The sequence below is a fragment of the Lepeophtheirus salmonis genome, chromosome 2 (genome assembly GCF_016086655.4).
Source record: "Lepeophtheirus salmonis chromosome 2, UVic_Lsal_1.4, whole genome shotgun sequence".
NCBI classification, from domain to species: Eukaryota; Metazoa; Arthropoda; class Copepoda; order Siphonostomatoida; family Caligidae; genus Lepeophtheirus; species Lepeophtheirus salmonis.
The window spans coordinates 28371240-28494833 of NC_052132.2; the positions used below are offsets into that span (position 1 = coordinate 28371240).

Sequence of the window (123594 nt, forward strand, 5' to 3'; positions counted from 1 at the left end):
ATAAAAATATTATTTTTGTTCAAATAATTATTAAACATATTTTATTGTTTACAAAAATGGTTTAATCTGAAGTATATGGACCGTATTTAAGAAGATACTCCCTTTTTTCTTTAAAAATCTCAATTTTGAAAACTTTAAGGCCATTGAGCAGCTACTTCTAGATATTTTTCAAAACTGTTCAAACTTTTCTTCATTTATTTTTTTTGTACCATTGGATGTATTTATTATTTTTTAAACTAAGCTATTTACTTTTCCAAAAAAGGGGATTTTATTGTCACTCTAATGTACATAGTTTGTGTCATTTATCAACTAAAGTTACGGATCATATTTCAAGAAAAAAAAGAAAAGAGTTTATCCTTGTGAAAGACCTGAAATCGATTTTGGAAGAAGGTTGAAATATTTTATATCCCGCCGGAAATGTTTTAAGAGGATCGCAAGTGTCAGAAATGATGAGATTGTCGATCCGCTTTTCCAAACATGCGAAGTCTTCCTAGGCAACGATATTCTAAAGGCTAACCCATTGGTGCTAGAGGAAAATGAAGAGTTTACGCTCTCTGCCATTGAGTTGCTGTTGTTGCCGAAATACAATGTGTAAAGCAGACTGACATATTTGCCATGAAACAGTCTCATGGTGAGTCAATAAAAGCATTTGCAACTAAAGTGCATTGTAGAGCAATCACTTGTGATTTCCTGATGAAATGTAAATGTGAAAGAGAAAACGACTTTAAAGATGAAATATTGAGGATCGTACTGTATCGGTTGTTTTATCCAGTTTCAAGAAACAAAAGTCGTATCAAAGTCAGGGACAAGTTTTACATTTAGAAAAATGTCCAAAGTTTGGGAATATTTCATTTCAAATAATTAACTGAGGGTTTCAAGGGATTTAATAAGAAAACTATTAGGAATTAATAAACTGTTGGAGAAAATCAAGGAATCAATCCAAATAAGAGATATTTGGAAAATCCCAGGATCAAAGAAAAAAATTCAGAAGCCCCAGCGTTCTTTATTTTTGCTTCTAGTCTGTCAAAACCCCATTTAGTATTTTAAACAATAATTCATAGAAGAAAACTACACCTGAAGAGCAGCCTAAAGGGAATGTAAAGCTACTTACTAATAAGTTAGGTTACCAGTCAATTGGGTACAAATACCCACAGATGCGTCCTATGATTGTTCAATTATGTCTTTGTGATCCTAGTGAGTTTTCAAAGAGCTTAGTTTTATATCAATTATTTTTGTACAAGATGAATAATGTCCAATACCTTAGTACTCCCAGAATCTCGATACATATATAAATAGTTATTTGAGATGTTTACGGTTATATGAGATGTTATAGGACAGTTTTTATTTGACAAGATTTCTACAGAATAGATGAACCGAATTTTTGATCAATCCCCAGTCCTTTCAGGGGTGTTTACCCATCCAAGAGACTGAAATATCCTGTGTATATTTTAAGTTTTACTCCACTTTCTATGTGAAAAATATTATATTATATGTATTTTTTTTAGTTATATCTTTTTAGTTTTATACTTATAAACAAATTTTGAGGTTAATTAACGAGGTTTAAATAATGTTTTTAGTACGTTCTTATAATATATATATAAATATATATACCAGAACGATTAATAAAAAAAATAAACCGGAAGGGAATGTAAAATGTGTTATATTGTAAAAAAACTTTTCTTGTTTGCTAAAAAATTTATTAATTTATGAATAGTCGATTATCTACAGTCTACAAAAAGTAATATTCCTCACAGAAAATACTATTAATATTTTTTTTTTTACTAAGATATTTAATTTACATAATGAAATCTAATTTAAGTAAAATATTCTGTAAAGCATTAAAATTAATACTAACTATGGTCACTTATTTTTTTCCAACTCCACTTAAAACTACCATACTCCTCGAAAGAAAACTACTAAGGACTTTGATTAAATCAGTATTATATACGTCTTTGCTAGTCTAATTTATCATCAACTTGCGTTTCATTTAATACATGTTGTCTTCTGCAACGAGTAGTTTTGCTCTGATTAAAGTAGATAAGAAAAAATATATTTCGCAATTGTGTCTACTTGTATCACTCTTGATGTACTGAACACGAACCATTCCTCTTAATAGTCGATTTGACCAAAACCAGTGGTATTCCACTAGTTTTCTTCCTACTAACGATTTTCCATATCTGTAAAAATATAAAGACGTTGATCAATTTATCTGCATCCTAAAGTACATGGTTTCTTCATGTGTCTTTATATACATATATTTAACCAGTATCTCATTCTCATCAAAACTGTCCATGATTGATTGATATTGAACTTTCAATCGAATTCTCCATCCCTTGAATTATTGTCTTTTTATTGGTCCTTACTATGTATGTAACGGACTGTATTTTTGATCAACCCTTCGTTTACGAATTTCTCAGGGTGACTTGAAACCAACAACTACTATTTTTGGTTATTGTATCATATGAAACATCTAAACGTTTTTATTATTAAAATATCCATTTAAATTTTATGGTGAACCAATTAAAGCACATCCTTTAGGTCTTGAAAGGAAGTGACGAAGGAATAAACTAATAATGGCCTACCAATCCTAACCAATTACGTTTAAAATTTTCCTACACCCTACACCAATATAAATAGTGATTAGTGATTAATTAAATGATCTTATTTAATAAATTGAATGTCGAATGTGTATATTGGAGTGTCTCTTTTTCAGGGATTTTTTTTTTACTACTATCATTTCTTCAAATTGTTTATATTAAAGACTGTAATTAAGTTTACATTGCTAATAAAAAATATTAAAATGTAAGGTCTATGTGATAGGCAAAGCAGAGGGAAATAAAGACAAGTCCTATTCCGTATCAAGAAAGGATATATATGTACATAAGAATTACTCCATATTATATCCTTAATTCTACTAATAGATTATCAGTCTGTCATTCTGTCATACATAATCTCACACGTTTGGATACAATTTAAAGCTAGATGTTCTCTCCTTGAGAAGGAATAAGGAAAGCTTTAGAAAGTAAAAAACAGAGTTTACTTTGCCAACATCAATGAAAAAAAAAATCTTACAAGTTGAAAAAGTTCGGATTTGAAAACCTGGTTATTTCAAAATAATAATATTTAAATTTCATTTTTTTTATCTAACCTAAGAAATTAATTAATTATTTATCCTCATATTGAGACAAAAATGAACGTAACTTCCTTTATAACAGAAAGAATTTACTTGAATGTTGATACACTTCTTTATAAAAATATTTTTTAGGTCACAATAAAAAGAGTACATATGTTATTGAGTAAAAATTCATAACATAAGGGCTTTTCCAATGATACATTTTTGAGAGAAAAACACGCTTTCGTATATGCTGAAAAAATTTATAATATACGTGCAGCTTATTAAGGGAGAGTATACATATTATATCAGTAATAAAAAATAATTTCTCTCTCTTCAAACTGTCGTCCTTTGATAAAAAGTGTGTTCAAATCTCTTTTTACCATATTTAGTTCTACTTTTTTGCAAACAATTTATAAAACGGATGATCAGAAGTTTATCAACTCGCAACGGTTAACATCTCAAAACTTTAATTCCTGATTTCTTGCAACTTAATTTGAAATAACATAAGAATAAGATACTCTCTCTCGAAGGCACTTCATTTGTATTACCAACGTAAGTTATTAAAAATATTTAACTCCAATTTTCTATAGTAATTGTTTGATTTAGTACCAGGAATCAATTATTTGAAAAGTTGTCAAACCAAAGAAAAATATTTTATTTAAAAAAAATTTAAACGTTATTTTAACCAACGTAAATATTAGGGTTAAGTTTAGATAATAAAATTCATTATTAAAATACTAAACTATTTTGGTCTTTGATACATCCCACAAATAAAATTGTTGTTTAAAAGTAGAAATGGTATAAAATTAAGATTTAAATTTATGTCGACGGTTTGAGAACTTTGAAAAACTCTTTGTGATTAAACCGGGTAAAAAATTGTTCTCGGACCAAATTTGTGGCTCAACACTAGTAAATGAGTATATATGATCCTTAATTACTAGGCAGAATCTAAGCAATAAACATACAGATATAAAATATATTGATGCCAACAAATATAAGTGTATTATTGTATTATTTATATTTTTAAATCAAATTTATGTACAAGTGAAATTATATATATTATATTATGTCATTCAGAGACGGATTTAATTTACAAAAAAATATATAGTGAAGAGAAGGGCTATAGAAAAGATTGTATTAAAAATTAATACTTTAAACAATCAAAGTGTCCGAAAATATATTATTTAACATAAAATCAATTATAAGTCATGAATAGAAGATATTAGTCTATCATTTTTTTTTTATTTTTTTTTCTGATATGTGTTTCTAAGTTTTTTTAAGAATATTTCTCATCATTTTATTTTGTTATTGGACAATAACATACACTAAACTATATATTGCTTATATAATTATATATTAATCATTCATTACAGTTTTAAAAAGTCATTAAGTAAAAATGTTTTTACTTTGATACATGTGATTAAAATTTGACAGCTCTTTCATATATATATATATTTCATTATAAATAGTAAAGATACTTGCACTGTTTTGGAAATTTTTTTTAGGAAATGTATGATATTGACAGCTAACACCAACAATCGTAAAAATTACATTATTATGTATTCTTATTGAACGACTTAGCTTAGTGTAAAACGTGCAGGGTAATAAAATTATGTTGAACTCAAAGCGCGTGGGTTGGATTCACGGTTTCTCCTAGAAAAGGACACATACATTTTCTATTTGGACTTCAAATACAATTTCTCGATTAGATGAAGTAATTGTAATGATGTAATGTTTACTTTTACTTAGTCGTTGCAACTAGATCTGACCACTTTTAGGATCATTTAAAATAAAAATAATTGTCTTTGACTTATTTTACTAAGTTAATATCTATCCTTAAATGATTTCTACTTAACATTTAGTTTCATGAATAAGATTTTCGTAATATTTGCGCTGTTTTCTTGACTAGATTTTATCTTTTACAAATGTGATGATTTATTTTTCAATAATAAATGAAACGAAATATACCTCAACTTCCTATTATATCTTCTATAAGCATAGGTTTTTGTATTAAATTTGATTTTCCTTGATTTTGAGGGTGGCTGTGTTGTTCGTTGTATATGCTCCATGGGTGTGAATAGAAAACAAGAAAAACTTTTTTATCACTATATTCAATAATAACACTGTCCAACAAAATCACACTTTTTTTAAAGCCCTAGAACAGCATATGCTCAACTTAGTAGAGTTGGATCCCCTTATTCCAAATATGGCATAACTTTTTCCTTACTTGCCTCATTACTTTCACAAGCAGGTTATACATTTTTTTCTATTTTAGGGTCGTAGCTTCTGTAAGCGCTTGATGTTGAAGATAAAGATAAATTATGTGAATATATTTTAAGCCTAATGTTAAAAAATTATTAAATTATTATTTTCAAAATCTCATTATCTTGCTTACAACTCAAGTTATGATTGTTTAAAGTTGAAAATAGGTGTTTTTCATTGAGAAGCTCATAGCTTCAAGAAGAATATATTCAAAAAGTATAAAAGTATTGCATTTGATAGCTGAAAGTATGAACTTTAATTCAAAAAAGAGATTCCCCAAAAACGCTCTATATTATTGCCAATTTGAGATAAGGCCAAATTCATTTTTGAATTGATGTCATAAGAAAAGTCCATAAATTTAGACTGCCCTAAGAGAAAAAAGGAAAGAGAGGGAGAGAAACTAAGCGTTAAAACTTTGAAATGAAACTTCTCTTGGCTCTCCAGATTAGAATCCTAAATTCTGGATTGGTGTTCACCAATGAAGAAGCCTGTATGTGCAGCATGGAACTCCTTGCAAATTGTCCCTGGGTACTAGGATTTTATTTGTGAGGGTCTGCTCTAGACTCCATTGAAAGTACGTCTCTTGAAATCCCTCACTCACTACGGGTATTTTGTCTATGGAGCTTAAAATAAGGATACATGAACAGTGGAAATCAAACTAGTGAATTTTAGAATCAATCTTAATTACAAATCTGTTTTCTATGTTTAATCTTAGATCTTTGTTAATAGTTGGAGGTGTACTGCGGAAATTATAATCAAATGACAATAAAAATAAAAAGACTTAACATCTGCATAGAATACTACTTTATGGAAATGATAAAGAGTTAAGTTTGAATTTATTATTAGAACTATAAAACTTGGTTATTTAAGCCCCCTAAATGGCTGAGGTTAGCATGACGCTGACGTCACGTGAAAACACTCGATTCATTTACTGCGTATAAGTTTTATAGTGAAATTTGTTTAAGTCTGAAGAAATTCAATTAAATGAATATAAATATTTGTATAATATAATTTAGATGACTAGGATTTTCATCTGTATTTTTGACTGAGAATATTTAGCCCCCAATAATAATCCACCAAAATTGTGTTTTAGCACTTTCTTGATATTTTTCCCCAAATAATGAATATCTTGGTGAAACCTCTCGCTTTGCTCATCTCTAATTTCTCCAAAATATTCCGGTAAGAAATTTAAGTGAGAATCTAGGAAAGTTATTCTTAGACTCAAGTTTCAAACCCAAAGCCTTGTAAGATGCTATAAGATCTTTAACAAGTTCTTTGTAATTGTGGGCCTTTTCATTTCCTAAGAACTGCTGACATACTTTCGTTAATGAGAGCCATGATCCACACTCTCAGATTGAGAGTTCTTTGTTTTTGTTTTTTTAAATTCACTACTCGACGTTAGTTTTTTTATCTGAGGTCCAACAAAAATTCCTTCTTTTATTTTTGCATTGCTAATTTTAGGAAACTTTTCTTTCAGATATGAAAATCCTTTTCCATTCTTGTTTAAAACTTATACAAAAAAAATCATTAAACCCAATTTAATATGAATTGGAGGAAGAAATTTCTTTTTTGGATCAACGAGAGAACTTTTATTAAATTTTTCTTCCCTGGAGTAAAAACTCTTTTATACCACTTTTTATTACTTTAAAGGTTGTTTTATCCTAGTTATCCCATTCACACACATAAAAAAACAGCAACATTTATTATAGTCGAATGCATACCAAACAAAAGTGCCATAACTTTTACATCTCCAAAGATTGACGATTTATTTTCAATGTAGTGTTTTTAACTTTGACTCATACTTTCATGGGTTTCTTTCATACCCACTGCATAATTTTATAATCAAGGCGAATTTCCTTCATTACGGAATTACAATAAACAATTCCCTCTTCTGGCGAGATTTGTAAGTCCGAATCTCGTTTCCTTTAAAACCTTATTTTAGTCTCTTTTTGCAGAAGGTTCCGTCCCTTTAATATTGAAGCTAAAATTTTTGAAGACAGTTTTGTCAGATGTAAATCTCGAACGAGATCATTTAACTCTTCCTGGCCCAATAAATGAGGTTTACTTGAACAGTTTGATGGGACTTCCGTATATTCATCTTCTATGTCCTCTCTCGGATTGTCAATTATTTCAATTTGATTCGGAGAAACAGGTATTAGATATCTTTCATTGTGAGGAAGTGGTCTAAATTCCAATTTCATATTTAGATATCTTAGAGTGTGTTTTGTATGTTTTTTAAACCTGCTACTTTTGTCTTTCCAAAATAACAGTCCGTGCTTTGGTTTACTGGCTCTCTTCATGCAATATGTAAGGCAAAATACAGATGACAAGAACCATTATTCATCCACATAGTGAGATTTTTGACTCAGGATATACAACATACATGAGGAGCCCAGCTTTTATTCTGATGCCCAACTTTAAAACCAAATTAATATTCGTAACATGTTTTGATTAATGATGTGAAACGTTGTTTCTTGACATGGACCGTCAATTCACCACAAATAAAAACAAAAATTGTCCGGATTGTTTAAGCAGTTTCATTGCATGTTGAGTGTGTACTTTACAGAAATTATATCAACTTCTTTTTTACCGGCAAATAAGCCAAGTGTCATTTTTGAAATTTTGTATTTATTACAATTTAAAAATGGCAGCATTTAGTTTTAGGCTTATACATAAAGCGAATATTTAATATATATTTTGACCATAATATAAGGTGTTTTGGTATTTTTCTCAGCAAGCTATAATATTATAAGGATAAAAGTTTCTAAAAATAGAAGTAAATTTGTGTACAAATGTTGATATGACATGTTCCTCCATTACAAGGTTCATATCATAATCTTATGATTATATAAATGTATCGCTCAGTACAAATTTAAGTGGATGTCAAAGTTACTTATCAATTTATAATTCATTAACATTGGTAATCTGAAAGGATCTAGGGATCGTATTTGATATTTTTTAAACTCTTGTGTATTCGAATATTTATTTATAAGTACTTTTTCTAAGACAAACATAATATCTTATTCTATAAACCACTTCAGAATTAAGGAATATAAAGTTAAATAATTTAGATCATAGCAACTTTCACTAATACCTGGACCTAGATGCTAACTAGGATATATATTTAGAACAATTGAATTCACACCTTCTGAATAAAGAAGCAATGAAAATTATTGCCAAGAAATTCAGAATAGCAAAATATTGACAGGATAAACTCTCAAGGAAAGGCGATTGACACAATTTCATATATTAAGTATAACAATCACAATGTTGATGAAATTGATAAAAAATATCAAATTAATCTATATTCGAAAGCTATATTAAATAAATATACTATAAAAACAAAAATATATTGACTTATTACATTATGCTGATTTATGAAAAATAAGATTTTCTAGGCACTTTGGAAAAGACACTCAAATCTAGATTGATTTATTCAGTTTGATAAATGAAGCATATATTAATTGCAAATTATATAAAATATCTTTATTTTCGTTTAAAAGGCTTCATACTAATTACAATTTATAGAAATATACACATTAGGGTATACTAAGCATATTTCAAATTCAATGGCTTGAACTTACACCATTATCAAATTTGTCATAGGTAAACATATGTTCATCAAGATTTAAAACTATGATAAGTGATATTGCATCCCGATAATCAAAGTCATTTAAGCAAATCATAGAATGAAAATTCAATACAAAATTAACTTTTCTTCAGGAATAACATCATCTAGACATTTAGTATGTCTGGATTTCATAGAACATATACAAAACACAATTCTAATTCAGTGGCATGAAACATTCCACCGTTACCATTTTCATTGAGTAAAAATATAGTATTTGATTCATCAATATCTGAGACTCGGGTGATGCATCAAGATATATAAAGTCTATTAAGGAAATCATAGAATTAATATTCTAATGAATAATTAACTTTTTATTCTGTACTATGATCATTCCTCATCTATACATCCATATATTATGACTTGATTACATGCATACTTATTTTAAGCTCCATTGAAAACCTGATGACTCATTGCAGACCCGTAGTAAGTAAGGAATTCCAAAAAATCAGACATTAAAGGGAGTCCTTGGAGCAAATCCTCACAAAAAAAAAATCCCTTCCTAGTAGTTAATGGCAATTCAGCGGGGATTTTTTTCTTCTTTTGCACAGGATTCCTCATCACATATACACTCTTCTCTATTGATGAAACCCCAACCAGAATTCAGGATCCTAATCTCAAGAGCTAAGAGAGATTTCATTTCAAAGCTTTAGCGCTTTTTTTTTTTTTTTTTTTTCTCTCTCTCTTCCAACTAGGGCAGTCTAAAGTTAAGGACTTTGCTTATGAGATCAATTCAAAAATGAGTTTTGTCCTTAAAATATTCTCGTAGCCTTATCTCAAATCGGCAACTCTATATAGCGTTTTTGAGTCAATTTAAATTAAAGTTCAGACTTCCAGCTATCAAATGAGATACTTTTAAAAATTTTGAATACATTTGTCTTGAAACTATGAGCCTTTAAAAAAAACATCTATTTTCAACAGTAAGCAATCATAGCTCGAGTTATAAGTATGATACAGACATTTTAAAAATAGAATTTAAGAATTTTTCAACATTGGGCTTTAAAATATATTCATATAATTTATATTTATCTTTGACACCAAGCACTTACAAAAGCTTTGAACCTTCAAAATAGAAAAAAATATATGACTTTTTTGTGAAGGCCATGAAAAGCCATAAGCAGAGGAAAAAATAAGGCCATATTTGGAATTAGGGGATCAAACTCAATTAAACTGAGCATATACTGTTCTTGTACCATTTTTGCTGTTGGACAATGTATTCAAAAAATTTATGTTATATATTATTGCTTGTAGGTAATTCTTTGAAAAATAAGAATTAAATTAATTGAACGTTTAAGATTAGGTGATAAAATAAAATTTGAAGTAAAGACATATTTAACAAGAGAAAATGTTATGCAAGTTCCAGTAATTATCAGATAAATGCACAATTTAGTAAATTAAAGTTTTGTCGAGTTCGAGTAATGTTCTATTATTAAGCTACTATATACTGTAGTGCTTTTTATTTAAAAATACGTTCAAATTTTAGTGTTGTAACATACAGATATTTTTTAAATGGTCGCTAAATCGGATTTTGACCCTTTACATATTTACGACTATGTGTCAAAACACTGGAATTGAAGAATAAAATGTATACAAAATGAATATGTTACAGTATATAGTTGTAAAAATATGACCTTATACTAGTGCGGAACTTTTTTTAGTTGTAGACTCGAACAGTGTTTTTTTTTATTATCCAAAGATACAATTATTATAAATTGAATTTTCGAAGAGGGAACATCTTTGAATAAAGTAGATGAGGGTATTTCCAATATATTTCAAAAAACGAAATATATTTATTGTTGAGAGATATTTAAAAATTACATGCAGACCTTCAACTACAAAAAATAATTCTAAAATCGGCCAACTGGTTAGCGAGATATGGCCACTTTTGAAATCTCAACCACTGAGTGGCGCTTACAAATTGAAAAATATTAATCACTGATTTTAGAGGTCATATTTATGATTGAAGTTGGTTTTTGGTGTCAAATTATATATTTTTGGGGGTGAAAAGTTTGAATTTGAGGGTATAATCATTGTTAAACTATGGAAAGCAAGGTTTTTCAATGTGTTAATGTTAAATTAACATTAAATTTGCATGATTGAATTAAATTTGAAGTGAATGGAATTACCCTTGAACCACTTCATAACGGAGAAGAACATGGGATACTGGTTAGGGGGTTATATTATAAGTCCTTGTTGGACGTGTACTAGACATAAATGACTATAATGTCGATCCCTAATTCTATATCTTTGCTTAATACAGAGTAGAATTGTGCATGACAAATAAACGGCTATATACCAAAACATTTTTCAAGTTGTCAGGGTGAGTTGTTATGGGTTTCCTATTTTAATAGACAGTTGTGTTATATTTTTTTAAAGTATAGAAATAAAGCCAAATAATTGTTTTGCTGATATTTTGCTCCCAAAATTTTTAAGGTAGATAGTGATTATGTCGAAAATTACCCAGTACTCTCCTAAATATTATTAAAATGTATTTACGGGGAAATAAAGAGTTGCTCTAATTCGGATTTTATTTTATTTAGCACATCTAAAGAATTTCAAAAATAATACTATCATTCTTTTTTTTAATAAATAGTTTAAAAGTATAAGTTGACAAATATGAAACTACATTTTTCTTCAAATTTAATTATCGAGATAAACATTAAAGTTGATAATTTAAAAAATTAAATAAATACAGAAAGTCCCTGCAAAATGCACTTTAAAACCCCGCAAATTTCACATAACGCAGTTTTTAAAATTATTCTGACTCCCCGTACAGTGCTGTATATTCGCCTCATTTTGGAAGTTTTTTGTATGAAAATAAACTATTAAAAACTACTTCATATGGAGGTAAACAATAATTTTTGTATTCGTTATCCTTATTTATTCATAAAACATTATTTTATGATTTTTTTATAGGGGAGAGTTTCCCATAAATATTTGATTTGATACCTAGAACTTTGGTTAACTTATTATACAAACAAAAAAGCTTGCTGAATAAACATAGGTTATTTTTGAAATGATTGGATTAAAAATCAAGTAAATATTAAAGGTGTACAGGTATATCAGAGTCTGCCTTTTGTGAAGTTTCATTGGTTTTTTTTTTTTTTCTTAAATATTATTTATTCTCAACCAAAAAAGGAGAGCATAATTATTATCAATAAATAAGGAAATAAGTTCATATAAATATTTTACAAATTCCTTCATATTTTCAGTAGGAGGAATTTCTAGACGTGTATACAAATTAAGGAAATTTAAGTTATTAAAATGGTAGTTTCATTCTTCTTTTTTTTTCTCCTTGTTTCCCCTTTCCTTTTTTCCACTATAAAAGTATTTACTACCAATTATAATCACTATTATGATTTATATATTTATGTATTCTCTTGACCTTAAAAAATCAAATATGTGCATTTTCAATCTTAATCAAATCTTTAATTTGTTAAATCATTATATATTATAAAGATATAGAATAAGTTTTTATAGATGCATGCAATTCCACTTAAATGCTACTGATGAAAATGAGTGCACAGGTAAAGCAAATTCCTGAATATATATATATACTAAATATTATACTCGAGTTTTTGCAATATACAAGTATTTGTTTGGTTTATAGGATGTACTAATTAAGTGGAATCTAATGTATCTCTATAAACTTATTGTATATGCTTATGATAAATTAAAAATTAACATATAAAATTTGAGTGTAATAAAAAATGAACATGTTGGATTTTTGTAGTTAAAAATATTGCCCTCGTGACCTTATAGGTAAAAACTCATTTTCTTGGCTTATAAAATAAAATAAAACAAAATTATTATTTAAAAAAACATTTTAAACCCTAGTCTATTAATGTTCAAAACAGCAAAAGTTTAATAAATGTTAAAATGCACAGTGCTTTTACAAGTAATTTTATAAGTCAAGTACATCGCGTTTCGTATCAATATGTGACAAATTTAGTATCATTATATATAATGAGAAATTTCTTTTAATATAAGAGTTTTTTTATTCATGTAGAGCATGCAACAACATCGGGACACACGTGTCACAAGCTATTTTCTTTCTTTTAGCTTTTTAATTCATGTATTAATATAAAGATATTTTGAACATAAAATAAGGAGAATATCAAAATTTAAATGTTAATTCTTATACATTTTGCATCAGCAAGTCGTTTCATTTTTGATATAAATCGACTATATAAAGAAAAACATTTGAATGTTTCATATTTTATGTTACTATAGTAATAACAAGAAGAAATACAGCTATTCATTTAGAAAAAATAAATCTTTTTTTGGGAAATATACTTTTCAAAAAAGAAAAAAAAAGATTAGATGTTATGTTTCACATATGTATAAGACAAAAAGTTATAACTATACGTAGTATTTTTAGGGGGGTATATAGTCCAAAATGTTTATTTTTGTAAAAAATGAATAACTTTGAAGAATGAGTCATATTGATCATTGTTATAAAAATGTTTACAGCTTTTGTGTCAGGAGTATTTTTCTTATATAATTATACCTTCCAAAATATAAACAATTATTGCAGTGGGCGACTCTAAATGTCTACTCTCCATGAACCCCCATATTCCATAGTCCAGTAGCGAACAATCTGGCGATAAGGGGGGTCGCAAGTTTTGAGACCAGAAATGGGGGAGGTTTTCCTTTCATAAAGCTTGAGTTTTTGAAAGCTAAAAAGGATCGCGCCGCTGTTATTAAGCCTCCTGAAGTTAAGGACAAGCTTAAAAGAGCAATTCACAATGTCTGCAACCTCCTTTACTAAGTTTTGGGTGCGGAAAAGCTTTGCAATCTGTAGGCTTTTTTAACTACATTTTCGTTATTTATTGACGTATTGGAACGAATAATATAGCGTATGAAAGCTGACAAATATTAACTCAATTTATTTTTATAAACCAACATAAATTTCAAATAATACCGACTCTTTGAAGCTCAATTGGCAATGTACGATTTACTTACATAAACTGTACACATACTGCACAATATTTCATCGACATATTGGAGTTCATTCTAGACTTTGTATTATAATGTGTGGGATAAAATAACTAGACTGAGAGTTTTATATATTTTTTAAAACCTCTTTTTGATTTAAGTAACTTTTTTTGGATCCCATATGTCCACTTGCATATACAAAGTTATCATTGTTTTATTGTGATGATCAATTTTGGGTACTTTAAGTGCAAAATAGACCATTTTCCAATTCCTAGTTATTCAGATAGCCAACATAAATTTGAATTTTTATTTTAATTGCAGTACTATCATATATATTTATTTATGCTCTACATATTACCTATGTCAATCCAGCAAATGAATATTTTGATATCATTGAATATAAATGTTATCTTGATGATAATTTATTTTCCAAAGAGGAGAGTTAAACTTTGAAGAATACTAGATTGTGAGTAAGTGAATAAATAAACATAACCTAGTACTAAAGAAATATTTTTTAATTATAGTATGAATGAGCAACAGTCGTTTGAATATACCCAAATATTTATAGACTTGTATAAATATTTCTATATATATATCTGCTAATATAATCTAAAAAAGAAAATAATTATGTGTCTTAAGGAGATAAAAAAACCTCCTTCATAAATCTTCATGGCCTCGTTATAAAAAGGCATTTCTTCCCGTCTTACCTTTATGACATTATTATTAGTTAATGCAGCTGTGGCCGTGGAAGGTATGTAAAATAAACAAAATACCGATCCGTAGTACGTTTAGCCGAACACATGCTGCAAGTAAATGTATGTAAATCCGCAATCTATCATATGTAGTTAATAATCCCTCTATATTTTAAGAAGAAGAAAAGGTTCAAGTTTTATGTTATTTACATTATACATGCTTGCTTTCTATAAAACGAATGAGTGGGTGTAGTCTAAACATGTTCCTTTTAGTAGAGATTGAAGAAATTTAAAGGTTGAACCATGTTGATTAAAGCTTAAAGATTGTGCACAGTTTTTGAAGTTTCAGAATTTCAAATTTGTAGAAAAAAAATTGTATTTAAAAAAAAAATCAATATTAGTCAAATTATAGCAATTTATTTTGAATGATTATTGATTTCAATTAAAGTTATTGAAGTTTTCAGTGGTAAACTGTTAACTAAGGCAACTAAAACATATCGTAAATTATCCCGTAGCCTGGAAGTTGGAAGTAACTTATGTATCTAAAGAAAAACGTGAAAAATGTTATTTTTGCTGTATGATGAAAACTACTGGGAATGTCCTCTTAAATATGATATAAAGGGACTGTCTTTCGGTTTTGACAACCCTTTTAGGTACAAGCTCCCAAGAAATAACCTGTTTCAACTTTTTTAGTGCATCAGACAGTCAAAAGGTTAATGTTGTTGTTATAAAAATACTCTATATTTTGTATGCCCTATGGTCAAGCAAGGAGAAATGATATTGAGTAGTTTCAAACTTTATAAAAATCTATATGTGAGTGTTTTAAAATATTTTTATAGTACTTTTTTATTTGACCTTAATTATGACATAGAGATGACGTGTTGTATATTACTTGTTTCTGTCTTTATCTTATTCGTAAAAATTACTAAACATATGAATACGATATTTAGGTCAAAAATAATATATTAATTTGTAGAAGAAAAAACCCGTAAAAAAACTCTAGATATATATAATAAATCATTAATTTTAATGAATAAGCAATGTTTCAAAGGTTTCCATTTGTTTTATAAACTGATTTTTTATTGTAAAAAAGAGGACAAATAAAATATCGCTGTACCGCGTATAGCAATCAGTTTTTGTCTTATACATATGTGAAATTAATGTCTCAAAGGATATAATGAATACAAATATGGACTTTTCAATAGTATAAACACTTTTTAAAAACAGATTAGATCTTATATTATACATAAAAGACAAATGCTTAAAAACTATTGAAATATTGTCGGAGTGAAAGATTATTTGCTCATCAAGGCTTTTAAAAATAAGTTTTATAATTTCAAATGTAGCCAGGATTACTAACCCGGAGGAAGTATTGTTTTTGAGTGAAGCCATTGAGGCATACTACCAAACACCAAGATCGGAAGATTATCAAGGGAATTCGCAAAAAGTATATTAAAAAAGTAATTAAGTCAATTAATATTGGTGTAACAGTAAATAACTGCTGATCGGACAAAAAATCACAAATGTTCAAACTCCCACCTATTCGTAAAAAAAGGAGATTAATTCTTCCAAAAAAGGTTTTTTGTTAAAATCATAAATAAAAACTTGAAATTGAATAAAACTATTGAAAAATAATCCAAACAACGTAAAAAAAGGTATCAAAACTTTGATTAATGGAATTAAAATAATTTCAATCAAATAAAATTATTTTAAGACAACAAAAAAGAAGGCAAGATTAGAAAATTAGAAATTCACCTTCAACTTGCAACAAATTAAGCTGATACAAAATATTGTGTCTGAATATGGAATCTCTATTTTAAAGAATATATACATTGCCTTGTACAAATGAGTAAATTTTCACAGCAAATAGAAAAGCCAGTATCAGTTTATGAAAAAAATAGTTGTTTTTTCTTTTACATTCTGACAAGTCATATTTTATTCGACTTTAGTTATTAATAATCAACATGACGTATAATTGTTTAAAATTGTAAGTCTTTACTAGGAAAGGAAAAAGACGCACTCAGGATATATGTATTTTACAACAAACAATTATTGATGAGCGTAAACACTACCATTAAGAGGATAATTTTAAAATCTAACAAGAAATAAAGCAGGATGAGTTGACTATCCCTAAAAAAGCGACATCACTATATTTTTCATTTATTTTTGCTAATCTTGTTTTTTTCTTCAACTGTATACATAAATAGTTTATAAACAGTTTTATATTAAATAAACAAATATGTATTGTTTATGAGACATTAATGAGCCTTTTAGTTTAAAGTTTTTTCCCAAATATATACTTGAAAGACCATATTGACATCTAGAAACTTATAAAATAAAATAAAAGGTTTCAAACAACAAAATAACTTAATCGAAAAAAAAAACAATAAATAAAAATACATTCATAAATACATCTTCGACACTTTTTTAACAGTCAGCTATGAATTTGAAATGACTTAAGGCATTAGAAACAGGTATCTAAGAACATTACACAAAACTCTCTCCTCCGATACATTTTTAAAGACAATGCACCGTACCTTGTGGCAGCGTATATATATATTTTTTGTAAAACTTCATAGGAGAAAATAAAATAGATACGACATTGATGTGTATCAAACTTGTCCTAGAAACGGGTAGCGGGTTTTTATGGTAATTTGAAGAGGACTTTTTATTTTCAATGCTGTTGTCATTATTGTTTAATTTTTGAAGAGAGATCATCTAAGTATAAAGTAATAACTATTACGTGTGTTCATGCAAAACGGAGATAAAAATGAGGATTTGCTCCAGAGTTATATGTAAGTATAAGTCTTTGTAGAACTCCAAGATGAAGAATTGAAGATTAACATCGAAGTAACTCCAGCCTATATGTCTTTGTTATATACAGAATGGAATTAATGAATATTTCCGTCCTCTCACGGCTGCTTGCAGCTCATCTAATATAACGAAATGAAAGCTAAGCTACTCTCCTCTCATACATGATTCAAATTGTCATGGTGAATACGTTAATATTCTGTTTCTTTTATTTTTACATACCAGCGGGACAATAATTTCGCATCCCTACCAATACAGCACATTCAGTGACAAATTGACAGTATTGCCTTAAACGAGATGTATTATTATTTATGACTCAGCAGAAAAAAACACTTTTTGCAGGTAATAAAAGAATTTGGCAGCCTAAAGCAGATATCACGGTGAGATAAATAAATGATTGTTACATCTAACTTTCATCAAATTTGGAGCAAAGTAGATCAGTAGACAACAGACTCCGGAAAAATTATTATTTTGAGCTCAATGTGCATAGCTTTGATTCACATTCACTCCTAAAGAAGTAAACCATATATCAAATATATGCACATCAAAGACTGTTCTTAGTTTAGATGAAGTAATTATAATACTATAATATTTGCTTATACTTAATTGCTGCAACTCAATCTCACCAATGATAGGATCATTTTAAATTCAAAATATTCCATTCAATTTGTTCAAGTGGAAAATATAACTTTTAAATCAAGTTTGAGGTGGTTCTTTCTTTTATGGTTTTGGCTTTTTTTATAAAAAAATCCTTTTGATAAAGAAAAAGTATATTAGTCAATAAAAAACATAAAGATTGTCACCTAACAGTTATGACGACAACCATAACAAAGAAGCACTTAATATGTTTTCTCTCTATAAAAAAACTCACCACGATTTAAAATCTATAAATATTTCTATAAAGACGACTTATGAAAATATCATAGCATTATATAAAAATCTTTTTTTTTTTTTTCAATATCTATAAAAGCACTCATAAATATTTCTATTCTAAGTCAATGTTCCTTCTCTTGATGAATTATTATTTTTAAATATTATTTAAATTGACTTTTCGGATAGAATACACATTTTGAAATATATTTGTTTCTTTAAAGTTTAATGAAAAAGAATATCTAGTATAGATGGTAGAAAGTCCATATCTTGCAACTTTATACAGTTACAGTTATATACTCTTTGAAACTCGAGAACGTAATCAAAAAAATTACATGGAGTAATGGCAAGAAAAAGATAATACATCCAGGATTTGTGAAGGTGGAGATAGGAGAGCTCTAATAGAAAGCCTCCGATGACTGAATCTTGACTTGAAAAAAACAAATATACGACCGAAGATTAAAATTTCCACACTTTCTATTACATTTCTATTTACATGAAAAACACGTTAATTTATTTTCTATATAATATTCTTGTTATACAACGATATTAATTTTTATGAAACCTATTTCAAAAATACTAAGAAGAAAAGCTTATAACCAGTGGAAAAATTTAATGATGGAAGAAAATATGATAGAGAATAGAATCAATTTTATTCAAGCCTGGTACCTTATGTATGGAGTCCAAGTAAAGTTTGGAGACATTAACTTTGACCTCAAATCAAGTCTTCAAAATACAGACACAAGTCTAACCACCCAGCTCTGGTGGTTTCTAGAAAACTTTAATTTAAATAAATTAAATTCCGTATTATTTAAAGATGTGGCTGAAGAATTCAAATAAATGTGGGGCCTAAAAATGATTAGTTAAATAGAAGATGATGAATACTAATTGAGATTTTTCTTTTAAGTATAAATATTTGATATTTTTTTGATTTTCATATTTCAAAATAAAATAAAATATATTAGCTAATATTATTGATTAACACGACGAATCTTTTTTAAATATTATTTCAAAACTAATAACATGGTATAATTCTAAATAAACAATGAAAAAATACATTTTACATATCTTGGTAACTTAATATAATAATAATGTGGGGGCTAGCACGAAAAGTTATTTTCAATTTTGGGATAGGTGACCACAACAATAAATAGTGCAAAAAATTTAAATCAAAGTTTCAGTGAGAAAGTATATAAAGTTCATTTTTGATTATTATTTTTTTCCTTTCATAAGATTTTTCCATAAAGAAAATAGCAAAATATATTTTTTTTTTGTCACAATGTCCCTGAACTCTACCACTAATAAAAAAATGCACAAAATGAATAAGCTATTCTAAAATTGCATAAATATTAACAATGTGTAGAAAAAAGCTCATAATAAAGTACTTTTTACAATTTGTAATAACCAATACCTGGACTTCGTTTCTCGCTTTTTACTTTGTATAAATAGGTTTTTCTAATACAATATCTATGCATTGCACATAAAAAGTATTTTCCTTCTAGAAAAACTACGTATGTTCAACATAATTGCAAAAATGTATTGTCAATAAACATAAATTTGGAAAGGTTATAACTTTATTTTGATAAATACATATTTTTTAGAAACAAAATTTACTCTACTGAGTAACTCCGTTTGAGTGTGATCGTGTGAGGTATAAAGTTCTATTCTTTATTATTAGAGCGGAGTTTGTCTGTTTGGCAACCCCTAATAACTCCAAAAATAAGGTAATTTAATAACTAACATAGACTGTCAAGGAAAAATTTGTTACACAAGATATTATAAAGATATTTCCATCTATGGAGTATATAAACGATTTAAGGAAAGTAACAGAGAGTTTATAAATGATTAGGGTATTATCTACATCAACAACCAATACTGATTGTTATGGAATATACACGATTTAAAATGAAATGATGATGTATGGACAGACCACGACATAAGTATGACTTCAAAATAGCAATGGATATGAAACATTGAAGTATGATGCTTCGATATATTTATAAAGCTTTCCAATTTATTCATTTATTATATAAAAATAACTTTTTATTTTCCTATAGAATCGTAATTAAGTTACTGTGTAATCGATCTTTTTTTTTTTATTCAATAATATTGTTTTATCCTGAGATACAAGTTGAAAAAAATAACACTATTCACAAAATCTTCATATCTTTGTCTTTCGATTGAGATAGTGTGTTTCTAATTGCCTTTTTTTCCCCAAAACATAAAATGACCTAAGTAAGGGAATTTTTTTGCTTTAGTAGTCTACTAAGTATATATATTTAGAAATTACATTTTTTTTTAACATCTACATACTTTAGTGTTATTGTTTGCCTTGAAATATATATAAGAAAGGTAAAAAGTAAAGTTGATAGTAAAGTTAAAAAATATTTTAATTTTTTTTTTTAATCGGAGAAAAAGTTTTGTAAGTACAAAAAAAAAAAAAAAAAAAAAATATGAATCCCTTTTTTGAAAGTCTAATGAACGTAATAAAAATCATAGTTTGTTGTAAAGTTCATTAATACAATTATGTAAAATAAAAGAAGATCCTAAAAAACTATAATAAGCGTTAGTTGATACTTGTTGTTTAAATAATAATTATGTACATTTATTTATTAAGCTATACTACTTGAAATGCTGCTCTCTGAATGTCATAAAAGCATAAATGTTGGCTTATAATAGTGTGTTTATTTTTGTTTTTAAGGAACACACCAATTCAATCTTATTTGTTGACTAGTGGAATCTTCATGTATTTTAAATTAATCCCTTTTACGCTCATATTGAATATATAACATAACAGTTTAAATACAGAAAATTTCCCGAGAGCAATTTCCCAGAAGAAATCATTTTTGTTGAAAAACTCTACGCAATACTAACACAAAATATACAGGTATTATATTTATATATACAACTCCAATTTGTACATCACACTTTATTCTTATGCCACATCTCAAAGACATGAAAATATACCCTTTTCTGTTTTTCTAGACTCTTTATGTAAATTAATTAGATTACTCCCTTGTAATTCAATGAAATTTAAGACGTCGTTTGTTTTAATAATCAAACTTGTAGATAGAATCATTTGACATTATACTATTAAAAATTTCCATAAATTTAGTGCACTGTGGAATGAAAAATTAAACAATAACTAACTTGAAATATAAGAAAATATTGAAATCAAGGATGAAACTACTACTTTTTTGTTTGTTACAATATGGGGAAAAGCCCCTTTATAAAATAAAAATATATAAAGGTAACAAAATTTTAAAATCCTTTTAGTTAGTGTATCTTGCGACTGTTTTGTTCTGACCTACAGGAAAAGTAGTCCTTTTTTTTTATTCTGCAGCCATAAATGATAGCAAAAGTCGTTGATAAATTATTGCCTCTACTACATTGAAGTCATTTTCTCCTAAAATTGTAATAAAAAATTCACCAATCCAACGCTTGGAGACTTAAATCGAATATCAGCTATGATACTCTCCGTCTTGGATATTAGAGGTCTCACTCGACTATAATAATATTATAAATGGAATTAAGATTATACAGCATTAAGTCTATAAAAAACAGTTTGTTAATTTCTACTTGTTGGTGGACATTGAGGATGTCACAAAAATTTATCAAAAGCACTTTTGTTCCCTAAAATTTTTAATTATTACCTCATCTGTATTTAATAGATGAAGTAAATATACTTTTATTCCTTCTCTTCCTTTTAATATTATTTCGCAAAATAATTGATTTGTGTAGTATTTGTAATTGTGTAGTTCATTTACATTTCATCATTAACAGTAATAAATATTATACTATTTTTCACAATAGTTTATTATTTCTTTTATGGTGTATATATATATATGAAAAATGCGAAACCATTTGACGGAAGAAAGTCTTTATTCATACAAATACATGTTTGAAGAACGATTCCTGAATAAATTAAGAAATGTGTGTTGAATTTAACGATATGCATTGTACATATGAAGATAACTATACCTGTCAGATGGGTTGAGGAATGGCATTCATGGTAAATATATGTTAATTCAAGTAATGGTGTTGATTGTCATAGAACTACTCTCGTGTTACCGGGATATGAATACATTTTGGAACTATATTATGCTAAACTAATATTAAAATTGAACTTGCAGCATCAATAAAGATAACAATATTAAGCTGCGAATGGCATATTTCCAAATTTCATTTATAGACTCTCCTCCATAGAAACACAAAAGTTATTTAAAAAAAAATAATAATAATATATTTTTGTAACGTTCCTTTAATTAGTCAAATGGAGTTGCAATGATTACGTATAAGCTCACATGATTTTTTTTACAATTATAACTATATCTAACCTAGAAATTGACTTTGAAGTCCATATACATACATGATGTATATTTCAATAGTATATTTTATAACAAAATTTTCAAACTTTTGAACTCAGGGGTAGCAAAAAAAAAGTTGATTTTTTAATTTTTCCCACTTTCAAAAAGTCTACACGGAGCCCATCGAAAAATAAAAGAAAAGAGTTTTTACATGGTGGCTTGTCTTAGTTAGGCAGACAGAGAATCAATATTTTCATCTTGACAGCTGTTTAATATAGCTTTTATATTTTGTCAACTTCTATGAGAGTTGTACAAAACATGACATAGAAGGCGTGCGAAACTTTTTGTAGTTAGAAACTGAAAAGGATTTTTTATTTTCTAAGGATGTTAACATTATAATTTCATTACTGAGAAAGGAAGATCTACGTTTAAAGTAAAACTGGTGAGTGTCCTGGTATGTAACTACTTTTTTGACTTAAGCAGAATAGAGGATTTACTTGAAAGTAATTCCTTCTTATGTACTGAGTAGGATTTGTGTATACATATGTTCTGCATCTCGGGGCAGCTTGCAGCTGATCTAATGAACCTTTTGATAAATCGGCAACTCTCCTCCAAAATATTCTTCAAACTATTAGAGTTAACACATTATATTTCAAAGTTTTGTTGTATATAGCAGCAGGTCCTAATTTATTAACTTCTAACTATTAGAAATTTTGTTAAAACCGGGATGGAAAAAATCAGCCTATTAAATTTATGGCTATTTTGGCAAATACTATTTCTAAAATGTATCGAAAGTTAAAAGCTAAAGGCAATACTTTCGCCCAGAACTAGAAATTCCCTCCCCCTTTTACAAATAAAAAAAAATCTAGGGGAGATCACTTCGAGTGTTTTTGAATTACTTTATTTGTCTTGTATTTTTACTAATAAAAAAAATATTGTAATGTATCAAATAACAAACACGCATTTTGTTATTGGAACTTGTACCAAAATATTATTATCTCTGTAACACTATAACTTAAAAATGTGAAATGGTTTTCAAGGAGAAGTAACGAATTAAATTAAATGAAATAGACAGTATTTTTGTAGTACAATTAATGTCACATCTATAGAAATGAAGGTAATTGTTTGTGACCTAATTTGTGTAAGTGTTTAACATTTCTAACTCTATATACCTAAAGATGTCATCAAATTTATTTATTTATAGATAATTATCATATGTGGTACGTCAACATCATAATAATCTTGAACAACCATAAAAAAAATAGACATTTCTAATTTTTTTTACTTCAAATATACTCGTACATACAGGACAATATTTCATAGACATATTGGAGTCAAGTATAGGCTTTGTATTCAAATTTATAGGATGAGTTAAGATGCCCAATAACTTTTGCTATAGTTTAGAATCTTTATTTGTTATTATAAACTAATATTTGGACCGATGTGGTTTCAATTTGTTCATTTTTCAATCTTTTTTGTGACGATTAATTTTGGTTACTTTAAGTACCGTTTGGGGCGACTCCAAATGGTTATGAAATGTAAATTGAAGATAGTGTGTCAAAAAATACAAAAAAAAAATTGCTTGTTTTTGTGATGATGAGCCTCATATATCTTTTAGATAATTTTGAAGAACACTCTTCTTAACTTGGTTTTGAATAGACTCGTGTCTATAAATAAAAAAATCTTGTGCAGATATTAATTTGTATTAAAAGAATTGTTTTGAAACAAAAAGGGTATGTTTACTTGGTTTTATACTTACTAAACTCATTATCGTTGTACCATCTTACGACTTTGATGTATTGTTTATTTTGTCGTATGTAAAAAAAAAAACCTCGTATTTTTAATGCGTGCGAGGACAACTCAAAAACATGCTAGTGGAGACTTTACATAATTAATACAAAATATCCCTTGATGAAGCTGTTGCTCATTTTTTTCTGTGCTCAAGAGTATGAAAAAAAAACCTTGATATTCATAGCAATTTTTTGACAGCAAATACAGTTAACTTTAACAATGTGCTCATTTTCCCATCTCTATAAGTCAGATTAATAAATATCCCCTTAATAAGCGGTTAAACAAAAGTTTTGTATTCCTAGCAGGACGGGTTTGACCCGTTTATGTATGACTAGGGATGTGAAAAGTGTCATATCTCTACAAGCCTAAAAATGTCTGAGATAATGCCATAAGAATATGAAAACATTAAGAAATGACATATCAGCTGACATAGATAACTATAAGCTATGGTAGCGCATTTTTCTGACTACATTTTTAGAATAGAGTAGAATAATTATTTCCTGTTTTGAAGACTTGGTATAGCTCGTTTTCGCCACTTCTCAGTAAAGAGAAAATAAGAATTTGGACTTTTTAATTTACTTATAAATTTTAAACTAAATTCCCTATAATAACCAATTTTGGAACACTTATGTGAAACATCAATTTGCTACTATTTCTGTTTAATAAATATTTAATAATTTTATATCAATTTAATTTTGGTAGAATAAAAATATTAAACATACTACGATACATGACGTTTATAATTTAATTATTTATGAATTCGTTTAGTTATTATTCAATGCATTCAATTATCCTGTTTTATATGTAAGTTTTTACATAGATGTACAAAATACATAATAAAGTAAAATAATGCTACGTACATTTAGTAGTAATAGTAAAAATTAGTACATTCTCATATAAAAAAACTAAGATATTAGGAAAAACTATCTGCTAAATATTAAATTACAAAATTTCTTGCTGTAAGTGAGACTGAAGATAATTTAAAATATTATTATTATTAATAGTTTTATTTAAATAAAATTGAAATGACTTACTTCTTAACCAAGCTGAGCATTAAGCTACCTCTTCTCAACGACTTGATTAGAAGATTTATCCTCATTGCATGTATTTAAAGTAATTTATAAGTTTCTTAACTCCTGTGTACTAAATATATTCCAGGTGAAAGTAGTTCTTTCATTAAGAATTGATCTTAAATAAATACGTACCGCTAAATCGTATGGCGCCGTCTTCATAAGTTGAGTCGGTCTGAATTTATCCCCATCTAACTATTAATACAATGTGCCAATTAAAAGCGGTCCATTAATGTAATAATTTATTTAAATATACAGTTATAATCAAGCATATTTCACTGATGGATTTCTTTATCAATACTTGTATTTTTTAAATTGTATTCCAATACTTCACATAAAAACATTTTAAAAGAAATATTTTTTTTAAATTATTAAAAATTCTTAATTGATTGAATACAGTGTGTACTACATAAAAAATCTTTAAATATAACCATTATTACAAAAAAAAAAAAAAATGAAACGTACCACATTTTGAGAACCATTGATATAGAGTAAAACTGTTTTAAAATGTTGCGTAAAAAAGTTTTTTAATTATACACCCATTCATATTTTTTATACATATGTAATCATTAAATATTCATTAAAAGTGAATTTTAATACTAAATATGGATTTGATAGAATTTTTTCATAGTTTCATACACAAATAATTTAATTATTTATAAAATAAACTCGAATAATTAGCAAGGCAATATATTAAAAACATTTTTTTTTTCTCGATAAGACCTCTTATATATGTATATTTACAAAAAAAAAAAATGAATATGCAGCAAACATTTGCTTAAACACCAAATTAAAATAATTTTAAACTTCATAAATTCATAAAATTTACTCTATACGAAAGTTCAAATGATTGGTAACCTAATACATGGATCTCAAAAATCTGGAATAAAAATGGCGTTTTTTCTTGTAAAATATAAGTGAATTGTTCTTTTATGTGAAAAATCATAAATTAGAGTAATAATAGTGCTAAATATTTTAAATTATCAATATAAAAATTTCAGCAAAGATTAGTCGTCCTCACATTTTTACTATTAACTTTAATCGATACAATTATTTTAAATTTTAAATAAAACTCATTACTTACAACGAGTATCATTTAATATGTTCATTTCCAAAGAGTTTCCAAAAAAAAAGTATTTATATAAAAGTTATATAAGTGTATAAGGCTTAGAAAAGAAAAAGGGTCTACCGGGTGTAGAAAAAGTAATGAAACCGTCTTAAAATGCAGTTTTGAATAGATATTGTTGATTGAATTTTATAAGTTCCGCTTATTTTTGAATCAACCTTTGATTGATGTACATGTTTTAAACAAAAATTACGTATATGTCGCGATGGAGGACAGAAGAGCCAACATAGAAATTTAATCAGTGCCGAGAGGACAACCATGAACATCATGAAGGTCTTAAATGTCAGCAAGGCAACAGTCTGTTGTGACATCATGGAGGCCTCTAAGGTGAACGGCATCTGTGATGATGTTGGGGGCTCTGGCATCAACTAGCTATAAGATGCTTCTAATTTGGTTTCCTTTTGGATAACAGTTACGCGTGGCCGGCTACTTGATAGTGTTGAAGGAAAATGTGGTCCCATAGACCACCAAGACCTTAAAGAAGGGAACAAGGCCACTTATGTTTTTCAGTAGGACGGGGCTCCAGCCCATTATGCTAATATTGTAAATGAGGGGTTGGGTTGCAACATTAACTTCTGGTCCAAGAGCCTTTGGCCTCCTCAGAGCTCATATCTAAATCCACTGGATTACGCCACTTGTAGCAAATTTAGAAAAATGCCTGCAAAGTCTGCAACACGAAAATTGATGCCCTGACGACCTCTATTAGCCAGCAGTGGAGAATCATGAAAATGGACTAAATTGCCAATGTGTGCAAGGGGCTCCAGATGCGGTTGGAGGCTGTCATTGAGACTGATGGTGGCCAGATTCATGATTAACTAGTATTGTAAAAAGTATTATAACATAAAATTTTCTATGTACAACATCATCCGGATAAACTATTAGTATTTTAATGACTACTTAGAGGCAGGTCTCAGTACTTTTTCTACATCCGGTGTGTATGACTCAAGTGGGAAAAAAAGAATAAAGTAATGACGTCGATAGACATCCATCTATTTATAACTCCAGTTGTCTGATTACTTGATGCATTAATAAGAAATTCGTATTGAAATTGTTGATACTGTTTGAGATTCTTCATAATTTAACTTTTCATATCATTTTTGTTCCAATACTTAAACATTTATGTTTTAATGGTCTAGAGATTGGTTTTTAAAGTATATTAAGATTTGAGATAATTTTTCTAATTAAAATAAAGAAGTAAACACAAAAGGGTACACTACAGGCTATAAGATAAAAGTTCTTAGTCTTGAAAAACGGTTTTTACTATTGCTGTATCTAACTTGAGAAATTTGCGTACAGGAAATCATAATTATACAAAATAATGACGTTTTTCTATTGGGCTTATATTTTCGTAATATTTGGGCGTAAATGATTAAAACTTGCTTTTGAATAAAACCCAAATATACGCCTTTACTTTTGAGACTAGAAGACCTGCCAGTACGTTTTATTTTTTATTGTAATTAATCTTAAATTTCATGAAACTATGACAGTTATATAACATTATGAGATGCTCAAACAATGGATGGAATATCAAAAATTTACAAATACATTTATTGTTATAGCAAGCATAGTTACGCATACTTAGTAAATAATATAAATATTTTTAAAATTGGGATTTTAAGAAATTTTTTCGAGAATTGAGATCAATAATAAGGTCGATAATGATTTGTAAAAAAAAAACTGGGGAAACAACATTAATAGAAAATACGTTTTCAAAGCTATACCTGGGTTATTGTTATTATTTACTCATCACTATAATGCAAATTTTGAGAGGTTAAGAGTCATTTTTTTTAAATTTTCCGAATAACATGGCATTGTTATTCGGAAAACATTGTTCTAGTCGCCACCATGTACGAATACGAGTACAGAGTACGAGAAGGGGATTAAGATTGCAGAGATCCTACGCCGGGATAATCCCAGTAGGCCATCTAGGAACAGACTGGGGCCTCAAAGAACCCGATTTATAATGTATCTATGCGGTTGAAAGTCGATAGGACCTCAGACACTCTCCAGGGGATTCATGTGTACTCCGCAGCGAATAACCTTGAGGATTTGTTGCGGTGTTATAATTGTAAGTACTTCTTGGACTCAGAGTAGAATTGAGGATCAATAAAGGAGTCTTTCTAGCCAATGTACTTCTTTATTTCCTTCTCCAACTGTTCCTTTCTCACAGCTGCTTGTATTTGATCCAATGAAATATCATGACAGCTAAGCTGCTCTCTCCCAAAAAAAAATATCCAATTATCAGGGTTACGATATTGTTACAAATGATGTATTCAAAAATATCAACTTCACAACTCATTTAATTTAATATAATCATTTACGATGAAAATGAAATAATTACTTAGTTTCTTAAATCTAGTCCGAAATCAAATTTATAAATCCCTTTATTCATTCTTAAAATAGAAAATAATCATCTAATTGAATTTTGCCTTAATGGTTTTATATAACCATTTTGATTTAATTTTTACTATTTTTATCATATGCCAATATGTGGTATACCCTTCAGAAAATAATGAATGGTAATAGTATCATTAATTTCAAATTACTTTGTATATCAAAAGATTTAAACAAGTTCATTAATTTCATAAAGTAAAATATAGAAGTGAGAGACTTTTGATGTGTTTTCTACCGTAACATACTTATATTACAACAAATAAATGATTTATAATTGTATTTTTTTTTACTTTATCAATTTGTCAATTTATCACATTGGGAATAAGAGTAGAGTGTCAAATAAAAACAATTAGGAACATTTTTATAATATTTATAGTTGAAATATCGTCAATCACATCTTTAGATCAATTTATATGTAATTTAAAACAAAAATCTCCAAGATTGAGAGCTATGTTCTTCTTTTTATAAAAAAAAACCATTACTAAATGTATATTTAGTGTTAAAATATAAGATACAGATGTTACTAAAGAGGAAATTGGAAGAAAAAAGTTTAACCCTGAAGACCATCATTTATAAATTACAGAATATGGTGGGCATTCAATAAAAAATTTACACTGAATCTTTTTTAAACCAGTTTGAATAAACTGGTTTATCAAAGTTTATTTATTTTTTGGGAAACTTTATTATAAAGTTTGAGATTTTACCTACGAGTTCGATCCAAAATTTGTCTAGAAGACCATTACATTTTTTATTGTAGTTCATAAACCACATACCAGATATTTTTAGATAGTACATCCTTTGATAGCTATTGAGATATGGAACTAAATTATTTTTACTTACGTTGTACAAAAATTTGGTTGATGTTCACCATATTTTTTATCAGAAAAATTGGAAACATCGTATCCTAAAAAACTTTATCAGAACAATAAACACAAATATCTCACTATAGAAAAAAAAGATTAAAGTGAAAAGTAAATGTGCTAACTTTCCATGTCGATCAATAGTTATGAAGATTAAAATACCAAAAAAGATAATTTATTCATACCATTCCTTTATCGTATGTGTGTATAAATAATTTTGAACTGTGTTAGATTTACCATATCTGGGCTAAGATCATTTTCGTATTTAAAAAGCTTAAATATATATGGATCCTATTTTTACGTCGTAGTGCTTTGTTTCTTGTTACTTTCGATTAAAGAAAGAAACATACGTGCTCAGAAAACTATGGGTTATTACAAATTTACTACTTAAAAATGAATGGAATTAATATTTTCAAACAGAGTGAGGAGCAAAAAAAAGACGATATACATTAAAATACAGATATTTAAAACTAAATAAGTGTTAAAATGCCAAAAATATAAATATTTACACATACTAAACTTCTTTTTAATTTAAAACCATACATTAATAGTCCATAAGACTTCCATTCAGCGCTTCTAGTTTGTTTTTTTATCGATCAGATTCTATAAATTGTAAAAAAATATTCATTTTATCCAATATTAAATCCCAAGACCAGTAAAAATCCCCTTTATCAACGATGTCCTATAATTAATACTTGGATATCGTTGATGAAGGGGATTTTAAATTATAAACACATTCATGATAGGTAAATATTTATATTCTGACATTTCATATCTTATGTGGTTTTAAATATCTATATTTTAATTGTTTTTAAAGGTTTAGTCGTTCTTTTAACAAATGATCCTGTTGTCTTTCATTTTAAATGTTTAACTCGTCTACAATACAAAATTTAACTCGCAGATTTAGAGCTAATAAAAAAAAAGATTAATAACTCAAGCCAATTTTACTTTTTTTTATATCTTTAAGTTACATATATATTGCTTATAATACATAGTTGACATGTTGGTAACAAATAATCTTTGTGTAGTTTTTTTAATATCAAATTTGGTTTTAAGGAATTTTATTTGTGTTTTATATTTCATGTTGGATTATTTATTCCTGAGAAAATCCTTTTTTTGTTTCAAATGTTTGACCTGCAATTAATTTATTGTCATGTTCATTGCTAACTCGCCTTGATCCTTCTTCAAGAATAATGACAATTGAAGATACTTTCAAAGATTAACCCGCTCATTTTTTTCCTAATTCCATTTTTTAATTCGTATTTAATATACGTTCTCCCTTTTCCTGTTAATACAATAATTCTTTTTTTTATGTTTTATATGAAGTTTCGAATTTACAACTTATACCTTAAAAAAACTTTGAAACATCGGGAATCGATCTTTTTTTTATGAAAAAAAGTCAATTTTCTAGCAAAAAAACAGACTTGCTCTCTAAAGCCCCGGAATATTGTCTGATCATAATAAATCCTAGCCTTACGTATGTAACTCAAAATTACAAACAACTTCTATGTCTTAAGTCTGTATCTGTCTCCGTCTAGGAGATATATGCCTTTTTATCATTGTTTTTCTAAGCGGGGTGTACATCACACACACACAAACACAAATAAACTATTTTAATTATGTAAGATAAGTGCTAAATATAAGTCGACAGTTAAAAGCTTTGACTATTGCTGCCAGTGGAAATATAAAAAAATTTAAAATTTAAAAATAATTAAGATTTTGAATGATATCATTTTCAGGAAAACAATGAAAACTGACTCAATTATTACAAAAATAATACTACTCATTTTTTTTTTTATACCTCTTTAAATCTGTTTTTCCCCAATATTTGAACGGAAAAAAGACAAAAACAATGATAATTTTTCAATCTACTTATACGATCCAAATAGTAGGAGCATCTGGTATTACTAAGAATATTAGTAATACATTATAGCATTATATTTTGAGTTGATTTGTTAGAGCACATTCATCGTATAATGATTATAAAAAAATTTCTCTTTATTTTTGTTAATCTATGAATAGTTCGTACGCGAAAACTGCCCTGGAGAAAACTACCATTGAAGAAAATTGCCCTTATTTTTTTTCAAATTTCATGATGAATAATAACACATTATAAATTCACTTAAATATTATTTAGGACAAAACATCTTTGTTGTTTTTTTTTCCTCCAAGAAAGTACTTTCAAGTGTGAGTAATATTTTTGCAATACAATTTCCTTTCAAATTTTTAAATTAATTCCAATTTTCTAAGAAATTGATCGAGAGGAAGGGTAAAGAGGGGGGATATATAAATAGCTTAGGGCCTCTTAAAATATTGTTGAATACCTTTTGTGGTTGAATATAAATGTTTAGATTTTTATCATAAATAATATTAAACGAATTTATAATGTGTTTATGTTTCTTGAAGTTTGAACAAAATACGGACAATTTTCCTCCATGGCAGTTTTCCTCGTACCGAATAGTTTAGTCCACGTTGAAATTTAAGCATTTATTATTCTAAATTTGCAGGCACGTATGCTTATATTTTTAAATAATATTTTTATCACTTCTGCACTACCAACAACTCTGGAGTATCTAAGGTATACCTGACTGTGATTTTTAAAAACATTATACACAATGCTTAAGCAACACACGTTTGTTGCAATATTGTTATTTATTTGATCAAGTAGTCAGCAGTTCTGGTATACCTATTAAGTGTACCTAAAAATGAGGCGTTCACAAACATAATGATAAACATTATCGTTAAAATATAGAAGATTGTGATGTAAATGTTATAACAGTCATTTTCTTTATGTTCGGTAAAAAGGGATTGTTGCAACTGTTTTCGCTTTCTTATATTTAAAAAATATTTTTTTTTTCATACGTATACTAATATATTTTCTTTGCAAATATAGGTTCCCAATTAAGGATTATAATATCAAAAATGGATAATTCACATGTCCTAACCAAAATGAATCAAACTATGACGCTTACAAGTGCGTTTGAAAACATTTCTGAATTTGATATCTTAGAAAAACTCGTTAAATCTATGATTGAATCATGGCGTTATCAAGCTCGTGTGGGAGACATTGCCTATGGTCTTTTGGTGGCTCTCTATGCATCTTTAATTATCTTTGGTTCATTGGGAAATTTGCTTGTTATTATGGTAGTCATTCGAAACTCAGCAATGAGAACAGCACGAAATGTCTTCATAGTCAACCTTGCCATCTCTGACCTCATGCTTTGTCTTATAACTATGCCACTCACCCTTGTGGAAATTCTTTATCAGACTTGGCAGGTAAGGAAATGCAAAATGATAAATAGTAGCAAATTAATTGAATGGGGCTGAGGATAAAGTTATGAATTATAAATCAAACTTAAAAAAGAATAGAATAAACTCTGATACTTTAGAAATCTAGTTTATAATTATATATAAAGTGACGTACATAATGGGCGTCTGCAGGGGTTGTATACCCCTCCCCCCCCTAAAAAAAAAAACCCCGGAATATTAGCTTTTTACAAGATTTTTTTAACAAAAAATTGCATTTTTTCTGCCGTGGATTTTAAATTTTTTTGTTTTTGTTTAATAGTTATGGATTTTTTTATTTCATGTAAATAGTTATAGATTTTTGATTTTGAAAAACCAAGCCCCACTCCCAACCCCAAAATATAATTCTGTAGACGCCACTGTAGCTAAAAAACAACGCAATCACGAAGACTTTTATTTTGAACTCGATTTGAGTAGGTTTGATTCGCAGTAAAGAATGAAATGTCACTTATGTATACGGAGGTGAATATTGTCCAATTGTGTTAAGTGTAATTTTTTTTTAAATATACGTTGGTATTAACCCCGGTACTGAACTGGCATTTTCTGTACCCTAAATTATATGAAATTGATTATTTCTAAATACATAATTTTAAATCAAGGTTTGATGAGTTTTATTAATTTGTTCGCTCTAAGGTGTTTTTTTTTTTTTTTTAATATAAGTTATGCGCATTCTTATTAAACTGCTATTCTTTATATCACAGTCAATCTCTTTAAAATATATACGTACATTTTGGTTCCATAAAGTTCTTTAAAATAAATAAGTTTTTTATCGATTTTTAACGTTTCAACTATTATAGTAACAAATGCCATCTTATTTATACCCCAAAGTTATGTTATTAATGATTTTTTTTTTAAATGATTTATTCCCCTTTTTTTGAGCTCAATCAAGTATTTTTAGAATTTGAATTGATACTTTCTACTTCAAAATTGATGAAATAGTTAAAAAAATATGAAACTTTAATAAAACGTAATTTAGAGTCAATGTCGATTGTGTGTCATGTAATAAAATTAGTTACAAATCCCAAACTACTTAATAAAGGATGTTTATTAACGGAGAGTTAACAAAATATGAATGTTCTTGATAATGATTCCTCCCTATTTTGAAAAGTCTCCGATCAAAGAGCACTATGATCAATAATGATCTCCGTTTCCAGATATGTTATATAAATCAAAGTGAACAAACATATTTTTCAGGACATTCGCTCCGGCATTGTTTTTATACTCATGGCTCTTTATCCAATATTCAAATCTCTATAAATTGTAGACAAATGAGCAAAAAAGCTGTGATGTCAGAGGAGAAGACTGTGACACAAGAAGAAATGTCAATATTTAGGCAATATTCACATCCCTTATTATGAATAAAGATTTTAAAGACAATTCTTAGGTAATATGAAGTAATAGTAATACTATGATGTTTTTATGATCTTCATGAGCAACAACATGCAACTCCATTTGACTAATAAAGGAAACAATTAAAGAATAATCTGCAAAACTATTATTATAGTTGATAATTTGTAGCTCATTCATTTTTAGTTAAAGTGAAAGCGATTGTATGTACTTGATCCAAGTATAATTACTACTTAATTTATTGGACTTATGCTATTAATAAATTAATTACAATTATTTTCCGCTTTTGAACTGATATTAAGTAGTCATAAGCTTAAATTATATTATTTACTTAAAACATAAGTTAGAATGAATGTATAGTTTTTTATTTCATTCATAAGATGAGTTAACAGAAATTACTAACATTTAATATGATTTTTTACAAATGTTTAATATCGTTTTACTTTAAACATATGTTGCATTGAATTATCAATTTCAAAGAATATTGTTTTTCAAGATACGACTTGACTTTATTAAAATTTTGGTTGTAAAGATTATATTTTAAATACAAGCTTATTTTTTCTCGGTGTCTTACATTCATAAAAATTTTTTTAGTATTTTAATTCATTTTAATATGCAAAATAGATTTTTTTAATTTAAAAAAAAATGATATAAAATTCAAATGACGAAATAATTATAATCGTTAACCTATTTCTCATTGTTTTTTTACCCAGTTCACTACCTGCGTTATAAAAAGAATTTTGACGAATGGAAGTTACAGTTTATACATGTTAATAATTATGATTTACTTTTTAAATGATATCAAACAAAATATTAAAGTTTATTATTTACTTATAGCGTAAATGAAATTATGCATCTGATTAGTTTACACGACTAAGATGGAATTTGTTACATTTATGTATTTCAATGCTAAACACTAGCATATATCTAGTTTAAACAATAAACCACGATATGAAAAGTATCAAATCTTTTTAATTATACATATTTTAACTATAATTAATACTGCAATTTTCTCGTAAATTATGAGCACTCATTGAATTGTTCGCATCCAGGATAATGGTGGGAATCCTCATTATCTTATTTAAGTTCTCAGGAGTAATTTTTCACCAGATTCATGCCAGAGAAAACAGATTAACACAACAACGTATATCCTCACATACTGCAACCCTAAAAACCAAATTGTTTTAAAATAATCTAATCTAGAATTTTTGCGTTATTGAATATGACTTGGACACATTCATCAATTATTTATTTGATTGCAGGTAAATTAACTTGAGTTGCAGCCAAGCAATATTTGTATATTTTTTTTTCAAATAATTAACATGCTTATTCCACATATACATGAGTAGGGATTAAAAATTGTCATTTAATCATTTGAAATACACCATCTCAATTTTCAAATTTTTGAAATCTTTGATGAAATTATCTCATCAAGCTTTTGAGAAAACCAAATCAGTCATCAAAAGTACCTGCTTCATGGTGTTTATAACTTTGATATTTACTTAAAGTAGGAAATTAAAAGAGAGTATGTCAAAAAACGTCAATGGTCGTGTTTGTTGATCTGTTATTTTTTGTTGGTACTAATTTATTAATTAGCTACTCTTCATCAATCAACCTTAGAGATATTTTTAACTTCTCCAATGGAGGATTCCCCTCCAGATTGGAACCTTTTACCCCAACTCCGAGTGAATAATCTGAACTGCAGTGCACGGAGAATGAGGATGAACCCTTGAGTGAACCCCAAGGTAATTGGTCCTTTATTCGACTAAAAATAAGAAAATTTGACGGGTCCTTCACGGACTCCAATAATATTCTCGGTTATGATGTGTCAGAAGTTGCCATAAATCCATATGTTCATATTGTAGCTCCTATTGATCTCATTTCGAAATTCAAAAACATCAAGCTGCCTTTCACATTCCTACAAACTTCAACCAAGGAATAGTTTTCTCTAGACATACTGAGAATGAAAAGTATTTTAGAAAGAAATCAAATCTTTTTTAATCTTAGCCCTAAGATGCTTTGGAAAAGCCTCCTCTCAGGAAATATGCAAGTCGCTTGAGGTCGTGCCCACAAGGTCAAAAATCTGGGCTCAATTTGCTTTAAAATCACTGAAAAAGTCTCCAAGAGCATCTAGCTTTCAAGAATAAAAAAATAAGAGCCAATAATCTCCTCTTTGTGGCCTATTGGGATTAAAAAAATCTACATACCTGCCTCATTTTCAGGAATTTAATTATTAAATTAGAATTCCAAAGAGCAAGGAAACAATGTTCCAAATATTTTAAATTAGGTCACACCCTCTCCAAGTGGGGCAATGAAAGAACATCTATAACCATATGCACCCAATTTATATGCAACGTTAAACTCATGAAAGCTCTCCCAACATAAAAGAAAACAAAGAGGTGAAATATAAAGAAATTCATCCCCTGAGACCTGAAGCATTCGCTTTATCTGATTATAATCAAGAGAAACGTCAAACCTAGACTACGGAATCTGCATGTCCAAACTTAAGTAAGAGAAACTATCTCAAATGTATCTAAGCAAATAAATTTACCTGTAAAGAGTACTGAATTTAAAAAAAAGGTGAGCATCGACAGCAAAAATGATAACCTATTGTGGACTCAAAAAATAGGATTGAATGGCCTCCAATCAGTTCGACTTGGAAGACCCTAATTACACTTCAATGGACGCAACTTTGCTATATAAGAAAAATATGTGTAACATTCCAAAATAATTTCCCTCCTCACCAAACAAAGTTCAGAGGGTGCATCGAAATTACTCAGCTGAAACTGGAAGCGATAGGACTGGGATTTCTCTCCCAAAGGAGATGAAATCAAATAAGAAGGCTGAGCCCCTAAATTATAATATAAGGATACATAGTAATGGAGAACTTTACATATCAGATCAACTCATCTCATTCGAACAACTAAAGGGACGGAATCCCTCCTTGACTTCCCACAACATATTTGTGAGAGATCCTGCGATGAAGCAACCACGTGACACACATCGGGACTACCTGCAATCGGGAACCTACATGAGGGGAGTTTATTGTTCTGTCGACATTGAGCATCTGTCAGGAAAGTCTTCTCTGGAAGAGTTCTGCAGTATAATCCGATATATGTAACAAAAAGACGTCTGGAGAAGTTAGGTATCCCTCCCGTCCACCCTATTCTAAATACTGCGGGATATATTTTTCAAAATCCCTTCACAAACTTTAAACAAAAGTGGTTTCGCCATAAATTAGCTACAGGGGCATTATTTATTAATAATAAGATCTCACACCTACTGGAAAAGTATTGCACATTTTGTAAAATCGAAGTCAAGTCCTCTCGCCATCTATTGGGTGGTTTCCTTCCGTCAGGCAGCAGCAGGTTTAGTGTTCAGCCCGTTTAGAGTGATAATTTTGAAGAGCGACTGGCTCATAATGATGAACCCGGCATTGGATGAAAAAATTATGTTAGAGTACATCATAACAGACTTCCTAGTATTAATTTATGAACATAAACAGGGAAGTAAATGTCCCACGCCACTCTTTGTAAACACATTAGAAAATAATATTAATATGATGATCCTTCTTTGATGTACATTGCCTCTTATATCATCTGATTAATTTTATAATATTTATTTTAGACACACGCGCTAGCTTTGTTGTTCCTTTCCTGTTGTTTCTTTCTCGTTTATTTTTTATTATTATCTCACATAGGAGTCTTTGAAGTTTTTAAGGTTGTCACATTTAATTTAATTAGAATTCTTCTATTCTTACTTTGTAATTGTTAATTTATTATAATTGTTACACGTTAAAGATGTACCCAAATAAATGGTAGTTTTATAATTTTTTTTAAAAAAGAGTACGTTTTACAAGATAAATTTTGAAAAGAGTTAACTTTACAATAAAAACTTAACCTAGTCAGCTACTTCATTGCTTTTATCTTGCAATTTCTTAATACAATGGCCAAAAATATCAATCCAAAATCCCATGACTTCCATTTTTGTTTATTCACTTGCGGGGTTTGGTCTGTCGTTACCAGTAAAGCAAACATACTCTCCATTACATACCATATGACTGTTTTTCCATTATTTAACCATCTAACGGCATTGTGGAATGAAACATTGATATATTTGGCCTCATTTTCTATAAACCAAGTTTTAAATTCGTGATGGCGAAGAACAGTATGAATATTAGAAAAAATTAATCGTAGTTTTAAAATAATTTGACAGCATGAGTTTGGAGTTTAAAAGATAGAATTAAATATTCTTATAGTAAAAAAAGTAAGTTTTTATTTTTGATAAGCATTGATATGACATGTGCATTACTTTATGCGAATTTTGATAATAGTTTTCACCTTCAAAACAGAAAAAATCAAGAAATCAAAAGAAAATCAAACTTTTCAAACAAACAAATAATTAAATGCACTAAAGATTGATTAATATACAAATTAATCCTTAAAACATACAATTTGAAGATACATTAAAAATTGCATATATTATGAATCAATATTTCAGGAGTACAAAGTATTAGCAATAAATTGCAGAAATAATAGAGTTTGGTATAAATATTAGAGTGCATAATATCCCTGTTCACCAACTGAGAGTTTAATATTTGAATGAACATTCAAAAAAGATTTGAATATATATTTTCTTTGAAAAGAAGTGTTTTTTCCATTATAATCTTATTTATTCAATATATAGGTATATACAGTAAAGATACATTGTAAATACCAAATATAAATCTTACACGAACATGGATTTGTGCTAATATAAATAATAAATGGGAAATCAATCATTATACCAAAAGCAAATGCTTAATTTTAGAATTCTTATTATATCTTATAATCTGATTCATAAATATTTACCACAATTTATACATTTTTGTAAGTATTAAATTTTTCTATCGCCATTCATGGGGTTTTATGCCAAACTGATATTCCCGGAAAAGTATTTTCTTCCTCTGGATATTCTACTTATAATTATTATTTAAGCTCATAGGTATAAATGATATATGAAATTAAACATTGAACATATATTTCATGAAGTCTAACTCAGTTTTAAGTTTTTATGATCTATGCTTTCCAAATGATGTAGTACATTCATGAAAAATAAAAAAATGCCCAGTAAAGTAAGAACATTTTATATACCAACAAGGAATTACAGTACCTAGTTTTAATTGCAACATAGTATTCGGTCCGGAACGGGATTTCACTGACTGTTTTGTAGCTCAATCTCACATGTCTATATGCTGGAAATTGGTATTCCAGCATTCTATAATTATTTTCAGTACACTACTCCAATTAGGCGTCAGTTGTATGCATCATAACGAACTATTTTTTTAATTCTTGTAAACATAAAAAAAAAAAAAGGGTAAGTTAAAAAATAGGAAAAATGTACCAAAATTAGAGGCAAATTTTAATTAATTACTCAAAATTATCGCAATCATCCCTATACTGAAATCACCATCAAGGAAGTGAAAACAAAGGCTTTATTTTTGAATGGGACTTCCAAAAACCACTTTATTTCAATGGTTTCTACTTAAATATTACGAAAAAGGGGTCTGGTAGACCCTCCAATCATGTTTAATAAGCGTGCATCCTTGGACTGAGTGTAATTATCTGCCTCTCTCTCATCCCTTCTTCGTTTTCTGTTCTTTTTTTTCTTCTTCTTAGAGTCCTGATCAAGGCAGCATAGAGTAGTGTGCTAGGACCACGCCACGGAACAGCCTGGTATTGGAAGACCTTGGTTTCTAATAGAGCACTATTAGTAATAATGATAAAATAGATCGGTAAAATAAAAATTTAAACCAAAGTGATGAAAAACACCTGTTAGCTTGAGGAGATACATGGTCGTCCTAATATTTTTTTTCGTACGCAAAATGTCAATTTTTATGCTACCATAGATCACGTCACTGTATCATTTTTTTTTCTTTTTTCATTTTTCAGAATGTCGAATACAACTTTCCTTTTTAGTATTTTCCAAAAAATTACATTGTTAATCTGTATATATATAATAGAATTATGTGGCTTTTATGGGTGTCCACACAGTTGGTACTAAGAGGCTGAAACTTTGAACTTGGTGAGGGTAAGGCAAGGGTATCTATTTTAGAGATGTGTTTATAAGGAGGGTATATTATATACCTAAAACACCAAAATTGTTTTTCGGAGCTCAAGGGGACTAGATAGGGGGATGAATTATAAATCAAATAGTGACTAAAAAAAACTTTACAAATAAAGACGTTTCCTAAATTTATTCCAAGTCAAAAAAGTTAGGGGGAAAATAAGAAATCGGTAAAAATTGCAGTTTCGGGATTTTTTTTTTTTTTTAAATACAAAAAAATATATTTTCAATGGTATATTGTATTTGTAGATTAAATTAAGCTGTTAAAAAATCGTTTCCAAAAAGATTAAACCACATAAAAATTGATGTAAACTAAAACATCTGTAATTTTCTGAATATTTTTTTCTCTTACATTAATCAAACTTAATTTCAATTTTTATGAAGAAACGCTGAAACGATGCATTTCGGATTTTTATATTATATATTTCGACCTCAGACAATAGTAGTATAAATTTTTGGGAACATTTTCAACATAGTTTTTGTAATATTTACAAAAAAAAAGTGTTATTTGTTTACAAAAATTTTATCCATAACTTTTTTGGCTTTACAGGGACAATTTTTTTTTATTTTTTTTTTATTTTTGTTTTACTCTTTACAATGCCAATAAAAGATATTCACTAATTTTCTTGCAAAATTAGTAAAAATAGTTTTATTGCGATTTTCTGGAGAAATTTTATTAATTTTATTTTGTGTACTAACGTGTTTTATTTTTTGTGTGACTTTGAATTCAATCTTCTATTTCATTTGATTGAATAATTAAGTTTTGTAAAGTCTTAGTATTCAAAAAGTGTTTTTTTTTACCTTTATAGACATTTAAAAGTTACTTTTTTTAACAATATTCTCTATTTGAAAGGAATTACGAAGTTTCAATTTCAAAGTTATAATGCTGAAATTCATAATTTTCATTAATTTCCTTTTTCAAGTGATACATAAAAATAAATCAATAATTTTCTTTTTGAAGAAAAACAAACTGTCACCCAAGGAACTCTTTCGGATACTCAAATGATCTGAAACACTGTATTGACCTCTAAAATGAATCAAATAAGTATTAGTTCTAAATGTTATTGTAAGCAATTAAAAAAAGAAAAAAAATTACTGTTATGTGAAGTGTCACAATCAATTGAATAGATAATTGAATAAGAGATAATAATGAAAATTGGTTATGAAGTAAGGGAAGAAAGAACAAATAAATTTCGTTGAATAATAATTAAATATTACTGAATGGTTGGGTATCAAACTTCCATACAAATACAAAAAAGTGTATTTTTAATATTCGTGATGTATATTTTGGTATATTTTTGTATTGATGGAGCAATATATAAATTCATTTACCGTACGGCATCCAAATTAAATAGTATTTAATATAGCAAAAGGTTATTAAACTTCCATCCAAAAACAGTAACGAGTATAACTAATATTTATATTTTAGGATTGATGTAAATATTTTTAAATTTATTTCCTAGGTAGGAACCAAATTAATTATGAGTGAAGGTGTACCCTGTACAATATTCATAGATTTGTGGTGAGAAACCAATTCCATATTATAACACAATGAATTCTGAGTTTTTTAGCCTATACTTTTCTTTTAAAAGAAGCCATATATATAATTACATGTAAATTTCTCAGTATTAAGAATTTCATAAAATTTAAAACTATGGGCATAATTTATTGGTTCCAGTTAATTTATATTCAACTTTCAAAAGAAAGATAACACTATAAAAAGATATTTCAATTTCATTATTTTTTCAACCCTGAAAACTAAAATTCAATTTCGTTTTATTTTTTTTTATAATTTTGGAGTACAAAAACTCTATTTTAAAGTATTAAAACTACGACATCTTATTGATCCTACTTTTATTTGTAAGGCTTATATTTTGAACATGACATAAATTTTTATTTTATAGTATTTCAAAAAATAGGTATTTATGATTTTTTTATTTATATGGTATTTAGAAAAGTATCTGTTTTTGATCAATCCATTTTGCTCCAGTTCAATATTAGAATGGGCTTTATTATTTGCTTTGCAATTACAACTGCTAATATTCTAGAAGGATAATATAAAATCATATTGTCTTGGTTCAAAAACTTTTTATAGGTATACAAGCATTCCTTCTACATTGAAGATTTGACATTTTTATTGAGATGTACAAGTTATCCGTAACAATGATTAAAAAAACTGACGTCAATGATAAATATATTGTAAAACGTAGTTTTTTTAAGATTTTAAAAGACAGCTTTTGCAATCCAAAGTGATAAATAGGTTAAGTAGTTTATTTCAACATACATATTTGCTGGTAAAATAAGTTACCTTGAGTGATTGAGGCATTAATTGGTTCAAATCTTCAAATGAGAAAGGCAATGGGGGAAGATCTCCACTTATTTGCCTTCTCCTTTGAATCACTCTTCTGATGCTGCCTTCACTGGATGTCAGGTTGCAGTGAATGTTATGTAACTTATTTGAAATGTCAAGCATTACTCGTCTTGGAGGGACCGTTGGGTTTTTCGAATCATTCTGCAATTGTTCTTCGACCACCTCCATTGCTATTACCTCTCTTATCCCATCAAGATGATTATGGGAAGACTTGATAATAATCCTAGATATTTTGTCATTCCCTTCCTTTCTGTACTTCTGAGACCTCCACCTTATCATCCCACTCTTTGTGACCATTTTGAAGTATAAATAGTTTTCATCATCACGTCGATATGATACATTTCCCTTTTTCAAATATCTAGCAACGACGTCCATGTTTTATTATAAAAAAATGCAGTTTGACAAAATATCAAAAAAAATATGGATACAAAAGTTGTACTTATTTACTGTTTGGTACAAATGTAATGGATAGAAATGTCTCACTTATTTAATGTGGATTAAAAATGTCGTGGGTACAAATATCCGGATACATATGTATGGATACAAATGTGGCAGAATCATAATTTCTGCTTTTTTTATTCTCTCTGCCATTAATCAAGCCAACTGTGCGGTTCCATGACAAAACAGGTTAAAAAAAGTAGCAGTAATTCTAGTAAGATCCAGTGACTTATTTTCTTGTAGATGTCTTTTGATATATGAAATTTAACAACCTAAAAAAACACCATTCTGTTCTCCGAGTATAGGTTTTTATTTTGTATAGAAGAATAAAATACGAATTAAAAATATCGTGCCTTAAAAAATTTCAAATTAATTCCGAATTCTAATATACTTAAAGTACCCATAAATTTTAAAAAATTAAGAAAAATAAAGAATGCAAAATAGAAAATTTATGGGGTTCCAGAGCATTTGGTTTTTGTTTGATTTTTAAACATTATTAATTACTTAAGATGATACATATTTTTGTATTGCCCTAATCAAAAATAAGTAACTGTTATTACCTTAAAAATTCAGAGCATCCTTCTCAAATTCAGATCCATTAGAATGCCATTGCCTGATAATTATGTATAAAATATTAAGAGCTGCATAAAAATACTTTGATATAAATGTAATTTCCTTGTTTTGTTATGTTTTAGGTATGCGTTTACTTCCTCATTGTATTTTTATGTGGTTCATTATAAATGAATAAGTTAATGTATAGTTATACTTCGTTATAACTAAAAAAAGGTATGCATAAATCAGATGCAGTTTAAGACAGTCGTTAAGGAGGTATATAAATCATACAACACCTAAATTTATAATATGTTAGCCTTTGAATGCATGACAATTTGTTACCATTCCGTATCCTTAACGACATTACACATACATAACTATTGTTATTTCTTATCTTAAACTTCATCTTCAGAATTACACTTCTACGAGGGAAATATTTGGTGTTTGACATATTTCCTGATGTTATTTGTGTTATAGAAAAAAAAATATTTTCTTCTAATTAAAATTATCAATAACGACATTGAGTCTCAACGTCATCTCGTTACAAATAAATATTTTAATAAATCAGAAATTATCATTCATCTTCAAACTTGTCCCCATAGCCATAAGGGTGGTTTTGTTGTTGTTGTTTTTTTGTTTTTCTTATCTACGAGTGCCGGGTCAAACTCTGTTCTTTTGTACAAAAAAATACAATTGACAAAGTTAGATTAAATTTGAACAAATAATTAGAGGCAGCTCAATGGCCTCAAAGCTTTGAAAATTACCAATTTTTCAAAAAGAAGGATTTATTTCTTGATTATCGTGAAAACAATTCACAATACAGCTTTTTATGTTTTCTAATTTTTTCAAGTGATGTAATTGGCTCTAAAAAATTTAATTTGTTTTGGCAAAAATATATATATAAGATAAATTAAAATGCAAAATAGTTAAAGAGAAAACTAATACCACATTTATAACGTGTTGCTCGCAATATTCCCATATTTCCCTTTTTTTCAATAAAACATAAAGATTTTTTAATTAATATTTTCATTTTGTTGAATATTTAAATACTTAGAGTGGGAATTAGTTATTTTTGATTAAAAAAAAATACAATGGGTAGATTGTATTTATTTCAACTGCTTTAAAAATGTATTATTTAAAAAAAAAGGATTTATACATAATTATAAAAATATTTTTTTTTTGTTTTGTCCAATAAATATTTTATGAGTTAATAACTTTTTTAACACAATAAAAATCTACTCTATGAAGCGTGATTATATAATATACGTACATATTAATAAATGTTTATCTTTTTTTTCTGAATTATATGTCTGAAATACTGGTAGACTAGATACATATTTTTTATTTTAGTCTGTGTAAATGAATTGATGTTCTTCACCAATTTGTAATAAGAATTGAAGCTACAACTCGTTAGTTGTTAAAGATCCATTTAATTATTTAATGAGTTTCATTCATCTTTTTGCTTGATCACTGATTACTTTAAGAGCATCAATCATTTCAAATAATTTCATATAATCATAGTTACTTGGCCATAATTTTGGAGTGACATTTAAAAACTCATCTGGGAGTTTTATTATCTGAATCATATTGTTTGTTTTCTTTGTAGCAAAGTCTCCTAATTTTTATGGATAAATTTTTCCTATTAATTTTTGTCTTGTTTTTCCATATTGTCCATTTCAAAGAATATTTTCTTTTTGGATATTAAAATGAATCGACTATCAAATATAGTAAAACCAACCAGCTCTTCTGATAAATACCATAAATGCTTAGAAAGTTATTAATATTAGACTATTGATTTTGGAATAATTATGTAGTGATTTCATAAAATCATAAAAATAAAAATTTCATAAAATTCAAACAATTAAATGGATGATTAAATTAATTAATAAGATAGCTGTAGAGGCAGATATCCTTGCTCGTAAGTATATTTACACTATAAAGATACAAATATCCCCCCCCCCTTTTATCTCATTTTTAGAAGTGTATCTAAACTGCTACTAAAATAAATAAATTTTGAGGCCATACAACACTTTGAACAATCTAAGGGCGTGGTGTATTAGACCAGTGACTTACATTTTATTCCACGTTTTGGAGGACCACGAAGAATTATTATTGCGAGCTCCAAAAATTCTTTATTATCATCTCTTGGAAAAATCTGCTGAATCTGTTGGTTGGCAAAATTGATTATTTCATGTCGTTTATATACAGTATGACATACAATTCCAAGATAATAGTACTCGTCAGTTGTCAATCTTTTGGAATCTTTTAAGGAGTAGAACCTTGGGAGAAAAACACTGTTTTTTACCCAAAAACTTAATATTTGATGATCCTGAATAAACTTATGAAAACTAGGAAAAATTACTAAGCCATTCGTGATAAAAGTAATTTATTTCCATTCAATTTGTTAACAAATACGTTAAGTTAAATATAACTTACTCTAAGATCGGGTTGGTGTTTCCCTAGTGTATGTCTTTGTACTTAGATATTTATACTGCTTTTGTTGAATAAACTAATCCTACTTACTTTTTCCTTTATTAAATTATTCCAGTAATATATCTCATTTCTATCTTTGTTCAAATCAGAATCAATGATAATTAACTTTTAAGGAAACTACAAAGTATAGCTCCATAAAGAATGATCTTAAATTGTAAACAAAAGTACTCGAGATGTGAATATGAGGAATGATGCTTCATAGTGGGGAATTTTGAATTTGGGACACCCTTGAAAGACCAACAAATGGAACTGATTTTACAGACCAAATTAATACCCGACACAACCAAAACAAGAAGTCTTGTTTTGCAGGAGGAAAATGGGCAAAATGCAAAAAAATTACGCCAAATACGTTTTTAATATATTAATCCTGTAGAATTATTTTGTATTGTAATTCACATTTTTTTTTATTACAACAACATTACTTTTTCTAGTAAATTAAGTAATCTTGAAAAAATTATAAAACATAAAAAACTATATTGTGAATCTTTTCACAATAGTTGAGAAAAAAGTCGTTTTTTTTTTAAACTGGCACTTTTAAAAATTTTGAAGCCGTTGAGCTACCTCTAAACATTGTTCAATTTTGCTAAAACTTTCCCAATTGTATCTTTTTATCAAAAGCAAGGGATTATAAATCGGCAACCCGAAGAGTCCAAAAAAATAAGTAAACATTCTAATGGCATTATCTAAGGAGCTCGGGTAAGCTACAGTGAGAAATGTTGTCAGAACAAAAAATCCAGCCTGAACCATAGTTTTTTGCATTGTGGCCATTTTAGGCACTTAAATGTCCTTCATTTTTTCTGGAGAGACAGGAGCGGCTCAATGCAGATGTCCACATCGAACTTATGAATAAATAAAAATTTCCCTTTATGTAGAAAAAAGTTTTGAAACAACTTAGTCTTTTCTTAAGACGGAGCTCCGTGTCATTGCACCGCTAAGACCAAAGTCATCCTGAGATACAACTTTCCTTACTTTTGGGATATCAACATGTGACCTCCCTCCTCTCCAGATGCAAGCCCCTTGGACTACTCTAACTGGGCGCCACTGTAGGAGAGGGCGTACCAAAGCTCGAGTCCGGCTAGATAGTCCAGGCATGCAGGGTATTTATCGCTTGTATTGAGGCAGTTATTAGTGCTGAGGGCTCACATATTAAATAAAAGTAGTGTCCAACACTATTTTCATATAATGATGTAAAATAAATGTTCTCTTCTTAGGTGTTTTTAAGTCTAATACAAAAAATTTATCGACTTTTATGTCTCGAATATTATGTTTAGAAGAATATTTGGCTACATATTCAAAAAAATAGTTATATTACTTATAAACAAGACATGTCCTTTACAAAAAAGGATTTATTTTACTCCCAATCCCTCCCCTTTTTTCTAATTGATTGGTGGGTCAGTTAAACATATTTTAGGAACACAAACAAACATTTTTTTAAACCTCAATAATTAATCCTAATTACAAGTTTTTATTGAAAAAAAAATGAGATTTCTTCAATGAGAAATAAATTTGAACTTGTTTTTGTAATAAAATTTTACTAATTCAAAAAAAAAAATTTTGGAATGACCTTTTTTTTAACGTCAATCACTTTTTATAAAAATATATCCAGAAGAGGGTTTGGGAAACATGCACCTACTAGTTATTTCTAAAGTCACAAAGGAGCTTGAATATGTTTTTGATAAAAAAACTTTCACTAATATACGTAAAATGTTTTTGATTATTTGGCAAATATGTATATTTATGTATACATGAATGAAATTAGTGAATAAGTTTATTTGAGCATGAATATGCTTCAACCTTTTTTGAATAAAAGATATTTAATATAGTGTGACATCAACTATATTGAAAGCAAAATTTGACTGCGAGATTTAATACACCATTTTGTTTTTACGCCATACAATTATTGTACCTAACATTTTAATATAAATGATTAGTTATAGTTCAATTATTAAATTCTTGGATATAAATATTTAACTACATTGAAAATAAGTTTCGAAAATCATTCAACCTCTCATTTAAAAAAAATATTACATATGTCCATTAATTTTTGTCAAAACAAAAGCAAGATTTGAAGATTTATCTCAAAATTAAGTGTGAACTAAATTTGTATGCTCAATGAACTATCTAAAATCAAGTAAAGGTTCTAAATTATAGGCATTATTTTTTTATACCTTAAATTATCTCACAAATTTGGATAAAAAACCAAACATTTCTATAAAATATTCGAAGTAAAATAATAAATTGAAACTCACTTATTTTTTGATGTTTGTTGACGCAGCACAGATACCAATATCCCCTTTTCTGCTTAAAAGTATACCAAAAAGATTTAAAACAAAGTTGAACTTTTTACGAAAATATAGGTGTTTGACAGTTATAAAAACAGCAATTAATTATGCAAAAATTAGAAAATCACTTAAGGGATGATGTAAATGAATTTGTGGTCTTCCTCTTTGAATATATATATATATATATATATATCTTTTTGCAGTGAAACATACAAGTATTATTATTATGATTTTTAAAACATTCATTGCTACACTTCATATAAAACATACAATCAGTACGGGCACATGAAAGAATAACTTCAATTTGTGGGCCCTTGCATTAGTTTACCAGATAAGGTCCCCTACTGCATTCCATCCCAAACGTGTTCTAGGGATGGTGGATTGTCAGCCAGTGCTCGACATCAGAATTCATTAAGGAACTGGAGGGTCTAAAGACGGAATATCCTTGAAAAGGCCGAAAATAATACTCAAGTTGTCTGCTCAATTATAAATTTAGAACATTCTTAAACTAGATGAAGTGGTTCTTCATCTCTTAAACCACACCCACAACATAGTGGGCTAACTTCATGGTGCATAAGGGGATATTGTTGGCGTAGGAGACAATTTGTAGTGTTAAACTAATCCAAGGAGCTCAGTTTTTCTTTCAAAAAATCAATGAGATCCTTCCACCTCCCAGGTCTAACTCTTGAAAGCATCGCTTCTCTTTGACAGTAATAGTCAAGGTTTGAACAAAGTGTCTGCCATTTGTATATATAATGGGCAGAGAACGTCCACAAAGAAATGACCGAGGGAAACAAATAATTTGGATAGTAGGTTGATCCAGAGATTCAGCTCTGGCTAGCATATCAGGGACCTCATTTCCAGTAACTGTGACCTCTTATCCAGCAGAGGCAGAGAAGGAACTCACTAGCTAACAGCCTCAAAAGATTTTTCGTAACTTAGACAAGGGAACTCTTTGTCTGTATCAATCGCAAAGATTGAAATATGCATATTATAATAAATTATTCATGTATTTCTCGTACGATTTACATCCAATAAAAAGTAGGGAGAGGGTTTTAACCGTAAATGCTTTTTGTTTAACATATGGAACATATCAAAAAACAGAAGGATATTTATAATTAAATAAGGTGTGTCAGATTGCAACTGTTTTTACATATGAAACAACCGTGTTAGTAAGTGTGAGTAGGTTGTAGTATAATTTTGCATAATAAAATACGCTAAGTAGGTATATTGTCCTTAAAAATAAAGGATTTACTTTGAATTGTCTCACCTTCCATTTTATTCCCTCCATATTAAAACTTGGCTATGCAAAATAATTTTAAATCTAGGGAATATTTCATAATGGCCCTCGCTTCTAAATGTAATTTAAAGTTTTCGTAGTTTTGTATAATTAATACTTTTTAATATCACTAATAGTATTTCAAATTTATTATATTAGAAAGTGCATTACCTACAAAATGCACTCTTCTCAGTAGGGGTAAAATTTTAATTTACTTTTCGTTTCATTTGAGTTCTAAATTAAACCTTCAACGAATGTAAGAGATTAATTTTTTTTACTTGTTAAAAGTTTAGAAACACATCAAGTCTCTAAAAGGGGTCTTAAATTTAGTAAGTCAAAAACAAAAGGAATGGTATGCACCCAAGCCCGCAAAGTGATATACCCAAACATTAAAAGCAAAGAGAGAACAATAAAATGGGTAAAGCAATAAAAATATCTTGGAATTAATATAAGCTTCAGACTTAGATGTGCGGCCCATTTTGAAATTATTATACAAAAAGCAAAAAAAAAAGTTATTTGCCGTCAGGAATTTGATTGGACCAAATTGGGCTTACTATATTCAATAGATTTTGAATGCCTTCCTGGAGCCTATTATTTGTTATGGAGCAAGGATATGGTAACATCAAGTGATTGAGGTAGACCTTTTTATCCAATGGTCTTGCATGTAATTTGATGTGTCGAGCAATGAGGTTTACTGCTACAAAAGCCATGGAAGTTATGTTCGAAATGAACCACTCCATTTAAGCATAAAAAAGAATGCATTTAGGCAAGGCTAAGAACTATGGATGATTTTCCAATATCGTGAATGGCCCACTCCAGATCTAAAGGAGTGGCATAAATACTTCAAAAAGAATTAAAAGCATGCCTCAGCAAATTTAGTGTCCCCATAGAAAAGACATTTCATAAACCTTATTCTCTTACCCTCGCTTGTATTGATAAAAAATTAGACACTCTTCCCTGAATGTTTTCGCAGATGGATCGAAGATATCAGACAAAATTGGAATTGGACATTTGCATAGGAAACGAATGTTTATTCGACAGATAAGAAAATCTGAGCTGGTTTATACTGTTTTTCAGGCTGAGTGGGAAGGTATTACGGAGAGTAACGGTGAGGATTTGCTATGTAGATATAAGTGTTAGTCTTTAATGGATTCAAAGCTGCTTTGAAGATCAAAAACTGTGTAACTGCTGCATATTGTTTAGTATAGACTAGGACTTGTGTTTATTTGTTTCGTCTTACAGCTGCTCTCAGATAGTTTCTTGAAACGTCAAGTTAAACTAAGTTCCTCTCTAACATTTTCCAATTGTCACAGTACCTATATTATTGTTTGTTTGGTTTTTGTTTCCTTTTTCATACCAAAAATGCTCAGAATTTACAGCCTTACACATAAGTACATAGATAAATCATAAACATCATTTTAGCAGCTGTTTAAAAGCAATATATATGCATATATGATTGAAATTTTAAGACATTATGTTGATATAACTTTTTTGCGGATAATATATTTTTTAAGAAAAATATACTCAAATTTGATATGAATAACGTGACTCTCATTGAGTTAAAATAGTTTTTCATGCACAAAATATCCTTCTCATTCATGAATAACATATGGATGAAATATGCATATGAGAGATACATAAATATGTTTATTTTAAATAAACACGATTTTTTATAATTTATTCATTGAGCTTTAGTATAACATTTTTATAAAATTGAAAAAAATCCTTAATGTTTCATCATATTAACAAGTTCTTATTTATTTATAACTTGGTAGTGTTATAAAATCATTGAACTACTATTAAGCCGTTCACACGGATAAATAATTTTTAAAGGTTTTACTAGAAACTTTATCCAAAATGAACAAAAATGAAAGAATTTGTCTTAATATTTATGTATGTTTAAAAATGAGTCGGTTAAAGAAAATTAATTTAAACTTGGGAAGATTTTAATTTAAAATTATCAGAGATATTCTGGAAGAATTGATATTGTGATATTTCTTTAAATTTTTAAGAAAGAAATATATTCTTTTAATTTGAAACTGATTAAAATACATTTTGGCCTTTTCATTTTCCTACCAAAAACTAGGATGCCTTTCTAAATAAATAATTTGGTTCAGGGTTAATAAAATAATGTTTTTTTATATGTAGGATTTATTTTTTTGATTTACTTTTCGATTTTCTCTTTTGCCTTCTTTACATCCTTTTTTCTGTACTTTGTCCATAATTTGTTATATTTTTTATTTAATTAAAAAGGTATATATATTTTTCATACATATTCATTTACATTATTTCTATTTTTCGCCTTGAAAGATGTAAATATAAGAAGAAGTATTATATAAAGATTGTAAGTTCATGTTTCATAATCAAAGTATATATGTACCTCTTTCTATATCAGAGAATGTAGCCCCCCCCCCATAATCAGTCAGTATAAACCATGAAACCCTATAAATAAAAATAAATTTCAACCAGTTAACTTATCTTCGGAATAGTCCTAACCTATTATGCAAGTGATATATACTGCTAAAAAAAGTAACAAGTAAATTTAGCGGTTCATTTTCATTAAATTATGTCTATGATGCATTCAAGTCACTTTGCCCAAATATTGAATAAATTAATTGTGTTCAACAAGGGAATATCTTAATCATAGGGTTAATGTCAGTGTCATTGTGAGTCCACTCTTTAACCCTGGTGACTGCTGCAGTATATTTATTAATTCTTTTTTATGAAAAACTAATAGTTTTATTAGGATATTGGTGGTTAACAAGTGTTTCGACAAAGTCTTAGCTACTTTCCTGCATATATTAAAACGAGATATAAAAAATTGTGGCTTTGTTAATGTTAAGTAATTTAGAAATTATGGTGATTATAATGATTAGAGTTAGATATCAAGCATCTATTTATCCACACTTTTTTCTAAGGTTTATTATTGTTAGAAGCAGGTTATGAATTCATAGCTCCTTTGCGTACCAATACTAGATACAATTTAATTTACTCAAGTTTAAAGAGCTTAATAAGTTTATTCATGTATATTTAATTTAACAAAAATAAATAAAATTCAGCCTTTCTTTAAAAGTCTAAAAAACTCCAAAAAAAATTATCACAAGTACAAAAGCTATATTATTTCATAAAATGAAAACATACAGCTTCATATTAAAAAATAAAAAAATAAAAAAACATATTTTAAAAGTTATTTAAGATGTTTAACTTGATTTCTTTTTTACATTTATTCAGTTATTAAAGTTGAAAAATAGTATTTAAAATGTTGACAACAACACCTGTAACCTTTGAGTTTAAACGTTATTTTCATGTTGTTGTTTTTTTTTGAAAAATAAGTTATTAAAAACTCAACACTTCAATCCAAGGGCAAAAATTAGTTGACTAGTGTAATCTAGAATGAATTATTGTTTTTATTCAAATTCAAATTTTAATAACCGGTTAAAAATTATAGAAATTTTTGATTTATAATCCTATACATTTGATAAATAGTATAGTTTAGTTGATTGCTCTTTTGAAGTACAACTATATAAATAGAAAGTTATTGAACCAAAAGTTCTTATTTCAATTTAATGAACCCGAGAATGTTGTCTTCTTAAATGATGGATGAAAACGTTTTCAATTCCCCTATATCAAAATTATACGTAATTTTGGACACATTTTTAAAAAAAGGGGAAGGTGTAAATTAAGTAATATTTATTTTAACATTTGAGAAAATCAGAAATGTTATTACCAAAAAAAAAAAAATGAAAAATAAAATTTTATTTAAAAAAAATTATTATAAAAGAGAAATGAATCAAAAACCAAATAAAAAACATGAGATTATCAAAGAAAAATGTGTTGGATTCAAAAAAAAATTATAGTGATAAACTTGTATTGAATTAGTATTTTTATATTTGGTAAAAATAAATAAATATATATATATATCTATATTTCTCATACGAAATGATTTTTTATACCACTTATATATTACTAACCACTAGAACTGTTTAAAATTTGACCTATAACACCTTTCAGATTTTTTCTCATGAATTGTTATCAATTTGTTTTGAAAAGATTACAGAGTCGAATTTGTGTTTATTTCCATTCAGTTACAGCTGCTCTCCACCAAACATTCTTTAAGTCGTAAGGGTTACAATCACAATTTTCGATTTTGAAGAATATTTATGTTAATTTTCGAAAGCTTTTATCATTATTACATAGTTCTTGAAGAAAGTGCCTCTAAATCGTAAGGGGGATAACTTGTGTGTGCGCACATAAACGATTGAGAGTAACACTGAGGAGGAATTATAAGTCTAAGTCCTTGAAAATAATATTGAAAAACGACCATAAAAATTTTTTTTTTTATTTTTCCCGCCCCCACTTTTACAATTAGTGAAATTACACTATATTAAAATGATACACAAAACTGAAGAAGGTTAATTTTTCTCTGAACAGTAACACCGTCTGATAACTACAATTTAAATATTTAAAAGTCAGAGTTAACGAGTATTGTCGGATAAATTTGCCAAACGATTATATAATCCAAAAAAATATTTGAATGGGTTTCTTGATGCACCTGCATGAATAAATTATCTCCTGTATTTTTTTGATAATGGCTTCTACTCTATAAACCCTAAGAAAATTTGGATCCTTGACAACTACCCAATCTGTTTTGAGGACCTGACTTGTAGATTGTCTTTCATTTTTATTCATACTGAAGCATATATCAAATCGTATTTGTAGAGAATGTGTACTGGATAGTATAGTCATTTTAGGGTTCAACCCGGGAAAAAATCGTAACTTAACAAATTTGGTACCAAAAGAAGCGCAATTCTATTTAAATTAACATATCCAAAATCCTTTTTGATTGGTTTTTGGCAAAAAAAAATTATTGCAGTTAGAGTAAAGGTGGGTGTTTCTTTCAAATTTTATCATAACTCACTTTTTCAATTGTCCTCCACCCTCCAATAGCCCGGTGAAAAAGTGTAACAAAAAGGCTATGATCATGACATTTTGCACATAAGTACCATGTATTATATATTACATTATATATACATAGTTTGGTAATCGAAAAAAAACTGAATGAAAACTTTTGAATGATAAAGAATTAAAATAACAAAGATATCAAATATATTTCTATCTGCTTCCTCGTCACTTCCAAAACTGTCTTCGTCTAATGAAACTTCCTCATGGTTACAATTCTCGTACTTAATCACATTGCAATTTCTACAAGTGGAAACACATGAAAGGCCGTGTCGTCTGCAGCTACAAACGTTGGTACTGTAAGGCTTTTCTTGAATAGGTTACAATTGCATCGTATGAAGTGAAGAATATTATCTGGAGTTGTGCTAAAATCCGTCATGATAGGCTCGTAACTGTTATTGGATAGTTTCCAGCCCACATCAAGCGGGCTTAGTTCAATGCCCGTCAATGTTTTCCATTCAATGACTTGCAGATGGATTCGTAAAAAGTGATACATTGTAGCATTTTTGGTTGGAGGAAGAGACTGTGGCTTGATTATCGTTTTAGACGTCGCTGCTGCCTTCATGAACTGATGATAACGCAAATTTTCCATCATCCAGTTTCCTTTTCCACCGTAGCTATAAAAAATATAATTTGTATAAAATTCTAAACGCAAATTTTCAAATTTTATTAAGGATTCTCTAAGGTAGGAAATTTTCATTATGCTTATGTAGTAATATTTTCATTTACCTAAACATTAACAATTCATGTCTTTTTTTCTCTACTTCCTCTGCTGTGGCTGTTTCGTCCTCAAATACTTCTGCAGATTCTTGAAAGACATGGGTTGCCTCAAACTTCTTCAGGGAACTTGTTTTTCCTCATATAAAAATTAAACCCTGTATATTTTGAGTAGATGCGAATAAATTTTGCATGCTAGGCGTAAGTAAACTATTAATGGTTCCTCAAAGTGTTCCGTTTTTACCAGAAGCACATTATGTGTGTGTGTTTTTGATTTATAAAGCTCGAAAGCAATGCTATTACAAGACAAATATATTTTTAATTAAAAATAATACGACGACACATACCATCGTCAACTATGTGAAACCAGTAAGTAGAAAAAAGTTCATCGTTAAATTCCTAGAGGTATTAATAAAACACAAAATGAAGTTTACCCTGTACAATATCAGATATCGAAATTTTGATGATGTCAACAAAAACTATTTCAAATTTTCAATTTTTTTTTTTTTAGATTTTTGTTCTTTTTGGTACTAATTTTTTTAAGTTACAAATTTTTTATGGGTTGACCATTTTTACGGCTTATATGACTATACTAAAAGTTTATAGTTACTCGCTACAGGATGTGCAATTTGTACTCTCATTTTGATGATTCGACTTATTAGTATAAATTGATAAGGTAGCGATTCTGTAACGGAGGTATTTTTTACTTTAAAAAAGTAAAATGATTTTTAAAAGGTGTCTTTGAATCGATTTCAGACCTCAGAAGTCATAATCTGTCCAACTATTTGGTGACTAGTTTTTCCTGTAAGGTTTTTCTTCGACCCAGTAGTTCCCTTCCCTTCTGACTTCCAAGCATCCTTTAAATTGTGAGGTTACCTTGTAATTTTTCAGTTTCTTTTACTTTTAAATACTGGTAGGTCATTTTTAATAAAAATCTACATATCGATTTGAGTGGCACTTTTTTTTATTGGCTATGTTATCTTAGTTATTTCCTGAGTTTTCCTATTTCTGAGTTTTAAATTAAATAACTTTATCTTTTTTTTTTTACATATTGATAAAAGTTTAGCTATTAAGACTTTTTGGATTACGTAAAGGTCAGATAAAGGCTTTGCAATGAGTATTTCTTAATACTCAATTACCAATTATTAAATGGATTTCACTTATAAAGTCTTTTTATAAGAACAAAAGTTCTGTAAACGGTCGGAAAAGGTCAAATATATCCTAACTTAACCTGATTTATCTATTGCACGTTATTAATTAATCATTCCTAATAATTTGGGAAACATAAATTATTATTATGGATATCATTTCTTTTAACGAGCATCAGTGTGGCATACAGCAAAAAATTCAAGTTATGGTAGTCTTTGCTATTTTTGAGCAATTAGCACAAAATGTTAGCGAAAAACTATCACATATTTTCAATTGAAAATTTATTTAGCTAAATTTCTTGTATTATAAGGTTTCTTGTGAATCGAAGTGTTTCGATGATATTTACAGAAAAAAACTCATTTTTGAAAAAAAAAATGGTACAAGTTTATAACTTTGGACCCATTGAGCTAACACTAAATATCTTTTAAACCCGTTCAAAAATTTTATACCATGTCTTTAGTTTAACAAAAAAAAATCTGCGACTCTTGAGCTCAAAATTTCTCAAATTTGAAAAATAAGCTACAACCTACTACTGAGTGTATGAAAATGCAGATTTTAATAATATTTAATAAAATAATTTAGGTATTAATTTTGATTTGATATGTTTTATAATTAATTTTGTATAAAAATTCAATAATGTTCTACAACAGTATGTCAGAGTAGGTGAGGTGAGATATACGATACAATTAAATTAATAACTTAACATCAGCTGTATGTAAATTGGAGAAAAGACAAATTGCATTACTGCAGTAGAAAGCGAAACCTCATTATAATTATATTCATAAAAATATATACTTAAATTATAATTTTAATAGAGCATTTTAACGTCATTTATTTAAAGGAAAGATGGGAATTTATTTTTTAAATTTATTTTTATAATATTTTTTTTCACAACGACGATAAATCAAATAATTAACTTCATTTATTAAATATATATTTATAATTTTTCTATTCAAAATTTCCGTCTCTGGGGCCCATTTCTTCTATTCACACCAAGAAATCATTAGGTTAAACATTAAGTATACAGGGTAGGCAGCAAAGTGTGTACTATAAATTAATGTTTATTAGCTCATTACTATGCAAGGGTTTCGTGATTATTTTTTGATATTATGTTTCCGTCGTTCTTTTAACATAAACAAACTATACTAATCATTCAATCAATTCATCATCATGAGCGAGCAACAAGCAAAAAGGACTCACATCTCAGATCTCGTACATGTTGAAGTTGATGTGATGAAGATTACTGACCTTGTTAAGTGTTCTGGGAGCCTGGTTTTTAAGTTGGCTAAGATGAAAAAAAAATAAAAAATACCTCTCCAGGATGTCAGAAAGGGGAGAGCTTAATTTAAAGAGGCATACGAAGTTTTGTTAACATTGGAGGAGGAAATAAAGGAGGACCACTAAGTTGCCTTACCAACAACTTCTTTGTGGCTCCTAGGACCATTAGGAGATCTATAATACACAACTTGGAATTAGTTTCTTTCACCAGAACCCAGGAGGCTCGAGAGATGCAAGAAAATTCTCACAAGAATGGGTCAATGGTGAACATTTTCACAGACAAGAAGATTTTCTTAGTTGATCAATTCCACAACAGCCGGAACAACCCCGGGCATGCATAAGGAAAAGAAAAGATCCAAGGGGTTTACCAAACCAAATATCCAGCCTGTACTTTGGTCCTCGGCGTTGTGCCCTCAAATGGAATGAAGATGTCCCTGTTCTTATTCAAGACTGGACAGAAAATCAGCCACGAGGCCCACTATAGTATGCTAAGGTAGACCATCTTGCCGTAGCTGAGGCCACACTAACCGGAGCATAACCTTCTATGGACTCAGAATGGTGCCCCCTCTCACACATTCCCCAAGTGCCAAAAGTTATAGACAGATAAAATGACTCTATTCTTGTCCAAAGAGATATGGCACCTTCCTCACCAGATTTTAAAACACATTGGAAAGGGAAACCAACAGGACTCAAATGTAGACTGTCATTGATTATGAAGGTGGCCATATTGGGTGAAAAAGTTTTGCAAAAACCTTGTTTATATGTTTTGTTAACATTATTTTTTGGCTATTATTCAAAATATAAAATTGTTGATGTATTTGTAATCCATCTCTCGAGTCCACGTTTTTCCTGTATATCATTCCTATACTTTTCTGAACAGACGTAATACACGAAAGTACAAAATATTATTTTAATTTTTGTTTAATTAAAGTATTTATGATGGTCAAAGTTTGTTCTACTTGAGGGTTGTTGTGTCCAAATCTGTCTAATATTTATGATTGAAAAGTTTCGGACTAATACATACAAGTATTGTTTGATATATTGATACTATAGTGATATCGGAGTACTGATGTATTTAAAACGGTTCTTTACTAACTTGATATTAGAAACGGTACTTGTAGCCAAATTATTTTATAAAAAAGTTGTCATTTCGATAATATACGCCCCATATTTATAAGCTAGAAAATTGTGTTATATAAAAAAAGGCAAAAAAATAATTGACTTTTATGTCGTTCATATATTTCTGAATGAACCAATGTCCTTCCATCCCAAACAAAAATTTCATTAATGCTCTTGTAAGTGCAACAAAGACCTTAAAATGTTTTAGTTATATATTTTTGTCAAATAACTATTAAATAACCTATATTTACATCCTTCGGGTATTGGAATCGGTACAAAAGTATTAGCATTCATTGAACACTAATCCCTACTTGTCACCACAAAACAGGCACTTTTTTGTATAAAACTAATAAAAGATTTATTCTTTTAGGGATTTTGGTAACAAAAAAATAACTTTGACACTTTCAAACAAGACATCTACCTTATTTTTTCTGTATATATAAGCAAGATTGAAATATATGTAAGAAAAAGAATCAAAAACTATATCGGCATTTAAGTGGCAACAACAATGTTTTTAGATTTTTTTGGATTATACAGATATTGAATAGCTAATTTGTTAGATTTGAATACATACTATACAAATTTAACTTCTCTTTTTTTTTTAAGGGGGGGGGGATATATGATTAATTTATATCTGGGATTTAACTTATATTTCTCATGTATGCACATTAGACTATACTGTCATGAGAAATGTTCAGAATAACATGTGGCAGGATATTCTTTACTTTGTATGTTATTCATTTACAAAAGCAAAACTCTTCAATCATACGAATAATTGTTTTGTATGGACGTATTTTGATTTGAAAATCTGATAAATATCAAAAAAAAATGATTTTTACGTTATTTCTTTTACTATTGAGTTGAAACGAGATTTAGGAATTTTGCTTTTCGATTAGACTATAAATATATATTTCATTTATAATAAAACAACAATGTTATAATTTGCTCACATTATAAGTATTTTAGACTTAAAGATGTTGGAAGCTGTATATACTCTTTGGTACCGTGTATTTCTTCAAATGTATATATATATTTTAATTTTTTTGTTTTAAAAACTTAGATCTCTTTTTTCGATACCCAATATCTGATATATTATTATCAAACATACTATTTAACATTGATGTCAGTTTTAAATCATTGTTGCAGATAATTTATTCATTTGAAAAAGAAGAAAAAACAAAAAAAAAATTATTTGCGCGTAATATACGGTACCGAAGGAGTATATTTACTTGCTACATCTTTGGCACTAAGATCAAGGTTGATAGAAATGCAAGGTTAGATCATCATGTAATCGGACTTGCTGAAATTTTCAATTTGAGTTATGGTACCGACTGCTTGGCAGGACAGGCAGATTTTGACAAAACACGTAACCACTCATAGTCTATGACGTTATTATTACTAGAACTTTCGATTTTATATATAATAGCAACTGTTGGGGAAGAAAAACAGTTTTTGACAAAACATGCAACAGCTCTTCTACTATGACGTCAACATTAAAAACATGGTGGAAGTCAAACATCAGTCGTACACGCGTAATGGTATAACCTTGTATTTCTATTAACCTTGGACTAAAATAGCAAACTCTAAGGGGAATTGAAACAGTTTTGCATAAGTTTTGGTGAAATATATACTTCTAGCTTACACAAATTAATTTTATAAAAATCCAAAATCTAGATTGAATTGGATAACTTTAAAGAAACAATATGAGAAAGATCTTCTTCATCTTTTTTCTTACTTTATTTTTTTTTTTAAATTCTACAGATTTTAAAATAAGTCAAGGAGGAACAATTTCAAGATAATAAAAGTTATTTTTTTCTTTAGACAAAAAAAATTACTCAATAAAAATATCCTCCAACACAAAACTCTCAACTTTTGAAATTTTGGTACACTATAATGTAAATATGTCAATGAAATTACTTTTTTGTTAATAATTATGTTCGATAATATTATCATAGTATAAATTATACAGAAAGATTATTGTTTTGTAACTTAAAAGGAATTATAAGATTATGGTGTCTACATATAAAAATATACAACACGTATCTTATTAAGAAAATAGTAGAGAAACACAAGATTGTATATCAAATTGACAAAGAAAAGTATAATATTTATTAAACTTTCAAAAACTTTTATGACTTTTTGAACTGCAGCTTTAATTATTTATTTTTACCCCCTAACAAAATGTTTCTTTAGTCTAAACATGAGTTAGCATATTTATCATGCATGAACTGTTACACAGAGGGAAAAAATATAATAATCTACAGCTAACAATCAAATAAATTGTTAACTTTTTATCAATGAGATAATATTATATCTAGAAAGGTCTATAACACTTTGAAAATTTAAAAAGTATAATGAAATCAATTCAGTCATATTTCAAAAATCAGTCACCAAAACAGCATCTAAAGAAACTTTAATTGTGTATTACGTCATTTCACTCATATTCACAATTTGACAGCATGAATGACGTTACCAACAATCAATTTATCAAATTGAATTTTATATAATGAAATCCAGACGGATTTTTTTCTTGTAGGACCAATCCAGACTGAATATGTTCCAGGCCAACAAAAATTAAAACAGAGCCACCAATTCTATCATTTCCAAAGCCACGACTAATTTAAACCTTACCTATCTTAAAGATTATATGTAAAAAAAGTGAGTAACAGTTCTTTACGTAGCCTACAAATATAGAAGAGCATCAATAAAACATAAATATTTCATGAAAGGCTGATATTTATATATCAATACGTGTCACTTATGTTTCGTAAATTAAAGTTGTTATTAGGAAATTTGTAAACCATTTTCCTTTATTTTTGCCTTAAACTTGAGTTGACAAAAAGATTGGGTGGATTCCAATAGTATGTAAAAATTGAATTATTATTTGATTGATATGTGTCTTGTTTTTGAAAAAAAAATGAAATACACAACGGATATTTTTTCCCTTAATAATGGTAAGAGCTAAAAAATTGTGTCAATCTTTCAATAATAATTAATATTGATGTGATGTTTAATACGTCTGAAAAAAAAAAATATTACATTCACATACAACGTCATATCAATTATATAAAGATGTACATTGTTCACAAATTATATTCATTTTTCTTTGAGGGCTTTCCTAAAAATTATATATGAAAACTTAATCCCAAATGAATTACAATAAAAATACGTAAAGAGGATTGATCAAATAAAGTTACTTTTCTTAGTTAACCAATTTTTATTTTTATTCAAATCCAAACAAAAATAATTCCCTTGAAGTTTTTTGACATTCCAACATTGAGAGAATTTTTTATATAATTATAAAATTTTAAATGTATTTAACATTCATAGTTGTTACCCATAGTGTACAGAAAAGCTATACGAATGAGGAAATAAAATAATTATCAATTTTTAATGAATAAGGCGTAGTAAAAAGAATTGATTTTTTCCCATAAATATTTAGCTCCTTGGAAATTAAAATAGTGTTTAATGACTTGACAATTTCCAGTATTTTATCCACATTTTTGATAATTGGCCTTCCAATGCTTCGAGTATCTTTGACATCAAAATTACAGGAACGAAATCGACGAATCCAAAATTGCGCATTATTGGCTGTTTTAGTATCAAGACAATAAACACTATTCATATTTTCTGCCGCCTGGCTTGCATTTTTGCCTTCATCGAAGAAAAACTAAAAAATATACAGTATCTTCTCTTTTCTGGTGTTTATATTTGACGCACGCTCAAACAATACTGAGTCAAATAATCACAAAACTCGATAAAAAGTGAGATACATATTACTAAAGCCATCTATTGGAAAAATATTGATTTCTTTTTCTACATTTAATATATTACTACAAAACAAGACATGTTTTATACAAAAATGGATATCTTTCACTCCAATTCCATCTTTTATTTTGTCATTCATTGTTGGAGTAGATAAATATGTTCTAAGAACGCATAGAAACTTTTTTTTTTTTGAAACCTCGTTAATTAATTCAAAAATGTGTCAATAATCCCAAAACTAATAAAATACCATCCCAAAATAATGGATACGGGAAGTCTATGATAACTGTATCGTTTACTTAGAGGGTGTAAGAAAAGTATGATAGACACAATATTCAGAGAAGATACGAAGGCTAAAACAACTGCAAATGTTGATGAGCATTAAATTTATAAATTTTTGATTTCTTAGTTATTATGATTCTACATTATTTTAATCCTATAGTTCATCTTAGGTGGATAAATATAATAAAATAAGAGGATGAAATAAGATATAAACAAAATCTACTATTTTTTTCGGGAAGATGTGATTAGTAACTGTAAATTTTTGTAGACAAACGCTAAAAATTGATAATTTTGGTTCGTAATTTATAAAGTTTTCATTCACTTGTTTGGCAAAGATTGGAAAGGATACAAAATTCTTTTGAAGATCTGAACATAGTTCACATGACATAATTAAAGAAAAAAAAAATATAACTTTAGTTTTGATATCAAATTCTTTTTGTGATATTTGACAATCAATATTTTATTAGCTTTTGCATTTGTTACGTCAGACTGAGTGACAATGATAATAAAAACACAAATGTGAATAGATTTATTTAAGAGAAAAATAGTGTTCAAGTGATATTGCTACAAAGAAAGTTCGATTCTTAAAATAAATGTTAAATTCTTATTTAAATATTAGATTCTCATAAAAATAGAAGTTTGATTAAATTTCTTTTGATATGATTTAAATAAATCCTTTTCACCTTGAAACAAAAAAAAACCATATATTCCTTAATTAAAAATCTTTTTAAAAAGTGTGGCTTAAAAATATATTCCTTGCTTATTCTTAAGAATAAGTCATTCCAACGAAAAGTATAACCTCTATACAAGAACCAACACGATTTTAATTTTTACTAAATTTTCTCCTTTTAATTAATCATCCAATTTTAATCAAAACTTATTATTATTCAATATCCTTGCCATTGTGTCAATAATGGCCTGAACTCAACCTCAAAAGCTTAAGCAGGTCTTGATGACAGTGTCTTTTGACAAATTTTGGAATTTCTCTCGAATCATGGACATCAGCTCGGATTTTGAGTTGCAGTAGGATCCGTTGGTGTGTTCCTCAACTGAATCCCACACAATGAAGACAACGTGTGTGCAATCTCCTCTTCGCTAGCCCTAGTGTCTGAAGGCTGCATAGACCGTTGGTATCTACATTCGTACTACCTACTACATCAAGAAGTCCATTAGAGCTGCCAAGAAACCCCAAACTTTTGTAACTAAAAGATTGCTTCATTCTTGTTTCCAAAAGTGAAAGTGGTCCCCTTTTGCAGAAACTTATAGCCTTGAGTCTGCTAGGCAAGGAATCTCAGTAAGCATGGGTCATCTCCATAGGAATGATGCCCCCTTCCTCAATTAGATAAACTTTCAGTACATCCAAATTAGGATAAGGCTTCTTGCAGACCCTGCCCTTAATAATGCCCCTAAAAATGATTTTTTTTGTTCAAGGTATTAGGTGTCCGAGAGTAAGTAACATTCTGTTAAAAGGTATAAATTTCTTATCTAATGTGGAAATTGGTACATGACTAGAGACTTTTCCCTAAAATGGTACCCACCTACTCATTGTTGTTAATTTTGTCAACCTAGGCCACAAAAATAAAGTGCACCGTACCAGAACGACTCATAGCCACCATTATCATCACTGACTCTATTTCTTTAAACAACGGACGCAAATCCAATCAATTTGTGAGGTTGAATAGAGCCTCAACAGAAAAGACTACAACAAACTGAGTAATTTCTTGTATCTCCTTATTTTATGTTTTCTCGTGTTGGAAAAACGACTAATATATGTCCTAAGCAAATTTTGTTGACAATTAATCTATAATTTGTCAAAAAAAGTTCTACAATTATTATTATTCAATAAGTTATTTAAGTTTAATTTGAAGTTATTTTTTAAAAGTATTTAGGGTTCTCCTTGTATATGATTTAATATCTATCAAACAAATTCTCCCATTTTAGAATTGGTTCCGGCGCCCTTGAAATGAATAATACTTTTTTTAAAGGAAGCAAAGTCCCAGCGTTAAATTTTTTTTCAGCTACGTTCCTGTACAGCATAGCACCTGATTACATGTGTGTTTTTATATTGTTCTTTTTTTTAATAAAAAAGTCCTAAAAAAGCCATAAAGTATTAGTTTTTTACAACATTCACGCACACTTTTGTTAAAAAGAAATGAAAAGTATTCCTTACAATATGTAAATATTTTGACGTTTTCTTTTGATGCATTTTTTTATTTTGCTAGAAACGTTCTCCTGGATGATGAATGAACGTTCATTATACTTTTAGAAAAATTAAATATGCAAGATTCTATGTATATTTTTCGTAGCGGAGACTGGGGATGGGATGCAACATGGGACGGAGACAACAATACAATTTTCTCGAATATCAAAAGACTACAGCCATAATATTTATATTCAAATTGTATAATTTGTATAACAAATTATTAAGGGTAAAAATATTTAAAAAAATTATAAACTTTTTTCGAGATATTGGATGAAAACTGTTTTTAGGGGCAAAAATGTTTTTTTAACATAATATAATTTAGAATATTGTAGTCAACTTTTCAATGTTTTTCTAGGAACAAAAATTATAAAAGAATTTTTCATCCGAAAAGTTGAGCTAAAATTGAATTTGATTTTAACATCCCCCCCCCCTCCTTTAATGCCCCTAATCCCTTATACTTTTCTAGTCCATATTTAATACTAAAACTGCATATAATATGTAAACAAAGTCAATAATAATTTTGCCTCCAGGCTATCAATAGTTCAGTGTGTTCTTCCAATCATTGCACCATATAAGCCACTAAACTTTAATCTGAGAATAGGCACAAAGGACAAAATCTTCAATTGCCATAGATCGGTTTTCTATGATGAGATAAAAATAAAAAACAATTGAGATAAATGCAAAAACCTTCTTGTACGTCAATCGAGTTTAAAAGGCATTTGTTATCTTGACGAACTCCTTGACGAACATCAAGTCCTCTTTATGAGTAAATCCAGGCAGTATCCGGAGCCCTTGGTGTAATAGGCAGGGGTAGAATAGTAAAATCATAACAGGGGGAGTTGTTGAGTGATGGATTCCGATTATTAAGGTTGAGGAGTTTTTCTCCTAAGAAAATTTTGGAAATACAGTTGATTAAAGTGTAATTTTAACGCAATATGTGAATATGGATAAATAGTGAAAGAATTTTTTTTTTAATATAGCTTTTCACTTGAAATTTGGTCCTGCTACGGTATAATTATTAATAAGGGTTGGCTGATGAAATATAGTTAATTCGTTATAAAGAAAAAATACTCGTCTTATACTCTCATTTTAATATTAAGTATGAATGGTATTGATGTTTTGAACTCAGATACTCTCTGTTTTAGAGATGGATGATTTAGACAATTTCCATTCTTCGAGGGAAAGTAAACATCGTTTCACTTTCTGTTCGTTTGTAAACTTATACGCCCTGTTATACAAATTTTTGTGAAAGAAATCCATAAACTATACGCTCAGACTGGCTCAAAGTAATATCAATCCTCCATAAATATTCTTTAATAATAGAACTGATAAATTCAATGGTTCTGGAGATCTTGAAAGTCTCAAGAGTCAATGAAAGTTCAATTTCTTTGGGATCCCCAGGAATGATAAAATGGAGCTTTGATATCTTGAGGAGCATTGGCGAAAAATTACTGTGTAATCTTATTATTTTGTTTGCAAATAGAATTGTATTAAAATTGAACATTTGTATTTTACTATTTATGAACACTGACTAGGAATTTAACCTTAAATTTCCTATTCTTTTTGTTCTAATCTTCTTTTAAGCGAAATGTATTTAAAAGTTGTATTAGTCACATCAAAGAATAAAACAAACGAAGAGAAGAGCCAGACAAACTGTTTACTTGTCGAGAATGAATATGGAAATCCAAAAAGTTGTAGTTTTTTTTTTGTGGCTCAAATCCAATAAGACCCTTTGAAGTTATATTTGCCGACCTGTTATAGAGTAAAGGTAAATATTATATCGTTTTTGATGATAGATTATCAAGTCATCATAACAAAGAAGAATTGAAGAGGGTTCCTAATTCAAAAACTGAGATGGTATTGTTGAGAAAGATATTTTTTGAGAATATAATTCCTACAAAATAGAAAACAGATCCATGTCTCCAGTTGAAGAGCATTATTTCCTCATTATCGTCAGAGTCATTGACACGTTGAGAGTATAGTCAAAACAATAAAGGCGTTATTAGAAAAAATAAATGAAAAATATGGGTCAGAAAAATTATTTCTCGAATTACTTGAATTTCGAAATACCCCAAAGATTGATGGAGAATCACTTAATAAAATGTTATTTGGTTATAATGTACGATCTAATATACGACAACAATTGGTAAGTTATTATGTAACGGTTCATACTCAATTGGTAAATGGAGAGAGAAGGAAAGATATTATTACAATCTTAATAGAAGAGACTTACGTGAATAGACGTGGGAACTAATGTAAAAGTCCAAAATTATATAAATTGGAGATGGTCAGATGTAGGTGAAGTCCTAGAAAAGGGATTAATTAGAAGCTATTGCGTCTTACTAGAATCTGGGAAAATAGTTTGGAGAAACCGGAAATTTTTGAGAGTGTATATGGAGTTATTTACCTAAGAACATAATCACCATCCCAACAAATGCAAGAAATTAAAAATAATTTGAATTGAGGAAGGAGATGGTAGAGATCTATCAACATCTAAATATAAAGTATGTTATGATTTTTAAATATACATATTAATACGCTGAATAAAGAGATCAGTCTGTTATACTCGTATGTTCTTAAGATAAATTCATTACATAGAATTAAAATGTAACATTAACTGTGTATAATATATATTTTTAAATTTTATTGTGTGTTCGTCTATGTATATTTGTATTTTGTCTAAATGTCCTATTAATTAGTTCATATGGAAAATAACACACTCATTATTTAAAAATAATAATTTAGATTAAATTGAGAGTCTATTTTATATAATACATGGTAGGGGGTCTAAAATAAACGTCCAAAAATAAGATTGATAGTAAATTTACATTTACTTTCAGATCAATCCATTTCTATAGATATATACTCATACATTTTTAGAGTAGTATAATAACTATAGTCTTTATATTTGTATACATACCTTTTGAGAGTACATAATAGTTAGTACAATGCATCTTGGCTCGCTCAATCTCCTTAATTAAAGTAGAAAATTTATGTCATTATGGCATACATATATATGTAGTATTTATTGTAAAGATCTTATTTCTCTCTTGAGGATATCTTAAGATGAATAATCCTATATATTTACTTCTCTACATAAAAATATACATAACTTTAAAATAGACTTTTTATACTACAATTTTTATACATATGTATATTTTTTTATACATATGTATATTTTTTTATACATACATTAGAGGGGATAGGTTTTAACTTCTTTTGAATTTCGATTACGGCTACAGCAGAAAACGTTGTCAAATGGTATGAAAATTAAATATATTAAATGTTATTTTCTTAACGAGGTCATCTTTAGATTGCACATCTAGATCAAGTTATGAATAACGTCATAAACTCTTTACTTAGTTAATATAGATACTAAGAAAAAAAATTTAGTGTTTTAGTATGAAACAACTTTGACAGACACTTTTACATATAATTTTTGTTATAAAATTGTCCAATGAAACAGAAAAAAATAAACGTTTGGAAAATTTGATGATATAGAAAAAAAATAATAATTTGTTTTACACGTGAGAATAATGTTTATCAAATGATTTCAATTTTATTCACGAAAAAAAATAACTTGTGTCTCTTTTCAAACTTTGAACTAGGTGTGCTAACCTATGACAACTTTTCCACTCTAGCCGTGATCAAAATTCGAAAAAAGTTGAAAAACAAAGCACCCTAAAGTAATATTAACACCTAAATGAAAAAGCTAACATATGTAACAGCTATAAAAGTGAAATTGCATGCATTTTCAATGGTGTAATAAGACAATTCTCGAAATTGATTTGATCAAGAATTGCAAATGTAGATTGTGCAATTTGATCGCTTAAAAATGCACGCATTTTCATTTCTGTAATACCTACTGCACGAAAGTTAGGAAAATTATCTATGACTCACTATACAAAACGCTTAAAAAGATATTTATTATCTTCATTAATAAATCAAGATTTGTCTCCCTGTTTGTCTGCAGATCCTTCATTTTTGAGCGTGCACTGAATATTGAGTACTACGTGACTACTTCGTCTAAGAAACAACAGCATAGCAATAAAGAAGTGTAGCTAAAGCTCCGTACTTCATATTGAAAAAGAAGTACATCTATATTAATGGAGCAAAGTTTTATTTTTGTCTGTATATATTGAAACGTGTCACCTATGTGCTGTATATAGTGCTGCAATGATGTATATCAAATATATAATTTGATCTAAGAAATGACAATTTAGTCGTATTAGTGAAATATTGCAAACGGTTATTTAACTCTTCGAACGTGTAAATCATACAAATATTTTGGATATTATTTTGAAATAATAATGTGTTAATGAAATATTGCAAGTATTACAAGAGTACTGTTTCGGTTTTTTTTTATTTTTTTGTTATTGGCCTCATACGTTCATCATAGTTCATGTGCAAATTCACTATATCTTATGTTTTGAATTAAATATAAATTATTATATTTATTTTTATTTATGAACGCTCTAAAGACTCGTCACTTATCCCAACATCTTTTTTTTCCAAACTCTTGTTATTATTCTTTGATTCTTGAGAATACACATTGATATAAATATTGAGTAACTACGTGTGAACGTACAGAGGGAAAATAAAGAGTAACACAGAAGAATTTTTAGTGAGCTGTATTCTATATATAGTATAGAGTAAAATTTGACTTTTAGCCGACGCCTAATTAATTTGGGCAATGCAGGGTATTACAGCTAGTATACCTAATGTGTTGAAATAAATTCCAATGCCTCTGTATTTTCTTCATAGGGACTTGCAAAATTCTTTATTTGCCAAAATAAAAAATAAAGGTGATACACGGTAACCTTTTCTGTACCAATACTTTAGATTGATTGGTTCATTTTTATTGCCCTCGATATTAATAGTGGAGGATCCATTATAAAGCAAAGTTCTAACTGGATTAAAGAAGCGTTTTGGGAGAAAAAATTTTACAGGCCTAAGAATGTGTTTGTGTTCAATATAATCAAACGTCTAATGAAAGTCTACCACAATAATTTCCCCAAATTTATTTTTATCAATTACGAAATCAAGAAATGCATTAATTGTTCGATTATGATGGTACCCAATCTTGTAGTCGAGGATGACTTCCATTTGTTTTGCAATGACTCACGCCAGAGTTTGATATGTTATATTTGAAATTGTAAGACAGCTAATGTTCAAATCTTTTACTGTTTCCTTTCTTTGGGATGAGTGTAATTTTTCCAAGAGTTAATTTGGGAAAAGTTATCCATATTTCTCCATCGAAACTCTGAACGTAAGAATATAGGGCACAAATACATTTGAGAGAAGAGAGATAACTTTTCCACCGATTCCATCGTGTCTTGAAGCTATATTCCTCCTAAAATTATATTTTACATAGTTTAAAATATTTTTGATGTAAAAACAGGAATATGACCATTGGAGTTTTGTCTTATAGGGAAATCCTATTGACTAGACGATTGAGAGTTCTTAATGAGGGAACCTGTTCTCCTCACAATTGCAACATTTCCTTTTATACGTTTCATTTCCATTTCTTCATCTGTAATGTCAGAGATCCTGTATGTGTTCAGTGTATCAGTGACAAAAGATCTATAAAAAATAGATCCTACCTTTAAAATGGCATCAATATTTTCATGAAACAATCTCGATTCTCTTTTTTTTTTCTTGGAAAAAAAGATTGTCAATGTGTTGATGTTACGGTTAAGTGAACTTGACAATGTACTAGATGTCTGGAGAGGCTTATGAAATAATTTCAGTCTGTATAAAAACCCTTTTCTAAATTCTTCTTGTTCGACGATCCATTTAAGTACTTTGAACTGAGGACTTAGGGCATAGGTTGAAGTTATACTTATATCATTTTATGGTCATAAAAAGGGTCCATAAGATAACTTGACTTTCTAGGTGCATGAATATACTTGGTGACATTAGAGCTAGGTCTATTCTTGAAGTGCAAGTCCCATTCCTCCAAGATTAAATGTCATCCGGATTTAGTATCTTGATTGAATCAACTCAATTGAGCTTTTGTATCATATTAAGTAGGAAAAATATGTTAGGGCAACCATTTTTTTTTAAAGTCTAAGTTCATGTCTCCTATAAGAATAAAAGGGACTTTTTATATTGTTCCAAAATTGACTGGTAAAATCTATGAGACTTTTCATTCGGTCCATACACACTAAATAAAATAATCTCCAAGCCATTTATTGTTAACATTTTTTTCCATACCTTTAGCTTTTCATCTGAATATTCCTTAAATAAAGAATAAAAATCGACTTTTCTGGAAATGAAGGTTAGGATACCTCTAGAGTAGACATAGTTACTCTATACACTGGTTGTGACATGGAGATTAAACTAACTTTACTTCTTACATCTCTTATAAAGACGAAGAAAGGGTTAAGTATCATGAGTCTTCTCATGAATTCATGCCTCTTTTTTTCCCCGTGCTTCTCTTATATTCAACAGAAGTATTTTGAGACTGTCCATGATTCATTGTATTAAATTTTAAGGACCTTTCTGGGAGTTTCTTTTTTATCATGGATATTGAGACAAATTATGCGATCGATTCCGAAATTTTCTTGGAATTCAGCTAGTATGAGGGTTGTATTCTTTTTTTCAAAATTATATTGCATATTGATGAAACTATAAATATTTGCAATTACAAAGTCGTCGATAAACAGAAAAGCCTGTTTCTCCTACAAAACCATTATTCAGATAAACTATTCTCTTTTGATCTTTTTTGCTTTGAATCTTCTCCAGGACTGGACGATCTTTTGTAAATAAATTTATAATTATGAGACTTACGTATCGAAGAGGGTCTTTGAAGCACCTCGGGACGTTTTCTTTACACAACTTTCCAGTCTTCTTTCAGGTAAACAGCGTGTGAGGCTTCTGATGAGGAGCCTCCCTCCTCCTCTATTCTATTTTTATCATTTTGTGCATCCATACAATCCCCCCTTGAGAGGTAAATGGATTTTATTTCGGGGATTTTAGTCTTCTCTTTGAAGCAGAGCTTTCCACGTTTGTAGGAATCTCTTCAACTTTTTCGTCAAAGCGTTTTGTTTAATTAATATTATCACTTTCATCATTTTATTGACAGACTGTATTTTCTTGATTTTCTAGGTAATATGACCTCTTCTGATACTTATTACAACAGCTTTTGGGATATGATTAGTTTTATAGCCTTTTTCATAAGTTCTACTTTTGATTGGAAGAGATCCCGATATTTCACAATTACAGATCATGCTGAAAGCAAAGTTTTCTCAAACTCTTATTACTATTATTTGATTCTTGAGGAAAGAACACATATGAATTGATATAAGTATTGAGTAACTAAGTGTGAGAGTACTTATGAAAAACCGAGAGTAAAATAAAAAATTTCTAAAGAAGCTCTATTCAATATTATATTAAAGCAATAATTACTTTGTGTAATACTGTGTATTACCACTAGTAGATGACATAATGATATTTATGTATCTATATTAAAATAAACAATTTTTTAGGCACTTAATCACTCCGAGCAGTGCCAGGTAATTTGGCAAGTATTTCTAATTCATTGCTTGTAGATTTCATTCCCAATCGCCCTTAGAGAAGAAAATATATGAACATTATTTACATTGACTTCAAAGTACAAATTCTATGTAAGTTAGAGTTGCAATACTATATAATATATTTTAATACTTAATAGATGCAACTCCATCTCACAAAATAAAGTAAAATTTTAAAAAAACGTATTGGATCGAAATAAAAGTAATGAGGAGTCATTATACCTTTCCTCACCCAAAGATTTTTACCTCAAAATTTAGAATTTAATTAAATATTTATACATTTATCCGGCAAACTCCAAATTTAATTTAATTTTGCAATCAAATTAGGAATTGGTTCCCTAGATATGAAGTTCTAATTTTTTTGAATTTTAGAAAAAAAAGTACTGCCATGTAAGCTAATTTCAAAAAGTGATGTTGAATAAACCTATAAAAGTACTTCAGAAAAGTTAAAATATGAAAGAAAAAGTTTTTATTTCAAACTCCTCAGCACAACAAATGATATTATGCTATGCAAAAGAAACTTTAATATACACAATAAAAAACTTTCTTCAAAGCCAAAAGACACCTGCTTTCTAAAAAATTAAATCAAAAATACTTTTTTGGTATATAACTATATTAGAACTAACCAATAATTAAATCAAAATATATATTTGATTAATATTTTCCTTCAAAAATAGATAAGTTATAAGTGGTTAATTTTGATATTTTTATTTATGGAAAAATGTTAATATTCAAAAACTAACAAAATAATGATAATACACATTTCATGAATCATTATAAAATATGAAATATAAATTGACATTTTATCTATCAAAGAAAAGAAAAACAAATAATTAGGGTTAAAAATATGCACAGGTGGTTCAAACATCAAATTTATAGGGCAATAGTGTCTCCTGGATTGTGAAAGAGTTAAAAACTTTTAAAAAATTAAAATAATACTGAACTTTAGTAATGGATTATGTAATTTTTCCACATTATTATTTACGCTGTCTCAATAAGAGGACAGAATGGATGAAAATGAGGGTTCGTTAAGTCAGTTCGCTTAGGGATGGATCACTGCTCCAAATGTAATTCTACTATTTACTACCTCGATGATGACTTTAATATTTCACAAAAATGTCTAAGATTCTTCTACCTTTAAGAAAACCTTTTTGATCGGAGGCGATCCTTGAGTTCGAAATTAGCTGAATCTGTCTTCTAATATTACGCAAAAAAAATGTTATAACATTCGTCAATATCATAAAGGACCTTCAATGATTGATATCACTACGAAACACCTCTTTGTAATACCAGCAATATGTCTTTTTTGTCACAACTCAAGAAAGTATACCAAACTTTTCTATTCCCTTTTCCTAAAAAACAAAATTAGGAGTAATTTTTTGTAGTACAAATAAAAACCTTGTCAGATATTCCATCAAGCCCACTAGTCTTGTCTGCCTCCCCATTTTTTTAATATATTCCTCAATATTATTCAGGGGAGAAATTGAAATTATAAATTTTAGACGTTCAGTAAAAAAATCATGTTGCCACTTACAATTTATTAGAACTGATAATGAAAATTTCAAATAACATCTTCACTTTTATCAAGTACAGCTTCATTTGTAATTTTTTTTTAAATTTATGAGTGGGTGAAGGGATATTTATCTTCTTCAGGTTTGGCACAGGTCTTGTTTTTTCTTCTCCCTGCATTTTCTACCACATCAGATATTTTGAGGGAGTTGATGGTATTTCAAGTTAATATTCTAGGAAAGAGAAAATCGTGATTTAAAATATAAACTATTTTTTATTAAAACGTCCAAGGATCTCTATTTTCCCTGAATAACCCTTTTAGAAGTGATTTGATGGGTCTGCGTTAGACATTTGAAAACTATTTTTGGAGATGAAAAGATGTCAAACTTCTTTAAAAGTAACTTTTTTAATTATACCTTGAAACTTTTCTTTTGTAAAATCCATCCTTCTTTGGATGTTCTGATTCTTGAATTGTTTTCTTCTCTGTTAGAACAGTATCCATTTTTTAGTAATTTCTGTTACCTTCAAGACTTCCAGGTTTTAAACAAAAACACCTTGATGCTAATTGTTTGATCCATTGTACTGCGCTCCATTCGTCTATTTTTTTTTTTAAATACTTGGCATTTTTACCGTCACTTTTTTCTTAATCCGAAGACTGACTATATCAATACCTTTCCATATAAAGTTTACCTGGACGAAATTACAAACAATGTCCCTGGTCTTTAATAGGAGAACTCTTTTTAAGTATATTAATCTCCCTCTTATGTAAATCAGAAAAACGCCGACTGGTTTAAACCGATCTTATTTAAATCCATATCAGATAGAGATATCATATATATTCATATGTTTAATGCCTTTAATAAAAAAAAAGGTTGTCCATCCTTGTCCTCAATCAAGGCAACAAATATTTCCTATTTAAACCTCCTATGAAAAAAATTATATTTGATATGGTACCTTCCCTGGCATGTTAGGAATCTCCTGTTCTTTTTGCATAAGTAAACAATAATAAACATTTCTCAAATCTTTCATCATGACTCCATGAGTGAGCAAGAAGCAAAAAGGTAAAGGATCTCAGACCTTCTGGATACCAAAAATTGGGTGTTCCGTACAAAACACCCCGACCAAACAAGAATCCTGGGGTTCGTGGTGTCCGACGGCAAGAAGATGCCTCCCTTTTTTAAAGGCTGGGGAGAAAATCGAACAGGAGGCATACTAAAAGTGCTGAGGTTCACCATACAACCATGGCTTAAGGCCACCTACCCAGAGGACAACTATGTGTGGACCCAAGATGGTACACCCTCACACACATCGGCCAAATGCATGAAGTTCTGCACTGACAACATGGCTGATTTTGACCCAAGGATATGTGGTCATCATCTTCGCTGGATTTGAACCCGTCGGACTGTGCTGTGTAGGCTCTTTGGACAGGGAGACTAACCAGACATCTCACCCGAACGTGGACTCCTGAAGGCCTCCATTGTGAAGGAATGGAACAATTTGTCCAAGAAGTTCATCATTAACTCCTGCAAGGCTTTGCGCCGCCGTGTGGACAAGATTATTTATCAAAAAATATAATTATTGACATTTTTCTAAAATCATTCATTCAGTCCACGTTTTGCTTCCGAACCCTGAATGAGATAGAATAACTTCGACATGACTAAGATGAAAAGACAGGAAACTTAACAAAAGAGTTATTTGTTCTCTTATTGAAACTACAATTAGCAAAAAAAGGGATACACGGAATTCCATTTTTTTAGTTCACAATGGGATCGATTATACCAATATATATATAACATTTTAATAATAATTAATCAAAATAAATGTAACAATCAATAAATTATAAAATAATAGGTTATGTTTTATAATATATTAAAAAATATAATACATCTTTTTAAGACATATATTTAATTGATTGTTGTAAACATTCTATTGAAACAGAATGACAAGATCTGTTTAAGAACAAAGTAAATAAGTCGTCTTTTTTAAGCCATTTAAAATTTAAATTGTTGAGCAACGTTGATAAATTTGATTTTTGACATTTTGAAGAAATAAAATTAGATGTTTCTAAATAAGGATCTACAAAAACCAGAAGTTAAATCCAAAATATTCCTTTTATGATATAGCGAAATAACTTGAAAATACATTTTGTTTATTTTAACAAGTTAAAGGGACGAATTTCTTTTTCTATATATACATTGTATTTATATAAAAAAAATGCTTGTAAAAATATGATTTTTTTCTTCTGGCAATTGTTTTTTAAACTTTTGAAAGCTGTTTTCATATTATTTGATATGTATAAAATAAATAGCTTTTTTATTTCAAAGAAAAACTTTTAACCACAAGTAACTAATTTCATAAATAAAAAAATTATAAAACCCTTAATATAGGTAACATTTCTATAAGAAGTTATTTATTAAAACTTAAAGATCATTTAGTAATAATAAAGTATTATACTTTTAAACTTATCTAAAATTGTAGCTTAAACTTTATTTTATAAGAGAAAAAAAAATGGGCAAATAATTGCATCTTTTTCAAGAACACCCCATTAAATATTCTTTAGACTCTTAAAATCTTAAAAATGTTTTTACATGTATGTATAGTGTATACTCATATTTAAATGAATTCAAATGCTTACAATATTTTTTATTTTAAAATGAATCACCTGAATCAGATTGAGACAATTATTGCTTTTTAATCATGTCAGACCCAAAATGAATTGAAAAAATAAGATAGTTAGGGCCAACTGTTGATCTCTTTAATCATACTAGAACTACAGTGTGTCCAAAAATTGATGGTGGTTTTAAAAAAATCATGAAATAACCTAAACAAGTGATTTTTTGGTGGGAAAATCATATTTACTTCCCAATATGACGACCTTTAAGCTTAATACATTTTTTTATGCGTTTTGGCATGCCTTAATAAAGATTATTCAAAGTATCTGGAGAAATTTTTTCCAACGCTGTTGTCAGGTTTATTTAATTCATCCTCTGAAAGTTGCTGGCGCATTTTCATTGAGTTCCCTCTGGACTAAGGCTCACAAATTTTCAATGGGAGACAAATCAAGACTGTTGACAAAAATCAGAGTTTTCTGAACACCACTTTTGTGCCTTTTTGGGGTAGTTAGCAGGGGCACCATCCTGCTGTAAAATGGCTCTTGATGTGTCAGACAACATTTTCCCCTTCAAAGGAGGTCTAGTTTCTTCAATACGAGACAAAGCTAACATGAGAGACTTGCTAAGGATCTCTGTTACGTAGTACTCGGCTGTCACAGTATGGTTTTGTGGAATCAGGGGAAGATTTGACACTGCCTGGTGGCTGATAACGGTCCCAGCCTGAATTTTAAGGGGAAATTTCACAGTTGGAGTGGGTTCCGCATCTCCCTTACCTCTTTCCTAACCCGATCTGTTTGGGATTCGGGGCATGAAATAGCTCAAATGGACTTTCATCACTAAAGAGGATACATATGCAGTCATCTGCAGTCCTGTGTTTCCGCTCACGACAGAATTGAAGCCGGACCTTCCTTTGGTTTTCTGAAATTTTGAGGTACAGACGAGGTTTGTATGGCAAGGCATTCAAAGACTGCCTCAGGTAGTTGTGGACAGATGACTTGGATATTGGGGAGCCCTTTGAAGTCAATCTTGCAGCAAGTTTCCTTATGGATTGCCTTTTTTCGGTGAAAGATGTTGAAACCACCAGTTTGGGAACTTTAGAAATTTTTTTCTTCCTTCCTCGACCCTTCTGATTTGCAACGGTTTGTCCATCCTTCCTTTTCTTACACCAATTCTCAATGGTCCTGAGATGAATTTGTACCCTTTGAGAAACGTCTCTCTGGCTTGATCCACCTTCTATCATGCCAACAGCCTGTGCCATGGTCTCCAAAGAGTGGTCTCTTACAATTTCGGATATTGAATTTCAACTAACATCCTGTGGTATTTTCTGAGCCCTTTTACACTGATATAAGATGCAATCATCGAAAAGTATTGCATCAGCCAAATTTCATATTATTCCGACCAAAAATATTTTTTTTACTAAATATAAAACGGATATTTTTAATATCACCATCAATTTTTGGACATACTGTAATTGTAATTTTTTTTTTTAATAACTTCAATAGGTTTATCAAAATTTGATGAGACACTGGTGTCCCACTAGTTGTGAATTATAATTTTTTATTATGTATATAATATTGAGTTGAATTCGTAACATTTGTTAATTATTTTGATATACTTTTCGTTTCTAATTCAAACAAGTACTAATTCTAACATGAAAACAGAAAAATATTAAAATGATAAATGTTTTTCATGTGAAACATAACGAAACAATTTCTATGTCCTACCAAACAAGGATTACAAGCCATAAAAATGACCAAAGTTCGGTTTTATATATTTTTGCTGGGAGAGTAAGCACATCTTTTTCTTTTTTGTTAAAACTCTGGTAAATGTCCAGTATGATTGTCCATTATAACAGATACATTTTTTCTTTTCGTTGGTATAGAATAGAGTTTCTAAAACTTTTTCAGACTGGGGACCCCTTGGCTTCAATAGAAACTTCTTGTGCTCCCTCCCTATAAACACATATAAGTTTTTCTTTAAAAAAAAATGGGATTGGTGTATTAGGCCGTTCCACCAAATATGATGATGGAAAAGCAATAAAATATATTTTCACTTTTATCAAAAAACTGGAAAGAGGTCAGATATTTTTTTTTTTTGTAGCCAAAATTTTTGGTATGATATCTTGAACTTTGCGTACATTGTATAACTTTGCCCGTACGTCATACTTTCTCTTTCTTTTTCGAAAATGGAGACAGCGACAGCGGATAGTCTTGAATTAATTATTGAAGCCTTTTAATAATAATAGAATAACTTAGAAATGAAGATTATATTATTGGAGCAGAAAGAGAGGGCTATCCACTCAATTGATCATAATTGATCAAATAAGTTTCCATGTAGAATTAAAGAATCATTAGCGTTTATATTAATTATCCGTTATACGAGTTATTGGATTTGATGACATAGTAGTTTCTCTTCATGATACCAATTATATTAATCCTATAATTCTACTGTAATGGTTTATGGTGGATACAAGAAAAAGTTGTATTGCCTTACTTAATTATATATGATATCCTGCAAACTCATCCCTCATTCCCCAGATAATCTCCTCAGTATGATGTGACCTTCCATTCACTTTCCTGATCACCAAAGTGATAAATGTCCGGATATCTCAAAAAAAGTCCAGATCCCTGTCCTCCTAATACAATATATTCTTTGCTTTGCAAAGTTATTTCCTTATTATTAAAAGGTTGCAATATATGAACTTCAACTATCCATTGTCGTTTTCTCCAATTTCAAGATAGAAAGAGAAAGTATGGCGTGCGGGCAAACTTATACAATGTACCCGTTGTTCTTGATTAATAATAATTCTTACTCTACCTCTCTTGTTTCCTCACTGCTGACTTCCAAGAATGGATTGACAGCCCCTTCTGGTATTATTAGCTATAAAAGTCCTAATATCGTTCAGAAATGTATCTTTGCACTCTCCCAGGGGAGCACAAACCACTTCCCGGTGATAATCTGACAGGGGCATGGAAACTAGTAAAGTTCATGGTGAAAAAAAAGTGACTACTAAAGTTTCGTTTCAATAACTTACATTTAGATAGGAAGGTGGAGATAACAGATCTAACATAGAAATGATTGGTATAATTTCCTTGTAACTGCAAATAAATTTTATTGAATTTTGTGAATATATCTTATAATAAGTAATATCATCCTTGATATTTTTTTAGATCATCACAAAGCCCTGTCTAAGAGTCAAAAAAGAATTAAAAAGTTTCATTAAGTTTCCCTTTGATAGTCATTTAACTTCTTTGTGTATGAATAAACGTTAAAACTTTTCATCATTATTGATGCCAAGCTATCGAAACAGTCAGGAATGTGCCTGGATCTTAAGTCACCAGTTAGATTTTTATGCTACCAGATGTTACCTGGGATTTGCACAAAGCAATGTAAGTTTACCAGGTCTGGCTTTTTAAGAAACTGATGAAGGAACTGACTCTCTATAGTATTTAGTACAAGATTTCTTACAAATATCATTTCTTGGACCAAATTTTCACCTGTGACAAAAACAAACCTAAGTAAGAGGAACATATTCATTTCCTTGTAAAATTGACTCATCGAACAACAAGCTAAATTATGTTGCAGCAAGAATGCAGCAAAATTTATTTTCTATACATATTTTCAGCCATTTTATCTATTCTTCCTTGAACTGAGTTATTAGTGATAGGTATAAACTTCATAATTTGTCCTGGTGACTTATGTACAACTGTAATCATTATTTCATCATTCATTTTCAAAATGTCTTAATACAGTTTTATAATTACTGCACGTCTATTAATTACTTGCTTGATGTTTTAGGTTACATAATTTGGATTTTCGTTTATGGATCTTACTTTTTTGTAATTCAACGTTTTTAACTAAAGTATAAGTATTTATTCTGAGTAGTCTGTTTATATTAGAGAGTAATAGTATACTGAATATAAGTTGAACCTCTTCATCAGCGATAACTTAAGTATCATAATTATTTAATAGATTGTAATGTTCTCTTCATCAGCACTGTCTTTTTGGTCTAAAATGCTATAAATTTGTCATTACTAGTGCTCCTAAAAAGGATAAAATGTTTGTTCTTTCTTTTCTTTCCATTAATAAACGACTCAACATTAAAAATAAAGTATTTAAAAAAATATTTGTATCTACATGTTGTACTTATTAATCTGTCTAGTAATGAAGCGTTTTTTAATATGAATACTTTAAAAGGACAAAACCAATTATACATGTATCATCCTGAACAAATTTTTAAATCTAATAAAAAGAGAAAAAAAAATACATTTTAAACCCAGAAGGACACCGGTGTCCCAATAATTTTAAATTGCCGTAAAATATTCATTTTTCATCAAAAAACATAGCCAATTTTTCAACAATTACTCCTTAGACTAGACAAATATTAACCGTGCAATAAAAAATTCAAATTACCAATACATGAAAAGTATATGATAGGTAGAATGTTATTTTATCGAATTCCAAAAAAATGACATAGTTTGAAGACTTATATAGCACAAATGTAAAGTCCTATGGTAAATTTTTTTTTATAAATTTTAGATATCTACTATTACTCTTTCTAATAACTTAAAAATATCTTAAATATCATGAAAAATGGTGCAACGACAAATTAATGAAAATATGGGAATTTGAATTCACTATTACTCATGATTAATTAAAGCCACCTGATTCTAATGTTCTTTTAACGTCATAGTTGAATAGATGAGTTAGGATCAAAGTTTTTAAATAGAATAAATTGCCAACTGATGCTGTATTAGGTTAGAAAGTTGAAGGTCAAAAGACATGCAACCTCTATTTTAAATATATATATATATACACAAACACTACTGGCATTTGACCCACGAACTGGTGCAGGTCAAATGGGAAGCTCGCAGACGCGCTATCCGAAATGGAGAAATCTAAGAGTTACAGAAAAGGCAATGCAGGGTTTTCTGTCATCCACGCAGCTACAGTTCTGAAAGACATGGTAGGACACGAATGGCACTTTCTATTTGATGCTCTAATGTGATATGTGACTAACCTACTACTCCTGGTTATATAATGACAACTACAGGAAAGCACATATAACTTCGTGAGGTCAGTAATAGTGACCAATGATGTGGCCATGAAAGGTTTGAAACAGATGAGTGATTTCGCAACTCGAACCACAACAGACTCAGATATTTGATTTTTTATTAATATTTGTATATTTGTGCGTTTAAAATAATTAAAATTTCTATAAGTATTTATTTTTTTACTTCCATATTCAAGAAAATTGTATAAATACTTTAAATTGAAAAATATAAATATTTTTTTCTCCAATCAATAAAAAGTTCACTTTGAAGTTTGGTATGCACAAATTTCTATAAAATTTTATAAAATAGAAAGCTATGTTTGAAAACTTGACTGTATTTATTCCAGAAGAAATTTCTGTACAAAACATAAATCTGTCATTGATAATTATATATCAATGATGTCACATGTGAAGGATGTTGTGAAATTCAAACTAAAAAAAAATTAAATTGGAAAGTACAAAGTTGATTGTTACACTTAACATTTATCCACTATTAGTTAGAATATTACTTAGTTCAAGCTATAATTACTTTTTTTATGATGAAATTGTCCGATCATTGCCGAAACTTTGTCAAATGAATTAATATTAAATAAAGGTACAAAAGTTCAATCGATATCATTTATATATCACAACATCAATGTAAATTAATAAATAAAATACGCAATTTATATAATAACTAAGGAAAATTAGATTAACTGGCATACTCCATATATTTAAAGCGTTATTCTTAAGTTCAAAATAAAATTTTATCTATCAGAGTCTAAGTTTTTAATATAATTAGAGAAACCAAACCAACTTGTTTCTCGATTATTTTCTTTCTATTTTCTGCCCAGAAGAACTTCGAGGGATTTTTATAAATTCATGGTATGCCCGGTTTTATGAAGGCTAAATGGTATATTTAAGAATTTTGACTTAAATATAATAATCTAATTAGATATTTCTTTTATTCGGTTCCTTCATATTAATATATATAAAAAATAAAAAAGATAATATACCGGGTATCCGGAAAGTCCTGACTAATTTCTAACTTCCAACTTCATTAAGATCTATGAGGACTAAAAGTAGAAATACAGAGAAATGTTTGTAATAAAAAAACTTCGCTTGGTTATAATCTATAATATCTTTTTTAACAATTTGGCCTTTAGCTTCCATAACAGCCACAACACGGGGACGGAAGGAGGAGCAGGTGTTCTTGATGTAGGTGGGGTGAATCTTGGCCCAGGCTTTGGTGAAACTGGCCTTGAGAGCTTTGATACTGCTGTGGCGTTTTTTGCAAGCCTACTTCTCAATGTGTGCCCAGATGCTGAAATCCAAGGGGTTCAGGTCGGGGGAGGAGGGGGGCCAGAAGTCCTTAGGCCAGAATTCCACATTCTCCTTCAACCACTTCTGGGTGTTCTTGGCTGTGTGTGCAGGTGCCCCATCCTGCTGGAAACACACCCTCTTGCAAGGATACTCCTTCCTGATCCATGGGACCACCTTGGTCTTGAGCACCTTGATGTAGTCCTCCGAGGTGAGCCTGTAGCCCTCTCGGAAGAAGACTGGAGGAATGGCTTCACCATCTGAGCCAACAACTCTAAGCATCATGATGCTGGCTGGGTGCTTGGTCATGGACACATATTTCTCAGATACCACATAACCATTAAGGCTATTGGAGCGATCATTTTTGCTGTTGAAGACTGGATCCACTGTAAAAGTTTTTTCATCGGAAAAAATGAGAATTCTGTCCCTATTGCTTTTCATGTTTTTCAAAATCTTCTTGCATCGGATGTATCTGGCCTCCATATTGGCCATGGACAACATGGGACGGGTGATGCGGACCAAGGACTTGCCCCCAATGTCCTTGACAATGTTGGCAGCAGTAGTCTTACCCATGTTGTTCTTCTTGGCAATTGTTCTGATGCTCAGAAGAGGGTTTATCTTGATCTGGGCCCTGATCTTCTTCTTAGTGTCCTTGGTGTCCTTTAAGACAGGTCTCCTACTTCGAGGCTTGTCTTCAAAGCCTTCTCCCTTGTCCAACCTCCTCTTGATCCTGCCAATGGTACTGGCGGACATGCTGGTGGCCTCAGAGATCTCCTTGTGGCTGATTCCTGCACGAAGTAGAGCAGCTACTTCATGTCTTTTAGCCTCCTTGTAAAAAACAATTATGAACTTCGAAATGTTATTGAAACAAAACTTGTTAACCTGAATACGGTCTTTAACTTTCAGTTACGCAACATCTACGTAAAAAGTCTCTGAAATTTCGAAAAAAGACATCAAAGATACCGGTCAAGACTTTCGGGACACCCGGTAAATGTAATAATAATAAAGTCCAGGGCAATTACGTAATTACACATAAAAAAACATTATAGTTTAAATTTAGTTTTAGTGTCCCGGAATTGGATCACATCTACTATAATTATACATACAGAACAAATTCATCAAATGAAATAAAATCTCCAAATTAAAGATAATAAATAAAAAATTCTTGATTATTCTGTTAAAAACTCTTCCGTTGTTGGATCCCATAGATGGAATAAAGTTGATGACTTCTGATGCTGTCTACCATGTATCTGTTCCTATGGTTGGAATTTTCAGCGATAACGCCACATATCTTGCAGATGCAGCCAAAATTATACCACTAATATATGCTTAATATATCAATCTTCCTTTTTATATTACATAGCCTAACTTTTGAGCCCCTGAGCAGGACTCTATGAACCGATAGGCATAATAGCAAGTTTACTCAAATTCAACTCCAGACTGGACCTCTTCCTAAATTTTCTCAATAAATTTAATAGTACTTACAGCCTCTTTATTAATTGAGCCTCTGAATTTGCTTTTTACTGTCATAGTAACATCATCTGACTATAAGACAATGAGATGCTTATCTTCCTCAAAATATACTCCAACCCCGCCATACTTTTTTTGATACTACAAGTTAGATATAAGTTATTTGTCGAATTGTCGGCAACTCATTTTTGTATTCTGTACTTAATATCATAAAACTGCGTGACAACTTGATCCACAAAATAACAATGTGGCAACGAGCTTGTGTGTTAGTTCAGCGTTTGATATATTTAAAAAAAATCAAAAAAGAAAGAAAAGAGAAGTCCTCAAAATGTCCATGATGGGATTATACAAATGATTGTTTTTTATTGAGCAAAACTATAATGGAGCTAGTTTCATTCTTTTTTTTTTTCACGGAGCAACAAAGATATTAGATGGCCATGAGAAAAAACAATTCTAGTACTAATAAATTTAGAAATGGATACATTTTAATGAAAAAATTGTATGCTAGAATGTTTCAAATTGATTACAGGAAGAATGCGGGTAACAAACTTGTTTAAGAAACTTGATCCTATAGATACCTAAACCAATAAATTCAAGTCATTCCTCTAGTTCAGTAGTTGTCAAATGGGGGTATGTATACCTCTTGGGGTACTTGAAATTTTGAGAGAATATTTTACAAGTTGTACTTAACTCAGGGTGTCCGTAGGAAGTAGCCTGGAGGGGCTGTAGTCCTTAAATTAAAACATTTTCCATTTCTACTAGAAAATTTAATATTTGATGTTTTGTTTTTGAAATTTAATATTTGATGTTTTTTTTTTAAATTTAATACTTGATGTTTTTTTTTTTGGAAATTTAATATTTGAAATTTAACTTTCTGTGAATTTCTATGAATTTTTCAATTTTTCTCCAAAGAAACATAATATTTGAAATTTTTTTTGTATTTAATATTTTTTTATAAATGAATTTGTTTATAAACATAGTTTTGGAGAATAGATAAAAAAAAAAATTTCAGGAAAAAATTATTTTATGTAGCAACTGTGGATTTTGATTTTTTTTTTCTAAAAATAAATTTTTTGAAAATAGATATTGATTTTTGAATTTTTGTGGATAGCTAAGGATTTTTGAAAAAAAAAAAAAAAACTTTATTTTTTTGTGAATAGCTGTAGATTTTTGAATTTTTTTCCGAAAAAATTTAATATTTTGAAATTTTTTTCCAAAATATATTAATTTTTGGATTTGCTTTCGAAAAATTCCCAAAAACCAAGACTCCCTCCATAATAAAATCCTGCGGAAGCTCCTACCACTGAAGCTAAAAATGTTATGTGCTGCTAAAGGGGTATTTGGGTTAAATAAATATTTCACAAGTGGTACATCACTAAAAAAAGGTTGAGAATCCCTGCTCTAGTTGATATGAGTAATAATAGAAGAAAGACATAAATCAAAAAAATATATATTTTGTAAGAAAAGCAAGATCAAAATTAAAATATGAATGACTAACTAAAAAAATTATATATCATTGCTTACATATGACATCGTATTAGAGCATCAATACGATGAGTTCATCCATGAATTTAATCTAATAATGTATAATTTTAATTTGCATATCTACATATTTGACAAATTACCAATCGTTAGCCATCAGAAATCGGTATATATTTGCTTTACACTTATGTTTGTGTGTTTGCTACAGATGTAAAAATATAGTTATGTATTATAGACCATCCATGCATAATATGTACAATATACATATATATATTTGTATAACATACTTTCCAATTAAATGAAGCATTTGAGTTATATAAATATATTATATTACATTACATTCCTTCATTCATCCTTAAAAACCGGGAATTTGTGAATTGTTATTCTCAATCAAAATACTGTTTTGTAAATATGGATAATCTTTCAGACTTCTTTGTATAAGCGTTTTAAAATGTTAATAATATTAATGATGAACTTGAAAGAAAAAATAAATATATAGATTAATCCTTTTTTGTTCTTGGAAAATAAAATTTTTATAAACTATTTATAATTATGTTCATTACACAGTCCTGTTTAATACTTTTACTGTCTCAAATATGATGCAATGAGAATAACAATTTACTTGTATATTTTTTTAGTATTTTGTCATATTGTGAACCTTGTTTTTAATCCTAAAGTACAATGTGATGTCCCTGTTTTATGAGCATACAAATATCAAAATTTACAACAAGTTGAAAAGAAAATCGAACTGCACCAATTAGAGATCCATAAACCCATACTTACTTATAATAAATATTGAGTGAAATTGTTTAGAAATGTATCAGCTTTCATAGGCTGTGTTATTGGTGGCGATACGTCAACAAACAACGACAACAGATTGAAGATATTTTCTGCCCCCATCCCTCTGTAGAGTAGGTTGGAGACATTGTGAATTGCTCTGCTATGCTTGTCAGTGAAGTTGAGAACTTCATTAACAGTGGTAATAACTTTTTAAGGAAGACAAAGAGTGGAGGTCAAAACCTGGTTTTCACTGAGGACTTCTTAACCGGCGTGGCCTTGTATATTGAAGAACAAGGAGATCCAGTAAATGATGAAAGAAGTTGTTAAGACCAGGTTGGATGCCAATAGATTGAGGCTGTTGCAACAAGACCTTTTTCTCAAAAAGCTACGGTAAAATTTAATGGGTAGTATCACAATAATATTAGACGTATGAAAGGTGAGTTATGTTAAAACTTTAATGCGTGTAAGTCAAATAAACTCAGCAAATTGTGTCAGAATCAAAAATTGATGCAACTTTTCCTGATCTCATCTTCTAGTCATGTGGTACTCGATATTAGTTGTGGTTTCGATACGAATTTTCCAAAGTTCCATCTTAGCTAAGGTATTTCTCTTTTGGACCTGTTGTTAAGAACATGACAAATACATGGCCCACGCTATAGGTGGGTCATGGCCCTCTACTTTTTAAGCATACTTATATTTATTTATTTAAAAAACTTCCTAGTTATAAAATAGACACGATCATTTGTCAATATATAATGCCTCTTTTAGAAGATATCAACATATCTAGCAATGAATATATGTATTTTTAACATGAAGCGTGTATAATTATTGCTCCTGGTATCATATTTTTTTTAAAAAGGAAGTACATATATATAATAAAAAATAATGAATGTGACTTTAGATGAGGTTTAGCAACGAGTGTGTGTGCTTGTGAAAATGGAAAGTAACTCTTGGAATTGTTGGGGGGGTTACCTTCTATACTGTTAAAGCAAAGTTTGTATGTTTGTCGACACATGATTTATCCTGGTAATGCAGGGTACTCATACAAGTAAATTAATGTTTTCCTTTCCTTTAAAAATTTAATGAGATTAAATTGTTTACTCTTGGTCTCGACTTAGCCTCCATTACTCAATTTGTTTGTTTAATGTATAGTCTAGCTCGCCAATAAATCACTCTCCATAATTAATTAAGTTAAAAGTGAATACTTAAGTAAATTAAGTTTCATAACAGCTGACAAAAAGCTACAATTTGATGTTTCTGTTGTTTTTGTGTGATCAAAAATGTTCGAGCAGCAACCAAAATGGCAAAGGATCTGCGATCTCCTATGTGTACTTTTCTGAACAGGAGAAATTATCTTTTCTTGGCTTAATTAAGAGCTCAGGTCAAGGGAACCTTCAGGAACAAACATCCAGCTAAGGTATTGGTCTTCGATTGCATCAAGATGCCTCCTTACTTCTTCAAGGCCAATGAGAAAGTCAACACGGACGTCTACTTCAAGGTCCTCAGGTACCATGTCTTGTCATCTTTGTGGAGCATGTTCGCCTAGGACAACCATGTGTTCACCCCAGACGGCGCCCGATACACACGTAAAAGAAGTTGCAGCATTTCTACAGGGAGAATATGGTTAGCTTCTGGCCAGCAGACTTCTGGCGTTAGTCCTCACACGATTTGAACCTCCTAGACTTCTTTGTTTGGTACATCTTGGAGGGCAAGACGAACAAGACTTCTTACCCGAATGTCGATGTCCTGAAGGCTGTGATCACCGAGGAGTAGACAACTCGACCTAAAATTTCATCAAGTCCAGCTATGTGTTTCGTAGTCCTCTTATTGAAGTGCTCATTCAAAATGGAGGGGGACATATTGTATAAAAAGTGTAGAAAATTGTTGAGTTTTCAACTTTTAGTTCAAAAATTTGCCATAAAAATGGTATAGAATAGAAATATGTAGATGTGAAAACTGCTTTTTAAATTTTCTAATTGCTGAGTCCTCCTCCTGTATGTAAACTGTGTATGTATCTATCAAATTCTCGTTCTTTTGAGCAAATTAAGAAATGGGTGACACAATAAGCTTGAAATTTGGCAAATTAATACTTAATTTACCAATTATTCCATAGACAAGAGTTTAAAATAGCAAAATATATCATTTTTGACCAAATTTTGTATTGAGTTAAGAATGAAAGAGTGTGTACTAACAAATCGAATACTCCAGATAGCCGATTTTAAATCAACATATTAACTACGGAAAGAGTCATTAATTTAAAAAAATAATAATAATACCTTGAAAAATTTAAATAGCATTTTTTCTGTCATTTTCTGATTTGGTGCCTTGTATGACTTCAAAATTGATCTTAAAGCTTAGTTAATTTAAAAAAATTAAGCAAGTTCGGTTACCCATGCTTGTTTTTTTATTTTTTGAGGGGATTTTGATAGAAACTCTTTTTTTAATGTGTCATAGAAAGTTTTTTAAATGGTAATTCTCACGAAAAAGTCATATATAACTAATACCATTTAAAAGACCGTAAACTATTAATTAAATACACTCTATTTAATTTTTGCATCCAATTTAATAAATTTAAAAATATAATGATCATCTTTTATTTGTTGGCAAACAATATATATTCATTTCTATAGTAATAGTTATTTAATGCACAAAATGTATAATAAGCTAATAAATTATGCCAAGTAAGGAAAATATGTTATTTTATTTTTTTTTGCCTTAAGGGAAAACGTTATTTTCTTATTTATATTACTACAAACAATTAAAAACATAATTTTATGTTCGAAACATCCGTCAGAAAATGAGATTTTTTACATAACTGTAGCAAAATTATATATGTGAATTTTTAGCTTCAAATAAATAAAACTCACCACATGTTCATAAGTACACAATTTTTATTACCTATGTATAAATATTTTTTATTCTTTTTTAAAATTGACAAAAAAAATTATTATTATAACTTTTTTAGATATATAAAAAAGTAATATTGTTTTTAGAATAGTTATTTCATTTGATTTATTACAAAGAATAAAAATATGTTAAAATTATAATTTTTTTTTTTTTTTTGAAAATGTCATAATTTACTTCAATATCAATTGATTTTTTTTTACTTTTTACTTTTTCTACATAAATTATTTTCAAACAATTCTTTAAAAAAAAAAGAAATCTTCGTTTACATTTCATCATTTTAAATTTGTAAAATTAATAAATGCTATTGAAAACCATACTTTTTCCTTTAGAAAAAAACTTTTTCAAACCTACTTTTTTGTGTTCTATAAATTAAAGTCATACATTTGTTCACTCAGCCCTTAAATTATATTTCAATTGAGTATTAGAAAATTTTATTGTCTTTTAAATGACATAAAGTATGAAAGGGTCAAATTCGCGTATTTTTAGTTATGGGTTTCTGAAATATTGTTTCAAATTATATATTTCTTAGTGGAAAATCTTATATATTACTAATGATCTCCTCGTAAAGTTCAATATATATTGCTCAAAGATACTTTTAATCTAGGGGTAAATGTGAAAATAACAAAAAAATCATATTTTTCTATTTTTTAATTCGAGTTTATTTCAGTCGAGGAAGTCTTATGAAACCGTTATGACTTTTGTTGGACCAAACTAGTTATGTCCCTTAAAAAAGTTTGTTTGTGGCCCAAAAGAAAAATTCGGTCTAGATAGATCCGAAATAACAATTCAGTCTAGTTCGGTCACAAAATTAAGTCTTATTTTAAATTCAGTCAATAACAATTTTACAAATAAATGGTTTATGACGTCATATTTATTTCGAAATTGTGAACACAGTACGATGACATTAAACAGAGATAATCTGGAGGAATTTTTATGACGTATTCCCTCCGGAATACGGAACTCCATATTTGAGCATCTCTTGAGATGAATTATTAACTAAAAGTATATTCCTTTGATTCTATTTATCTTCCTTTGGTTCTTAATCTTGGCGAACACCAAGGTCCACTTAATTTAGTCTCAATGAGTTAAGAATGATCCTAGGCCATAGTAATTGTCAAATTAAAATAATATATCAATTTCAAATTGTTATATATTTTAGTCTAATGCTTATAATTTCATATTATCATACCTATAATGATGGATAGATTCTGAATTATTCTTAATGGTATATGTATACAGTATTTGTTCCATTCAAGGTTATCCCGATATTTATAATCTATGTAAGATATTTGTTTATTATAATGAAAACATCAATGACAGTAGATCTAAAAAACGAATTTATGTCACTCATATTATATGAGACCAATCGAAAAATATCGATCAAAGTTTTGAATCCGCTGTATTAACCGAAAATTTGGTCTAGAAAAAAATCAAATTAAATTCAATTGAAAAAAAAATTATTGCCAAACCAAATCTTAGCACTATTTACGACCACTTCTATCACTGGATTTCTAAGAAAAATTAAACAAAATCCACATAACAAATGAAAACCAGGAAATTTGATGGTAAAATATGTAATGTGGTTTTTTTTTTCAAGAGCATTTCAAAAGTTGAACATATAAAATGTGTTATAATGTAATCTTAATACATTTTGATAATATAGGTAATGTTTATTCAATTATTTTTGGAATTATTTCCTATCCTTGTATAAAAATTCGAAAAGAAAACACTTCACCCTACAATTATCAATGTCAATTTAAACTGACATTTTGAGCCTGATACCACAGAACCATAATACAAAATTTCCATTGAAAAAATACGGATCTTGTAATAATATTACTAAATATAAATATATGATTTAATGGGGTTTTTTTTTTTTTCGTAGTAACAAATGTCATTTAGTTATTATGTAACTACATAAAGGAAAGACGAGTGAAAATTTAGGAATAATATACATACCAAGATAAGACATGTATTTCATAAAATCAATGTATCTAACTAGATATATTTATGCTATTAGTACACGTTGAGATTTGTATCGACTTGCAGCCTTGTCTCGCAAAACGGAAAGGAAACACATTAAAAAAATACATATCGTAGCTACTCATTTGTATTTTTTTTCTTGTCCACTTTTATTTTTCCTTGTATGCCTGAAATTATTTTTTATAATTAGTCTTTGTTATTAATTCAGGAATTAAATACATATAATGTAACAGTATAATATTTGTCTTGATATAAGTATCATTGTTTTAAAGATAATTGTACTAAATTACATTTTGAGAAAGTTAAAATATGAGAAGATGTATTCTTAACTTTAAAAATCAAATCAGTTGTACCTTTCAGTTAAATAAAAGTTGCAGATCTATATATAAATTTTTTTTGATATATGTTGATTTATTTTTTAGATAGCATTGCATGAAATAAATCTTTTGACATGAGGATTTTTATGAAAAAGTTTTTAATGCAAGACATTCAATAGTTAGGTTTTAGTATACAAAAGTCTGCGTAATTGTGACTATTTTTTTTTTTTTTCAGATTTTCTACTTCATTAGAGCCTCTTTATCCCTCTGGTTCAAGCTTTACTAAGCAGCTTACAATGTTCATTAATATCAAGTGAATTAAATAGATTAAGCTTTTGTTTATAATAACCTTCTCCATCAGAGAGTTTAGGGTATTTTTTCAAAGCATATATCAGCCACATTTGAATCCATTTTATAAATAATTACATAGTAAAATCATTTAATATATAATTAGTTTTTTAGGTCATTACGCCCTGTGATGTATATCACGTCATTACCATTATTTTATAACGCAACCTTTCTTCTGAAAAGAAACAGAAAAAAGGCCCGAAATCATATAGTAGCTAGCCAAATAAGTCAATCATAGCAACTGCTATATATATCTTAATACCCCCAGACTATCAACGTCATATTACTTCTTCACCATTTTTAAAATGTATCATGTATATATTTAGTAATACTAAAATATACCTAGTATATTATTCTATATAGTATTATAACATTGCTTAGCCAAAATTTATTCATGTAAATAATAAAATGGCCAAAATATGTATATTATAAACGAATAGGCATCAACAAGAAATCGTATTCCTCTTCTTTTGGAAACGGAGCATACGTATAGAATAACTTATTAATAAAGTTATTTATCGGAAAAGAATAGATTATGAAATAGCCATGACGTATCAAGTGAGAGGAGGGAATCAACAGATGACAACAAAATACATAGGGTATTTTTGTGTTACCAAGGTAATGCCGTGATATTGTACTTAAATATCTTAATATTTTATAACTAATAACTTAGTCAAAAATGAGTGAAAGAATCGATTAGTTAATTACTATGCATATATTTTTTTGCCCTTGTGACAAGTTTGGACAATTAAATAGCATATTTATCCAAAACCAATCATTGTTCTTACTTTGAAAGTAACTTCTTACAACATGATTTAAAAATAAGGATTTACATATTGAAACAAAGAAGAAATAACATAATAGACCCACTCAGATTGAATTTTTTATTAAAAAGTAAACAAAAAAGGCTTTCTCTATTTTCGATCATATTTCACCGTTAATCATGATAAAAAGGGAATAATTAAAATTTTATTTTAAAAAAAATTAATAATGTTGATTGTATTCATTTGAAATGAAAAAGATAAAATATTGTTGTACTCATAATTGATAACATATATGTGTAAGTTATTTTACATTACATGTGCTTTCAATATATGAGGGTTTGTAAATCGTAAGCTTTTTTGCTATGTAAAAAAAAAAATAGTATTTCTGAGAATTTGAAGAATATTTTAGAGGAGAGGGGCTTAGGAGAACCCACTCTGCATCAAGCAAATACATAGGCCGAAATGGATTAACAACCCATTTTTAGTTGTGTACCTTATACATTAGGTTTTCATATTATCTAAGATTGTATTTACATAATATTTAGAATACCGGCAGATATGTAATACAAAATGAGTAGATCAAAGTATCTATTACAACTTAGTAACAGAAAATTGTCTCATATATTTTTTTCTTTACACAAAAATTTCCACACTGTTAGCAATGAACATAATTGAAAAAGTTTCATTGTTTACTTCATCTTTTGATTGTATAGTATTTATTTTTAGTAAAATCGTCGTACATCAAAATATCTTCAAAACCCCGAACATTAATGCTTCAATGAAGCGTTACTATGCTTAAATTCTAGGTTTATACGTATGACTGTTACACATTCATGTTTAATTGAACACATCTATTCTTATACTTAGTTTGGTGACTACCCATTGGCTTGTCCGATTGCTGCCCTTCTACAAGCAACTTCCATATTTGTGTCAACTATATCCATAACCGCCATTGCACTAGATCGTCGCCATCTAATCGTAAAGCCTCATGTTCCAGCAACTGGTATAAAATGCATGTTGGCCTTTGTTCCATTAATATGGGGCTGTGCCTTAACACTTGCATCTCCGTTAGCCATCTGGAAAACCTTAGAAAATTGGACTGAGTGGGCTGGTTCAGTCAATCTCCTGGGTAACGAACAAAGGTATTATGGAAATATTATTTTGTTTAGTAACTTTTCATAAATATCTCATCCATTTCCAGTCATAACTCTTCAAATACCGAATTAGAGTATATGAAAAATTGCTCTGTTTTCGTCAATCAGAGTTTAAGCCCGTATGAATCTGGACTTTCCGAAGATACTATAGAAAATGTGAGACTAAATTGTATTCTTAAGGACATCATACCTCGATGGTTGGGTGAATTGCAATCTTGTAGAGAGGATTTTCCAACAAATGGACGATTTGTCTACTCTTCAATAACCATGCTGATTCAATATTTACTTCCTACGATCACTATTTCAGTTGCTTATTATCAAATCTATGAACAGTTAAATCTGCGATTACAGCAAAAAATGAGCCAGCTCATAAGTCATCAAACAAGCGCAAATAATGTGATTATTGCAAGGATGGAAAATGATATTCAAAGAATGAGGAGAACTATCAATCTACTAATATCTGTTGGTGTTATTTTTTGTGTCTGTTGGCTTCCCTTGAATATTCTTAATTCGGTGAGTAAAATCTATGCAACACCTACTCCTAAACTATATTTTAGGAGTCATTTACATAATTAATACATAAAAGTGGGTAGAAATAACATTAAATAATTAATTTACTTTTTAAATACATGAGGAAATGTGTCACACAAAATAAACTGCTTGTAAATACTAACATAATTTATTTATTCTGATTTAGGTAATGGATCTCACTGAAAAGTCTCGTACTCAAAATAAAAACAATTTAAAACTACTTAGTGATGAACAATTTTGTATCTTATATGCTATTTGCCATGTAATGGGAATGTTCAGTGCTTGTGCTAATCCAGTCATATATGGATATTTAAACGAAAATTTTCATAGGGAGTTTATGGACATTCTTAATTCAACTTTGAAGTTAATCAACACTTGTAAAATGGGATTATACCACATAATTTGCGTTTGCGCAAAGTCGAAGAAGGAGATAAAAGATAATATACCACTTGAAGAAAAAAACACTGTGGAGAATGTACGAAAAAATGCCAATACTCAAACCTTTATCTAATAATATATTTAATAAAGAAAAGTCTGTCTATATGTTCATAGACACCTCATTTTTGAGTGTGCACTTGATATCTTACAACTGCATGACTACTTGACCTAAGAAATAACTATGTAGTTACGACTGTGTGTAGCTAGGCTAAGCACAATATACTAATAAAGGAAAAAAGAGAAGAATAATTAGTGATGTCTCGCGAAAATCTATCAAATCTAATCATGAAGAAAATGTTCCACACAAGAATGAAAATTTTATTAGAGAACCTCTCTGTTAATTTCATGATTTGGTCTAGTCAATGATTTAAGTTAAAAATGACATATTTGAACTGTTCCTACACTCTCTTATTATATAAACCATACATATTGATAGATGTATCTGATTTATGTTTATAAAGTTCCATCTGTCTGTTTGAGGTACACACTTCCCATCTTGTAGATGGATTGAGGATACAATCGCGTTGGGAACCTGTTATGTACATAGGATTTTTTTTCTGTTACAAGTTTTTGGATGTCTATAATTCAATTTTTATTTCACATTATGCTATATTCTTGGTGTGTCTGTAAATTGAATTTATTATAAAATTTCTGGCCATATAAGAATAGACTCTAGTCTTAATTTTGAGTTATCTATTTTTGGATAAGTAAATCTAAAAAAACCACTATGAAACCTTATTGGGCAGAAATTCTTGGCTAATCATGTTTCTATGATAAGATTTAAGTTCAAATCGAGAATGCTCCATTATATTATCCTTATTAAATTTTTTAGAAACGCTAAAAAATCTAGAGTGGCCAAATTTTACTCATGGCATTAAAAAAAGTTAAATCTTCGGATATGTAAAAAGTAATGTGCAAAAATCTTAGTTTTATCACTTGTCCATATTCAATATGGTGAATCAAATAAAAAAAACAGTCACGTCGTGTTTGTACCTGCAATTTGATGTAGAAGAAAAACATTAAACTCTTGATCTCTTTGGTAAATGTGAAATAGTGTATCAGTGGTACATGCGGTGAGATAAACCTAAAATAAATTGTTTCATTAAGAATAAATTAGTTTTTGAAGAACCCAGTCATGATACACGCCAAAAATGGCTGAGATACAGAGAAGGAATGTCCTGTATAGTTACAAATAAGTCCCAGAAGATCCTAAGGAGAGAATTTGTTATTTTTGCCAAAAAGAAACGGGGGCCTCTTTGCATTTATACTACCAATGTATACAAATTACCCTTATCCTTAGGATGGTGGAGAAAAAAGTCTGGAGAAACTTTCATGAAAGATGGAGTCCCTCTGATTGGCTCATTGTAACTTTCTCACGATATAAATTATAAGGATAGGTGAAACATTGAGTGGTTAATCTTCAAAGTGCAAGGTATAATATAGGCTGTGAAGCACAAGAACCAGGAGCTCCCTTCTTGGCTTTGTGACTACGTCTTTGAAGGGATATTAATTCTTGGCTGCCTCTCCATCGAAGGGAAATAATACTAAAACTAATTACAATATGAATATACTAATATAAAGTGTTTACTAACTTGTCAGAACTCCCTCGAGAACCTTACTTCTTGAACTGATTAGTTTCCTCCCGATTTTCTTTTTCTTTGCCTAATTCGTTATTGTAAATAAACATATAATTTTTCAAATTCTTACATATACTTAATTGTATTTTTATTTTTATAATTATTATTTGAACATTTTATGTTTTCTGTTTAGTACTACAAACTTTTATGATTTTTGACTGTTGTAATATGTATAAATAAATAAAAAACTCTTGAACTTTATCCTTTATGATAAATATAAAATAATATATCTTTGTTAACGTTAGCTACATAAAGCCAACCAATAAAATACTAAGCCCCTTTCCTGTTATTTTTTTTTTTTTAAATATGTATATCGAAATATGTGGATTTTAAAGTTTTAAGTTTCTTAGGGTAGATTACCACATCTATCATCCGCACTGTACACGTATATAGTATTGTACAGGATCATTAAATATGTTTTATCTAAGAACTTTATACGTTTTAATTTTCAAAATCAACAATCCTCACTTCTACAAAGAAGAGATTTATAATTTAAAATGTCACTGTTTTGTAAGAGAAAAAATGCTATGATTAATTTAATTTCAGAAGCACAAAAAATTAATGACGTAACACTGTCTCTCTCCCAAAAAAAGAAACAGTTTATATCACATAATTAAATGAATAAATAAAGGGAGAACTGTTGACATAACATAATATATACATACACTATAAAATAGTACAACTATACATATATTGCAAAACTATGGATACGTGCGGCAAAGAGGACGACCTCACAAAGGGGCATATGTGCTACTACAGCCGAAATTGATCTTAAATCCTACTTAATTCTATAGCTATTATTAATAATTTGTTTATTTCATAAATTTAAGAATACGAAGATCTTCATTCTCTTCTTGCATGGCTCGGTATCTTTCATATGAGAGCGGTGGACATCTGTTAATAAGGTTGTCTACGCTTTGTGGTTCGTTCATCCAATTATTTCACATTACACTTGAGCTGTGTAGGCTTGAAGAAGTAAGTTCATTTTTTGAAGTGAAAGTTTGACACTCTTTTGTTTTAGTTTCTTCAACATCTGATGTGTTGATCTTCCCCTGTATCTCCTCCAACACACATACAATTTTGACTTTTAGTACCATTCTTTGCAAGAAAGTCTGTAAACTATCAGAATGTCCATTGCACCAATCGAGGTATATCTTTATTTCATATTTTCTGATGTTTAATATTTCTTTGTAGTTCTTAACTGTATCACTTTTTGTAAACGGATTTAGAATAGCGGCAATTGACAATTGAGAAAACGATAGATTTATTACGCTTTTTGATGATGGTTTGTCTTGGTTAAGTTTGGCTTGTGTGATAGTGATGATTTCTGCTTGGAAGACCGATGTTTCATTATTTAATTACGCTGATGATTGATGAATTGACATGTCGCCTTGATTGATTGCCCATTCCACACATGTGTTGCCTTTGTCATCTTTGGATCCTACTGTATATATAAAGATAAGACACAAGATACCATTGCCGGTGATATAGTAGCTTACTTTATTCAAGTCAACTTGATCATGTATTTTATCGCAAAGTGAAAAATGCCCACTAAAAAATACCCACGACGTCTTGGAATATCACTGACGCCATCCCAGGTTCCCCAAAAATGCCTTGTTCTCAATCCAGACTTCGTTTGCTTACGCCTTTATGTAGAGGTCGAGGGGAGTGATGCCCAACACTGCATCTATTCCTCTTGTTTGTGTTGATCGGAGGGTATGAATCATACATAAGAGTGTTTTTCTCGTAATGGTGGTTAATTTCCTTATTCCACCTATCTTGGTAATAACAGTGTGCCCCCCCCCATACAAGACACCCATAGGTGATGATGGGTCTGATCATGGCTTCGTAGAGCTATATAATTTTATTAGAGGGTAACCTCCAATTTTGCCATATGACTGCATTTGCCATGTTTCATATACTAGAACACTTTGCAGCTTTTTTTTTAGGTGTTTGGTCCAAGTGAGTCCTTGATCAAACACCACACCTAAGTACTTCATTTGTATTGCATATTTCATAACTTTTCCATCCATATATAATTGTAAAAAGTTTTTAAATCTTAATTTTTACGCTTTTTAGAAGACTATAGCACTTGATTTTGATGGATTAAAGGGGAGACCATTTGTTTTCCCCACTCCAGAACCAAATATATAGCATCTTGTATCCCTTTGACAAGGGTACTAGAATGTTTACCACTTACTAATAGAATTATATCATCTGCATAACCTACACCTTGGACTGCACCTTCTTTGACTTCGTTCAAGAGGGTATATATAATTATATTCCACACCATTGAAGATAAAACTCCCTCTTGAGGACTACCACGCGTTGGATTGACGTTGATTTTTTCACCTGTTAATTCAGCCGTGACTCATCGTGCGTTGAGAAGATCCCAATACCAAGATTTGGCTCTTTCTGGCATTCCCAGCTTTGCTATTGCTGTGTTTGCTGAGTGAAAATGTATGTAATCAAACCCACCTGTAATCAAAACTAACTACAAGTTTGCACTGTTTCTGATATATGGATTTTTGAATAAATCTGTTGCCTGAGACAAAGCCTTTTTAGTTGATAGACCCTTCTGTGTAGCATATTGGGAGTGAAGTCTAGGGATAACTTCTTCCACTTTCCACTGTACAATTCTTTCGAGTCCTTTAATGATGTAGTTTGAGAGGGTGATTGGTCTAAATGATTTTGCCGAGCTAAAGTCGTCTTTAACCAGTTTCGGCATAAATACAGGGTTCATTTCTCGCCAGGTCCTTGGTGTATTACCAGTGCTGAGAAACACTCCGTTAAGCTCAGAGTTATAATAAATTAGTTGGTACCCAAGTTGTCGGAGTTAGGTAACAGTTTTGTGGAGGATTCTGTGGTGGATAAGACACGTGTCCAGTATTTTTATTACCTTGTTCCTCTCAACATGGGAGACGTGATCCCCTTTTTTCTTACAATGGTGATTTCTGTGGTCTCCATGGCAATTTTTTCATATAGAAATTTAGGGATCGATTGTGGAATCTTTTGTTGTTGTGACCGTAGGAAGTCAACTTACTGAGCTATAAAAAAACATTATAATGCTTTTTTTTCTTCTTAATTATCCTATGGATCAAAATAAGAGAAAAAATTTAAGAAAATTTGACAATCTGTGTATAGGGCCCATAATTTTTTTATTTTTTTTTTACATATTTATAAATTAAAGAACAAAATTTTCCGATCTTATTCTCTCTTTTGCCTCCATAAGGTAGCTTTAGAAAAAAAATTTATAAATATTTTTTATAGGTTAGAAAAATGTCTACAGTTACTAATTTATACATAATAATGATAAATGTTCTATTTTAATTTTTATTCACGAAATGAAGAACTTTTTTCTCCTTTCAAACTTTGAACTAGAATGACATTGTAGGACAATAAAATATTTCATAGATTACTTTCTTACCAATTGACAAACTAATTCCAAACTAGCTTTAATCAAAATTCGAAAAAAATGAAAACAAACTGCCTTACTGTTGAGGTTTACAAATTATATATAAAATTTATTAGAGATAAATTAAGTGTGGACGTATGATGGATGACATAATCCACCTGAAACTTTTTTTTTTTTACTCACCGACTTTTTAATGAAAACTATTCAAAAATTGTTTTCAGATCTTTTGTTTTCATATAAATCATATTTTAAAAATAAATAGAGTTTTTCAAGTCGTCGTTCGGGACAATAAATAGTTGTGATCATCATTTTTCCAACATATTACAAATTTGAAATCTTACATAATAATACAAATTAATGAACTTTTAAGTAAGTACCTACAATATAAGCAAATTATATTACAGTTTTTTTTTTCTGTGATTGATTCTATAATTAATTGAGGCAAAAGCTTCACATTATTTGTTAAGTTTAAGATAACATGCTAACACAAATGTTGTATTGAGAAAAGTACATAATAATTTATTTATAATATATATAGTAATTTAAATCGTGTGTATTTTTAAGCTTACCCCCTATTTTTTGTTAATTTGAAGAATAAATTTTCTTTTCTTCAGCTGTTGTCAGTATTATGTAACTCGAGAGTAGTGAACATCCTTTCCTACTACATTCAATTACATTCAAAACCTGATTGAACATTCGTGTGTGCACATAAAAGAAGGAGAATGTCATTAATAATATGTTGTAGAATTAAAATTATAAGTCCTTCTTAGACACGGAGTAGAATTGAGGATCAACTTTGGAATAATTCTTAAAGTTATGGCATTGTATGTTTTGATCGAGCTTGAAATATACTTATACCACTTAAAGCGGCACTAAATTTAACCCTTGCAGTATAAATGATCCCCTGCACTTTGGATTTGAGACCCTTAATCTTATCTGACTTGGGGATGTAGCAATGGGCCAATCGGAGCGAGTAAGATTTTTGTCTTATGATATTACATATTAAGTACCATTAATTATATTATGAAATTGATTAAAAAAGAAGCATATTGTTTTTTGAGATTTGCATAAAAAATGATTATATTTGAATGAAACTTATATAAGTAAGATTTGCTACTTGTAAACTGGGTATAAGCAATTTGTATGAAGACAACTCACTCTTTGTCAATATCCATATCTATAATAAGATATCTAGGATACCATTTTATACAGAGATCAAGTTCGGTTGGAGTATGAGTTTAAAATAAAATCAAAATCATACCTATGAAATCATTCAAATAAATAATGGTACAACCGGTTTGTGTAATCAATATTTTTGCATATATTATTTGCATGTTGTAAGTGCATTTTATATGTAAGTGCATTATGTTTTTTGTTTTTGTTTATTGTTGGAGTTTTTGATTAATCTGATAATTGTTTGAGCTGGTATAAACGGCGCAAGGTATTTTTGCCTTAAACTGTTTTGCCAAAGGATATTTTGCCTTAATGCCATTTTGCCTCACAAATATTTCACCTTCATATATAAATAGATGAGATTTATACATTTTTTTGTTAAAATTGATGCTCAATTTTATCAAAATATGTAATGTGGATCACCATAAAACGAATTAAATCGTTGTTCCCTGTTGGAAAAAGGATGACATCATTCCCCAAAAGTTCAATGCGGACACCAACAAAAGTTCACTCTGTAATAAATTCGAATAAGAGACAAAATGTTTAATAAAAATAGTATAATATGAAAAGCAAAAATAAATAAACACGGCAACGATTTGAATAGAAGAATTGCAAAATGGATTATTCATACTAAAAAAGACTCATGGATTGACGAAAAGTCATAATATGAGACAAGAGTATAATTCCATCATTATTTATTTTACAAAAAAAAAAATAATAATAATTGATTGTAATAAATATTGCATATTTTCATTTAAAAAATTGAAATCGAGCATCAATTTCAGCCAAAAATAAACAATAACGACTTATAAACTTGATTTATTTATATATGTAAAGGCGAAATATCCTTGGAGCAAAATAGCTTGAAGGCGGAATCGTTTATCGGAAAATGCCCTCAGACAAAATTACCAGGCACCGTTTTAAACTCCTAATTTCTTCCTTGCTCTTCAAATTAATGTTCAGAGCTTTGATTTGAATTCCTGTACTCATTTAAGCATAATATTTGAGAACTTCTTGGGGATATTAGACTGCAACACTCAAGGGCTTGAGTCATCGTTTTCAAAATTAAAGCTTTAGTAACATCTTCTCTATCATTATGAAAACGTTTTTTTGCGGGATGATGATTCTTTTTACTAAAGCTGGAGTTTGAGTCAGTTTAAGAATATATCAGAGGGAATCTTTTTTTGTATTTTTTAGATCTTTCTGTTCGCTCAGAAGGTATAATTAAGCATTGAAATGCTGGGGGTGTATAAATTTACTGATGGAACAGATCCTTTCTAGAGCACCTTTCATGATACTAGTCCAAGTAACTCATTACGGAGATCTCTTTCATAGTAGTCTAAAATATATACAAGATGTCTTTGGATTGAACTAGGCTTTTCTTATGCAGGCTTTCGCCCAATTTTGGAGATCCTTTGCAAAATTGTGGTAGAATGGATCAGTTGGCGATGGAAAAAAACTAAAGCACACGTATGTAGTACTAATTTGACGTTGTTTATTTGACTCTAGTGGTTTTGGTGTTTGTTGAAATTCGATTTCCAGGGAAAAATAATACAAATAATTGACAGTGGAAAGTAATATATCAAGGCTTATGAATTAATTAAAAACCATGTCTGCCCATTTATCCGATCAATAGTATTTGAAAGACCATTTTTTGGCATTAATTAATCTACAGAATTAGCCCATTGCTTGCTCGCCGAAACTGGAGTTTCATACGATAAGGAAATTGTATTAGCAGATGGCAGCACGGATGAAGGACTCTATCCAAATACTACTGTAGGAATATATGAGAGAGTGAAGGAAATAAAGAAAGTTAATATAGAATACAATTCAGATTCGGTTGTTGATGAATTTCCCATGCAATTTGGGTCTTGATTTTACTGAGTAAAGGAGTCTACAAATTTTGAACTCATCTTGTTAAATTATTGTTTTCATTTCTGAGTTAATAGTATATTTGTGACGTACTTAGTTCAGCAAATCAGAATGCAGAATCTAAGCAACGCACCTTCCCCTTCCACCACTTGCTACGTGTGAAATGGATATTTATTGGCTTGTAACATAAGAAATCCTTATGTAATTTGATATGAACCATAAAATTTCAAAGTTTCCACACAAGATTGCAAAGATTTAGGAACTACTCTCGTTTGAACTTTAGCATTGCTGATGATTTTCACCTAAATTCTTTTTTTAAAACAATCTCAAAAAAACGTGAACCTTATATTTTTTATTTTAAAATTAGGACTTAGTGATTTTTCAACCTACTACATTTGTTTCATAGTATTAGATTTGAGAAATTACAAGTCGACAAAATGTAATTGCTTTTAATTATAAAAAAAGTCAGTACCTTGCTAAAAATGGTTTTAGGGATCTTCTATATTTATTAGTATATGTTTATATTGTCTTTAACGGAAAATGTATTTCTAAAGTAAAAATGAAACACTACCGAAAAATAGAAAATGTTATTTTGGATATTTGCTATACAAACCCAAATCGTAATGTTTTTAAAGTAGGTTTAAATAATATTAAAAAGAGATCATTTCTATTTTGAATTAAATGTAGTTATACTAATAAAAATAATAACATAAGATTTATGGTTTTTTATTGTTTGAACTTTAAAGTATCTAATAGGATTATTTCAACTTTAGAACCTTATTTAGTATTGCATCAACCAATTGCAAAGAACTCCCCTAAATATTTTTTGACGGTCGCAAATTGAGGAAAAAAAGAATTCCAAAAAATAATAATTGTTCCATGCATACTTATGTTTGACTTTGAGATAGAAAAGAGGTAGGATTTCCCAAATCCCCAAAATAAGGAATAGGAAATCACTTAGTGATTGGAGGTCTTTGAAGAATATTAATGAATCAAACAAAGCCCATACATTAAAAAAGTTGGTTGAGAACAAAAATGATTTTTAAAAAACGATTATTGCCGATATTCAATAAATATTAAGACAACTATTAGTTCCATTAAAATGAGAAAAAATATTGGACAATCATTGCGATTGACTTTAGCAAAGCACTCTGAGTCAGAATTTAATCCTATGTGCTGCAAAGAAATAACATCCAGTACTTTTTTTTTTAAATAATCCATACTCTACTACTCAATTGAACTTCAACAACAGTTATTTATGGATTACAGAGTAAGCCTTTAGACAAGCGTGTCCTTTATCTTTGTTACTTTTTGAGGCTGCAATTGAATAATTAAGTTGTAAACTTATGTGGAAATATTGAGGTTTTTATATTTCCGAAGAAATCAGTTTGGATAAATATACACCGCTTTAACCTCGAGAATTCCCCAACCTCATAATTTCATCGTGGAATTATACAGCCGAATTTTTTTCACTATTTTACATCAATATCACTTCGGTATGAAAGTACTCTTAGGCTGATTATTCGGCGATATAAGAAAGAAAATACGGATTCAGTTGTGTTTTTATTTTTATTTATCAGAGTTGTTTAGCTAAAAAAGAATTACATTATTTTTTTAAATATTATATTATGCATGTGTTAGTTATTAGTTTGTAAAAGTTTAATTGTTTTTGGTTTTTATGCCTTTGGAAGGAAATTAATTTTTAAATAATGTCTTTATATAAATTTATTTTAATATTTTATAAATCTAATATTTATACACAAAGACCTTTTTAATCTTCTAATGATATATTTAGTTACATATAATTATTAATTAACCTTCTGCAAGAGAAGCTTTGTTCAACTCTTCAAATTATAATTATTATAAAACAAATGATAAATATATTAACTCCCTCAACCTTTCCATGAGTTTTGAATTTTACAATTGTGGCATCCTTAAACAGTGTTGATACAGTTAGGTCTACACAATCAAGTCATTTTAGTACGGGGAAACTCAATGTCTAGTTTTTTATTAACTTACCACTCATGCTTCAGAAATTGTTTTTTTAAGCCTGTATTTTAAGTTTACATTGAAATTAAAAATTCCAAAGTTTCAGGTTTTTGGTACATGGTAAATTTTGGTAATTGAAATGAACAAGACACGTATTATTAACACGGAAATTTGTCAAAATTCCTTTCTCCTCATTACTTAGAAGTGCTGTTTCTCTTTTTTCCTCTCTTTCAAAATTAGTTCAATAGAAAACTTTTAAAAGAGTTTACATTTTCAAATCGTTTAATAATGTTAGGATTTATTACTTCTTTTTTTTTTTTTTTTTTTTGCCATATAAGTCCCAGGATTTGGAATAAAATAAAAACGGCAACAGTATACGACCAAAAATTTACCAGATTATTGAAATATACTTTTATTATAGATGAGAAAAAAGTTAAATTGTACGCAAATATTTGAAAAAAATTTACTTCCTGATTTAGAACCCTCTTATTTAGAAAGTAAAAGTAACATTTTTTGAATATTTGGGTATAATTACATTATTTTTTCAAAATTTTGAAACTAAAGGAATTATGACAATTTTTGATCTATAAAACGTGTCCTGGTCAACTTAGGCCTTTATTATTCTAATTTTCAAAGTAGATTTAGATACACGCTAAAAATTTTCGAATTCTGAGACATTAGTAATGATGAGACAGATCCACATTTTTATAGAATTGGGTCGTTTCGGATCTTTAGACCAAAATATTTGAGTAAATTTCGGTTACAAGAACTTTTGGATTCAAAAACAAAATTATATGGTCACTTGTCTCGAATTTTAGAAGTATTTCACCTTAAATTTGTACTCTAATTAATAGAATATGGATTTAAATTACATGCTTACTGAGTACTAATGCCTAACTAATGAATAATCCAATTTTATTTCTATTTGAACATATTTTTAGAATTATTGTTATAATAACATTGGACACGTCTCGCAACCTCACATCCAATAGAAACAGAAAAAGACCCTAAATCAGTTGGTAGTAAGACCATTTTTCCAACTATGGAAATTACTATTCAATAATAGTTGATATTATTTTTCATCTTAATAAGAACAAATTCGTGTCTAAGGGTAATTCCATGCAAATGTCAACCTCACTCTGAAAAAATAAAGTTCCCATATTAATAACAAAATATACTTTAAATGTATCATCAAGGTCTTTATTTTGAAGTACAAAATACATCATATCCTAATATTTATGCAAAAACATGTTTTTTCTCACTATGATGATGATACACAATACTGTGAACATTTAATTTTTCAGTGAACAAAATTGTGTGACTTTCTTAATGGCTTGTTTGTCAACCAAAATGTCCTACCGATATTTTCTAACCTTACCTTTCATGAGGAAGGGTGTTGTGTAAATATGTAAATCAGTTATGTACTTTGTGGTTTTCTATTGGCTGGTGGAACAATCTATTATGATGCCCGTTTATGGGACAACTCATGTAACGTCCATAACGTTTTTTATGAAAAGTTGTTATAAAATATGCACTATAAAAGCAAAGTCATCTTTACAAAATTTCCAAGCAAAGGTAACTTTTATAAAGATGACATATTAGCAACAATTATCATCATGTTTTTTGGGGGCTTTTTTTCCATGCATTTTGGAAGTTACTAGTCGATATAGCTATAATTATATAAGCTCAATCATGCTAAAGACTGTATTTATAAATAAATATGTTAATAGGTAGAAATATTACTTTATGAAATGCATCTTATGAATGGAGTAAAGAGCTAAAAATTATTATTTCTTCTTCTTTTCGAGGGGGGTAGGTACGGGGAAGCGGACTCTCAGGCCGGCTGTTTTCAGCCGACAGGGAATTGTCCAAACTGCTGCCGATTTTGCCCGAGTCACTGCAAAGAGACGCTCAAACATCACCATCGGAGGGGTGACTCCTGATGAGATTAAGAGTTTGATAGACAAACGAGACCTAGAGAGCAAGAGGGAGTACATCATGTCGAGGTTGTGTCATGGGGGTGGATCAAACATAGGATCTACTATACTACTCACTTCTCTCTTTTCAACCACCAGAACCACATAAAGACGACACAGGAAACGAAATTATGTTTCTACGAAAAAATGAGGTTTTGTTGGCTCCATTAATTTTGATTTTCACATTTAAAATATGATTTTGTGTTTTCAATATGTCTTTAATATGATTAAAGAAGCTTTAAGGCTTTTTAGGTTGTAATAGAAGAAAAAAAAATCGACAAATAACACCAAATAATAAATCCCTGAGTGTGAGAGTGTGATAATGTGTATGGATATATGTATTTGTTTGATAGTTGTGTGTGTGATAGAACTGTGTGATTCTGCAGTAAAGAATGAAAAGATAAATACATTAGATATGTGCACAGTCACTTGCCAGTAGCTCTCTCCATAATTTTTTTCACGAACTGAACAGTGCACAGTTTGCAGTTTCCAGAAGAGGGCTGTGTTTTTTCTGTTTGGCTTACAAGCAATATTTCTAAATGAAGCAATATAACTATACAACAGTCGGCCCTCCGGACTGGTTTGACCCTTTAAATGGGCCACTGAAGTTAAACATATGAGAATTATGAAAGTGTTTTTATTTCTTTCAGACGTGTAACATCTATAAAACAAAAATGTAACATGTGTAACGGTAATGTTTTGCGATTATTTTTTTACATATGAATTTTGGGTACCTCAAGCCCTTCCCTACAAAATAATATTTGACATTATTAGTCTTTGAAAGATAAATTCGCAGAGTTTTCATCATGTGTTCAGTGAGTACAAAATGCTAGTCCACTTCTGAAACATCCGTAACACTGGGTATTGTGTCACTCTTGTTTCAAAATCCAAAGGTTCAAAACAATTTATATTGCAGGCTTATCTTTAAACCAATATGTGTAACTAAATTATGTAATATTCAACTTTCTAATTCAAATCAATAGCTTATTAATGTTAGCTTAGTTTCCAAATTTCTCCATAACACCGGAATTGGCCCTAACCAATCAATGTCAAAACATCGACAGTTTTAACCAAATATAGTATACAAGGTAGAACAGCAAACTTGGATTGTTAATTACTGTTTATTTTCTCATTACTATAATAAGGATTAGTGGTTGTTGTTTTTTTTAAATTCTGTTTCTGTCATCCTTTTTATATAAACAAACTACAAAAATCATTTAGTTATTTCCTCATCACGAGCGAGTAACAAGCAAAGGCAGCTCATCTCAGATATTCTTGATACTGGAGCTGATGGGAAGAAGATTACGGACATTGTTAAGTGCTCTAGGAGCCTGGTTCCTAAGTCCAGTAGACGGATGAAGTTTGAAGCCTGCATCCTCAAAGTTAAGACGATATGACACACTAAAATCCAAAAATATTTAATGGCGAATTTCCTTCTTTTAGATTGGAATCACATAAGGTTCACATGAGGTTACATATCAGTGCATAACTCACTAAAATGGCACAACTAGAGTTCCCATGTAATTGACTTATTCCATTCATAGAAGCTGTTGGGTACTTTTCTTATAAGTTGAATCCCTACAATAAAATGTATTTTAATTCACAAGATATTATCATAAACGACCAGGGTTGTCGCATAGACAGAGTGAAGAAGGCTTAAGAGTACCGAAGATGAAGATCCTTGAGTATTTAGACGGGCACAAAGTGAGCCTAAAGCATCCATGCTTTGTATTAGTTAAATAACCATGAACTTTTATGTGTATCATATTGTACAAGACGTGACGTAAATGTTTGAGCCACCCCTTGGGATAAGAATAGATATAACATTGAAATGTGGGACTATGAAGTAATTTCAAAGTAAATAAAGGCATTTTTGAGGCATGGCAAAAGACTGACAGTTCACCTCCTCTTCCTCCTAGACTATTTTTTATAGACAGGATTGATATATTCATGATTAACTCCTGAATTCATTATGATTATGCTATTAAAGTACTTTTTTGTGAAAAAGTAAGGAGCAAAAGCTTTATTAAAGTCCAAAGGGTCAGAATCTTGGATTAACTAATAGGTAGCATTACAAAACACCAAAAGATAAAGCGTAGAAGAAAGTAATGTCGAACGTACAATGTGTTGAACTTACGGATACCTACTTGGAAAGTAGAAAATGGAGAATGGAGAAAACGTCCTACGTATAAAACGTGGAATGGTCAATTTTTATATAATTTTATTTCACCAGGACCATAAGCACTATTCAAACTTCCACACACCTCCCTTCCGTTTTTCCCTTTATTGAAGAAAAACTGTTCAATATGGGGTATTTATTCTTTGATGTGCGCTCAAACAATACTGAGTCAAAGAACCCCAAAACTCTCAAAAAGTTATTTTAGTACAAAATCTTTTCTTTCAAACACCATCCAGCACAAACCGAGCGCACTTATACAACACGATATACACATTACTAAAGCCACTTATTGGAAAAATAAAGGAATTTCACTACACCGATTTTATAGATGACAAATACCCGTGTTATACTTTCGTTAAATTTTACCCACCGGAGAGTAATTACCGAAAGGGTACCCGTTTATACGAGAATTTTTTGTATTGATGTTCCAAGTACGAGTCCCAGAATTACCAAGATATAACATTAAATTGGCCTTTGTAGTAAATTTGAAATACCATTAAATGTACTTTTCATAGCAAATAATTTCCTTTGATTCAAAAACACACTTTTTGATTAGATAAGTTGGACTTTATTCTACTAGATCAATTGATTATCTTGAAATAAAAATAGGCATTTACACATGTATGATATTCAAATATAAGACTAATGTTATGCAACTCCAATTAGAATTGTACTTTATTAGCTACAATGCAAAAATTCTTGAAAGTTGCAAATCTATTTAAAGAAGTATATGATCATTCTATACTAAGAATTAGAAAAAATGTTTAGTTTATAATATAATATATTGTAAGTTTAGTACACATATTAGATCATTGGTATTTAAATTACACTCAAAAGTACATAGAAGAATATTTTCTTTGAGTAGGTATCCAACAAAGAAACAAAACATATTGTATATTTTTGGGCTTTTAAATTCAGAACGTAAGCAAAAGCAATTTTGGTTTCTTTTTGAAATGAGGTAATAAATCAATGTCTATATAGGGAAGTATTATTCGACTTGAGATGTTTGGTAAATGGTTGGCAATTTTCTCAAATGGTAACTTTCCACAATGATCGTTTTCCCAAAGCAATTTTTCATACTTGCTAACGTGGACCTTATTTTTAAAATTTGAGAAATGTGGAGCTACAAAGGACACTATTTTTTTCTTTTGGGGGGAAAACATTATATTTAAATTTCAAACGGTTTTGAGAAATATTTAGAGGTAGCTGAACGACTCCAAAGTTTTGAAATTTTACGGTTTTTTTTCAATATCAACTACACTTTTGCTGCTACAACAAACTTTAAGAGATAAAAAATTTAGTTAAATAAATTTACAATCTAAAATGTTTTATAATTTTTTGCAAACATTTGCTTCTAATTGGTCAAAAACAGCAAAGATTCCAACAATTTGTATTTTTTGCTATATGTCTATCTGTCTGCTCCTTAAAGAAATATTTTCTATATTTACAATTAATGTTTCCAAAATCATTAGCTATTGTCTAATTTATATCTTAAATTAGACGCTACTCGCCTGAATACTCGTTACCCTCTCTAACACTTTTTGCTCGCTAAAAAACTCGTCACTCAAAAAATTCATATTTTTTAAAGAATGATTGAAACAATGAGTAATTTTTTTATTTCCTTGATCGGAAACATAGTTGCCTTTCGATCAAGCATTTATTTTCAAGTCCCTTACAACTATTTTTTTTTCTTGACATAATCTTAGACTCATCGTTCCAAAGTAAAGCTACGTAATGGGTGTTTCTTATATGGCGTTTGATTGAAGTTGTACTGTTGACACCAGAAACTTAAAATAGTTTTGCTGCATGACTGTAAATCTCAAAAATATTATCTTTCTTAGATCTAATAATTTTTTTTAAACAATGCTATTTTTGCCCTCTTTAACTGGATAGAGTATGGGTAGATCAGGGCCGCAGGGAGGGGGCTAGAGTGGCTGTATCATCCCTCCCAAATCAAGGAATTTTGTAAAAATTATGGGTATGAAACAAAAAATTATCATGAATAAAAAAAAATTTAAATAAAGGATATTCGATCAAGTTATGCTCTGTAGCAAAAATTTAATTTTCAGATTTATTTTTAAAAAATAAATTTTAAAAACTAAGCCAAAAAAATATAAATATATTTATCTAATCCTGCAGGATCCTCATCAATAAAAATTTGAATGGCACATCACTATTCAACATATTCATTGCTGCTATTTTGTTATCTCATTTTTTTAATTTTTTATATTAATTTGTTTGTTTAATGTAATAATATCTAATCACCGCTTTTTGCTCTACCGCCCCCCTATAGTCCCTTTTTATATTACCGCCCCCCTCAACATCAAAGCACCGACACCGCCCCCAGGGGCGGTATCGCCCACTTTAGGAATCTGTGGTATAGACCGTATATCCCAAAGTCCAACTTATAAATGGAATTGATATAAATGTGATAGAGATGAGTGATTTTAACGTTATATACCTACATCCAGGACACTGAAGGAATCTTATTATTGGAATAGTTTTCTTAGATTAGGAGACGAAGCAGATTTGACTTTCAATCATTTCAAAGAAGGAACTGTGTTTGGAGGATGACAACTCTCTCTCTGCTCCTCACTGGGTATTTCAGTCGATTATTATCTCGTTTTATGGAAGTCCTTAGTTCTTATATGTAAAAGTATAATATGATTTCGTGGAAGATCTGAAGGAATTTAATATTTTTTGTATAGGGACAATTATTAACGAGATCCGTAGTCACTCCTTACACGACACCTTTTACAATGTAGTACAAACTAAGGAGGATGAAATCAAACGACTGCAGCATTGCTTACATGCGAAGGTTTATCATCAAATAGAAACATTCATATAATTATGTCAATGTACCTAGCAAAGGGCATATACAAATGTATAGGGGTCTAGCTACAAGCAAATGCGCGAAAGCAGCGCCCCCAAATGTTCAGTATGTATTAGCAAGACAGATAAGTAAATAAATATTAAAAAAGTTAAATGTTTCAACGAATTAGGTAAGTTGGTTATAATAACCTTTAAATGGCACTTTAATATCTCTTCCACATTTTAATGGCTCGATAAAGCATTTCTCTATTGCAACAAAAAAGACTTAGGTAATTCCCTTTTCAGTGCCTTAATCCATTATAGAAACGGCCGAGGGTATTTATTGTGGTGTGATGAATTGTTACAACAATTGTAAAGCCGCATTTCTTTAGATTTCTTCTTAACGAGGATATCTGAAAAAAATTGGATTCAGAACTATTGTCGAGCCGATTTAAGAGGAAGGTCGAGTGAGTCATGCAATGTTAGTCTTAAATTTTGTGAATAAGCATATTGAGGACTGCATATTCATGAATGTTGCTTCAAAAAAAAAAAAAATAGAGACAGATACCTACAATTCCCACTATGTTCGATCTACCTAATCCTCCTCCTCCCCCCCCTCCCCAAAAAAAAGTAACTTCTCAACATTATTCTCTTTCTACGACGAATTTAATATAAGAGCCCGATTCGTTTGAATTTACTTGAAAGACATTCAAAACAGGGTTTTTTTTTTGGAGATAACATTTGCATGGTTGTCTCAACAGTCTTTGCACCCGGTAAATCCGAAGAGCTTTCTCTGATACTAAAACTCAGACAATATATCTATCACAAAGATGGGACGATAAAAAGATCGAAGCAACAAAAAAAACAAAACTCACACCTCTGACAAATGTGCAACACATAATCTCTTCAATACAGCCATACCTTTTCAAACAGCAACATTTTCTTTTATCTATTCAGCTCCGTGATGCAGTCAGAAAGACCGAATGCTCCTATACAAATAAATTCAAGACTTTTGCTGTCAGTGCCTACCACAAAAGTTTATTGTACTACAGATTTATCTTGGCAAAGTTCAAAGTACCTGTTGTTTCATCAATACAGGCCTAGATGGCAAAGTTCCAGGTGAATGAGGGATCCTGTCCTAATTTGCTAAGGTTATTGGCATCAAGATCGAGTGTGCGACTTAATTGTAGATGAGATATCATGGCGTAAATCTGTATATTTTGACCCCATCCTTGATGGGCTGCTGATAATCAAGCATTAGATTATTTTGCTTTAATTGTTTAAGAACTTTCAATAAGTTTAATGATGCTTCTTGAGAGACATGCAGTTACCTAGGAACAAAGCTAACTGTGTTTACAACTGAGATTGAAACCAGTTAAATGTTCTTGTAGCTGAAAAGATACGAAACAGACTCATAAACCCTTTTCCGTGCAGGACCTTAAATGACAAAATATATTAAGAACATTTTACTTGAGAGCAACTACTGTTTCTTCTATTAACCTTGGTACTTACAACAATGACCACGACCATCTTCCCCTATGTATGCTTCCTTTTTTTTTATATTTATTAAGAGTACACCCTTTTCCTGAAAACTTTAAGAACATTACAAATAAACGTAAACCTGGCTATATACATATATAAAACATTAAAAATATAAACTTGTTACTAAATTTCATCTTATATAGGGTCTAACGCTTTTTTTAAGCAAATATTGCCGGAGTTAGACAATGTTTAGAAGTTTCAAGGATATTAAAAAAGCCGTTATCATGATGAAAATAATCTAGAATATTCAAAAAATCTAGATATAGTCATCAAGACCAAGATAAAGTACAAAATATGGTTGTTACTTTTGTAAAATTTTATTATTTTCCTAATAAAATATTTTTTATTGTATTTTAACTTTGGGAAAGAGTAAAGAAATATTGAACACCTGTGGTTGTTTCTGAGTTTCTGCCTAAAATCCAAAGTAATATCCAATTATTCATTTTCTTATGGAAAATTAAATAAACAAATAACCTACTGTTGCGTAAGAAAGTTCCAAAATTGTATATAATTTAGTCGATTATTGGATTAACTGTACTCATTAAATACTATTTCGGGGGGTTCATAGAATTATTTCTATTAATATATGCTTGATATTCAATATGTTACATTCTTCAGGGCGTTACCTCGCTATCACAAAAATACCCTAGATATTTTGTTGTCAGCTATCGATTCCCTCTTCTCACCTGATACGTAATATTTATTTCATAATTTATTATTTTTAATAAATACACAAAGTAATAAGTTATTCTATACGTATGCTCCGCTTCAAAAAAGAACAGGAATACAATTTCTTGTTGATCCCTCGTCGTTTATATAATATATATATTGGCCATTTTATTATTTCTATGACGAAATTTTTGCTATTATATAATATAGTAACTACTCTTTTAATCAAATATTACTAAGCAATCTTATAATACAGTATTGAATAAAATATCATGTAGATTTTAATAATATGATATAAATAGCCGTTGGTATGATTTCTTTATTTGGCTAATTACTGCGTGCCTAGCTGGAGGAACATTTAACAGCTTCTGTTGCATATACATGTAAAGCTGATGTTGATCTCATATTTTACGTATTCTTATTTAATGTACAATATTTTATTATTAGAATACAGTTCTATTTTAACCCTTTCTCAGAGTATTACTTTCTTTCCTCCCGCCCCCTTCTTCTTGTTCCGTCCTCTCTTAAGTTCCTCACGGTGCGTCCCGTGATCCTGGCAAGGTTAAATGCAAGGTTATACCATAATACGTGTACGACTGATCTTTGACTACCACCCCACTTTTAATATTAACCTTATACTAGATGAGGGGTTGCGTGTTTTGTCAAAAAAATCTGTTTTTCTTTCCCAGCAGTCGGTGATATATATCAAATTGAAAATTCTAGCTATAGCGACGTCATAAACTATAAGTGGTTACGTGTTTTGTCAAAATCTGCCTGTCTTACCCAGCAGTCGGTACAATACACCAGATTGAAAATTCTAGCAAGCCCGATTACATGATGGTCTAACCTTGTATTTTTATTAACCTTGGGTTATAGCATAAAACTTTGATTAGTTATACCTCAGTTACTAACTTACTAATAAGTTAACTAAAGATCTTAGTATCCTGAAATTCATAAGGATTCATAATGGAGTACATATCTTCCAAATTTAAGTTATTGGAAATTTGGATGACAAATATTCAAATGGCCTATTAAAAAAACAAATCAATTCACTTTAGGTTGATTGATGATTTTTCGAATATGATTCTAAATTTAATTATTCTTTGGTAGTCATTAACTTTTCTTTTTTACGGATAAACTAAATCTTTCTTTCTTTTTATTGAAAGCAAATATAAACATGATTTCAAATTCTTTCTTCATATAGATTCTATACGAGCTGTGTCAACAATAAAAAACAACCTTGAACAAAAAAGAAGAATATCCCAATTTTTTTTAATAGTACACCCCAGCCCATGGGTTGTGCAAGTGAACCGCTAGTTGAAAAGGCAGATTATTAGCCAATGTGTAATGGATCCACCTCTTGAGCCTGCTGGTCTTTCGTACAACCCATGGCTGGGATGTATTATAGGATAGTAAAAGGTGTCCTTGATGCTCAAGAAAGCAGTAGCGGTGTGTTCACTTGCACAACCCTTGGGCTGGAGTATATTATAGGATGTTAAAAGGGTCCTTGATACTCAGGATAGCGGTAAAGATTGATTTTGATCCAACTGCAAAACCTGTTGGCCGAGGTATATTTTGCAAAATATTTTTTTTTTCGTTTTTTTTTTTTTTGAGAAACAACTCTGGAAATGTAATATGGTCAGTTTTATCCTGTTTTTGTGATTGAATCATCGTTTAAATAATGGATTCTTTTGCTATCTGTTGATATAATTTTTGTAAAATTCAAAAAACTAAAACATTGAGGAATAATTTTTGCTTGTTTTTTTTTTGCTTTTTTCAAGTATTATTAATCTTCTTTATTTTTATAAGTATGTATTCATGATTCACAACTAGCATAGTTTGCCAACCAGAATAGATTCTTAGACAGGGTTCTGAGAGTGAATTTCATCAATCTGTGCCATTGGTGCCATCAGATTTGGTATCATGCAATAACTTTAAATTGGTTTGATTTGTCTAACTTGTGTAATTGAAATCGGATGTATTTGGGAAAAAGCAACACTTTTGACAGATTTATCTGATCGACATATCAATACTCAATTCATCATTGACTACTAAAAAAAGATATGTTAAATTTGGCATTCTTTTGTATTTATAATATAACATTACATTCATAACATTCCTATAATGCTTCATAACTTTGACGAAAGTGTACGGATAAGAACAGTTAATCTCATTCGTCACACTCACCTAGTTACTTGATTAAATAAACATTATGGCTATAATTACTTACTTCTGACTATGACATGGCAATAACCTTCTTCATAATTATCATTAGTAAAACGTTTCTGATGCATAGACATTTATTGGTTATATTGATGTTAGTATATCTACGCAGCTAAATTAAATGTCAGATGTAATCAAGATATCAAACGTATTTAAATATTATACAAAGACTTCTTCCTTTGATTTTTATTAAAATACCCCAGTGACATCTAATGGAAGTAAAAATAAGTCTCTTCATTCTCCTTTTCACCTCTGCTGCTATAGTACTTCCCCCCACTGACGAGGAGGGAGGACTGAGAGGGCAGCAATATGACATATACCGGGTGTCCCGAAAGTCTTGACCGGTACCTGCAATGGCTTTTTTAGAGGTTTCAGAGACTTTTTACGTAAATGTTGTTTAAATAAAAGTTAAAGACCGTTTTCCGATTAACAAGTTTTGTTTCAATAACATTTCGAAATTTATAACCTTACATTAGCCTTAGTAGTTATGTGGGATCTGAGAAATATGTGTCCATGACCAAGCACCCAACCAGCATCATGATGCTTGGAGTTGTTGGAGAGGGCTACAGGCTCACCTCGGAGGACTACATCAAGGTGCTCAAGACCAAGGTGGTCCCATGGATCAGGAAGGAGTATCCTGGCAAGAGGGTGTGTTTCCAGCAGGATGGGGCACCCGCACACACAGCCAAGAACACCCAGAAGTGGTCGAAGGAGAATGTGGAATTCTGGCCTAAGGACTTTTGCCCCCCAACCTGAACCCCTTGGATTTCAGCATCTGGCCGCACATTGAGAGGCAGGCTTCCAAAAAACGCCACAGCAGTACCAAAGCTCTCAAGGCCAGTATCACCAAGGCCTGGGCCAAGATGGACCCCACCTACACCAAGAACACCTGCTCCTTCTTCCGTCCCCGTATTGTGGCTTTTATGGAAGCTAAAGGGCAAATTGTTAAAAAAATATTATAGATTATAACCAAGCGAAGTGTTTTTATTAAAAACATTTCTCTGTATCTTTACTTTTAGTCCTTGTAGATCTTAATGAAGTTGGAAGTTAGAAATCAGTCAGGACTTTCCGGACACCCGGTATATACAAACAAGAAAATAAGAGAAGTAAGAGAACAAGGGGGAAGGAAACACGAATACATTACACTTGGCGACGTGTTGTCGGCTTAAGTAGGGTTGAAGTCATTGTGCACGGCGTAGTGTCGGCTTATGCAGGGGGACGGTTGTCGGGTTATGTGAGCGACGTGGTGTCGGCTTAAGTGAAGTTGACGTCATTGAGGGCGACGAGGTGTCGGCTTCAGGGAAGTTGAAGTCATTGGGTGCGACGCAGGTTCGGCTTAGTTAGAGTTGACTTCGAAGTCGAGGGCGACGAGGTGTCTGCTTATGCAGGGCGACGGCTGACGGCTTATATAGCCAACGAGGTGTCAACTTAGTGTCTCCTTTTTACCTCTGCTCCACATCTACTAAATATATAGATAATATTATAATCTGTGTATGTCTACGAATTAGCAAGTATTCTTAGTATGTGATTAGTAAAATAATTCTTAATAAAGGGGAAAAGAGGATTAGAGAGTTTCTCTTAGTATGTACATAATAAAATAATTCGTAATAAGATATATAATATGGGTACATCCTAGGCTACTGTAATATAATATTATGGTAGGTGTCTGTATGTATCTATGAACGTCTGCTAATAAAAACGCATAACCTGGTTTTTTAAATCATTAACACAGACAAATACAGCCCTTACACATAAAATATAAAAGTTGTTCAAAATTATGAGTTATGTACCTAAAGCTATATTTCATTCTGGTTGGACCAGATTCTTGGGATCTGGAGGGTAAGTTTGTCTTTCCATCTAATGATTCTACAACATTAGGATGAGAGTTAGTTCGTCCAATATATCTCATTCTAGAAAAAAAGTTTTAAAGGCAATCCTGATTTAGGCGAGATGTCAATACTAAATTTCATTTTTTAAATCTTCATACAACGCCATCATCGACTTTTTTGAAATAATTATGACTTTTTGGTAAGGCTTTAACATAGATTATATGGATAGGATAATTTTGTTATTGTGATTCCTTTTAATTTGTTTCATTTTTCCTACCACATTTATCATTAAAAGAAGAATTCACCTTTGCTCCTTCAAACTAACCTCATAACCACATTCAAAACTTTTATTTATCATAGGTTGCGAACTGTTCATGACATCAAACCATTTATCTACAAGTTCGATAAAATTAGCAAATTTCTGTCTAAATTGATCCTCCTCATTTAATAGTCGAATGGGACCAGGTGTTGTATGACTAACTAACTCAGCGGTTGGCCGAATTCGTTGTCTGGCATTTCCAACTACATTTAAATGATCAAAATTTAGTTTACGACACATTTGAAGCTCCTTATTATCCTTATCTAATAGTTTTATAACTCTTTTGATTAAAATGAGAGTTCCATCTTTTAATTGAAATTCCTGATCAATAAAATGATTTATCAGTAACTTCAGTAAGTGAGGGATATCTGTAAACGCATATATACGTTTATCTTTGTTGAATGGATTGGAAAAGTATGTTTTATCGGTAGATAATCCTAATTCTGTTCAAAGGCAGATATTTTTGTATACCATTTCAGAAACCATTCGAATAATACGAATCCCATTAATTTCCAATTTTAAAATAACATTGAAAAGTACCTCTTAAAGTTAAAAAAAAAAAAAACTATTACATCTATACATTTTCCCTCAGAGTTCATATTTTTCCATTTGGATATCCTAGCAACACACCTTCTGAGCCTTTCTCCATGTTCTGTTCAAGTGATCTCGTCACTGTGTGCCTCATTCGATGGATCTCATCTTCTTTTATGGATGGATCGTTCATTGTTTAGATGCCCCCTATCAAGGTATGTGATAGTGACTTATCACCTCGTGATTCATTGCCTCTATGCTCAAAAGTACATAAATTCCTCCAAATCTTCTACGGAACAATCGTATACAGCTTAAATAACTAATGAGTTCCATAAAAAAGACAGAATAATCGACTGAACGCCCAAATGAGGAACAGAAAGAGTTCTCTTTCTCCATCCACTGCTCCTTCATATAATTATGAAATTCTTTTCTTCCTCCCCTTACTCTTAGAAAAATATTTCATTGATAATTAAGAGTCCTTCAGTTTCCTTGATTTTCGATGGATATTATATAACATGAACCCTTGATTTCTTTATTACTTGTGCGCATCTTTTGTCAGTGGAAAACAAGTGAAAGATAATTACAGACTCTTAACGATGTTGTGCCTCTCTTTCCTCGATAATTTTGTCTGCATTGCCAATGTATATTCTATTCTGCTAATAAATATATTTATTTATGTATAAAAATGTCTCATTTCATTTTGTATATGTATAATGCCACTAATAATTTAATGAATCTATATGTTTTACTTTATATTAATAACTTCTATATCGCATCATTTGTCATTTTAAATTTGTCTGATTCTCTACTTATAACTTCTTTTATAATTTATAATTAGTATAATCTTTTTTTGTTGTTGTATTTAATTTTTTATTTTACACATACTTATTTAAATTACTATTATAAACAAACGCTATAATACTTTAATAAATTATCTTAATAATGTTCACTATATCAATGTAACGATAAAGACATAATAATAATTAATACACTATATAATAATACTGTGCCTCGTACAAATTCAAATAATGTAAAGGGTACGTTTACTAAAATCTACCATCACCACTTTCTCTTTCTAATTATTCTTCCTTTTTTTTCTCACTCTCTCTCTTTCTCTAACAAGAACTTTTTTTTTGCCCTAGACTCAACTTGATATTAATCCTACAGCAACTTAATATTTTAAAATGCATCACACAATACATAAATACATCACCATGACAATTATTCACATGATAATCTGGATCGTTCAAAGTACACCAACTGTAAATACTATACTCATAATTCTCCGTAGTATCCTCTTATTTGTGAATTTAGTAGAGGAAACATGCGTGCAGATATTTTCAATGCTCTTGCATCCAAAGAAGCTGCAATTGGGTGGCTTCAAGCCCAAGGAATCCTTCCATCGTTCGTGATTTGTTTGTGCGACAGGAATTTTAAGGAAGTATTGTGTGGAAGCACCCCTGGAATAGGTGTTCTCGGGCATCTCTTAGGAAAATATATTTAAAAAAAAAGTTTTTTTGCAAAAAGTCACATTTAAAAAAAAAATTATATTATGATCATTTATTATTGGCCAAAATTATCAACGTGTTCTACTACTGCAGACCAAACTACCCTTTCTATACGTACAGTTGTAGATTGGTATAATTTTTTGCGTGAAATTTGTACAAAATAAAATTGAAAACCAACCTGTAAGACTAGGTGAGTCTGGGCGTGTTGTTGAGATCGACGAGTCCAAGTTCGGAAAGACAAAGCATCATAGAGGTAGGTACCAAGTAGGCACTGGGTTTCTGGGGGGGGCTTGATAGAGACAGTGGCTATTGTTTCATGGTTGAGGTTGAAGACCGAACAGCAGCTACTCTGTTGCCCCTCATCGCAAAGTACGTCGAACCCGAAACTACTGTCCTATTCAACGATTGGCGTCCTATAGGAGGGTATATTCCTTAGGTATGCAACACTTTACTGTGGTGCATAAGATAAATTATGTGGAGCCCTTGACCGGAGCTCATCCTCAGAATATTGAGTCTTTGTGGAGTCAAGCCAAGGGTATGATGCGTAAGATAGGTGTTTTTAACACTTCAAGAGATATCTTTCCCACCTATCTCCTAGAGCAGTAGTTCTTAACCTTATTGGAGGTACTGAACCCTGCAAGCTGCATCAGTGCATTCACCGAACCCCTTCGGGATTGAAAAAATAAAATATGTCTCCTTCAGAAAATAGGTATATATTTTATTATTGCACAAAATGAAACACTATTTTCGAAGAACAAGACCAGCAAAACATGAATTTCACACAAAAACATAAATCAATGAATATTAGCTGCAAATTAAAGTGTTTTTCTTTTCCCTTCCAGACACAAGTTCAGAAATGCGTGGCTTCACCTTGGCAAGTGCCACTCTCATTTCGTTTTCGCAACAGAGTCTGTTACTTTTCTTTGTTTTTATGTCCACCATCCTCGAAAAGGATTTCTCACAAAGATATATTGTTAGAAACAGTATGAGTATATCCAGGGATTTCTTTGCAATAAGAGGCTATGCTACGATCTGCAGACACCAAAACGTTGACAGTGTTGTTTTTATGAAGAGTTGCTGTTGAAGCTGGCTCTACTACAAGTGCAATGATTTCATCGAGATATTCATCGTTCACATCTGCTTTCGCAACACTAAACGTGAAAGGCTCTCTCACCCATACTGGATATGACCCTGTGGTGTGGAAGTATGCCTCGAGAGACTTTGCAAGCTCTTCTAAGTGTATACCAATTACTTGCTTCAGCTCTCCTGGTACAGAAATGTCTCCAATTTTAACCACATCTTCGATCTTACTAACACAGTCGTCGAGTAGGGGAAAGTTTGCGAAGTTATTCTCTATTCGTCATATCCATAAAGGCAGCTTTTTTTAAATGCCTCCAGGTTTTCTTCTGCTTCGATAATGTTGACTCCACCACCCTGCATCTGTCGATTGAGATGATTGAGAGCATCGAAAATATCTGCCATGTACGTCAAAGTCAGAATGAACTCAGAATTTTCGAAGTAATCTGTGTGACAATGTCCGTACTCTCGCAAAAACAGGGATAATTGCATACACATGGCAAAAACACGATTCAGCACCTTTCCCCCTGGATAACCACCGAACGTTAGAATGATACAGAAGTACCTCGAATTCCAAGCCCATTTCATTACACAGCTCTAGGAAAATTCGGTGCTTCATAGCATTATTTCACACGTAGTTCACACATTCAACGACAACTTTTAACACTTGTGCTACTTTTAGAGGCAAGGTTTTTTTGTTGCCAACGAATACCTGTGCAGAACACAGTGCGTAACAATGATGTGTGGTGCATCAGATTTCATCAGTGCTCCAAAACCAGAGTGTTGTCCCAGCATGGCTGCAGCTCCATCTGAACAAACTGCAGAAACCATATTCCATGAAAGATTGTTGCCTCTGAAGAAGTTATCTACGAGTTTCTTCACATCGACTGCCTTGGTTGTTGTTGTAAGATACCTACAAATAGAAAATCTTCCTTTATCACGTCTTCTTTCATATAGCGCACAAATACGACAAGCTGCTTAGATTAGAAATGTTAGTAGTCTTATCGAGTTGGAGGCTGAATTTTAGAGGGCTTGAAATAAGATCTGCAACTACTTGAGCCAAGATGGCATTGCTTATGTCGTTTATTCTGCTGCTGATAGTGTCATTTGAAAGAGGAATTTGAGAGAAATTATCTTCAGCCGATTTTCACGA

At 29.7% G+C, this 123594-nt stretch overlaps 1 protein-coding gene across 1 annotated transcript; it reads left to right on the forward strand.

The window, feature by feature from the left end:
• The first annotated feature begins 3446 nt into the window (after window positions 1-3446).
• Window positions 3447-97607, forward strand: LOC121113722 (neuropeptide F receptor-like). The gene is made up of 5 exons (XM_040707575.2): window positions 3447-3667; window positions 32758-33140; window positions 94436-94710; window positions 94770-95235; window positions 95420-97607. Exons 2-5 carry the CDS (start codon window positions 32787-32789, stop codon window positions 95762-95764), a joined length of 1440 nt encoding a protein of 479 aa, XP_040563509.1. The 5' UTR covers window positions 3447-3667; window positions 32758-32786; the 3' UTR covers window positions 95765-97607.
• Window positions 97608-123594: the final 25987 nt, after the last annotated feature.

What these genes read in the sequence shown, in the direction of transcription:
- LOC121113722 (XM_040707575.2), top strand. Translation starts at nt 32,787, where the DNA reads ATGGATAATTCACATGTCCTAACCAAAATGAATCAAACTATGACGCTT. An exon ending in TTCTTTATCAGACTTGGCAG is followed by an intron (nt 33,141 to 94,435) that starts GTAAGGAAATGC and finishes TCTTATACTTAG; the next exon opens with TTTGGTGACTACCCATTGGC. An exon ending in CCTTGAATATTCTTAATTCG is followed by an intron (nt 95,236 to 95,419) that starts GTGAGTAAAATC and finishes ATTCTGATTTAG; the next exon opens with GTAATGGATCTCACTGAAAA.